This window comes from Megachile rotundata, chromosome 3, assembly GCF_050947335.1.
Source record: "Megachile rotundata isolate GNS110a chromosome 3, iyMegRotu1, whole genome shotgun sequence".
Taxonomy (NCBI): domain Eukaryota; kingdom Metazoa; phylum Arthropoda; class Insecta; order Hymenoptera; family Megachilidae; genus Megachile; species Megachile rotundata.
Genome location: NC_134985.1, coordinates 20,164,562 through 20,305,354, shown reverse-complemented (window position 1 = coordinate 20,305,354; position 140,793 = coordinate 20,164,562). Strand labels below are relative to the sequence as shown.

The window sequence follows — 140,793 nt, the reverse complement described above, 5'->3', positions numbered from 1 at the left end:
GTAACTCATTTCCATATTCAATATTCGATATTTTTTAATGAAAGCTTATGTATATGCATATAATATACTTTTTGAACTTTTTGAAATCTCAAAGAAGATGAAATTCGTACTCAATGAGATTCATGCTTGATATACAAAATTTCTATTCGCACGTGAAAAGATAAGCGCCATGTGATCTTAAATATTTAATTAGTTTGATTTTGATTTAATAAAATCTGATAGGGTTCGAAAGATCGTTCTATTTCGTTCTGTTCGATTTCATGCATCGTCGAATACGACCTTGTACGTCGAGATGAGAATTCAGGTCGAAAATATGTAAGAACGACGTGGCATCGATTAAACGGCTTCCTTTTGCTGTGACTACTACGCAAATAACGAACCGTGCTTTCTTTATAGTAGTCACGTAATACTTCATTGTACGGGCTCACTGTTTCCACTGTTGCTTAATTCCTTGTTAATGATAAGTATTTCTTTGGGAGCTGTTCTCGACCTTAATTAATGCATTAATTCTGGTGCAGTGGAAACGGTGTTCAGACTTCATCGATCAGGTCTAAACTTTTGTCATCATAAATCACTTTTGCTAACTTTTGCCATTTTTTTAATATTTATGGTTTTTATTGATTTGCATACGGTTATGTAGTTAATTTATTTCGTGGGTGTCTTTTGCTATGTGGTTACGGATATTTTCATGTATTTAGGGTTACAGATATTTTCATGTATTTACAGTTACAGATATTTTTATGTATTTAGAGTTACAGATATTTTTATGTATTTAGAGTTACAGATATTTTTATGTATTTACAGTTACAAGTATTTCCATATATTTATGGTTACACATATTTTCATATATTTACAGTTACAGATAATTTTATGTATTTACAGTTACACATATTTTCACATATTTACAGTTACACATATTTTCATATATTTATAGTTACATGTATTTTCATACATTTACAGTTACATATATTTTCATATATTTACAGTTACAGATAATTTTATGTATTTACAGTTACACATATTTTCACATATTTACAGTTACACATATTTTCATATATTTATAGTTACATGTATTTTCATATATTTACAGTTACATATATTTTCATATATTTACAGTTACAGATAATTTGATGTATTTACAGTTACACATATTTTCACATATTTACAGTTACACATATTTTCATATATTTATAGTTACATGTATTTTCATATATTTACAGTTACATATATTTTCACATATTCACAGCTACACATATTTTCACATATTTACAGTTACACATATTTTCACATATTTACAGTTACACATAATTTCACATATTTACAGTTACACATATATTCACATATTCACAGCTACACATATTTTCACATATTCACAGTTACACATATTTTCATATATTTACAGCTACACATATTTTCACATATTCACACTTACACATATTTTCATATATTTACAGCTACACATACATAAGTTCACTGTCAGCGTCAGTATTTCAGTTTTCACTGTAAGGTACTCTGTTTTATATGCACAGAACGTCAGAAGATTATATTCGCAGTTATGTTTAAGTTCTCAAAGGGTTCGCATAGTTCGATGAGAATCGGGTTATTCAATTTCCTACGGTTTCTATTATCCAGCGGAGGAGAAAGTTTGAAATCTAGTGGATGTAGCGAAGGAGTTTGCGCAACACTGCGCTGGAGGAATGTTCGAGTTGCAGAGGGTGTCTCACGATAATGAGGGTTCGTTTCATGGTAATGAGGCTGGGGCAATTAGCGAATACGGCGACACGATTTTGAATCTTCGAAACGCGTAATCTTCTCAATTCTGTCGCACAATCTGTTGCAATTTTGAGTAATGTCGAACTTGATGAGGGGGTGGAACATTTCATGAATTCATGTTGCACTTCGACTGTCTAATATATTTAATGAATCAAGAACATTATTTAAGTTGCGTCTTAATTTTTTGCTTTAATAAAATGTTACAATTTATGTATGCAAGATTGATGTACATTTATTTAGTACATTTAATAAGTACATTAAAAAAAAATACATTTAATAACAAGTATATTTAACAAGTACATTTAACAAGTATATTTAACAAGTACATTTAACAAGTATATTTAACAAATACATTTAACAGCAAGTACATTTAACAAGTACATTTAACAAATACATTTAACAAGTACATTTAACAAATACATTTAACAAATACATTTAACAAATACATTTAACAGCAAGTACATGTAACAAGTACATTTAACAAATACATTTAACAACAAGTATATTTAACAAGAACATTTAACAAGTTTGATTAACTTTTTTGAAAATATATTAGTACCTAATACCCAAGAAAACGATATTAAATTTCAGACTAGAAAAATATTCCATCAATGTCAGTTCTGGTTGCATAAGAGTAGCAAGTTTTGTTATATGTTTCCTAATGTATAAAATAAATGCCACGTACATAATGTATACAGAGGTTGAAGGGGTTAAAGGAACTAAGAGTCACTGAAACCTCGATGGCGTCTCCTCAAGGTCTTCTTCCACATAATAAGATACTACTCTTTAACCTTTAAGCGCAGAGGCGTGGTCTAAGAAAACATATTTTAAGCTCGTAATACAACAATGTTACATGGAAAAGAATAAAACTTTGCAGTTGAACTACGTTGCAAGATTAAAATATTTGTCTGACAAGAATATTGTATAACAAGAATAGTGTTACACCAGAATATTTGTGTAAAAAAAAGTTGAGCAGTCACACCAGAATATTTGTGTAAAAAAAAGTTGAGCAGTCATACCAGAATATTCCTATAAAAAAAAGTTGAGCAGTTACACCAGAATATTAGTACAAAAAAAGTTGAGCAGCATTACACCAGAATATTTGTACAAAAAAAAGTTGAGCAGCGTTACACCAGAATATTTGTACAAAAAAAAGTTGAGCAGTTACGCCAGAATATTAGTACAAAAAAAAAATTGAGCAGTGTTGCCCCAGAATATTTGCATAAAAAAAAAATTGAGCAGTGTTACACTGGAATATTTGCAACAAAAAAAGTTGAGCAGCATTACACCAGAATATTAGTATAAAAAAAGTTGAGCAATGGTATCAGAAATCGGAACATCCGGTAAACATGTCGGAGCGTTTCCTATCGATTTCGGTTTTGTTCGAGCATCCTGATCGTTGTTCGAAACGATCGAGGAACAACAATAGCAAAGGACCTTACGTCGCCCTTTGAAAAAGCTAGAATCAACAGACTCGTGGGAGCGTGCTGAGCGTTCATTCGACATTATTGATTCTCACCCTCTCCTCTGGCTCCTCTCTACTTCACCTACCCTTCTCGTTCCCTCTTTGTCTTACTCTCGCTCTCTCCTTCTCTCTCGCTAGACCGTTGATGAAATGCACTTCCAGACACGGCCACTCTCCTTTCCCTCTGTGTTGACTTCCTTTTATTTCAGCCAATAATAGATGCGCGCCGGTTGATCGATCGCCAGCACAGTTTTCTGATTTATTGCTGTCACGCAGACCACCCTTACGACACCCCTCCAGGGAGACCCTTTGCGATTCGTCAAAGTGGTTCGTTCTTTAGTTTTTTCTCCGCAATCATTCGATTTACGCGCAGGCCCCGTGCGCGTCTTTCTTATGCATTCAAATCGCCCCTTTGCTGGGTTCACTGTAATCGGATCTCTTGGTTTTCTGGTTTTGGGATTTGGGGCGGAGCTATTCACGAATTTCGGAGCTCTGGATTTTGCCAGCGAAATTTGCTAACTTGGGGATTCTCTATTTTCGGATTGGAGAGTTTAGCAATTTTGCGACTTTAGGACTTTGAGATTTTGCAATTTTGTTTTGGGACTTTGAAGTCTATGAAACACAAGAGTTTGAAATTTAGAAGTTTATCAAATTTCTATACATTTTTAACTTTGACATTCTGAAACAAAATATCCACTGACCATAAAATGATTGCAAAGAAAAAACATCCCCTAAATATATATTCATCCCCCAGAACAATATCCAACAAAATCATTAAAGACCGAAATACAACATCACAAACCAATCAACATAAATCAAATATTTTACACACCCTGTGAACGAAGCCATTAAAGAGTAAAGTACAATACCACAATTAGACCCGTCGTTATAACCCGATTGTCGTCCCGAATTGAAACTAGCGAAATCAATGAGAAACTAATTGCGATACAATACGATTAATAAAACGATTCGAGTTAACGAATCAACGAAACGCATTTCGCCGATTGTCGGAGCGTTTCTCAGTTGGATGAACGTAAAAAGCAACGAGAACGTTGGTATTGTTTCATCGATGCTAGTCGAGAATATTTGGTTGGTGGAAAGAGGCGCAGCTGACGGAACAGAAGGGAAGCGACACGCTCGACAATTTCAGCGTTCTCGTGTTCAGGCCCCGTTCGCAACAATGCGAAATGTCGCGTTACATTGTCGCAGCGAGGGTATCGATCGTGTCCGGTGGAAAGCAACTAGGCATCGAAGGCTAACTGTCGCGTGTCCTTTCGCGTGGACAGCGGCAATAAAAAGAAGGGCCAACCCGTTTAAATCGTTCGAGTGGATATTAAGCTGAGTACACATTCAACGAGCCTGAACAAACATTAGAATTTTCTACCTTTCATCGCTCAAACTTTTATATGTTCACTACTACTCTTATAGTCACATCATTTCACTTCTATATGAGGAGCAAAAGAAATATTATATTTGATATTTTGCTGTATTGTTATGTTGGCAAGTTTTATTTGTGTTGGTAGTCTTTGATGGTGGAGTTTGATAGGTAGTTATAATGGGTGCTTTATTGATTCTAATATCAGAAGTTACGAAATTCCATTGTGAGTGGAAATATGGCGAGTGGGAGTGTTACGCGTGGAGATATGGCGCGTGGGAGTACTACGCGTGCAGATACGGCGCGTGGGAGTACTAAGCGTGGAGATATGGGGCGTGGGAGTACTACGCGTGGAAATACGGCGCGTGGAGGTACCACGCGTGGAGGTACTACGCGTGGAGGTAACACGCTTGGAACTATGGCGCGTGGAAGTACCACGCGTGGAAGTACTACGCATGGAACTACGACGCGTGGAGGTACTACGCTTGGTGGTACCACGCTTGGAAATACTACGCTTAGAGGTACCACGCTTGGAAATACTACGCTTGGAGGTACCACGCTTGGAAATACTACGCATGGAACTACGGCGCGTGGAGGTACCACGCGTGGAGGTACTACGCGTGGAAATACTACGCGTGGGGGTACCACGCGTGGAGGTACTATGCGTGGAGGTACCACGCGTGGAAGTACTACGCGTGGGGGTACCACGCGTGGAAATACTACGCATGGAACAACGGCGCGTGGAAGTACTACGCGTGGAGGTACCACGCGTGGAACTACGGCGCGTGGAAGTACTACGCGTGGAACTACGGCGCGTGGAAGTACTACGCGTGGAACTACTACGCGTCGAAGTACTACGCGTGGAACTACTACGCGTGGGAGTACTACGCGTGGAACTACGGCGCGTGGAAGTACTACGCGTGGAACTACGGCGCGTGGAAGTACTACGCGTGGAATTACGGCGCGTGGAAGTACTACGCGTGGAATTACGGCGCGTGGAAGTACTACGCGTGGAATTACGGCGCGTGGAAGTACTAAACGTGGAATTACGGCGCGTGGAAGTACTACGCGTGGAACTACTACGCGTGGGAGTACTACGCATGGAACTACGGCGCGTGGAAGTACTACGCGAGGAAATATGGCGCTTGGAAGTCCTACGCGTGGAAGTACTATGCGTAGAACTACGGCGCGTTGAAATACTACGCGTGGAAGTATTAGTATTAGTTTCCTTCTAAATAAAAGAAGACTAGCTCGCGAGGAAAGGTAGTTCTTTGAACGACATGCAACAGATACGGTGTTGCACCCTTCTTACCCCCCGGGTGTGTTTCTATGCGCCGTTCTCTCTCGTTAATAAACGCACATGGTGGGACCAGCTGACGTGTGCCGGCAACAGGAAATGAAACGGCGCACCGGTTTCGTGTGATTCACGAATTCAAATATTCATGGCTAGAGCCAGGGGGTTGGAAGAACCGGATGACAAAGAACGGGGTGGAAAGAAGGAACGTCGCGTTATCGGTGCCCTTTAATTTTCGACGCCACAACGTTTCGTTCCACTCGAGGAAATCCTCCGCGGATAATTAAAAGCTGTTATTTCGAGGCCTTGGATGCCTTTTATTTTCTGTTCGCTGGTCCTGAAAATGCTACATGGTGAACTGAGCTGTCGCGATATTAATTTTTCACCGTTCCAGAACACTGTTTTCTGCTTTTCTAATTCTCAAGCTGTATGCACTGTAAAATGAAATATTTAATGAAGAACAGTTCTGTTAAATTACAATTAAGTTTTGAAGTAATTTTTTATTAATTTTGTGGATGATCATTTATTTTTATCGATGGAATATTGTAATTATTTTCTGAGTTTAATGAGTGCAATTTCGATGAAAATACGATCTGTTCAACCTTCGGGTCGAATGTTGAAAATTTCGAGACGCGAAAGCTTCAATTTGCATTATTCATTAGCAACCCCTAATCAGCTTTGAATTCCCCATTAACTCTGATTGAGCGTATATCCCTCATTAATTAATATTCTGCGTTAATTTTAGTCCCCCAATACGGACTAAGCCAATTCGTTAACTGTATCAACACGCTGAGCTTAGTAATTTCGACCGATAGTCTGTAATCGATAATTTACACCACAATAAGTTTGAGAGGTTCAAAGACAATCATAATTAATCAATCCGTTTGCAGAATCTTGGACCTGCTAGAACCGTATGCAGGATTATCCCTCTTAATCCCGGAATATAAATTAATCAGACGACGTTACATCAAAATCCTTGAAATCCCTCTGTTTAAGTTCATTAATCCTGTCCCTTTTATCGTGCTAAATATGTAACTCGTGGATCAACCACGTGGAACCATTTATACGAATTAAATTTCTTCGAGGGTCTCGTAAATCGATAATAAGTCTTGCAGTATTTAATGCGCGACACGTTCGTTTCATCCAGCGAATTTAGGGTTATTAAAACTTTACACGGGTTGTGGAAACTTTTCTGTGAAATCTACTTCATGTCTTAAGGCTTTTTCAAAATTAATTACTTTTATTCGAGCTTTTACCTACTTTACGAAATCAGTGTTTGAGACATTTACACCAAGCATTAAAATTTTGTAGACTGAAGGGGAATTTAAGAATCTCAATTTGTTCTATGAAATAGAACTAAATACTGCAAGACTCGTATCGATTTGTGAGACCCTCGAAGATATTTAATTCGTGTAAATGGTTCCATCTGGTTCATCCATGACTTATATGCCACGATAAAGGGGACGGATTAATGAACTTGCTAGAGGTATTTCAAGCATCTTTATGCAAAGTTTAATTTACATTCTGGGATCAGAATAATAAGCATCAAAATTTCAGGAAATCCCTTGACCTGAAGGTCTCCTTGTCAGAGAACTGCTAAGCGATGTCAAGTGGAGGGAAAATTATTTCACACTTCCACGTCAAGTGTGGGTAAAATTATTTTATAATTTTGCATCCACACTTCATGTCACTTAGTTTGCAAGGAGACCTTCAGGTCAAGGAACGTTCTTGCTGTTCTGATCCCAGAACATAAATTAGACGATGCGTGAATACATTTTCCTCTTTCACAAGTCTAAAGTCCTGGATAGTCAAATTTGTCTAAATTTACTGAAATCTGAAGTAGTAAAAAATGTTGCAGAAGGATCAGAAGCAATCGCTAACCGAATGACCGGTGTTTGCGCAGGATACACGCACGAATCGTGGATCAACCACGAGGAGCCTCCAAAATACGCGACCTTGCGTTCCGCAGCGGAGCTGGCTCGGCCAGTGGTGCCATCTCCGCCTCCTCCGACATCGCAGCAGGAATTACCGGTGGTGGTGACCGGGTCGAGTTTGCACCAGGCCCACCCGGTGGCCCCAACGACGACCCCTTCGTCGTCCACGTCGTTGAGTCTGCCTCCCAGGAAGAGCCTGTCGATGTGCTTCACGAGCACCGGGACTGCGCTCTCGTTGCCCCCGAAGAAAAAGGACATCTATCGGCCGTACAGTCTTCAGCCTACGTCGGAGATCCGGACGTCGGCCGAGGAGGATTTGTCCGCTGCGCAGGCGATCCTCGACCTGAGCGCGTCGCCCGCTGCGCCCACGCACTCGGTCTTCATTCACACGCTATCTCCACCGCCGCCGCCGCCACAGCCCCCGGGGCCGACGGCACCCGCCGTCGGGGCGGCTGGACAGCTGCAACCGGCTCAACAGCAGCCCATACCCGTCTCGGTGCTGGTCCCGGTGCCCAGCTCGCAGACCAGCCAGCTGCGACAACAGGAACAGACGCCGCAACCTCAGTCACCTGCCACCGCCGAGGTTAACGCCAATAACTGCTCCGCTGCCAGGGACGGGTGAGTATCATACAAATGCGATTGATCCAAAGAGTACCACGCTTATGGTTGTGCATACGCGGCTTCGCGGATACAGGGGACACACACGATCGAATGGCAGGTCGATGGATGAATGGTGACTCGATGTTTGGTGTCTCGCTTATGTGTACGATCGCTTGTTGGGTGTGTTGATTGGTCGTTTCTTGGTGTTGCATGACGCTGGCGGGGTATGGTTTGGTGTTTAGATATCGTGGGAACCTGGGGCAGCCCATTTGTCCTGGATGTTTCCTTAGTTTTATGTACAATCCTCTCCGCGACTTGAGATCCATGAAAGACCTCAGTCTCTAGTGTGTAAGTTCCTCATAAGCTTCTTCTGGTCCCTAACTTCTCCGTTGGCTCCAAACTAGACTCTTCCTAAGTTGTAAGGAAGGCTGAAGGAAATTACCGATTTCATTCAAACTTTGCAAAGCCACCGTCCAAAATAAAAAATATTTCAAACTCTACAACGTATGTCCTACCATTCGAGAATAGCACCAAAACCATCCAAAGTCCCAGACTTCATATAAGCTCTAGGTCCCTAGGTTCCTTTATATCATTCTTACCATCATGTCGTAAAGTGCACGGGCTGCCCGCGCAGGCAAGTCGTCCCCGACTCAGGCGAGTGCAAACTCCCCGAGTGGTAGCAAACCCCAGACACCCAAAAGGGATAGCAGTCCCTAGTTACCAATTGATCGTTGATCCAACAGCACCAGCGGCAGTAGCAAGACGGTCGCGTACACGTACGAGGCGTTCTTCGTGTCGGACGGGCGGTCTAAGCGTCGGGGCAACAGCACGAACGGGGCCGCTGTGCCCGACAAGGAGGCCACCCAACCGGACCGACCGAAATTCACGTGCACGGAGTGCGGCAAGCAGTACGCCACGTCGTCGAATCTGTCCCGACACAAGCAGACCCATCGGAGCCTGGATTCTCAATCGGCCAAGAAGTGCATTCACTGCGGCAAGGCGTACGTGAGCATGCCGGCGCTGGCGATGCACGTGCTCACCCACAAGTTGGCTCACAGTTGCGGCGTCTGCGGCAAGATGTTCTCCAGGCCTTGGTTGCTGCAAGGCCATTTAAGAAGTCACACCGGGGAGAAGCCTTACGGTTGCGCGCATTGCGGCAAAGCGTTCGCCGATCGCTCGAATCTTCGCGCCCACATGCAAACGCACTCGGCGGACAAGAACTACGAGTGCTCCAGATGCCACAAGACGTTCGCGCTCAAATCATACCTGAACAAACACCTGGAGTCCGCTTGTCTGCGGGACGACGAGATGCCTCCGCAACAGCAGCAGCAGCAGCCACAGCAGCAACAGGCGGCTGGAAACAACAACGCGGCGCAACATCAGCAGAGCAACAACCGTGGTTTGTAGCAGCGCTTCGACGACAAGACGGGCAGCATCAGGCGTCTGGACGCCCTTGGAGAGGTTGAGAGCTAGCGGTCGTTCGTGGCGACTCCCGGGTAAAGCCGGGCCTTGACAGAATTCACGAGGACGAGGATAACGCATAAGGTTTGCCGTAGGTTTTAAGTAGAAAAGTGCCAGTAGAGAATTGGGGAATAGAGAAGTAAACCGTGAGATGTAGCGTAACGAGGCAGGGGAGCAGTGATGCGAGACGAGAGGAGGGTGTAGAGGAGGTGTCGGTTTCGTAAATAATGTCTAACATTAATAAAAACGTCCAATAATGTTAAGTCTTAAAACGGGGGAAAAAAGGAGAAACAAAACGAGAGAAACGAGAACAAAGAACAAAAAACGTCGAACGGTGACGTCCACACTGCAGTCTAGTCACTCTAGTCGATTATACCTAATGCATTATGATATTATATTATTATATATTATATATTATATTATATTATTATTATTATATATATATATAGTATATTTACTAGCGCGTACGGTTCTAGTCGCGAGCTCGTTACGGAGACACTATTTATTGATAATTTAGCTGCCTAAAGGAAAAAGAAAAATAAAACTCTTCGATGCTTGAAAATATACAAAGAAACACACACAAAGACATAACATATAAAAGAGAAGAAGTGGGGGGAGGGGATCACGATACAAAACGAGTTCGATGCAATAACGATTTTAACATTCGTCTTAGATAAGAGACTACGTGATTTCCAGCCGGTTTTCGATTCTTCCCTTTTCGCAAGAGACACATCGACGCTCGTGAACGTCCCGCGAGAATCGAATCGTGTCTAAAGAACGATCGTCGCTAGCTGGTACGCACACCAATGACCGACAGCTCTTCTACCGGAAGTGTTCGACGACCGCGAACGACAGACTATCGAACCCCTTCGCATGTTCCTCTTCGATGGATCCTTCGTTGGACCACGTAATATTCGACCGGGGGTCCATTCACGGATTATCGATATCCTCGATGGAGAAGCTGGGTCTATGCGTTCCGAGGATGCGCATATTTCTTCGTCTTGGTTTAACAATTCACTTCGTTTCTTCGACGATTAATGGTGATGGGTAAAGGACGTTCTGGGACATCAAATTTTCTATTTATACTGCAGACTTTTTGTGCGAATGTTCTTTCGAACTGCTTTAATAATTTTATTTATCAGTACATCAAACATGTATTTATCTTTTATACGTGTATCATGCATGTATGAGCATACACGCTATCATATGTGAATCTTCAGTCTAGTTGTAATGACATACTGACTGCCATAATGATTTAAAGGAAAATTGCAAAACTTGTTCGAAGTTAACTTGTCTCTAAGGATTTGGAAACCGTAACTAGTGACTTCTCGAACATCCCTTTACCCACTGCCGCCATTGACACTCGTTCAGCGAACCGAGATCGGCTCCTGTGAAGAAAATTCACGAGATATCGTGTTAAAATTATTTTCGATCCACAGTGTACATTTTGTAAATAAGAAAATACTCGAGTGTCCACGCGCAGCATAGAGAGCGTGGACTCGGAGGTCGTTGCGTTGAAGAATTTCTTTTTTATCGTCATTTTCCTTTCTGCAATGCTACACGATCGAATGCAAAATATAAAGAGAAGGAAAATCAAGATATATTACACACGGACACTAACACAGAACACGTAGGGCAAAATAAACACGAACACACGTATATTTAGAGCAAATTCGAGTAATAGATGCGTAAACATTGTTATACACATATTTTATAGAAGCAATATAACGAGTAAGGGAAAATAATAAAAAAAAATAATAAAACCAGTAATAATGACGACGCGTACGGTCAAAAGCAATGTTTCGACACAACGAATTATATAATTATACATATATAGAGGCGAACATCGAAGTTTAACGCGATGGAAAAACGATGATTTGCTTCGGCATCGAACTTATTCGATCGTCCATTCACGCTCTTCGGTCTCTCGCGATGTTAATATTAATTAAGAATCGAGCTACTTTCTTTCTGTCTCTCTTCGCTTAACGAAAAACAATTTCTTTCGTATCGGTAAGCAAGCTATTCCTATTTTAGAGCCTAAAATTTGTACATACGTATTAGAAGGTTGGTTAACAAAATGGGAGCAATCGAGGAATCAGTGACTCAATGATTCGCCTTTTTCATAACACCAAATTTACATTCTTAAGAATTTAGTTGTCTAGTAGTGCCACTTTGATATTAGCTATTAATGACTGAATATTATAGGGATTATTCGTTCGTTTGCTATTCGTGCTGGAAGTTGATGGTACGTTTAAGGACTTTGCTTTTGAAGCAACATTCAATCTTATTATCAAATGTAATCTTTAACACGTTGATGATTCAACAAAATTCAATTATAATTCTTTCAAACAATGCTGTAGTTTCATAACCTCAAAGAACATTGAAGTTTAACATAACCTCAAAGAAGAGGTTACAATTTTCATAGAAGTTCAACATCGAAGTTAAACATAACCTCAAAGAAGTAAATAAAAATTTCATACAAGTTTAACATGAAAGTTTAACATAACTTTAAAGAAGCGAATAAAAATTTCATACAATTTTAACATCAAAGTTAAACATAACCTCAAAGAAGTAAATAAAAATTTCGTACAAATTTAACAGCAAAGTTAAACATAACCTCAAAGAAGTAAATAAAAATTTCATACAAGTTTAACATGAAAGTTTAACATAACTTTAAAGAAGCGCATAAAAATTTCATACAATTTTAACATCAAAGTTAAACATAACCTCAAAGAAGTAAATAAAAATTTCGTACAAGTTTAACAGCAAAGTTAAACATAACCTCAAAGAAGTGAATACAAATTTCATACAAGTTTAACAGCAAAGTTAAATATAACCTCAAAGAAGTAAATAAAAATTTCATACAAGTTCAACATGAAAGTTAAACATAACCTCAAAGAAGTAAATAAAAATTTCATACAAGTTCAACATGAAAGTAAAACATAACCTCAAAGAAGTAAATAAAAATTTCGTACAAGTTTAACATCAGTTTAACATAACCTCAAAGAAGTAAATAAAAATGTCATACAAGTTTAACATCAGTTTAACATAACCTCAAAGAAGTAAATAAAAATTTCATACAAGTTTAACATAACCTCAAAGAAGTAAATAAAAATTTCATACAAGTTTAACATCAGTTTAACATAACCTCAAAGAAGTAAATAAAGATTTGATAACCAAAGTTTGACATATTTTTATTGGGGAATATACGAAATATTACAATGTTTATCTCAACGTGTTAAAAGTATTTTATAGAACAAACAACGACGGACAATGTGTCCAATCGAATATACATCGAATCTCGATGACCGTCAACGCAATCGAACATCGAACATTAGTTAAACATTGTTCTTCCAAGTACAACGATTAGAGAAAGAGAGACAGGGGAATTCAGCCTAGAAATTCGAGCATTTTCCTCAATTCGACGTTGCTTATCAAAGAGAGCGATTACACTAGGCCAAATTATTGTTGAAAAAAGGCAAAGAAATCGCGACAGAACAAAGAAGAGCGTGGATCGGTGCCAGAATTGGCTCGACGATCCAACGAGTCCTTTTGTAATAATTATTGCCGACAAATAATTACCGCGTTGCATGTACAGAGTAGCCGACCTCTCACCGCCAAAGTAACGAAGCAAAGATGACTAAATAAAAAAAAAAAGAAAAAAGTGAAAAAAAAAAGAGAAACCGAAGCACACGGAGAAAAAAGGAACACATTTGTTGTTTTTGCCTGGTTAGTTCGATGGATCAGATTAGTAGGAATTTTCTGGTTGATCGAACTCGAAAAAAAGCTTTTCTAGTTTTTGTCCCTTGAAAAAGAGGTTTCGTGAGTTGTGTGCCGTGCGTGCAATTGCGATTCTCGCGTACGTAAATACATACGAACGTAGAGCAATAAAGTCCTAAGCAATACTAAATAATTAATTAATGGATTTACGGAGGATGTAAGGATAGCAAAGATGGCGGAGACGTTCAGGGAACGTGGTTCTTGATTTTTGGGATTTGGGGGTTTGTTGTTGCGATTTTGCATGGGAGATTTATTTATTTATTTATTTATTCATTTAGAAATATTCAAGTACTTAATGAAACATAATAAACATTCAAGTAATATGAAACATAGAAAGTATCCAATGGTAGCAATGTTAAAATATTGCAATTATTAAAAAGAATTAAAATATTGGAAATATTTAATGTATCGAGGAATTGAATATGTCAAATGATAAAATAAAAATATTAAAAATATAGAATGACATTAAAATATTGCACTAATTGAATGGTGAAATAGAAATATTAAAAACATCAAACGATAACATAGAAATATTGAAAAATAAAAATTAGCAATAAGTGAAATTGAAATATTAAAAACATCAGGAGAATTGAATACCATCTAAATTAATAAAAAATTGTATTAAAGTAACACTAAAGTGTTGAGACCTGCAAAAAAAGAATTATGAGAAAAATTAAACATACTGATCGACTCATTCAATAAGCAATAAATCAACATTGACTCCAAAACCAACATTGATCCATATTTATTTAATATCTAAAATTACTTAATATTTAAATTATCCTTTAACAAAAGCAATATCGATAATATCGATATTAATCACCAATGCAAAATCGTAACAATAAACATAATCCACAAACTACTCGAAGAAACTCGAAGATCTTTTATTGTTCAATCTAATTTATTTCCTTTGACTTGTTATCAGTATTATTATTATTAGCGTAGCCTCGTAATTTATTGTCACCGTTTTATTATTGGTGTACTTAATTTATCTTTCACTTCACCTTATCGTTGTTGTTAATTATATCGTAATCATGATTTTTAATGATTTATCGTTTGTTATTATTGCGCCTGATACAACGATTTTTGTACAACGATCGTAACAACATCGAGTGACAAGAGAACACGTGCAATTCCTGTCGTTTCGTATATTTTCCCGAGGAGATGAAAATGGAACGATCAACCTTTTGTCAGTCTCAAGCGTGTACAGTCGTTTAGTATATAATCGAACTTCCGGAACGTGGTAATGTACATATGTAGCGTAGTGTACATTGTACGCGTTCTTGTACGTGAAAGAAAACAAAAGATACTCGTGTATAATTGTAGTGACTGGTAAACGCATAGATCGTATCGTGAATTGGTGATTTGTCTGGATAAAAAAAAAGAATTTCATTTTTTGATGGATCTTAGAAATTCCAAGGAACGATTGGATCGTATTTTTCTATGATGTTAAATAAAAGAAAATGGTGAAAAAAATTTAATCGTGACTCGTCCTCTACCATTAGCTTGCTTCTATCATTGTCGTGGATTATTGGAAATTGTAAAGGTAGCTTCAGGATTTGAAGATTATAGGGCTGTAGGTGTTGGAATTTGTGATTCGTCCGGATATGTCAGATTTTTGATGATCTTTGAAATTGTAAGGAACGATGGAATCGTATTTTTGTATTCGGTTTATAATGCGAGATATTTGCAAGTTATCGAAGCGTGACTCGTCCTCTTTGTAAGAGATGCTGATGGTAGGATTAGTAGGATCATGAATGGATATTTGGGTAAATCTTTTGCGAAGGTGATTTATGTTTGTACTTGTCTTTGGGATCTGCAAGTTTTCAGATTTGTGGATTTATGGTTTCTTAAATTTCTTGTGGTTTTTTCAATTTTACAATTTTACAATCACTCAATTTTCAAACTCTCTAATTTTCCAATTTTCCAGTTTCCCAACCCCCTAATTTTCCAAGCACCCAATTTCCAAACCCCTTAATTTCCCAAGCCTCCAATTTCCCAACCCCCTAATTTTCCAAGCACTCAATTTCCAAGCCCCCGAATTTCCTAATTTTCCAATTTCCCAAGCTCCCAATTTCCCAACCCTCTAATTTCCCAAGCCCCCAATTTCCCAAGCCTCCAATTTCCAAGCCCCCGAATTTCCCAAGCCCCCAAATTTCCCAAGCCCCCAATTTCACAAGCTCCCAATTTCCCAAGCCCTCAATTTCCCAAGCTTCCAATTTCCCAACCCCCTAATTTCCCAAGCCCCCAATTTCCCAAGCCCCCAATTTCCCAAGCCTCCAATTTCCAAGCCCCCGAATTTCCCAAGCCCCCAATTTCCAAGCCCTCGAATTTCCCAATTTCCCAATTTCCCAAGCCCCCAATTTGCCAAGCCCCCAATTTCTCAACCCCCTAATTTCCCAAGCCCCCAATTTTCAAGCTCCCTAATTTCCCAAGCCCCCAATTTCCCAAGCCCCCAATTTCCCAAGCCCCCAATTTCCAAGCCCCCGAATTTCCCAAGCCCCCAATTTCCCAATTTTCCAATTTCCCAAGCCCCCGAATTTCCCAAGCTCCCAATTTCCAAGCCCCCGAATTTCCCAAGCCCCCAATTTCCAAGCCCCCGAATTTCCAAATTTTCCAATTTCCCAAGCCCCTAATTCCCAAGCCTCCGAATTTCCCAATTTTCCAATTTCTCAACCCCCTAATTTCCCAATCACCCATTTTCCAAGCCTCCTAATTTCCCAACCCCCTAATTTTCCAATCACCCAATTTCCAACCCCCTAATTTCCCAACCCCCTAATTTCTCAACTCCCCAATTTCCCGCCCCCCTAACTTCCCAAATAAAAAGTTCACCAAAAGTAGCAAAGGTTTACCGTGAAATCCCGATCCTCAAATAGATATTAACACCGTGAAAAGAATGGAAACGCAGAAACGTCCCAAGTATTTTTCGAGCGTAATATCGGTAGACGTTGATCTCCGATAAAAAGCAAGGCTGGATGCAAATATTCGAGGAGAAAAGGAGAAGGTAGACCATGGGTCGAGTTCAGAGTTCGTTACTGGAAATTGCACCGGTTCGTTAGGGAAGTCTCATGGACAATTAAACTATTTTAATTGACCGGCCGGCGGCGAGGCCATTTCACGTTTGTCGTAACTTCGTGGCGTTATTAACGGCCGAAAGCGATTCTCAAACTAATTAACAGTTCTTTCCCTCGCGTCCTGGAAAATTCTCCATTTTCCACTGTTCCTTCTGTTTTTCAATTTGCTCGTTCAATGTATTCGCGACGCTGATAATAACCGTGTAATCTTATGAACTAAATTTTCGATTGTTTCAAGTTTTCTCTATTGCATTAACACAGTTGGTACGAACGGTTTGTACGGATTCGAACTCAATCGCTTGGAATGATACGTCAACTATGTAGTCAGGATTGTTTTGATATCGATTACAGGAAACAGAATCAGTTTGCAATGCTGTATACATTTACCGAAGGCTATAGGTAAGCCAATTGTTCGCTGAGATACACGTGTCGGTTTCGTGCCACGTATAGTCACGTTGTGTATAGTCCACCCGTATAATTCATGAATGAGACAGTCAACAATTACTTATCGCAGTCTGCGCATCGCTACACGTTAGTCCTGTTAATTGTTGCTGTTACATCGGCCGACTATTTCATCCTTTACTTTCATTCTAAGATAAACTTAACTATACGGGATGACATACCGCTCGATTCGTGAAAATCTGTGTCATTGAAAGTTTGGATAATCTATCTACTTGTATACCATGTATTATATAGGTGTTTATGCTGCTAGTTAATTACGCAGTAACAATTGGGAATTCATGACTATGTATATCATCAGACATTAGTGCTTAATCTACTTAGTAGATTAATTGCATAACTGTCAGCCATTTTTAGTATATTCGAGAACTTATTAATACTTCAGATAGATCTACTGTTACTAAAAGTAATAGCTGTTACGTGAAGTTTCCTATAAAAGAAACATCGTACCGACTGTATTAAGAAAATTCGAAAGCTTAGGTGCTCTCTCCAGTGAATGAATTTTGAAGACACAAGACCATACTCGAAGCTCAAGCCTGTTAATCACGAATTCGTTAATTAGAGATGCTCAAACATGTGTGTACAAAACGTAGACAGCAAACCGTGTATTTATTGATAACGAGCGACGAGCACGGCGAGTAATTAGAGATAGAGATTATCAAGATAGAAGCAATATTTTACGATTATTTCTGTAAATAAATTTCGCAAGAGAAACGACGTCGTTTCGGATCACGAAAATTTAAAGATAAATCTAGTTAATTATAACGGAAGGAATCTTTTCACGATCTATCGCGTAGGAATTTCGCAGTCGCTGTATCTCTGCGGCACCACGAAGACCGGAAGTGGCTCTCGACTTTTAAGCTAGTTAGAATTTAGACACTAGTGTGCACAATATCCTCCGCAACGGAGATCGCTTAATTTTCTAGGAAGGAAACAAAAGTATCGAACTTTTGCTCCGACAGTACCAACTTTCCTCCGCGGCCATTTCTTCTCGAGGACGAGTTCAGTCTTGTCCAATTTAAAAATCAGATTATATATTCTGTATATAACTATCTACTCTAGAACTATGTACTTGTATATACACGTATAAAAAACTTCCTATACACTTAAGACACACACACTGACACATGATTAGATCTCTCGTGTAAGCTCTCTCTAACTTGTGACTAATCTAATCTTCCTCTAATTGAAGCGATCGTTCTTCGTGCTCGCTAATTCGACGACTATTTCTTGTCTAACTGTTCTTTGCGAGCTGAGAATAGCAATGGACTTTCAATTCTTTCACGCTAACTCAAGCTTCTGAAGCCTTGAACAAGTGGTCCGAGATTGAAAACCGAACTTAAGACTTTTAATATTCGTTCACTTAATTTTAATATTCATTTAAGTATACTTTAAGTATCTTAGCACCAGTATACTTTTAATTTAAAATATTTTTGTTAGAATTTTTGACATAACCTCAATTGTTTGAAAATTCGAAATAATCGAGGAAGCTGGAAGTCTTTGAACCTTTCCACTCTTGATCCCCAACACATTACTAGTCTTATTATTCCTTTAAATTGAAATATTTTTGTTGTAATTTGTCTCAAGTTTTTGACATAACCTCAATCGTTTGAAAATTCGAAATAATCGAGGAAGCTGCAAATCTTTAAACTTTTCCACTTTTGATCCCCAACACATTACTAGTCTTATTATTCCTTTAAATTGAAATATTTTTGTTGTAATTTGTCTCAAGTTTTTGACATAACCTCAATTGTTTGAAAATTCGAAATAATCGAGGAAGCTGCAAATCTTTAAACTTTTCCACTTTTGATCCCCAACACATTACTAGCCTTAGCATATTTTTAATTTGAAATACTTTTGTTGTAATTTTATCCCAAATTTCTGAGATAACCTCAATCGTTTGAAAATTCGAAATAATCAAGCAAGCTGCAAATCTTTAAACTTTTTCACTATTGATCCCCAATACATTACTAGCCTTAGCATACTTTTAATTTGAAATATTTTTGCTGTCATTTTATCCCAAATTTTTGAGATAACCTCAATCGTTTGAAAATTCGAAATAATCGAGAAAGCTGCAAATCTTTAAACTTTTCCACTCTGATCCCCAACGTTACGTTTTTAATTTAGGAATATATTCGTAGAATTTCAAAGAGTGCGATTCAAAGCACGAGTTCAAAGCAAATTGAAAAATTTTTAATGTAGAGTCAACCTCTTTTTTTAACAGTTCACAAGTTATTTCGGTTGCGTTTGCAATGTCAGAGTAACTTTGAGCATGAAACGTGAAAGTAAATAAGAAAGTTTTTGATCGTTTGATCCACGTTGTATTTGGGTTCATGTGTAACTTCAATTTCGTGTACTTAATCTTTGTATACTGTTTATAAAATTATTTGATTGGAAAAGTTGATCAAAGATTTTAGGTTAAGAAAATTGATGAATTAAGTCAGGATAATTCTCTTGCTGTTCTGTTGAACAAAACTATTGCTGTTTACAGCTCTCACTGTTCTTCTGCTGTTCCTTCGACCCTTACCTCTGTCTGTCCACCTTCGAGAATTTCTACTCGATACTCTGTCTGCTTCAAATACTGAATTTTTCGAGCAAATCTTCGATCGTGTCACTGAAAATCTGTATCCAATTATTTTATATACATTAATATCTACAAAGTACCAAACTCTCAAACAATCAAATTAAATCTATCACTAAAAATTTTCACTCACAAATCTTCCTTCCTTTCAAAATTTAGCTGCCACAAAAATAATCCTCCAGCAATCTCAATCTGAATATATAGAATTGCAATTTAAATTGAAAAGACACGATCGAATTTTCCTCAATCTCATTCTATCCGTCACCGAAATTTCTCCCCATCGGAAAGAATATCAGGACCAAGAACAAGTAAACTGTTCGTTTCTGTCTACCCTAAATTTCAACGTCGAAGCTGTTCTCCTCACACTATCTCGATCTTCGCTGTAAATCGACACCTTTCGAAGTCGATAGGAACAAGCGGGACAAGGAAGCTCTTGTCTCGTCAGACTGACGCGAACAAACACAAAAAAAGAAACGTGGGAACATTCGTTACTTTGTCGCTCGTTTTACTCGTTTAGGTTTATGAAGCTCGAACAAGAGAAGCAGGAGACGAGAGGACAGGATCGAACGAGCAGAGGCTCGTGATTGAAATGCCGGAAGCGAACGAGCGTAAACCCTGCTGCATTTTAAGGACGAGACTCTCTTAGTTCCGATAGTATCGTTATATAGGGTGACGCGTTTGGACGCTTGCTTCTCGTTTTGATCGACTAGCGGACAGAACGCGTCCCGTTTTGTAATCCTTCCAACGAGAGCCTTGACAGTTTTTTAACTATTCGTTAGTTACCTTAGCGTAAGGGATGAAAGAGTTAGGGGAGAGAGGTTAAAGGAACGGTCCACTTTTCAGTCACCCTTTAGCTACTATTACATTCACCTTTTGATTAAATATACTTTAAAAACAGGAAGATTATTCTTGTATTACTGAAGATTATTCTTGTGATTGTTTATGATTGTTTATGGTTGTGTTGTTACTCTTTTCAGTAAGTGATTGCATTTTATTTCACAACAGAGAAAAGTAAAACTTTTTACGAGCAAGGTAAATCATTTGTAGTTTGAAGAAATGTGACGAAAGCGTAATCACATAAACAATAATATGGATTTTTGTTCCAAATTCCTTGAAGCAGCTCGAGAGGGCAGCACAGTCCTCGACCCGCCATGATGGTATTTATCTCTCGCAGATTGCATCTTAATAGAAATTTTGCCTTTGATTTACGTCACTTTTGTCTAAACAGTGTCTAATTAACGATCGTAGCTAAAGGGTTAAGAGCGTCGGTGTTTCTCAGTCACACGAAATTCGTAAAGAGGTTATCAGATAAATATGCAAATGAAAGGACGAGAAACACTGTAGCAGACCACATCGACAGACCACATTCACACGACACCCGAAAGGGAACCGGACATCCGTTAAACCCGCAGTGCAAACGAGTCAAAGATTTGCCCGTTTATTCTCGAGCGAAAGATAAACGCGCCTAATTATAATATTGTACACACCCAATACACGTAGAAATAGCATAGTTTAGTATACACATGATATATTTTATATAGTTGAAGGAAATTCTAGAGAACGATAATCGTAGCTTTTCGACTTCCATAGCATGGAAAGCCGCGTAACGAAGTAATATTAAAAAAGCCTCGCACGTTTTTCGACAGGTTCGCAGGTCTCGTTTTTTGCGGCGGCTTCGGTGTGGCTGAGATACATATATACCTTAGACTCCGTCGATGATAATAAGATGCGCTTAAATAGCACGATGTCACTTTAGAGAACGATGTGTTCAGGATTCTAGTTCTAGCGTTAAGTACGTTCGTACACACCAAAAGTAGCCACCGTAAGCGTGTTTTTCACGATCGATCCATCCCGCTCTCAGCGGATCTTACTTTACAGGTTCTTCGACTTCACCTTGGATTTCGTCTTTTGCTTTTTAGCACCCTTGGATTCTCTGGGAAAAATTACGACGTTACCATTCACATGTTTTACGTGGTTCATATGTTCTACATGGTTCACGTGTGCTATATGGTTCTTATGTTCTATATGGTTCACATGTGCTATGTGGTTCATATATTCTATATGGTTCACATGTGCTATATGGTTCATATGTTCTATATGGTTCACATGTTCTACATGGTTTATATGTTCTACATAGTTCACATGTTCTATATGGTTCACATGTGCTATATGGTTCATATGTTCTATATGGTTCACATGTGCTATGTGGTTCATATGTTCTATATGGTTCACATGTGCTATGTGGTTCATATGTTCTATATGGTTAACATGTTCTACATGGTTCATATGTTCTACATGGTTCACATGTTCTACATGGTTCACATGTTCTACATGGTCCACATGTTCTACATAGTTCATATGTTCTACATGGTTCACATGTTCTACATGGTTCATATGTTCTATATAGTTCACATGTTCTACATGGTTCATATGTTCTACATGGTTAACATGTTCTACATGGTTCATATATTCTATATGTTTCATATGTTCTACATGCTTCACATGTTCTACATGGTTCATATGTTCTACATGGTTCACATGTTCTACATGGTTCATATATTCTATATGTTTCATATGTTCTACATGCTTCACATGTTCTACATGGTTCATATGTTCTACATGGTTCATATGTTCTACATGGTTAACATGTTCTACATGGTTCATATGTTCTACATGGTTAACATGTTCTACATGCTTCATATGTTCTATATAGCTCACACATTCTACATGTTTCATATGTTCTACATCATTCACATGTTCTACATGGTTCATATGTTCAATGCATACGTTTATAGTCCACATAGTCTCCATCCACATGACACACATGGTCCTGATATCCATATGGTCTTCATGATCCACTTAGTCCCCACATGATACACATGTTTATTGTAGTCCACACATGAACTTGTCCACACATGATCTTGTCCACATGGTCCCTACGATGCACATGGTCTTCATACTCCACTTAATGGTCTTTATTGTCTTGTTCATGGTCTTTATTGGCTTGGTCATGGTCCTTATCGTCTTCAGTGTACCCAGAATCTTCAGAGTCTTCATAGTCGCCATTTTCCCTAGAGAATTCCACCGTGCTCGTCGATGTACGATGACCACCGAAAACGCACGTACGAAAAATTCGACTAAAAGTCCACTTGGTATTCTACCAGTAAAATTATGCAAGACCTCCAACGAAATCTGCTGAAGCAGCAATAATACTTCATAAGAGTTCAACGTACATGCATATTCGAGGTGCATCGTGATGAGCAAAGACCATACACTCCATAATGAAACGATAAAAGTAACTAGTTTCAGTTCCTCGCTAATCGCGCCACTTAACGATACTTTATTTCTCCTTCGACAAAAGCAGAGGAACACTAAAAGAAATCGCGATAGAAAATACTCTATGTCTATTTTGATCTATTTTACGAAGGGATGCAACGAAGAACAAATCTTCAGGAGGAATACGACGAACGAGAACTGTCGTAAACCCGATCGCTCACGCACACTATTGATGCATAAACAAGGATATAGTACATATATACACTTATACATCCATAGTATAGAAGTATATGCATAGAGAATTAACAAACTCGCCTATTTATCGCCTACGGATCAATCGTTTACTGCATTACCTCTCTAAGTGATACGTTTCTAGATTTTCAAGCTCTCAAAACTCTTCAGGTTCTCACAGTATTAACTGAAAGTGATTGATTATCGAACTAATCAATGCACCCAGAGATTAAGGAAATTTGAGCTTAGGGTCCTTGCATTCTAGTTTCATCAAATATTGAATTAAACTTGACGTTACTTCTTTCATCGAGTTTCCAGAGTATGACTCTTCGTTAGAAGCAGTTACGAGCAAGATAAAGGCTCAGATAGAAGAAATTGAGACTTCTAGCTCCGCTAAGAGCATTGTGAAAATAGGAATAATACAGAAGACTCAAGTTCCATTCTCGGCTTAACCCAGGCACTTAGAGAGAGTCCTATTCAGGACTCCACTCGTTTGTTTCAGAATTCTTATTGTTAGAGGACCAGAATTGGAATAGGCATCGTGGAATTAGGACTCTCGGAGCTGCTAAAAGCAGTTGCACAAGTATGACAACAGGTTGGTGACTGCAGCACCTTGAAGGAGTTCCGCGTCCTTGTCCCTGTTTTCCACGAATTTTCGTTCGATAATTCTGTTCAATAACTGTTCTGATAACTGGTTAGCTGTAAGGTGAAGAAGTTAATCGGTAAGACGTTAAGAAATCGCTTAGAGAGGCAATGTATCCGTCGCTATCGATTCTTTCGGTCGGCATCCGTTTCCCTTTTGGTTCCCCTTTCTCCGCGTTCTAGTGTAAATAAAGAACCGCGTAGAGACGATGTAACGTAAAGAGTTAGTAGGGTTTATAATAGCGAAAAAATATTAAAGGTGAAAACTTTAAAGCGTATAGTATGTAAGAGTCTCACGGGACGAGGTACTCTTGTAAAGTAAGTAACGTTATACTGGCGAGAACTGGGTTCCCAGTCGGGCCAATATTCGATAAATATCGGCGTGAAGATCTTTTTCGTTCAGTTTCTCTCTACTATTCTTTTCTTCTGTTTGTGATCAAGTGACGATCGTTGCTTATTCTCGGATGTTGGAAGCCTGTCTCGACGTGACATTGCCCGGATTCGTCGGTCAGACATTCTTGTTACCTTCGTTTCGTGTTCATGTGTGCACCCTCTTTTATCGTTGCCCCATCTTTTCTTAAAAAATTCAAACAGCACTGAGTTAAATTGTGAACCATTCCATAACTAATAAAATAGATTATAAAATAAAATACAGTGACAGAAAATAAATTTTTATTGTATCTTAAAAAGTCACAGAGGTGGACCTATAAGAACATGAATTAATTATTAAATATCCAGAAAGAGGTCTTTAAGATCTTTCTAAAAAATAAAAGAATTTATACTACAATAAAATTAACATCTTAACGAAACTATTTTGCAAGATAAATTTTTTTGATACATGAAGGGTTCTCAGCCATTTTGAAACATCTGATGTAAAATGACCATAATAATTATGAATGCCCATATCGATTTAATTTCAAAGAATCTTCTTTTTCGCGGAGAAACTAGGGTAACGACAGAGTTTCACGTATGATTAATCCATAAACGGTGATTGCATCCAGTGACCCAGATCTTAATAAATTAATCTCGGAATTAATTGCACGTGAATGACACGGGGCGAAGGTAACGCATAAAATTCTCGCAGCTTCACGCGAATTTCAGCAATTATACGTTGAAGGTGATTAAAAGCCGATCGCTTTTATATGTCGAGAACAGTTTTATCGAGGATCGCGGATAAATATTGTATCGGAGAGCCTTAAGAGAGAAGGGAACCTGATGGGTAGTCCATCGAACATTCTTGGGGAACATTGGAAACTGTGTTTTCGTTATCGTTTTGAAATGCGTACTGTTCCGTTTGACCCTTTGACTGCTCTTCTAAAATTTTAAATATAAATGATCTGAAATGAAAGAAGAAAATGATCTTGGTTTATAATAATTATTTCGAAGTTAGTTATTTAGAAAAATATTCGATGTTGACACGTGGTATGGCGACTTAACGCGCGACGACTTAATTGTACGCTTCACGCGTTTGTCTAAAACTTCACTGAAAATATAACGAACGATAGGTGTGGACTGAGCAGTCAAAGGGTTAAAGAGAAGATTATCGCGCATCGATAAATGGCTTTGGTAAAATAAAGAACACGAGAGGAAGAATCTTATAATTAAATTTGTATTCGAAACTGCTGAGCCGCTTGTAAAAAGCTGCAAGGTGGACATCAGTTTCATGAATCTTCGGATCGCGTGCAATTCTTTCACTTAACGTGAACGTGTCGAGATAAAAAAAACGAGGAAGCTTGCATGCAAATTCACAGCAATAACGCTCAAACACGATATTCCAAATGGCTACTCGTGTTAAACGCATTTGTGTAGTCGGTGTTTGATGTCGAGGAAATTAGAAGATAAAGAAAAAAGATGAGATTATGTATTAAATGTTCAATTATACTCGGTGTAATACGCAATAAGGAACTTAAGACGTGTCAATAATATTAAACACGAACGTTGTTCATCATTATTTTTCTTTCTCGAAACGACTGGACCATTCGGACGATCGTCGAACCGACAGACTTCCGTTTCTGTCGCTTCGACGCGTGCTCAAACACGATCAAAGTGATACCTTAATTTCTCGCTGATAAATCCACGATTCGGCTCGTGTCTGATTAAATAGAGGCTAGTCAGGTTCAAAAGCAATAACTCGATCGTAGAATAATTTCTCGCGTGCAACGAGCATGTACAAGTCACGTGTGGACACTTCGATAATTGACCATATTACGTAACGTTGTGAATGAAGTTTGTAACGTGACTTAATTGATGCTCGAACCTTGTACGCATTGCGACAACGAGATGTTCATAAACATTGACAAAAATGGTGACCTCAGCTTATTTGTCTCTGTGTATTAATTTTTGAATTCACGTATCTTGTATCAAAGATAGATACAATTTTATCTTTACAAAAACCTTGCCATTTAGGGAGATTTCAAGATTTTATAAATTCACTTAAAGCTAGGTTCCTATGGAACCAGAGGGTGCTTGTCATTTAAGGAGTACTCCTTTTAAGATCCACCATTGTTGCTCGTTTTTGAGTTCTTTCAAAGAACAGAACGAGCGAATCATTCCAGTGAAATGGCAAAGCAGATGATTTGTCAGTTACAAATATATATTTTGTAACGAAAGAGTTATTTGTCAGTTTCTTTCTAAATTATTAGAAAAGAAAATTGAGAACTTAAATTAACATGTAAGAATTTCTTCCGCATGAAAACGCAAATAAAGAGAGTGAAAATAAGGAGAGTTCGAGCATCAACGTGCAGCTCATCGTAAAGAAATAATTTACATAAGCAATAACACGTTATCCAGCATAACTCCGGGTTCCCGTGTACCGCGTGTGACACCCGACAGCAAATGGCCGACCGGAAACGCGCGTGCTCGATCGACCAGGATTGCTCAAGAACTAGAAACGAGTCAATAACGAGTCAATAACTTCGTAAGAGTCTCGTTAGTTTAATTAACGATCGTAGCGTTGTTAACCGTCTATAGCAGTGATATTAAGTACAAAGCGAGGAAGAACGAGAACGGGGTGGCGCGAAATTTAAAAAGATGTAACTATACGTTTATCGAATGTCAACTTTCTTCTTCACTTACGGCGTTGATCGCGCGCATTTTCAGTCGGTGTAAAGGTGATCGTCTTTAACTCGAGGAAAGCAATATTACGAAATTTTTAATAAACAATATCGAAGTATTCTGTAGTTAGAGTTACAGTGTATAGTAAAAGAAAATTTTTTAAAGGATTCTGTAATTCGAGACGATCGCTTTTGAGGCTTCTCGTGTCACAAGAATATCTCTCTAACTGTTCGCTGTAAATTATCCATTTAATCCGCGACCTATATGCGTACGACGGAACATCAGTCGCCAAAGCGTTCGCAATTAATAATTAAAACAACGAAACACATTGCGCTGACAACAAGATTTCATGGGCGTGAATTTGACAATTAGGAAATTCGGAACTTTTCGAATTGGAACTACGTCCATAGAGCAAATGTCCTCTCGCTCGAAATTCTTCTATCTGTCGCTGTACCGTTTCCTGTATCAATACTTTCCGTTTCCGTGGTCCCATGTACCTGTGTCAACTATTTTCCTTTTTTAAATAGAATAGTGGTGAACTTGTTGAACTTTTTCCGGCCATATTAAAATATACACCTCAAAAGGTGATTTCAAAAATTATTAGTTGCTATGTTTAAAACATAATAGAGAATATTTGAAAAGATAGTGAAATTAATTGAAATAAAAGTTGATGAAGGTAATGGGACACGAAAGGTGTTCTCCTGTCTATCTTCTCCCATCTGTCTCCCTTCTACTTCGATGTCACTATGACCCTTCGTCAACGAAGAGCATTCTTCGTCTTCGGTGTGATACACGTGAGTTTTGATTCGATTCCGTGATGTTTCTAGCTTTAAAGAGACGGCTGTTCGATAAAGGCTTTCGTCCTTTTATCGATTAGGAAGATGAAAATTTATAGAGAAGTTGTTTTTTTCCTGAAACGCGTGAGAGGGAGAGAGAGAAAGAGAAGGGGAACGAAGAAAAAGTGCCTATATACATCAGTAAAAAAAATTATTCGTTAGCGTGTACGTTCCAACGAGTACGGACAGTGTCAATTACAGGTTTAAACAAATTAAAAGAGTGACATACTGCATCGAGGAAATCGAAGCTAAAACAGATACGACGAAAGCAATATCGAGCGACGATCCGAGATTACAAAACGCTTGCGAGTACCAATTATTAACAACGACTATGACGATGATATAATGATTGCGAACTATGATTACTATTATTGTTATTATTGATTGCGAACCTAAATTTATGAGCTAAGTGCCGGGGTGCGTCGAACGAGTCTTCTTCTGTAATTTCAAACTGCATCTTCGTAACTTGAAGCTGTTGTTGACGAATAAGTTTTTGTTAATATTAAATGACATTGTTAATATGAATTTTGAAAAAGTGTGCAAACATGAATTTTAAAGATGCATGCAATCATAAATAAACCAATTTTGAAGCTGCTTCTTCTGTAACTTAAAGCTGCTGTTAACGACGAATAATTTTTTGTTAATATTAAATGACATTGTTAATAAGAATTTTAAAGATGCATGCAATCATAAATAAACCAATTTTGAAGCTGCTTCTTCTGTAACTTAAAGCAGCTGTTAACGACGAATAATTTTTTGTTAATATTTAATGACACTGTTAATAAGAATTTTAAAGATGCATGCAAAAAGAAATAAACCAATTTTGAAGCTGCTTCTTCTATAACTTAAAGCTGCTGCTAACGACGAATAAGTTTTTGTTATTATTTAATGACATTGTTAATAAGAATTTTAAAGATGCATGCAAAAATAAATAAACCAATTTTGAAGCTGCTTCTTCTATAACTTCAAGCTGCTGTTAACGACGAATAATTTTTTGTTAATATTTAATGACATGGTTAATAAGAATTTTAAAGATGCATGCAAAAATAAATAAACCAATTTTGAAGCTGCTTCTTCTATAAATTAAAGCTGCTGTTAAGGATGAATAATTTTTTGTTAATATTAAATGACATGGTTAATAAGAATTTTAAAGATGCATGCAAAAATAAATAAACCAATGTAACTTGAAGCAGCAATTGCTAACGACGAATAATTTTTTGTTAATATTAAATGATATTGTTAATAAGAATTTCGAAGGGGTATGCAACCATAAATGATCCAATTTTGAGGCTGTATCTTCTATAACTTGAAACTGCTGCTAACGATGAAAAATTTTTTGTTAATATTAAATGACATTGTTAATAAGAATTTCAAAGAAGTATGCAAACATAAATGAACCACTGTAACTTGAAGCTGCATCTTCTATAACTTAAAGCTGCAATTGTTAACGAATAATTTTTTCCTAATATTAAATGACATCTTTAATAAGAATTTCGAAGAGGTATTCAAACATAAATGAACCAATGTCAATTTGCAATTTATTATTTTGCGTGGAACTGTCAAATAGTTTGATAATAGATAAAATTTCTGAAACACCATAATCAACGAAAAGGTTTCAACCTAACCTAACCTAACGAATACAAATAAAGTAGCAAGCCCTCCAAAAATTGCAAAATAAAAAAGAATAGAAAATGGAAAGGAAAAAATTTAGTAGCAGGGTTTGTAAGTAAAAATCGAAATTTTACGAGAAGCGAAAAGAAAGAAAATTCTGTATCGACTAAGGTAGAAATAAAAATAGAGGTAAAATTGCAAAGGTGAAAATTCGAAAATCGTGGAAGAACTCGTTCGACGTAGGAACCGGCATGTTAGGTACGGATGTGATATAAGAACCTTAACCTATAAAACGCATATAGATGTTGATATTGTATGCATTGTGATAGTACCCTCGAAGAAGAAACACACACGAAAAACAAGCAAACAATAACGAACCGCCTAAAAATAAAAATAAATCCCTGCCTCCTCCAAAGTGCGACTGATATTTACAGGATATTGTTCCAATTGGATGCTCCCAAGGAAGCCGGGGTATTCAAAAGCAATAACTTCGTAGACGGTCGCGGATCCTCGAGCGAGGCGCGCGACCGAATTAAATATAAAACTAAGAATTAACGGCGCAGAAAAATATAGGAAGAAAGGTAAAAAAAACGTGAATAGGCCGAATGAATTTTTAACCTAAATAATTTTAATCGTAACGACAATTTAGCGGCGCAGGATCTCCACACAGACACATGTACACGACACGTAGCGTGAAGCATTAATCGATAATAAAAGAAGGATAAGGTACGCAAGGATGACTGTACGAATGAGAACGCGTGAAAGAGTAGAATAAGCGAAGAATCATTTATATTATTCAATTAACCACGTACACACACAGACACAGACACAATGAGCCTAATAAAACCTAACGATTTAGAGTTATTGACGAGAGAAGGCGATTAGCGATGGCTTTTATAAGATGAAGTAATACGACGCAGCGCGGGTCACGCGCACCACTGGTTACATTGATATAAATCTATTATAAATATATATATTATATATATACATAAAGAACATTATATATATATTATAACATTCGAACTTTAGTTCGAAGAAAATAGCGACGAACGAATAGAGGGAAAGGGCGCAAGAAAGAAACAAAGTTGGACAAAAAGAGAGTGCGTGTAAAAAGAGAGGGAAAAGAGAAGAATTTTTGCGCAGGTATCCATATTTTATAGCTTTTACTTAAGGAAATTAAACCGTACACGCAGAAACGCGAAGTTAACTATATATATTTATATAGATACGTTGACAACGGTATTAAATTATATATCGTACTGGTAGGCCTGGTGAATTATCACGATAATTTCGTCGCTTCGATTCATTCAACACGGCGGAACGCCAAGTGCAAAGAAACGCAATAAGAGTTTATCATTTATTATGATTGTCTTTTTGTATCTCGCTATGATTCATTACGTGATTTGTACGGAGGTACACTCTATCTATTAAAAAATAAATAAATAAATAAATAAATATACAATTATACCTTGCATGACTACGTAGGGCTATACTGCCGCCGAAGCAATACAAAGAGCAATATAGAGTTAACAAAGGTAATTAAACGAGATTAAAGGTACTAAACGAATATTAATAACCGTGGAGATTAAACAAATGGCCGTAGCCATACACCGCGAGTCGCAGAAACCTTCGTGTCTTTTTACGCGAAAAATCGGTTTAAAATTCGTAAGAGGAGGTTTCAAGTGATTAACGCATTCCGTTAATCAGATAAAAGTATTATTCGCTAACTGGAGAGATACGAAGATTTGTGCAATTCGCAGATCACACACGCGAAACACACACGATCACACACGAGACACGAGTGCAAGCTACAACGCCCGTGATATTCGGGTACACAGGACACACCAGCAGGTGGACACTATGTATGGTCATTAATTTATTCTGACCGTAGTGCTAATTGTACTTAGCATTTACGTAGATGACACTAATTGCCTAGGTTGACCGTATCGTCCAGGGTTTCGTGTTACCGTTGCGTGTTACCCGCACTCCCGCTTTCTACCCTCAAATGACAAACCACGATCGTCATCGAAACGTTTCATTTCCTATCGCGGTATCGCGCCGGTCACGCTCTCGACCCTGGTCGACGAAAATTCGCCTAATAAACGAAAAAAAAAGTGTAGTGATATATAGAGTTATCGTAGAGAAACAAAAAAAAATATTAAATAAAAATAACGACGCTAATGTATTTCACTCGGTGCCTGTGACAGCTAAGCTCGCTATATCCGTTCGGGAACGAAACGATTGACAATACATTGTTGAGTAGAGAACAACGTATTCGAACTTGTTCTGATCTTCCTTCGCGAGCATGGTCCCTCTTTGTACTTTCTTTCCGAAATCGCTACTTGTCGTTCCTCTTCCACTTCTTTAAAACGGAGAATCCGAACTCAACAGGTTCGCTGTTTATATTTTTGAATGTTTATTACCGATTCGAGTGGTTGGACCACTATAAAAATTAAAATGAAGGGTTTATTTAGAATTGTAAATATGATTGAAGAAAGATTTCTGTATAGAAGGAACGACAATTTCTTTTGAACTAACCCTAAAGTACTGTTTGTATTTTTTGGTCGGGAAAAGACCACGACACGGCTGTTCACGGGTACCACCTGGAACACGTAGTATTAGCATGGTGTGAAAACGATAGTGACGCTAGATGAATTAGCTTTAAGCTTCTTTCTCGCTAAGAGGGAACCTATTATTATAATAACGAATATTTACATACATTTGTATTATTTGTAAACTAGCGCTAATACAAAACTCCAATTGTGCATCGACACACGCGAAACAAAGTGAAAAAAAACGAAGTAAAAAAAAAAGGACCCCATCCTAATGAACCTTCTCCTGAACCGACGAGAAGCTAAGACGGATCGAGGTGAAATAAAACGCTCCCCGTTTTCCTGTTTCCGATTATCGGACATTTTGTCTTTTCTTTTGTAACGAAAAACAGTACTTTCGTTTACACGTTCAGATCTGTCATTTTTCGCTCTCTGATGTATTTCTCTCTAATATATTGTATATCGGGCCTTTCCTCCAAATAAAAATGTGAAAACGAAGGGACAAAAAAAAAGCGAAAAAGACGATGAAGAAGAACACGGAATAAGAGAACACGATTTTACCTGTCCTGACATGCTTCTCATAGTGTTGGATGGTAACGTTACAAGACAAAAGGGAATAAAACGTTAATTGAGCATTGTTATCTATGTAATACAACATAGGATGTTTTGTATTATATTTTCATAATAAATAGACACGTAGAAAAAGACGTATTAACCATACCAGCGTTATTTTTCTTATCTGTACCATTCTGTCCTTATATCCTTGTAATTAGCATTCTTTTTTAGGGGTAATGTGTAAGGGGTAGTAAATTTGGGATTTTGAGGTTCTCAAGTTTTGAGCTGCAAGTGGTTGCATTTTTAAATTTTTATATTTTTAAATTGGTACATTTTCATATGCTCACATATGCAGATACTTATATGTACAAATAATTATGTATGTGAATCTTCATATACTACAGTTCCTGCATTTCTAAATTCTCACATTCTCAACTCCTTACGTGATCAAATTCTCACATGTGCTAGAACTCACATTCGCAAATTCTCACATATCCCAAATCCCATATATCCCAAATCCCACATATTCCAAATTCCACTTATCCCAAATTCCACATATCCTAAATCCCACATATCCCAAATTCCACATATCCCAACTCTTCACATCCCCCAATCCCACATATCCCAAATCCCACATATCCCAAATCCCACATATCCCAAATCCCACATATCCCAAATCCCACATATCCCAAATCCCACATATCCCAAATCCCACATATCCCAAATCCCACATATCCCAAATCCCACATATCCCAAATTCCACATATCCCAAATCCCACATATCCCAAATTCCACATATCCCAAATCCCACATATCCCAAATTCCACATATCCCAACTCCTCACATCCCCCAATCCCAGATATCCCAAATCCCACATATCCCAAATTCCACATATCCCAAATCCCACATATCCCAAATTCCACATATCCCGAATCTCACATATCCCAAATCCCACATATCCCAAATTCCCCATATTCCAAATCCCACATATCCCAAATCCCACATATCCCAAATCCTCACATATCCCAAATCCTCACATCCCCAAATCCTCACATCCCCAAATCCTCACATCCCCAAATCCTCACATCCCCAAATCCTCACATCTCCAAATCCTCACATGCCCAACTCCACACATCCCCAAATTCTCACATCCCTCAATCCTCACATCCCCAAATTCTCCTCTCCCCAAATCCTCACATCCCCAAATTACTAAACTTCCCACCACCCAAATCTCCGAATTGCAAAACTCAAAACTAACTCTCTCACCACACTCTCCATAATAACTCTCCCTATCCGAACATTATTTAATGCTAATGTTAACGTTGAAATAACGAATAGAAGATTTTAAAAAGGACCTGAAATATTGAATCGTAGCAGCGTAATTTTATTTCCGTAATCGTGACACGTCCCGAAGTAATACGTTCCATTTCCCGGCGTATCATTTCATTTCCGAGGGTGTGTTTTATGGCCATTTTGTTCCTAAATCGCTCGAATAATTCTGCCGTTTATAACCATTCGCATAAGTGAGAAACAGGGAAAACAATGGGACTAGGTACGTACGCCAGCGAAGTTACATTTTCTCATCAAGAATGTACTTAGGAATTCTTGCAACCCAGTTGGATTTCCATGAAATATTCATCGGGAAGTTACTTGGAATTCATTGCACTCAAAAGTTACTTCGAACAAATGTTACAACGATAAGCAGATCTTTCTTCAAGCTACTGATTCTGTTATCCCTTGGCCATTGTTTATTGCAACTTTTTACCACAAACATTCTTTCTCTATTAAAGATGTATCTTTAACAATTCAACGTAACTATTGATTATTTAAAATTAACCTCCAAATGAATAATACTTGCATTAACCCCTTAACCTAACAATATCGTCTACCGCATGTGACGCACATAACTGTTGAAGTATAACAAATCTGGCTCAAATTTTCACCACAATTCAATTTCGTGTTTAATTTAAATTTCTACCCCTCCGCCAATGATCGCCATATATAAAACATCCCTAACATTTGAACATTCTTTATCTATTTTAATGTCACAATAATAATTAAGTCACCCTCTCTGACGCACTCGCTCACAAAATAAAAAATTAAGTGTTTAATCATAATACTTGTATTAATAAATTTGAGTAAGAAAAACAATTTCCGGTAAAAATATTTCAGCCACAAGCGACAGGTAGAAGAATAACCAGGAACGGCTTTATAACACGCGTTATCTAATAGTTCGTTAGGAGAGCCACGAAGAAAAGCTATACAACCGGTCACGTATTAGCTCTTCCCCTCTAAAGCAACAACCTCGATACCCTTTCCCGCTGGGTAACAATAAAAGCCCGGCGGGCTGTTAGGTTTAAGGAGACGAGAGCGTGGACGAAATTCAAGTTAAAACCAGCAAAAGCAAGCAGGCGGCTTCGAGTGGCCAGGGAATGTGGAACGTTCCTCTAAAGTCTAAAGCTTGTCTCATGGAGACGCGTTCTCTTCTTTCTCAAAGCTAATTTTAACCCTTTGTACTGGGACATTCCTTTTTTCGTTGGGAAACAAGGAGATTCGCGGTGGACCGCTGGGATTTAGGTTGAGCCGATATGTCGTGGGTACATGTGAAATTCTAATGTGAAAAAATTTGTGAGGTGAGCGATGTTTAGATGTCTATGTGGTTGCAAATAGGAGGTGTTGGAGGTATAATTAGTTGCAAATGTATTGCAAATGTTGCGAATATAATGCGTGGAAAATTCGGCGCGTAAAAGATTCCACGCGAGGGAAATTCGACGCGTGGAAAATCCGACGCGTAGGAAATACCACGCGTGGAAGATTCGGCGCGTAGAAAATACCATGCGTGGGAAATTCGGCGCATAGAAAATTTGGCGCGTGGAAAATTTGACGCGTAGAGAATTCTACGCGTGAGAAATTCGATGCGTGGAAAATTCGGCGCAAAGAGAATACCACGCGTGGGAAATTCGACGCATAGAAAATTTGGCGCGTGGAAAATTTGACGCGTAGAGAATTTCACGCGTGAGAAATTCGATGCGTGGAAAATTCGGCGCATAGAAAATTTGATGCGTAGAGGATTCCACGCGTGAGAAATTCGATGCGTGGAAAATTCGGCGCGTGGGAGATTCGGCGCAAAGAGAATACCACGCGTGGAAAATTCGGCGCGTAGAGAATACCACGCATGGGAAATTCGGTGCGTAGAAAATACCACGCGTGGAAAGTTCGGCGCGTAGAAAATACCACGCGTGGAAAATTCGGCGCGTAAAAAATTCAATGCGTGGAAAATTCAACGCATGGAAAATACCACGCGTGGAAAATTCGGCGCGTAGAAAATTCAATGCGTGGAAAATTCGGCGCGTGGAAAATTTAACGCGTGGAAAATATCACGCGTGGAAAATTCGGAGCGTAGAAAATTCAATGCGTGGAAAATTCAACGCATGGAAAATACCACGCGTGGAAAATTCGGCGCGTAGAAAATTCAATGCGTGGAAAATTCGGCGCGTGGAAAATTTAACGCGTGGAAAATACCACGCGTGGAAAATTCGGCGAGTAGAAAATTCAATGCGTGGAAAATTCAACGTGTAGAAAATTCAACGCGTGCAAAATACCACGCTTGGGAAATTCGGCGCATGGAAAATTCAACCCGTGGAAAATACCACGCTTGGGAAATTCGACGCGTGGAAAATTTGAAGCGTGGAAAATTCGGTGCGTGGAAAATACCACGTGTAGGAAATTCAACGCACGAAAAATTCAACGCTTGAAAAATACCACGCGTGTAAAATTCAACACACAGAAAATTGAACGCGTGGGAAATCCAACATGTAGTCCCTGCAACGCATAGAAAATTCAACGCGTGGGAAATCGCACGCATTCGAAATACAACGCATAGTAGATTCACTTCGTGGGAAATTCTACATATGAGCGATACAAATTGCATCATATATAACTCATGGTAAATTCTTCATTCAGAAAATGCAAGTAAAAAATTTCACTGAATTTCTTAATAAGCAGCCTACGTCAGCGTCCACACAAACAGTTTACGAGTGGATTGTACAATCGATAACAATATTGCGACAATAAAATTTGTCAATCAACTGCATAAAAGTTTCTTTAATGGCTAATGAGGTATCGATCAGAAGTCTTATGACAACTGGGAATATTGCAACTTATCTGTGAACACGTTCTTGGAAACTGTTAAAAAGAACAGAATCAGCGTATTTGAGTGGTTGATTGAGCCATGTCTTGCGCAAGTTTCTTCAATTTCGTTTGCTTCGCATCGATGTCGTGTTTGATCGTCGATTCTCGTCGAACACCGGTTCTAAACACGTCAATCGGGCCTGTACGAGGATTGGTACTACGAACTGCTTGGGATGGAATCAAATATTCGGCGTTCAAGGGAATACCGTATGCTGAACCACCCCTTCGTCAACTCAGATTCAGAGTAAAGTGTTTTGTGTGCTTTATGTGGTTCATATATTTGTTCGTGTTGTTAGCAATTTTATGGGTGTTGTGTAATGTGCTTATGGTACAGTTATTGGTTAAAGAGTTTGTAAAAGGTTTTGTGAAGGGTTTTTGAAGGGTTTGTAAGGGGTTTGTTAATTAGCTACATCTATTGGGGGATATTTTATACATCTTTTATTGTATATTTTTTTTGCAAAGGAAATGTGTGGACTACTATTGAAATTGTGAAAGAGATGCAAGTTTAATATTTGATGAAAATGTTCATTAGTCCACTATAAATATATAAGTTCATTTTCATTTTCGTTCAGTTTGTATAAAATGTCTCAATCTTTAATACTTTGTATTTTTTTATTATTTCAATTATTACCTCTTTAAATGAAATTTTTATTACATCAATTTCGAATGAGATGAAGTCTTACACAAACAAATATGTGATCTCCTAAACAAATTTACAAAAACCTAAATTACATAAACTAGCTTCTATAAAATTAGTTTTAACATTCGAACAAAAACAGCCACCAGTGCCCATAGCACCATGGAACGAAGTATTAAACGCCTTCCAAGAGGGCAGTGTGTGCCCCCAAAGAGATATCATGAGCACCAAGTTGATGGGCCACGAAAATTGCTTGTACCTCAACGTCTTCACTCCAGAGGTAATTTTAATTTATTCCCATAAAAATTGTAGAAATAGATGTGATACAGACATCAATGAATATGTTGTCAGACAAGATTTACGAGGCTGTCGAGACGGAGACCCGTTATGGTGTGGATACACGGTGGCGCCTATCGATCAGGCTTCAGCAACTCGTCCTTTTATGGACCTGATTTCTTCATTGAGGAAGATCTTGTTTTCGTCAGCTTTAATTATCGCCTGGGACCTCTCGGTACTTTCTTTCTTTCAAATCCTATTATTTCTTTCGAGTTGTAAGGTTTATGGAAATGAAATAAAATCTTGTTTATGGAAATGAGATTTTATTTTATATTGATAGTATGCAAATATTTATTGTCTACAAAATTGAGCATTTTTATATTTGATTTTATATGTTCAATAATTGACTATGCAAACATTTATTGTCTCTAAAATTGAGGAATTTTGTACTTGATTTTATATGTTCAATATTTGATTATGCAAGCATTTATTGTCTCTAAAATTGAGCAATTTTATATTTGATTTTATATGTTCAATACTTGACTATGCAAACATATGTTGTTTCCGAGATTAATCAATTTTATACTTGATTTCATATGTTCAATACTTGACTAAGCAAACATTTATTGTCTACAAAATTAAACAATTTTATACTTGTTCTCATATGTTCAATACTTGACTATGCAAACATATGTCGTCTCCGAAATTAATCAATTTTATACTTGATTTCATATGTTCAATACTTAACTATGCAAACATATGTTGTCTCCGAAATTAATGAATTTTATACTTGATTTCATATGTTCAATACTTGACTAAGCAAACATTTGTTGTCTCCAAAATTGAGCAATTTTATACTTGATTTTATATGTTCAATACTTGACTATGTAAACATTTATTGTCTACGAAATTGATTTTGATTGATCTTCAAGTCTAAATAATTTTTATCAGTCTTGTTTTAAAGTGTTCACTTTACTCAATACTTGTAAATTGTCCCCAAACTGAAATTATCAATTTTAGGGTTTTTGACCCTGAAGCACCCGAACGCGACAGGGAACGCAGGTTTGAAGGACCAGAACCTGGTGCTGAGGTGGGTGAAAAGCAACATCGCCACATTTGGTGGTGATCCAAGTCAGGTAACGATTTTCGGAGAAAGTGCTGGGAGCACAGCTGTGGGCTTTCACATGTTATCGAAGCAGTCGAGAGGTACGCATGAAGCATTATATTCATTGTATTAAGCATTGCATTCATTGCATAAAACATTTTGATTCGGGTTAATAATGTGTTTTCTAATCAGGTCTGTTTCTACGATCGATTAGCATGAGCGGAACACCATTATGCCCGTGGGCATACCACCCACCGGAGAATATCATTGCGAACGCTCATTATGTTGCTGCCACCCTTGACTTCGCGCCGAAGAACAAGGATGACCTGTTGAACTTCCTTCAACGGGCCCCTGCGATGGATCTTGTGGATGCTGGAGGGATAATAGGACTGGTATATATTACTAATCTATCATTTTTATTTAGTATCTACACAATTATGCTTCACCATTAAAAATAATACTGAACAAAATCCATCATTATAAGTAATCGAAGTAATTCATATTTTCAGGATTTCCTTCCCTTTCGACCAACAGTAGAAGATCCAAAAATCAACAAAAACGCCTTCTTGACAGAGTGTCCTATAACACAATACTCCAACGGGAATTTTTATAAACATTCCATGATGATGGGATACACCCGTGACGAGGTGGTTTTGTTTCTAGGTCGTGAGTATTGTTTTTAATAAATATTGAGAAACGAGAGTAACGAGAGTAGTGAAACAATATTAATTTATATGGTTCGGTATCACGTTTCATTTTCCCAGCGACCATCACACCGATCGGTATAGGCAACATGATTGATTGGGCTAAAAAGTATGTGAGCAGCATGACCGAACATCATGAACGCATGACTGCTGACCCGTTAAATCGCTTAGCGTTGTTGGTAGAAAAAATTTATAACTCTACGTACGCCGAAGGTGTGAAGGTAAAATTATTTTGTGTATATTAAAATTGATTTTAATAATTGGTATAAGATATTGCTGTTTGCAGATCGCGAATGATATTTTCTTTAGTGGTCCTATTGATTTGACTCAGAGATTATTGGCAAGGAGTAATGAGGAACATCCGATTTATTATTATCGACTGTCGTATCAGACTCAGCATTCTATGCATAAGATGTATGATAATCCGCTGAATGGTGAGTGTAATTTATATTTTGAGTAATTGACGTTTTTGTTATGACGCGTTGTATTGTCAAGTGTTAGATTACCACCTGTTAGAGATTACTGCACACTAGATTACCATGCGTGAGAGTACCATGCGTGAGAGTACCATGCGTGAGAGTACCATGTGTGAGAGTACCATGTGTGAGAGTACCATGCGTGAGAGTACCATGCGTGAGAGTATCATGCGTGAAAGTACCATGCGTGAGATTACCACGCGCTAGATTACTACGCGTGAGAATACCATGTGTGAGAGTACCATGCGTGAGAGTACCATGCGTGAAAGTACCATGCGTGAGATTACCACTCGCTAGATTACCACGTGTGAGAATACCATGCGTGAGAGTACCATGCGTTAGATTACCACGCGTGAGAGTACCATGCGTGAGAGTACCACGCGTGAGAGTACCATGCGTGAAAGTACCATGCGTGAGAGTACCATGCGTGAGAGTACCATGCGTGAGAGTACCATGCGTGAAAGTACCATGCGTGAAATTACCACTCGCTAGATTACCACGCGTGAGAATACCATGCGTGAGAGTACCATGCGTTAGATTACCACGCGTGAGAGTACCATGTGTGAGATTACCACGCGCTAGATTACCACGCGTGAGAATACCATGCGTGAGAATACCATGCGTGAGAGTACCATGCGTGAAAGTACCATGCGTGAAATTACCACTCGCTAGATTACCACGCGTGAGAATACCATGCGTGAGAGTACCATGCGTTAGATTACCACGCGTGAGAGTACCATGCGTGAGATTACCACGCGCTAGATTACCACGCGTGAGAATACCATGCGTGAGAATACCATGCGTGAGAGTACCATGCGTGAAAGTACCATGCGTGAGAATACCATGCGTTAGATTACCACGCGTTAGATTACCACCCGTTAGATTACTATACGATAGAATGCCACGGGTCAGATTACTACATGAGAGATTACCACACCTTGAATCTCCACGCTTTCGAGTACCACGCATGCTACTTCAATGTGCCAGACTACCATATGTCAGATATCTACTCATTAGATTACTACGCCTTGAGTCTCCACGCTTTCAAGTACCACGCATGCTATCTCTATGTGCCAGACTATCACGTGTGATATCACCAGGCCTTGGACTATCACGCATGATATCCCCACGCGTTACATCACACATTCAGCTACTCCGCGTAATAATTTGATACCAGTTATCGTCTCGCGTTGCATCAACATGCGTACCGCAACGCGTTACATCACCACGTTCCACATATTGAATTACCTCGCATTATATCGCCATCGTATATAATATTATCATACTAATTTTGCTTATAGGAACTACTCATTTCGACGATGTGGGCTACATATTTCACGTGCAAGACCTAGACGTGCCCAAAGATAGAAATGACCCTTTCAATCGATTCAGGAGGAAGATGGTCACCTTCTGGGCTAACTTTGCCAAATACGGGTACGAAATTAAAACAAAGATAATTATTCTCTTAATTGATAATTAATTCTGTCTTTCAGAGATCCAACGCCAAAGCATCTAAAGAAATCAGAATACAACGTAACTTGGGTAAATTCTGGTCAGTCAGGTTGGCAATTGGACATCAACAAAAGTGACGTCTTGTACAATCGCACGGTGGACGAACACACAGAGACTTATCCAAAAATTTTGTATTCAGTGTTACCAACCATCAGTTCCTGCGTAAAGATACCTACTCGCAGAGATATTTTTTGATCTTTCTGTCAGCACATTTTACGATGACGAGTTCCGTGAATTTTATCTCGACTGATAAATAATGGCAAACAGTACGGGAGAACTGAAGCAGTCTGTACAATCGTTGAATAAATGATACTGGTTAAACCTACCTGCAAATATTTGTGAATTTTTTGTAGCTCGATTTTGACTACGAAATATATTTACATGATTTGAGTTCTGTTTTATTTAACCCTTTCGTTGTAGTATGTTTAAAGAGTTATTAGTTAATAATAAGAAATTAGTGTATTGTTTAATGAAGATAGTTATGGTACATTTCGAAAGAAACATCCATGCAAATGGCCATTACAATTTTTATGTTATCGACATGATTCATGTATTTTATCGCTGTAAGCCGCAGCTCTTTGCCACGGAATTATCTCCGATACGAGGAAAAGGAAAATCTCTTTCGAAACATGCAGAAAGTCGCTGAATGTATTGCGTGTACATGACATTTATAATTGCAATTTACTGGAGAAAAATAACCTGTGCTTTCGTAATAATGTAGATGTGTACTGTGTCTATTTATTTACCTGTTAACTATTTACATTATTTGCAAATCAATTGTAGTAGAAAACTTGTGAGAAGTAATCAAAGAACATAGTGTTTATACAAAAATGTATAATGATCCACTGAATGGTAAGTTACTTTGCAAAATGTTAGGTTACTGCGCGTTGGATATCTACGCGTTAGATTACTACGCGTTGGATTACCACCCGTTAGATTACCACACGATGGATTTCGACGCGTTAGATTGCCACTCGTTAAATTTTTACGCGTTAGATATCCACGCGTTAGATTACCACGCGTTAGATATCCACGCGCTAGATTACCACGCATTACTTTACCTCGCGTTAGATATCCACGCGTTAGATTGCCACGCGTTGGATTACCACCCGTTAAGTCACGACATGATGGATTTCGACGCGCCAGATTACCACCCGTTAAGGTGGTATACGATAGATTACCACTCGTTAGATTTCTACGCGTTAGACATCCACGCGTTAGATTACCCCCCGTTAGATTACCACACGATGGATTTCGACGCGTTAGATTGCCACTCGTTAAATTTTTACGCGTTAGATATCCACGCGTTAGACTACCACGCGTTAGATATTCACGCGTTACTTTACTACGCGTTAGATATCCACGCGCTAGATTACCACGCATTACTTTACCTCGCGTTAGATATCCACGCGTTAAATTGCACGCGTTGGATTACCACCCGTTAAGTCACGACATGATGGATTTCGACGCGCCAGATTACCACCCGTTAAGGTGGTATACGATAGATTACCACTCGTTAGATTTCTACGCGTTAGATTACTACGCGTTGGATTACCACTCGTTAGATTACCACACGATGGATTTCGACGCGTTAGATTGCCACTCGTTAAATTTTTACGCGTTAGATTACCACGCGTTAGATATTCACGCGTTAGATTACCACGCGTTACTTTACTACGCGTTAGATATCCACGCGCTAGATTACCACGCATTACTTTACCTCGCGTTAGATATCCACGCGTTAGATTGCCATGCGATGGATTACCACCCGTTAAGTCACGACATGATAGATTTCGACGCGCCAGATTACCACCCGTTAAGGTGGTATACGATAGATTACCACTCGTTAGATTTCTACGCGTTAGATTACTACGCGTTGGATTACCACTCGTTAGATTACCACACGATGGATTTCGACACGTTAGACTGTTAGACTACCACCCATTAAGGTACTATACGCTAAATTATCACATGTTAGATTCCCACACGATGTTTATACAAGAAAAATATCCAAGATGTACAAACAAAAACTTGTGTTACGTTCAGTTTATCTCTGAAAGTGTTCCATTTATAAATTGCCTTATGGTTACTAGTAATGAAGAAGGTTAACGAATCGATGTAAAAAAGGAGGATAAAACAAAAATATGGAAGCTGAAAAGTGGACTTGGCAGTTCGAAGACAAAACCACAGTCGTTATTTCCTCTCTGATAAACCAGATAATAGCGTTCATAAATCAATCGCTAAACAACGCGACGTTTTCACGAAATTCCACGTGTTTGAAAACAATGTCGACACGGATTAATTATAATGTCTTTTTTAAGAATCAAACAGAGAAACGCTAGCAAAGTCAATAGAAACTTCTGTGTAACGCAGATAGGTCCTACCGATTCTTGATCAGTATCATTCCTCTCGTGTTCGCGATTTCAACTTTGGATTTGTTCGAGCCACACGTGGTTCGTTAAATTTCCATCGTAAATTCCATCGTGTTATAATTAGTGAATTTGATAATGCGATAACGGCTTAGTGAATTTGTGTTGTAGTTACATTTAGATACTTAATAGGTCTTTCTTTCAATTTTGGAAACTTCATTTAAATTTTGAAAAGAGTTTTGTTTGAAGACGTTCATATGTGCAAATGTGTTAAGAACCACTTTCAAATTATTTATTTATAATTTGTGATCTGAAATGACTAAATAAATATAATGTATTTGTATTCAAGTTTGTGCTGCTTAGTGTCGATTGTTCACTTTTTGGAATAATAAATTTATGTTCGTTTTTAAAGTGACAAATTAATGTTCACTTTTTGAAGTAACAAATTGATGGTCGTTTTTAAAGTAACAAATTAATATTCACTTTTTGAAGTAACAAATTAATGTTCATTTTACAAAGTAACAAGGTTGATAAATTACTTCATGAATTAGCTCTTCAAGATCAAGTTTATTGCTCTTATTGAATATACCTTCACAAAGAAAGTTTATCGACAGAATTTGTATTTAACATTATTATCTCGCTCTCAGTCAGCTGATTAAGATTAACAGTTCACCTTCTTAATAAATAAATACGACCGGAATTAAGTATAGCCCTGGTTCATTAAATCCTTGGTAAGCACCCGAATTCTGTAATAAACTTCAGACAAATAAGTCGAAAGTTCCACTCTGTTTCTATAATTTTTTCCATAGCCGCGTTTATCGGAATCGACCCGCTTTCAAACACTATCGACGTCATATTTTGCGTTCGCGTTATCGTGTTCGTTAGTTGAATTCTTAACAACGCTAGGCATGTGACTATGTCACATTGGCAGCAAAACATAATGATTCATTAGCTGAAGAACAAGGAAAATGGAGGGAGACTGAAGAACAGAGGGAAATTTACATAAAATGGAAATTGAGTATTATGTGAATTTTAAATTTCGATTCAAAAATGTTGGAAAATTGTTAGGTGATCAAACGTTGGATTATTCGATGAATTATTCCTCGTAAAATATTAAATAAAACATAAAATTGAAACATTAATTCATTAAATGAAAATAATTGCAATCATAAAGTGTCTCAATTTCTGCCACAAAGGTCAAACATTCAAAGGTGTCGACATTCCGTTGAGACATCAGATTAATGACAGAGGAATGTAGTAGCAAAGGAAGGACTTAAGAAAAAATGCAATCAAACATTTCATAACGTGACTTATCACTGACGTCTTGGTCTACCGATACTGTGTACGCGTCGATCAATCGTTAAGATACTCGTTGAATAAGTCGGATTGTAAATGAAAGTTCGACGAATTTAATTTCATAGTAATCGAGAGATCTTTGTTTGGAAATTTGGGGAGTTGGAAATTTGGGAATTTGGAAATTGGGGGATTTGGGAGGTGGGAAATTTGGAAATTGGGGATTTGGGAATTGGGGAATTTTGGAATTGGGGATTTGGGAATTGGGGATTTGGGAATTGGGGATTTGGGAATTGGGGATTTGGGAATTGGAGATTTGGGAATTGGGGGATTTAGGAATTGGGGGATATGGGAATTGGGAAATTTGGAAATTGGGGAATGTGGGAATTGGGGAATGTGGGAATTGGGGAATGTGGGAATTGGGGAATGTGGGAATTGGGGAATGTGGAATTGGGAAATGTGGGAACTGGAGGATTTGGGAATTGGGGGATTTGGGAATTGGGGGATTTGGGAATTGGGGGATTTGGAAATTGGGGAATGTGGGAATTGGGGAATGTGGAATTGGAGAACGTGGGAATTGGGGAGTGTGGAATTGGGGAATATGGGAATTGGGGGATTTAGGAATTGGGGGATATGGAAATTGGGAAATTTAGAAATTGGGGAATGTGGGAATTGGGGAATGTGGGAATTGGGGAATGTGGAATTGGAGAATATGGGAATTGGGGAATGTGGGAATTGGGGAATATGGGAATTGGGGAACGTGGGAATTGGGGAATGTGGAATTGGGGAATATGGAAATTGGGGAATATGGGAATTGGGGAATATGGGAATTGGGGAATGTGGGAATTGTGAAATGTGGAATTGGGAAATGTGGAATTGGGGAATGTAAAATTGATGAATGTGGAATTGGCGAATGTAAAATTGATGAATGTAGGAATCGAGGAATATGAAATTAAAAATCTCCTCCAAATGAAATCTCCTCTAACTGAATCCCCCAACATCGATCAAACTTTAGATAAAAATCGAATTACACTAAACACTTCACAATCTCAAATCTCCACAGTCCACTCCCCAAAACTCAACTTCTCAAATCCACACAAATTAAAGACCTTGCGAACATCAACGAAACGCTTTCGTTTACCATTGCCCGAGGCAAATCATTTAATTAACGAGTTCTGCCGTCGACACATTACATCAGCACAATTAATCGATGGTTATATCAGCCTCCGAGATCGTTCGCATTTTCAGATGTTTTATTTGGCAGCTGTGGCACGTGACTGCATTCCAATGGAAAATGCGAACAGTCGATTTCGCTGTCGTGGAAGATTCGTTAGTAACCGATAGTCGCTGCAGGCGTTTATCGTTTTGCGACTACGATCCTCGCACGATCTTCCTACTTTTATCGCTAGAACTCGTCGGAACTCGCGAGCGTGCGGCTCGCTGCTTACTCGCGTTCATTTTCTAGTGTGTGTCGCAGCGGAACTCGAGTCGTCATGATGTCAGGTTTCTATGAATTTTCATGTCACCCTTTGGATGTTCTCTCGGGTCACAGTGTTCGGATTAATTCCGCAGTGAAAATGGATGGGTGTAACTATCGAGACACGTCGATTGTTGTGAATCAAATCAAAGTCAAGGTTTATCGTATGTGGTACTTTGTAATTCGTTTCATGAACAACATATAGGTTGTGCTACTTTGGAATTCATTTCTTGTACAACATTGTATATTGTGTTACTTTTGAATTTATTTTGGAAACTGTGGTAGACATTTTTGACTTGAAAAATTGACGCAAGGAGAGATTGTTTAGTTTGAAAAATTTTGCAAACACTTTGGGAAGACATGAGATGGTTCAATATTTGTAATGAAAGGTGTGGAAAGATTTGAGATAATTGTTCTCGATCATCGCAATTGACTTTCAAGTTAAATTTGATCAAATTCAGTGGAATTAAATTTTATCAATGGTGATAATCATGCTAAACAAATCAGTTTTATAAATCAATTTTATAGATCAATTTTATAGATCAATTTGATAAATCAATTGTATTGTTTCATTTTATAAATCAATTTTATAAATCAATTTTATAAATCAATTTTATAAATCAATTTTATAAATCAATTTTATAAATCAATTTTATAAATCAATTTTATTATTACATTTTTTAAATCAATTATATTGTTTCTTTTGAAATAATTCTTTTCACAATTATTCGATTAAATTATATTTGTGATCAGGTCACCGATGGCTTCTGGCAGTTAACGTGTTAACGCGTTGTGGTGGGAAGAGATATATATAGAATGCACTATACTTGCAATTATGCAGAGTACTACAATGCTGTTTTCAAATTTAAACATGCCATTTATCATACGAAATTAATACATGACGTAAATGCAAATTACAATTGCCTTTAATAGAGGAATGTTTCTGAATTCACACGTACATAACCTAAATACACAATTTCCTTAATCTACAAAATTTTATGTTCACTATTAATTACAATATAATTCTTCTGGTTTTAAATAAACTTGGTACTTGAATAAACTTAACTTTTATATAATTTATATGGAAATTAAAATTTCTTTTAATAGAGATATTTGTATCATCATATTTTAATGGATGTTTCATTCTGACCTAACCTAAATATTCAACTGCAATCTCTTGGTCCACAAAGATTAAAATAAGCGAAACATAAAAATGTCATATAGACTCATAGTAAAAAGTCAATCATTACATTTTAAGTAGAAGACTTTACAAGGAATAATATTTCAAATTTAAAACTTTTACTATCCGTCACCAGTGACGCCAAAGTCCATTATTCTGCACCTGTGACCGTCGCAATAATTAAATCAAACAACTGGAAAAACAGAATTACAAACTGATGCAACAAGTTCAAGGTTTATAAATAACACCGATTACATATATGCAATTAACATCTCTTAAATTATTGGTAAGCACTACAAAATTTAATCGAATGAACACAGAGTAAGATACAAATGCGTATTAACAACATTACTATCGAAGTAAAGTAACAAATTGAAAGTTTCAATTGACAAATTGAATCGTCGTATCTTTAATAGCTGTTATTATTAAGTGTCTCATTGCACGAGTCTATTTTCACTGTGGTACTCGAACGTATTAACCCGGTGATGCCGGGTCAATCGTGACCCAGATCTTCGAAACGTCCCTACACTCAAATTAGACTTAAACCTCTAAACAGGAGAAAAGGAACCGATGTGTGAAGGTTTAAGAAATATTGTTTGAACTGTAACAAAATTACATATATTATTACAAAATTTATTCCCTTATTGGAAGTGCCTTTATTATTTTATGAAGCTCTTGTGCAGAATTATTGAAAAATTTTTAAAGAAATTATTGTGTAAAATTATTAAAGAATTTTTGAAGAAATTTCTCTGTAGAATTTCTTGAAGAATTATTGAAATTATCAACAAGATTAATAATTCATAATATATTTATGAAAGTCGAAGTATTGGGAGATGTACTTGCTCTTTAAAAGAATAATCTACTCAATTCATTGCCTTTTACTTTATCTAACACCTGCAAATATTTCTATAAGCATCTTGATCAAAGTCGATAGCCATGAGTACATTTTTTGAGACGACCTGTATAAAGCTTTCGATAAACGTTTCGTATATTGATAATTTTTTTAATAGTTTACCCTCATACTTTTACACACAAACTTCTCCAATAATTTATGCAAAAGATATTGATTAGTAAATTGAAGTATTTCCATCTTAACAAAACTTGAAACATTTTCAAGAAATGAAAGTTTGAATTATTGTTCGAGCAGTGTCGACAGAACTTGCTGTCTTTGTTTGATAAGAATCGATCTTATTACGAAATAAATCACTCGATGAACACATGCAAACTTCTGCAACATACAAAATAGCTTTATGCTTATCAAAAGTACTGATTCCTCAAATTCAATGTCGTCAAATCTCCAAAGAAATTTTGACTAAAAAGCAGACCTTTAAATAGTTTACCTCAACATCTCAATTTACCTCCGCTTCATAAAAACTGAAATCCTCGCAATGTGAACACAAGATAAAATTGCAAAATCCATAAAGAAAGACCTCAAAAGGCAGCCACCTTATCACGTGCGATTGGCCGATCAATAATCAAGATTTAATGACTCGTGTCAAGATTGGAGAATTGTCTACGCGGTGGAGGGAAGGCCGTTCGAAAGTGGAAAACTCGTTTTTCTCGTCAGTCTTAAACACGTGCTCTAACATTCTCCGTGTTAGAGCACGTAACACATAATTGCGTTAAGTTTACGCAATTGCCCGTAATCGTCCACCACCGTGCGATAAACTTGCTCTTTTATTCGACATAAACTTCCGAACTGTTGTCCGGTGATCGTGCGTTGTTTGCGCCGAACAATCGGTTCAAGTTTTGCGTGCGATAGATGAAGCTTGAAATTCTCGTGGCAGATCGATCAACGGCACCTTGTAATTTGTTTCGCAGACTATCTCAGCGACGACATGTCGACGAGCAACCCGGAGTTGCTGGTCAGGCGACCGGTCTACCAGCAGGACGAGCTTAATCACTTGTATAAATACACGAAGCCCAGCGAAACGAGTAAGCGTTTTATGTGAGATCTTTGATGAAACTCGCAAGTGTGATATGTATTTGGTTATTTTTGAGGGACAGTTTTTTTTATGAACATTTTGGTTGAGTACATTAAGGTGTTGGTATACTGTGGTGCAATGTAGGCTTTGTTTTATGAGATTGCAAGGTTTCCAAATCAAAAGATCCTCACATTTTATAATTCCTAAATTGTAGGCTCTCTATGTCTCAGACATTACGAATCATAAAGTCAACAAGTACTTATGTTTCCAAACTAGTGACCCAATGTCGTAAAGTCTTTAAAATTCATACGAACTAAGCAGATCCTCAAATCCTGTGACATAATGTCGTCAGATTTTCAAGTCCTATGATCCAGTATCATCAGATACTCAAGTTCAATGATCCAGTCTTGTTAGAACACAAAATGCTATGACCTAGTCATGTCAGATATCAAATCTTATGACTCAATGTCGTCAGATCACAAAATTCATATGTTTCAGTCAGATCACACAATTCATATGTTCCAGTGTCGTCAAATAACAAAATTCATATGATCCAATGTCGTTAGATCCTCAAGTTCAATGACCCAATCTCAATAGATCCCCAAATACTATGACCTAGTATCGTCATATCCCCAAAATTCCTATGCCCCAATGTCGTCAAATCCCAAATCCTATGCCCCAATGTCGTCAAATCCCAAATCCTATGCCCCAATATCGTCAGATCCTAAATCCTGTGATCCAATATCGTCAGACCCCCAAATTTCAATAACCCAATATCGTCAGATCTCCAAATTTCAATAATCCAACCTCGTTAGACCTCCAAATCCTATGACCCAGTATCGTCAAATCCCTATAATTCAAATCATCCAATGTCGTCAAATCCCCAAATTCTTACGTCCCCAAGTTTCTAAAGCCCCAATTTCCCAAACACCTGAGTGTCTTCCTCCCCACATCCACATCTCTAAATCCTAAACTCCCCAAATTTTTAAATCCTCAAAAGTCTCCAAAGATCAAAGAATGAAAGGTCACATGATCATCGATTAAGTCGACACAATTTGAAGAAAAAAAGCAAGTCACAGAAACTGTATTCTCTTGTCGATCGCTTCTGACGATAAAATCACGTCAGAAAAGAATCATCAGTCACGATTGTCATAATGTTCGATCAACGTAGTTTTTCAGCACATATCTTCGAGGTGTCAGAAATTCCGGTTGCTGAATGCTGTGAAACAATCGATACCTTTAATCGGTTGGCTGTCGGCGTATAATTGGAAGCACGACATCTTTGGAGACATCGTTGCTGGAATCACCGTCGCAGTGATGCATATCCCTCAAGGTACAATCGTTTATCGATAATTGCTGCCAAGAATACCCATCATTTCTTTTATCTAAAATTATTTCATTTCTAATTTCTAATACCTTGATAACAGTAAAAATACTGAATTTTTTAAATGCAAAATTTGAACCCTGAATTTGAACTTTTTAATCCTAAATTTGAATCCTGAATTTGAATTTTTGAATCCTGAATTTGAATGCTGAATTTGAATTTTTGAATCCTAAATTTGAATCCTGCATTTGAATTTTTGAATCCTGAATTTGAATCCTGAATTTGAATTTTTGAATCCTAAATTTGAATCCTGAATTTGAATTTTTGAATCCTGAATTTGAATCCTGAATTTGAATTTTTGAATCCCAAATTTCAATGCTAAATTTGAATTTTTGAATCCTGAATTTGAATCCTAAATTTAAATTTTTGAATTTTGAATTTAAGTTTCCATAATTGTTTTATTGTACCATAATTTTTGGTAATAATGGCAAAGTTGTTCTGTCGATAAATAATTAATTTATCTTCAGGACTGGCGTACGCTATACTGGGCAACGTCCCACCGATCGTCGGGATCTACATGGCCTTCTTTCCCGTTTTAGTTTATCTGTTTCTCGGCACGTCCAAACACAATTCGATGGGTAAGTAATCTAACAAGATAACGAGTTACGACAGCTCCGTGATCGGTGTTACGAGGTTCAATAATTAACGGGAAAATTTATGGTGTTAGAGGAGCTTCGAATCGCTTCAACTAACACTTTATCGAACAGGAGACTATTAACACCTTGAGAGAAGGGATTTGTACGTATATGAACATTCAGAACAATTCTAACACGGTGACACGATCGAAGAAACACAAATTTCGAGTATAAATAACAAACCTAGGATAAAATTTGTTTGCACTGAAAATTATTTTAAATAATTTTGCAATCAAATTTTTAGCCAAACGAAGGCATTTATGCATCATGATTAAATTGTTTGTTAGGATTTTTTACCTAACTGTTTGTTATAATTTTTATGTCCAACTAGAACGTGTTAATAATTAAAGTAATGAACCGTTTAGAATTTTACTGATAATTCGACAATTTTAGTGATAATAACGAAAGTTGAAATGAATTCCAGTTGAAATGAATTTTAGTTGCAACGAGAGTAACTTCGACTAAAAATTATTCATTATTTTCACCTTGGACTCCCTCCAAATTTTTCTTACATTAATAAATTTTCGTACAGAAAAGTTATTCCTGAACTCCAAATATTTCATTTCGTTAGAAACTTTCTTGAGGTTAAGCGATGTTCAACTCCGAATATAAATGACCTCTCCAAATTTGCTTTTCTGTCTGAAATTCTACAATGATCTACATTTCTCTACAATGATAATTTCCAGATCGTGTCACCAATTCTGGTACCCCTATTATCAATCCAAAACAATACCCCTATTTAATCACACGATTTTTATTATGCGAAGGTACGTTCGCGTTGGTTTGCATGATGACAGGAAAAGTGGTAACGACTTACAGCACCCCATCACAAATCCAAAACATCAATAACGCTACGGAATATAATGAATCAACCACAAACTACCAATATTCCCCCATCGAAGTTGCTACAGCAGTCACGTTCACCGTAGCCATGATAGAGGTAATTGTCCTTCTCTATCGTCTTCTTTTTTACTCCATCCGGTAGGAGGGGCAACGTCTCTGTTAAACTCGTGATTTCCCTCAAGGAGAACCTCTCGAGCGTACCATCGATATTTAATCCTTTCGCTACGGTCCAATTATGCGTCCTTTGTGACTGTGGGTCAGATTTCATTATCGCGTTATTTATTACTTGCGCTCTTGTACTTCCTAGAGCTGTATTGGGTGTCCATTATGTTCGCGTGTCTGTGATAGGTTTGGGGCTTGGGGAGATTTGGGTTAGGAAATGCTATTAGGAAATTTGGGGGTGTGAAGAATTGGGGATGAGAAGATTTGGGGAAGTAGTAATTTGGAAATGCGAGGATTTGGCGGTGTGAGAAATTGGGAATGTGAGGGGCTGGAAAATTGGGAAATTGGGAATGTGAGAATTTGGAGGTGTGAGAAATTGGAGATGTGAGGATTCGGAAATTTGGGAAATTGGGGGTGTGAGTTTAAGGGCGTGAGGATTTGGGGATGTGAGAATTTGGGAATGTGGGAATTGGGGAATATGGGAATTGGGGAATGTGGGAATTGGGGAATGTGAGAATTGGGGAATGTGGGAATTGGGGAATGTGGGAATTGGGGAATGTGGGAATTGGGGAATGTGGGAATTGGGGAATGTGGGAATTGGGGAATGTGGGAGTTGGGGAACGTGTGAATTGGGGAATGTGGGAATTTGGGAATGTGGGAATTTGGGAATTGGGGACCGTGTGAATTGGGGAATGTGGGAATTTGGGAATGTGGGAATTGGGGAATGTGGGAATTGGGGAATGTGGGAATTGGGGAATGTGGGAATTGGGGAATGTGGGAATTGGGGAATGTGGGAATTGGGGAACGTGGGAATTGGAGAATTATGGAATTGGGGAATTATGGAATTGGGGAACGTGGAAATTGGGGAATATGGGAATTGGAGAATTATGGAATTGGGGAATTATGGAATTGGGGAACGTGGAAATTGGGAAATTTGGAATTGGGGAATGTGGGAATTGGGAAATGTGAAATTATGAAATTTGGGAAATTGAGGATGTGAGAATTTGGAAATACAAAAATTTGAAAGTGTAGAAATTCAGTACTGTACTCATTTAAAAACGTAAGAATTCCATCACACGTAGATTCCCTCACACGTGCATGTAACAATGCAATAACTTCACACATACGTCCCCAACGTCCCTCCTCAAAAAATTAAAAATATCAATATTCATCAATTCCCTACTTTTCCCCTCTATACCCAAAACCTTAAAAAATTGTAAACCTCTAAAATAATTAATCTCACATTTGAATTCAGCTAGCAATGTACGTGCTACGCCTAGGAGTGATCGCCTCCCTGCTAGCCGACAGTCTGGTCAGCGGCTTCACAACTTCGGCAGCAGTGCACGTTTTCACATCTCAAGTCAAGGATCTATTGGGCCTAAAAAATTTACCTAGCCGAAAAGGAGCCTTCAAGCTAATCTTCGTGAGTATATCCATGATATTTGCTAACAAAACTGTAGGTAAAGGAAGCAATAAGCAATCTTCGTTACAATGGCGGCCATTAAAAGATAATCGGACGTGGCTGACAGGAAGATCGATGGCTTCCAAGTTTCTACAGGATCAAATTGCGAGGCGACCGTTAGTTAATCGATTGAGATGTCCGGGTTATCGATAGGTACTTTCTCCCCGCACAGGAAAAGATGAAATTGGAAGACAAGGTTGACTCCGGATAATCAACGATAAGGTTATAAGGTTTCTGTTCCACGAAACATGTGTTCCTAAAAGAACAGCAAACATGTTCTACAACTATTTTCTTTAAAAAGACATATAATGACTGAATTTACGATTGCAAACCAGTTTTGTAATTCGATCAAAGGGCAGATATTTCAAACGAAAACAAGGATCCAACGCATCTAAATTATGCAATTTAAATTGCAACCGTTCCACGATTTCGTAATTGCAGCGATTTATCATCGCGTTACATCGATCGCTTGACACCTTTCTGATTGCTCGGAACAGTCGGACAAACACACCAGTTATTTCTGACGTGATCAATACACGTGAGTTGTTATCAGAATTTTATCAATAACGATGTGGAAAGACCTTCCGATTCGTGCGATAAATGTTCGTTGACGGAACATTTGCTGAATGATCGAATTAAAAATTCAAAGATTAGTAGCAGGACATGAACAAACCTTATTATCGAAGAAAATATCGTGTAGCGAAATTTTTCCATTCGATAACGCTGTTTACACGATCATCTAAATAGTCGGCATTTAAATAGTCAAACATCTTTTATTTGTAGGCTTTGGCCGAACTTTCTGTGTAACGCGATTATTAGAGTTTGTTATCAGAGTCAATATGGCTGTATTATCTGGTGGACCTTGAGAATAATAATAAAACAGGTTCAAACTTCCTGAATAGCAAATTCAGGAGGGAGTGGGGGTTTTGGGATTTGGGGATATTGGGAATTTGGGGGTTTGAGAATTTGGGGAGCTAAGGATTTGGAGATTTAGGGATTCGAAGATTTAGGGATTCGGGGATTTTGAAATTTGGGGATTTAGGAATTTTAAGGTTTAAGTATTCGAGGGTTTAGGGATTCGGGGATTTAGGGATTTGGGGATTTAAGAATTTGGGAATATAGGAACTTGGGGATGTAGGAAATTGGGGGTGTAGAAATTTGGGGATGTGGGAAATCGGGAGATATAGAAATTTGGGGGCGTAGGAATTTGGGGATATAGGAATTCGGGGGTGTAGGAATTTGGAGATGTAAAGATCTGGAAATGTGGAATTGGGGAATGATGGAATTGGGGAATGTGGGAATTGAGGAATGTTGGAATTGGGGAATGATAGAATTTGGGAATGATGGAATTGGGGAATGATGAAATTGGGGAATGGTGGAAACGGGGAATGATGGAATTGGGGAATGATAGAATTTGGGAATGATGGAATTGGGAAATGATGGAATTGGGGAATGATGGAATTGGTAAATGATGGAATTGGAGAATAATGGAATTGGGGAATGATGGAATTTGGGAATGATGGAATTGGAGAATGATGGAATTGGAGAATAATGGAATTGGAGAATAATGGAATTGGGGAATGATGGAATTGGAGAATAATGGAATTGGAGAATGATGGAACTGGAGAATAATGGAATTGGAGAATAATGGAATTGAGGAATGATGGAATTGGCAAATGTAAATATTGAAAAATGTAGAAATTGAGAAATTTGAAATTGGAGAATGTTGGAATTGGCCTAGTATTCGAAAATTTATAATTTCGGGGATATATAAATTCTACAGTATAATGATTCTAAGATGTAGTAATTTAGAAGTGTAAGAATAAATGTTCGGATACCTAATAATTTGAGAATGCTGAAATTCACAGATTCAGAAATATATCTACCTATTTAAAAGTACAGTAATTCGAAAATCTAAAAATTCATTAATATAAAAAAATCTTGAAATTCGCATAAAAGACTTGATCTACAGCTCCAAGGATACAAAAACCCAGTTCAAAGCACTCGTAATTCCAAATCCTTGAAACGTTCCATAAATTAACGAGGCATATCGACCTCGATATCGAACCATTCACGCCCAACATTAAAATAAGAAATCAAGAATCAAACAGAGAACAAATAAAACAATTGTTACACTCTAAGTAAAATTCAAGGATAAAAACGCAATTACCATCTAACAATAAGAAGCTTGCATGAGCAAAAGATTGCATGAATCCCTTATCGTTACGACAATCGTTTCATTAGAAGTCCAACATAGTAAATCTTCCGGGTGTCGTTCACGAAGCACGTTTCCGGTACTCTCTTACAACGGAAAAAACAGAAGATCAAAAAGTAAAAGTCGTTGATATCCTCGGGCAATTCACCAAATAAAGTCAAACGAAGTTTTACAACGTCTTATGACGATTATTCTTACGTTTCCGACATGGAGCCGTCCGTTTCAGGAAACTGGATTTCATACGGTTTCTAGTGAACGGCACGAAAATTGCTAAGAAACTGGTCGCGAACGCATGAAATTCCAGCTGGAACTTTCTATCGTTGATTATATTCGACGAAAGAAAGAGATTCCGTTTCATCTGCAGACGCGAAGTCCCACTGTTTTGTTCCGCTACGGAAATGGAAGGAAGATTTCTCGAAGGACAATCGTTGACGAGACAGGAATGTGGCTGACGGTTCCTTTCATTGTTATGTAACGTTTTTGTGTGGAATTTGTGAATAGAGATCTGTTGGAGACAATTTTTAAGCTGTTTTATTCGTATGTTTTATTATTTCTTGACGTCATCTGGTGTGACGCGTTTATGTGGTAGGACAATAAGAGGTTACATGATGAGGTAGTTTTTGAGGAATTGGGGATGTAGGGATTTGGGGATGGGAGGAGTTGGGGATGGGAGGAGTGGGGGATGTGAGGAGTTGGAGGTGTGAGGATATGGGGGTGTGAGGATTTGGGGATGTGAAGATTTGGGGATGTGAGAATTTAGAAGTAGAAATTTAGGGGTGTGAGAAATTGGGGATGTTAGGATTCGGAAATTTGGGAAATTGGGGGTGTGAGAATTTGAGGATGTAAGGATTTGGGGATATGAGAATTTGGGAATGTGAGAATTTGGGAATGTGGGAATTGGGGAATGTGGGAATTGGGGAATGTGGGAATTGGGGAATGTGGGAATTGGGGAATATGGGAATTGGGGAATGTGGGAATTGGGGAATGTGGGAGTTGGGGAATATGGGAATTGGGGAATGTGGAATTGGGGGATGTGGGAATTGGGGAATGTAGAAGTGGGGAATGTGGAATTGGGGAATGTGGAATTGGGGGATGTGGGAATTGGGGATGTGAGAATTGGGGAATGTGGGAATTGGGAATGAGAGAATTTGGGAACGTGGGAATTGGGGAATGTGGGAATTTAGAAATGTAGGACCTATGATTTAATACATCTCATCACTTGATACCTCAGACATAGCACATACGAGTTCTGAAGCAACATATGGTTACACAACGCACTATACATATAATATAACACATAATACTTCAACACGAAGACCTAACACACTATATTCATAACATTCCACTATACACATAACATTCCACATCGATATATCAATATATAACACAAGTGTTATTATTTCAGACATATGTGGACTACTTCACCAACATCAAAACAGCCAACTGGGTAGCTGTCGCACTCTCAGCCTCCATCATCATACTACTCATCACCAACAATCTCCTAAAGGTTGCTATAAACTTAATAAACTAATACAAAACCTTAAAAACCCAGTTTTCAATTTGAACTGCGTTTGATTCGCAGAAAAAAGTCGCGAGAATATGCCCCTTTCCATTTCCTATAGAAATGTTGGCTGTCCTCATCGGCACTATTCTCTCGGTGCACCTGAACCTTGGGACTGATTATGGCCTTGCTACTGTTGGTCATATACCAGTCGGGTAATTTTATTTTAATATTAATATTATTAACAATATAGGCTGTTTATTTTGTCATTTGCATTAATATTATTTTAGTTAAATCACCTGAAACAAATTTATATAATGAAATTACATATTGATCGATCGGTAAAAAAAATTGCTGAATTGTCTTGATAGAATTAACCTATAATCAATCTTGATATAATTAACCTTGATATAATTATTTTTCATTGACATAGATGCTAACCTTTAATTTTTTCCAAATAAATGAAAATTACACCATCTTCAAAATAAACGATCTTACAAGAATAAACATCTTACACTATTGCGAATAATATGGAAATAATAACATAATCTAAACAATATAAATATTATAACATGAATTTGTATAATATAGAAAATTTTTCCTCTTTCAGTTTTCCGAGTCCAACTCTCCCCTCGTTCTCGCTGATACCGCACATCCTCCTGGACAGTTTCATAATCACCATGGTCTCCTACACAATCACCATGTCCATGGCGTTGATCTTCGCGCAGAAATTAAACTACGAAGTGGACTCGAATCAAGAATTAATGGCTCAGGTAATCCTTGAGAAGATACTAATCGATTCCCGACCCACTTTCGTTTTCAAGGCGCTTCTTAATTGAACAGTTTCTTAACGGCTCATAATCGTAATAGCTGTCTGATTAGACCTCTTACGTGAATTCAACTAACACCTGACTTCAATTTTCAGGGTGCTGGAAACCTTGTTGGATCCTTCTTTTCTTGTATGCCGTTCACAGCCTCGTTGTCGAGGTCCTTGATACAGCAGACTGTTGGAGGACACACTCAACTTGCTAGTTTAATATCCTGCGGACTTTTGGTCAGCGTGTTGTTGTGGATTGGTCCTTTGTTTGAACCTCTGCCACGGGTAATTGATAATCATTGCATAAAATTCTTATTTACATTGCTGCGTTTATTGCTACTGATAAACATATTAATAAACATCTTGTTGCAAAACATTATACATCATTTTTGTTACATATACATTTTGTTATATTATACATAATTTTTGTTACATATACATGTTGTTACATTATACATAATTTTGTTACATATACATTTTGTTACATTATACATAATTTTGTTACATATACATTTTGTTACATTATACATAATTTTGTTACATATACATTTTGTCACATTATACATAACTTTTGTTACATTATACACAATTTTGTTACATATACATTGTGTTACATTATACATCATTTTTGCTACATATACATTGTATCACATTATACATAATCAAGTTACATAATTAAATTTCTTAATTTACACGTGTTCGAACAGTGTGTCCTAGCCAGCATCATAGTGGTGGCTCTAAACGGAATGCTAAAGAAGGTGAAAGAGTTCAAGAAATTTTGGGACCTAGACAAAATGGACGGAGTCATCTGGGCCGTAACATTTATAACCGTGATCCTACTGGACATTGAATATGGTCTTCTGGTCGGAATATTCTTCTGCATAGGCAAACTCGTCCTCTTTGCAGTTCGTCCATACACCTGCTCCCTCGGTCAAGTACCTGGCACTGAGCTGTACCTGGACAGCAAGAGATATAAAAGCGTATGGAGTAATGACAGCTTTGTTCTTACACAGTGTTAACCTTGAAAGGCTATTTGTGCGACTGATCGGGTTAAACATTGCACTTTCAGACAGTGGAGGTACCTGGTATCAAGATATTCCATTACTGTGGCAGCTTGAACTTTGCCTGCCGTCAGCAGTTTCGTGAACAGGTGTATAAGATTGCGGGACATAGACCGAGGAAGAATTTGGGACATGAAGAGTTGAAGGAAATTAAGGAGGTATTTTTTTGCATTGTGAATCCTTACTCTTTTAGCACTCTACATTCCCAGTTTTCTGCATCAAGTCAAGTCCTTAAATTTCATGTTCACAAATTGGAGGACCCATGAATCTCTACGTTGCCAAATCTCTGCGTTCTTAATTCGCTACACACCAGTTCCCACATCCTAAAATACCCACATGCTTATATTCCTATATTTCCAAATTACCACATTCCCAGATTCTCATATTTCCAAATCCCATATGTCCCAAATCCCACATACCCCGAATCCCACATATCCCAACTCCTCACATCCCCAAATCCCACATACCCCAAATCCCACATATCCCAAATCCCACATATCCCAAATCCCACATATCCCGAATCCCACATATCCCAACACCTCACATCCCCAAATCCTCATATATCCAACTCCTCACATCCCCAAATCCCACATATCCCAAGTCCCACTTATCCCAAATCCCACATATCCCAAATCCCACATATCCCGAATCCCACATATCCCAACTCCTCACATCCCCAAATCCCACATATCCCAAATCCCACTTATCCCAACTCCTCACATCTCCAAATCCTCACATATGCAACTCCTCACATCCCCAACTCCTCACATCCCCAAATCCTCACATCCCCAAATCCTCACATCCCCAACTCCACACATCCCCAACTCCACACATCCCCAAATCCTCTCATCCCCAACTCCACACATCCCCTAACCCTCCTCATCTGAGTACACCATATTAATTTCCTTACTGTCACAGCTGCACACCCTAGTGCTGGACTTGAGCGCCTTAACTCACATGGATCTTGCGGGAGCAACGACCCTAGGAAACCTGATCAGCGAGTACTGCGACATGAATATCGCGGTGTACGTAGCCGGCTGTTCCGGTAAGTAGAATGAACGAGCGTTTCTCGATGGTGATCAATCGGAAGCGGAAGCCTGGTTGATCGGCTGTCATGATATACGGCGACAATTCGACGCGATTTAACCGATTGCAGGTCCCGTGTACGAGATGATGAGAAAGTGCAATCTGACGGAATACGGAGGTAGCCTGTACTCGATGTTTCCTACCGTGGCCGATGCGGTGCACTTCGCGAGATGCAACGAATTGACGCATACACCGGCTTGGTACTCGTCCATGTAGGAGACACTTCGGGAATACTGATTGTAGGTGTTCATTCACGTATTTGGAGGGACTGTTAATTAAGGTGTGACCTTTTACTGCCTCTGAGTGATATATTTAATTACTTCGGTGAATGAAGCCTTGTGAATGAGGTGAGAATGTGTGTATGTGTCACTAGGTAACTAAGGTCGCCCCCCATGGAGTGTGAACTGGTCTCTGCCTTCTGGAGATAACCGAGAATGAAGTTAGAAAAAGTCCTGTTTTTATGTTATAGTGTTTTGCTTATTTTAAATCGACACTAATTGAGTACAAACGTTTTTAAAACATTAGTAATGTACAAATGAACGTCCACATATGAGGGCCGCCTTAGACAAAAATTCTAATTATGTCAGACGTGAACCAAATGAGTAATGAATAGTTAGAATTGTGAAATGTTAAGAATTCACCACGTTACCTGGTGATAGCATTTAAAAATTAAAAATAATTATGAAAGTACTTGCGATATCTGTGATCAGATGTTGGTCAGTGCTACCAATGCTGTCAATTAAGAGTCTCGATCGTTAAGTGAGATTGAATATCTCGAACGATTCAAAGAACTCGGATATTTGTATATAAGAAATCTTACGAAATTGTATATTTGTACAAATTTGTATTCTTATGGAAAAGTGTGAATCTGAGAAAACTGTTTAACCTCGCATATAAAGTTTCATGACTTTAATGGAATAATTGTTTTGCTCAATATCAATATTTTCATAACGAATCATTCTTGGCGAGACACTTCGTCCTGACGTAATTTCGAATTCCATGCATGCAAGAGCGCGTGTCGATCACATTGTTAAACACTGCCACGAAACACGAGTGTCTAACCTAGTTGCATGTGGCTGCAATGTTAGAAAACGCGTTTTCTAAACAATGACGACAGAGCATTGAAAAACGTTTGTGGACTGTAATCGATGCGTTTTGTTCGAGTTGCAACATTGTTTTATGAGTAAGAAATGAAGCACAAATAATAATGGAAAATTTTATTGAAAAATTTCGTGTTGTAATATTTGTTACATTATGTTGAATAAAATGTAAATTGTAATATACAGAGCATGTCTCTTTGTTTCTTTTTTTACATTTACAACATTCGTAAAACACTAAAAACAATTAAAAAACAATCATATAAACTTAACGAGGAAATAACTTAACAAAGAAATTTGTTAGTACATTTATTTTTGCACAATTTAAATTTTAAATTCTACCCGCGCAGTTATATTTCGCGCCACAGTGAAAGTGACACGTGACAGTAAAGAGTGCTTGCGCCTGCGCTAGCTACGTCAACATTTCATGTATGATTTGTATCTGAATTAAAATTTGTTTGTCGTTAGTTAACAAATTGATATTATTTACAATGAGTTCGTGGATACAATATATTAAATCCATTCCAACGCATATGGTAAGTACGGAGAATAAATTTAAGTTATTTTCTTTTAACAGTACGTGTACATAGATTTTATTAGGTTATGTTTTACAATACAACAGGTGTTACTATACAATTGTTTGAATTGTTATTTAATGTCTAATAGGAAATATCCTCTTTTGCAGGACTATGATGGGCAAGCTAGAGCAGAAAAGTTATCAAGAGTTATTATAACATTATTTGGGGTAAATTTGTGCATTTCAAGTGTTTATAATTCATTCAAGTTTGTAGAAAACTTTCCATATGACTGATTTGCACTTGTAGGTTGTTGGATTAATATGGGGATATGTTATTCAGCAATTTTCTCAAACATTTTACATACTTGGAGCTGGATTCGTATTAGCCGTCCTAATCACTGTACCCCCATGGCCCATGTATCGTCGTAAACCTTTGGAGTGGCAAAAACCTCAGGCTGAAGTCACGCTTAAACAAAAGAAAAAGAAATAGGTGGCTGCTGTTTATGATTACTGATATTTTTTAAACTGTTAACTCATTAAAGGAGTACATTGTGTTAATTTGGTATTAAAAATCATATGTTTATGACAGAACTTAGAAACCTATTTATTGTAACAAAAATAGAGTGAGCTATTTGTAATGATTGCTGATACATTAATTTAAAAATTATTATCAATAATAGTAAATATTAAATGTATTTATATAAATGTATAAATAAATTACAAGACTTTTGTATGACTCAAATTTTAAATCAGTATTAAATGTACCACAGTAATAACAGTAAAAAATAGCAAAGTAAAACGGATAGGAAAGAACACTAACATTTCGTAATAGCTACTGGTTGATTTTCTTACGAGATTTCAATACTCTCGTAACATGTCGTTGCCCTTGAGACATTTTACTTGAATCTTGTTTTGAATTCCGCGCGTGCAGATGCGCGCGTAGACCAACTCGTGACGCGTGTCGGTTTCTCTTCTAAAACTATTGCGAAGTATGAATGAACAAGCGATGCATGTCATTGAACGACTAGAAACGCGTTTTCTAGCCAGTGATGACACGTAGAGCATTGCCGACACCTAGAAGTACCTAACCATGTCTAATTAATAGTTTCTGTCTAACCGATCAGTGACACGATCTCTGGCACGAACTATGATAATTCGAATTGCACTCTCTTCCTGAAAACTGATCGAATGGAAGGGATCACTACCGAAGAAATGTTTGCAGGAAATACGCGGGACTTTAAAGGCGCGAAATTTTCTCACGTAGAAATTTTAATCGAAATTGTGTTATATAATTGGATTATTCAATTTTTATTTGCTATTGATACCTGTTTTTATACGATAATCTCTTGAATTTTAATGGAGAGATTCGTACTCGAAAGCATTAGAAAGCATGATATACGTAACGCACATGCAGTTTCCATCCGTAAAATGATAAGTTAAGAAATTGCGTAACACTTCGGTTAAGAAAGTTATATTCGAATCGACTCACTAATCATGATAATTGTTTAATTACTCGAAACGAGGATCGTTTATATACATTTTATTTGTGTCAGTATAAAAAACTTCGGTAGTAAGAAAATGAAATGCATCAAGAAGAAGAAAGACGTCGAAAAATTTACAAATGGCGGTTGCAGTACACTGTTTTATTAATAATGTTATTGTTGCTACACTTGTGTGAGTTTACTACTGTGAAAATGTATAAATTTATCACTGTATTATTACTAGATGAATTAAAGTTGTTATCACGAAAAAATTCGCGCGTAAATGTTAAATACAAACGTCCGCGCGAACAACATGTACGTATCGACTGCAATTCTGAACCGTACTGAAGTCGTTCACATTAGTAGCCGCCCGGCACCACGATCTTATTTGTTTACAATGAGCTTGTGGGTACAGTATATCAAGTCTATCCCAACACACGTTGTAAGTTTATAATTAGAAATAATTATTTAATGTGTTAACGACTTTTGACTAATATTATTATATATTTTTTCTGTGTTAAAGCTATGTATTCTTATATGTCAAACTTTAACTCTCATAATAAAGTGGAAGTACTTCTCTACTACCTTATCTATTAATACTTCTCAACTCTTTCTAATAATATTAATTATTTGTTACAAACATAGAAATGTTATAACTTAGAAAGAATTAAATGAAAGTGAATGATGCTATTTATGTTCTTTAGGATTATGATGGACAAGCACGAGCAGAGAAATTGTCAAGGATCATTGTAACACTATTTGGGGTAAAGTATTGTATTTAAAATACAGAGTACAGTAGACTATGAATGTTATTTATAATACATTAAAGTGTATAATGTGTAGGGATCCTAAGTACAAATGTATATAATTAATGTATATGATTAAGTTTATACACTTGAATATCTTGTAAGCATAGAAACATGTACAATCAAATTACTGAAACTGTTTTTTGAACTAATTGACTTATTTTTGCAGGTAGTTGGATTGATATGGGGATACATTATCCAGCAATTTTCACAAACATTCTATATACTTGGAGCTGGTTTGGTAATGGCCCTTTTGGTGACAGTACCACCATGGTCCATGTACCGTCGTAAACCTTTAGACTGGCAAACTCCTCAGGAAAAAGAGACAGTCTCATATGAGTTAAAGAAGAAAAAATAGTCTCTTCATGGTTGTAAAAAACTTGATAATGTAAAATATTAGGAAGTAAGATCTAAGTTGTAATTTAAATTGTAATTAAGATATGTTCATGATAAAGAGAAATGGATTACTGTAACTGTAACAGAGTGAACCAATATTTTTTATTTAATTAACTAACTTCAAACTCGATTGTATATTGTATCACAAACCAGTAATACTTGTACCATTAAATTGTATTTAGACTAAATGCATTAACGTGTCAAAGACATCAATAAAATGATGGCAAACCAGATCTGCTTACATAAATTTAATTGTACCCGTAACAATGTTGTTTACCGTTCGAAAGCAAACTGTATTGCGAAACACTGCGTGTATGGAGATCAATGTGTACGATCTCACCTGTACAAGCGTATAAAATATCGTACTCAGAATTTCCCTTCCGCTTCGGAACCATGGTTATATAATCGTACCAGTAACAGGAAGGAGTCTCGGTATCAAAGTTGACTCAACTCTTCGGTCGTTCTTTTTTTACGAATCACTTCCACGAATTCCGTATTCAATATATTGCTCATTAGCAGCGAACAATTAAACACCGGTTTATGATCATGCACCACCACATACCATGCACCGCCCATTGGATCGGTTCCAACGTTTGACTTTCATCGGACACGTTTCTCATTTTCTCTCATTGCACGCTAACCGAAGCATATTTTCCTCAAAATCGGCCTGTCGACGTGACTTTCACGGCACAGAAGAGGTAGAGGCATTTTGGAACGGTGGGGGATGATGATTGCAGCCGATCCTTACGTAAACGTCGAACGATTATAAAGTATAGTTGGCGGAAATTATGTTGTGAGGACTGAATTTGGAAGGTGCTATATATGGAGAGAAAAAGGAGAGAAGATTTGTTCGAGATTCGATGGTAAAATCAGGATGATGATCTTTGTAGGCTCCCTAATTCTTTCTTAGCTTTCTTACACTTATTGATTTCCCAATACAATAGATTGTATTCCCCACATTCCCCAATTTCCATATTCTCCAATTCCCACATTTCCTAATTGCCACATTCCCCAATTCCCACATACCCCAATTCCACATTCTCCAATTCCACATTCCCCAATTCCACATTCGCCAATTCCACATTCGCCAATTCCACATTCCCCAATTCCCACATCCCCCGATTCCCACATCCCCCAGTTCCCATATTTCCCAATTCCACATCCCTCAATTCCACATTCTCCAATTCCCACATCCCCCAATTCCACATTCTCCAATTCCACATTCTCCAATTCCACATCCCCCAATTTCACACTCTCCAATTCCCACATTCCCTAACTCCCACATTCCCCAATTCCCATATTCCCCAATTCCACATTCTCCAATTCCCACATTCCCCAATTCCAACATTCCTCAATTCCACATCCCCCAATTCCACACTCCCAATTCCCACATTCCCTAACTCCCACATTCCCCAATTCCCATATTCCCCAATTCCACATTCTCCAATTCCACAGTCTCCAATTCCCACATTCCCCAATTCCACATTCCCCAATTCCAACATTCCCCAATTTCCTCAGATGCTCTATAAGCTTTCTGTAGGTTCTAGGTTCTTGCCAAGTTTTCAGATTGCAACTAAAATAAAAAAATGGTGAGAGACTCTACCCTATCCCTCTGTCCTCAACCAAGAAAAATTAATTAATCTATGACTGTCATTACTATACAAATAATTAATTAGTATTTTGTTGTGTCCATATAGAGTCTACATCACCAAAGAATTAGAAATTCAAAGTGTGCCGCAACGCACGTTTCCCTCCAACAATTTTGTCAACTTTTTGCTCGTATTTTCTAGCCATGCCCCTTTCGTCATCGACTTTCGGCACCTTGTTCTTCGTGTCCCGTGTCACGAAAACCGAGGGCGATATTACGCAACGAAGACGATTTCGTTCGTAGACTCATTGCAAATCGGCGTTCTTTTTGTTAACGCGTTCACCAAACCACATCGAGAAATCAGAAGATTTCGATGTTGTGTAATGATATTGAGAAACTATTTGTCATTGAGAACAATTAAAGCAACGGGGTGTTTGAGGAATGACAACATAGGTAAACGTTTCTTGGGAATGAGGAAAGAAAGCGGGACAACTGTATGGATAGTACAATCATAATTTTTTGTTAGTGATACATTTTTGTTGTAGAGAGATCTCTGTATTTTTAAATAGATACATTGTGAGATTTCTGCAGGTATAGATTTTTACGTTTTCTAATTTCTGTATTTATAGATGCTTGCATTTATCAATTCCAACATTCTTCAGTTCCAAATTTTTCAATTTCCACATTTGTCAATTCCATCATTCACCAATTCCATCATTTCCCAATTCCATCATTCCTCAATTCTGTCATTCACCAATTCCATCATTCCTCAATTCTGTCATTCCCCAATTCCATCATTCACCAATTCTGTCATTCCCCAATTCCATCATTCACCAATTCTATCATTCACCAATTCTATCATTCCCCAATTCCATCATACCCTAATTCTATCGTTCCCCAATTCCATCATTCTCTAATTCCATCATTCTCTAATTCCATCATTCGCCAATTTCATCATTCCCCAATTCCATCATTCACCAATTCTATCATTCACCAATTCTATCATTCCCCAATTCCATCATACCCTAATTCTATCGTTCCCCAATTCCATCATTCTCTAATTCCATCATTCGCCAATTCCATCATTCCCCAATTTCATCATTCTCCAATTCCATCATTCCCCAATTCCATCATTCCCCTATTCCATCATTCGCCAATTTCCACATTCCCCAATTCCCACATTTCCACATCCCTACATCCCCGTATCCCCACATCCCCAAATTCCTACACTCTTCAATTCCTACATCCCCAAATTCCTACATCTCCACATCTCTACATCCCCGATTTAATACATCCTACAATTCCTACATCATCAGATCCCTACATCCCCGATTTCTACATCCCCGATTCCTCACATCCCTTCTCCCAACATCTCCAAATCCTCACATCCTCGCCTCCCACATTCCCAACTTCCCTCACCCACATATCCTTCTCTCCTTAGACTCCTATCCTCCTATATCTCTAGATCTCTATAACAAATCACATTTTGCAACATATACATTAGTCTAAATTCCTACTTTCACAACTCCGTGTGGCCCTCCCAAAAAGTGGTCTGGTGTTACGTAATGGTGACTCTCCGAAGTGGTCCCCGTAATCGTCTTTCTCACCTTGTCTGGTCACCGGGTGCACCCAACATGCAAGATATCCCCGATTATACAGAAAGGGGTTACGAAACGCTTTCTCCCTGTATGATGGATATTTTAAGCATGCAGGCTGCACCGCTTCCTGCAACACTGGCCGGTCCTACCCGTAAAAAAACAAAACAAGAGCGATTGCAACAGCGACATGGTCTCGACCGTTACCTTGCTCTTAACACTGACTCCTTTCTCAAAATGAGCCGTTTCGATCATTTAGAAAGTTACCGAACCCATTCGACGCATTCGAACGGAAGTTCGACAGGAATCTGGATTTTAACGATCTACTCTTTTCTGTTCCTTTTCCTTGCGTTCTATATTGCCGCAGGATTTTAATCGATGGGTTTATGTCGTTAATTATACCTTTGATTGATAGAAGTCTTTTTGGTCGCATGATAAAAATGTTATAGGAAGTGTTTGTTAAATTTAGTAAGATATTGTGTGACAGTATGTTTGTATAAAAATAGTGGAGAAAATTAAAGAATTAAATCTTTTCTCCTAATTGACAGTTAAAAAGAGGAAAACAATTTTCCAGCTGGTTGATTAGGTTAATACTGTTAATTGCACGTCTTGATTGTGCTTAGAGTGTGCACTTTCTACAGTCCTATTTCCTCAGACCCACAATTACTAACCACTGTGAGATTAATTAAATTATACAGCTAAAGTTCGTACATTGTAAATAATAACACATCTCAAGTTCAAATGGTGGCTCCGATGATCACGCGATCTACGATTCTAACCTAACCTAATTTGAGAACCACAAACTAAAATCAACAAAATGTGCACAAGATGTGGTATCCGTTTAATTTCCGTGTGAGATCAATTAACAAAATGTATAAAATAGAAATGTAGAAGTTAAGAAGAAGTAGAGAGTAAAATCGATTCGAGGAAAATCGCACAGTAAATTGTTAGAGAATATCTGGGATATTATCTCGGAAGGAAATAAACGAAATTGTCGACCGGAAGAGAGAAAGGTTTCGCAATTCCAGCAAGAAGCAGAACGAAACAAAGGCTGTAATCTTTTCACGATTAAGCGAATGTTTATCGAAGGGAAGAGGACACGTGTCATTAGACGCTTCTTGATAATTTGGCTTTCCGTTTCCAATTGGTTCCGATCGAGCGACGATGAACCAGATAACTGTGAACCAGCGAACTGGCTTCGAATTAACAGGTAATAAAGCTGTTATGATAGTCGGAATTGTATCACGAGAACATTAACGAGCGGATCAAACAGAATTGGAGTTTTTGTAACGTTCCGAAATTACGCAAGGGACACGTAACAGAATTTCTCTTTTTCGCAAAGAATATGTTAATCGTCTTTAAAAGTGTCACTGATGCGCAGAACCTGATAATAATAAATTACATTTGATTACTGTATTTAATAAATAATAATTGTATTTAATTTATTTATTTATTTAAATTGTCTGTCGTTATTAATTGCAATGATATAATTTATTTATAGGATTTTGCAAAACTTTTCAGTGAAATCGATCACGTAATGCAAAAATTCCACTAGTGTCGTCCTGTTACGTGATACCAGGATGACATGAAGTGCTTTCCATTTAAAACCAAATATCGCTGAATTTATTGCTGATATTTATGTCATATTGATGTATTCATGAGTATTACGAATGCTATCCGATGTAAATTTATTTTTTGTTGCAAAAATTTGAACATTTAAAGTTCAAAGATACAAATGCGAGTGTAAGATGTGACTCGTTCTGATTTAAATATTCACTACCGTTATTTAAGAAACTTATGATCTGAAATTTATAGTATTATTTCATTATCAGACTTTTGTTGGAAGCCCAAAAGATTTAGACCTTTGAAGTACTGAAGTTATGAAGCTATTAGTTTCTAAAGATTTGTTGTGTTAATGCAGAGTCCATAATTATGGGATATCAAGGTTTACAGGATTTAAAGATCTGAAGTTTCTGAATGAGAAAATTTGGAACTTACAATGCTTTGGGATCTGAAGGTTGAGGGTGGTTTATAAATTTGAGGATGTAGATCCCTAAGTTCTAAATTGACATTCACAAGTTACCATATACAAATCTCCAAATCTCTAGGTTCCCAAACTATCAAAGCTTCAAATTCTCGTATCCCCAAATTCTCACATTTCCAAATCCTCACATTTCCAAATCCTCACATCTCCAAATCCTCACATCCCCAAATTCTTACATCCTGAAATCCTCACATCCCCAAATCCCACATATCCCAAATCCCACATATCCCAAATTCCACTTATCCCAAATCTCACATATCCCAGATCCCACATATCCCAAATCCCACATATCCCAAATCCTACATATCCCAAATCCCACTTATCCTAAATCCCACGTATCCCAAATCCCACATATCCCAAATCCCACATATCCCAGATCCCACATATCCCAAATCCCACATATCCCCAATCCCACATATCCCCGATCCCACATATCCCAGATCCCACATATCCCAAATCCCACATATCCCCGATCCCACATATCCCAGATCCCACATATCCCCAATCCCACATATCCCAAATCCCACTTATCCTAAATCCCACGTATCCCAAATCCCACATATCCCAGATCCCACATATCCCGAATCCCACATATCCCCAATCCCACATATCCCCAATCCCACATATCCCCAATCCCACATATCCCAGATCCCACATATCCCAAATCCCACATATCCCAAATCCCACTTATCCTAAATCCCACGTATCCCAAATCCCACATATCCCAGATCCCACATATCCCAAATCCCACATATCCCCAATCCCACATATCCCGAATCCCACATATCCCCAATCCCACATATCCCCAATCCCACATATCCCCAATCCCACATATCCCAACTCCTCACATCCCCAAATCCTCACATATCCAACTCCTCACATCCCCAAATCCTCAAATCCCCAATTCCTCACATCCCTAACTCCTCAAATCTCCAAATCTCCAAATACTCAAACCCCAATATCCCAAAATCCTAAAACTCTAATCCCTCAAAACATCACCATCTCTCGAAACGTCCACACCCAAAAGCAATAATTCCCCACATCTTACTTAATCTCCAAAAAAAGCATTCCACTCACCTTCATAACCTTCTCGACAGACCTCGACATCTTCCTGACAGACCTCGAAACGTTTCGCGCCACTGAACTCACTCATCCATAATTCAGTAAAATGACGGAAACGCACTCGCGTAACAACGCATCCTTCCCGAATTAACGGCGCGATCGCGAGTCAGCTTTTTGCCGATTCGAGCTGAACAGATTATGTCCAGAAAGTCGCACACGTGCCCGCGTACGCATCGTACGTTTTGTGTTACGCAGCCCGTGGAACACACACGGAACGGACGTAACAAGCGTTGGCCGCTTCCTAGCTTTTACGTAACCGTAAAGTCGAGCGACTTTGCTCTCCCACCTCGGTGGCTTTTCACCGGGTGCTTTTGGCCACCTCGGTTCGTCCTTTATAAGCACACATCCCTGGCCGTTCAAAGCCAGAAACGTATCGACAACCGTGAAACGGTCACCGTCTTCGGAGTCATTTTCTATTTTTTTTTTTCAATTCGAAACCTTCGACGTTTCGCGGGTTAGCGACGAGTTTCAGAGGGTAGAAGCTAAAGAGTCTAGACAGCCGAGCAAGATGCGCTCCCAGTCCTTCGCCGTGAGTAGATCGTTCTTCATGGAGGCTGATTTTATTTGTGAACAAATGTGATCGCGAAGCAGTGAGCTGTGAACGTAGATTGTCGTTTGAGAATTTTGTGTCAGACTCGGTTTCGGAAATTATTCTTGGTGAATATTCGCGTGGTGACGCTTTTGTGTCGCGAGGTTTCAATTTATATTTTTTTTTATTAACATTAATCACACCTTATTTTGGCAGACGTACATTTTTTTACGGATCTTTTACTGCTTTTGTAACCAGATTTTTCTGTGAGTACTCTCATGGTGATTTGTGGTTCACTGAAGGATCGGTAAAATTTTTTAAAGTCTTCATAAAATATTTTATGAACGTATATACATTCTGGATATTAATTTAGAAATGCACCCTGCGAAATGCTTAAAATGTGAATTGTTTTTACATGTATAATTAGTAGACAATTAGAAGACTTAAAGAGTAAATGAATTTTTGTACAAGACGGAAATTTGGTTGATTATAAATTCCGTGTGATCGACTTACCGAAAATTAGAACGAGACACTTTCACCCTATTGTCACGCGAGCGCCGCGAATCACGTAGAACAGTGAAACTTCAAAAAAGAAACAAAAACGTATTGTCGCGCATATAAATGGTCGGTGCACTTTTCGCCTTACGAATCAGAAATTCACATTCGTGTTGCAGCTGATCGTGTTCGGAATATTCGCCGTGGTAGTGTCTTCTCCGGCACCTGGATATCACGGGTAAGTGCATTGGGTTATAAACCTCGAGTGGGAGTTTGGAAATTTCGGAGAAATTGCTTGGGAAATTACCGAGTTGGGAACTTGGGAATTTTGGGATTTAAGGATTTGGGGATTTGGGGATTTAGGGATTTGGGGATTTGGGGATTTGGGGATTTGGGGATTTGGGGATTTGGGGATTTGGGAATTTGGGGATTTGGAGATTAGGGGATTTAGGGATTAGGGGATTTGGAGATTTAGGAATTTGGAGATTGGGGTATTTGATGATTAGGGGATTTAGGGATTTATGGATTTGGGGATTTGGGGATTTGGGGATTTGGGGATTTGGGGATTTGGGGATTTGGAGGTTTGGGAATTTGGAGGTTTGGGAATTTGGAGGTTTGGGGATTTGAAGGTTTGGGAATTTGGAGGTTTGGGAATTTGGAAGTTTGGGGATTTAGGGGTTTGGAAATTTGGAAGTTTGGGGATTTAGGGGTTTGGGGATTTTTAAGTTTGGGAATTTGAAGGTTTGGGGATTTGTAAATTTGGGAGCTTATAGATCATAACATTTAGAATTTTAGATATTTGGAGATTTGAACATTTGAGGATGAGAGGCTTTGGAAATTCAGCAACTTACTAACTTTGATATTTATGATATTGGATATTTGGTTGGAGTTGAGTATTTGAGGATTTTAAATATTTACAGTTTTATGGATTATGAGATTCGAAGATTTTTTAATTTGTAAACTTGTAAATGAAGTGAATATGACAACTGAAGTATTTCACATTACAAAAATTTGTAACTCCAGCATTTATAAATGAAATATTTAACATTCCCACACAGTATTTCTCAAAGCCAATAGCTAGTGAAAATTTCCTTCCCTACAATTGTCCATATCCAAACGAAGTACCTTGTGGCATTAAAGAGAAACACTAAACTAATTTTAAAGGTAATCGATTGGATGATTTCAGTTCGCACCACCACGTACGTATCCACGTGCCTTATCACGTGCACACGGTCCATCATCATCACGTGAAGAAGGTACCCGTGCACGTTGTCGAGAAGGTCCCTGTTCCCGTTCCAATTCCGATTCATCATGTGAAGAAGGTGGCTGTTCCGGTACCAGTGCACCATGTTGAAAAAGTACACGTTCCTGTTCCAATTGTCGAGAAGGTTCATGTACCTGTACACGTACCTGTTCACGAAGAGAAGCCATGGTGGTGATGGGAGCGCACCGTCTTTCGGCTTGTTATTGCTTAGGTAATTTAATATTATTAAATAAAATGGTGAATAGTACTTTGATGATTGAATACTTGTATTAAATAATAGTGATTGATACTTGGGTAAGGGAGTATCTTTGTGAGATAATTTTGAATGAGAGACAATTAATGTTTAGACAATTTAATGTTTATGTGAAACAATAAGTTAACAAATGAATGTCTACATAAAATAATATTGAATAGTACTTAGGTAATGGAGTATCTTTGTCAGATAATTTTAAGTGATTTTTAGACAATTTAATGTTTGTGTGAAACAATGATACGTAAACAATTGAGTATCTACATAAAATAATATTAAATAGTACTTAGCTAATGCAACATCTTTGTCAGATAATTCTGAGTGATATTTAAACAAATTAATACTTGTATAATATAATGATAAATGATACGTAGACAACTGAATGTCTAAACAAAATAATATTAAATAGTACTTAGGGAGTTTGGTACATTTTAAAAAAGTTGAAAAAATGAAGTAAGGAGTTGTTATTCTGTTTCAGGTTGTAAAATGAGGGCATTCGGGTTACTGAAGTTCCATCTCTGATTTCGTTTGACCCACTTTTCGGAAGTATGCACGATAGAAGAAAAGAGTATAAAATAGTACAAAATAACTCGAATCGCCTGTCTTAGTCATTTAAGTATGTAATATAGGATTATCGTCACTTGGTATGCACATGTGTGTACTCAGTTCAAAGATACTTGTACATACTGTATTATGTTACATTATTTTTTTATACAATACACGTGTTTAACAAATATTACTTATTGTCTTTCTGTTCTTTCCTGTGCATTTCTGAGATAAATTTATAGTTACATGATGAGAGTGTGAAGGGAAATTGAATTTAGGGATAAATACATTAAAAGATATATTAAAAATATTTTAAATTTTCATCGAAGTTCATAGCAATTTATTTTAATATAGAAATTAAAATTGCAGCCATAACGCCATCAAGTAAAGCTACAATATAGTAGTTTCTCAACATTTTTTATTCCATAAAATATTTGGCAATTATTAACAATTATATACAATAATAACAAGCAACAATATTAACAGTTAACATATTCAATAACTTTGGTGGTTTAAGTAATTCACCAGTCTTCTATATGTTCGTGTCCATCGTCTCCTCCTTCATCGTGGTGTTTTATGTGAATCTTCTTGACATGCGTGTGGTGATGCTTGTGAATGAGTTCGGGTATGTGGAGGATGAAGTGTGTGCTGAAATAAATATCTTGTTGAACAAATGTTAATGCATTTTATCGTAATTATAATTGAGGTAAATAATTACTGTTCGTGATGGCCGCCGCCGGGGTAGGGCATCGAATATACAAGGGTGAACGACACTAACAGTGTGAGAAGAAAAACCTAAAATCAAAAATTAAATTGTGTTGGTATTTTTTGAAGTAAAGTTCAAAATTGAAATATTAGAGTGAGAGTTTGTGATTATGAAAGAATTCTTTTTACAAATATATTGCAATTAATTGAAGATATGTTACTTTACTGTATAAATATTTATTATTTATTAAATTCCTAAATTTGCTATTTACTGTTTATTAAATATCTAAGTTTACTGTTTACTGTTTATTAAATATTTACTATTGACTATCTATAAAAGAATTTAAATTTTGTTCACATGTTTAATATTCGCACGGCTATCTTTCTCCTTCCAAGACAACTACCGATATCAACGAAGAATCACAAATACCTTTTCTAAAAATACGAAGAAAAAATCTCGAACGCAAAAGAATCTCACAATCTAAAAGTTCGCGTTCGTACAGAAAAATTTTAGAGAATCACTCGAATGAAAAGAAGTTGAAAAGTGCACCCACGTGTGTTCGCAGTTTCTCCATCTCTTGGTGATTGCTTCGACTGAAATCTGAGTCTGTTTTCCGAGGCCGCTGTTCTTCGGGAACTAAAATATCGAACCCTGGCAAGCCTTATAAACGAAAACACAATCAGTGAATGGTACAGGAACGAAGGAAAATAGTTCCTGTACACCCCACCCAATCCTGCTCACTCTCACCTGAGATCACCTGAAATTCTACGAGAACCTTCTATCATTGTCGTAGACATCGTCCTATCTCTCATTTATAAGAAATACCCTTACATATGATTGTGTATCAACTTTGTTGCTTAATTGCTTTATTTCGTGATTGCTTGGCTACATAATTATCTACACAGTTATAATTACTTGATTACTTAGCTCTTTGGTTTTTTGCCTACTTAATTATTCAGTTGCTTAATCACTTATTAATTATATATTTAAGTAATAACTTTGTTGGTGAGGTTAGGTTAAGTTTGACTACTTAATTATTTAGGCACTTAATTACTTAGTTATTACATATCTATTTAAGTAATAACTTTATTGGTGAGGTTAGGTTAGGTTTGACTACTTAATTATGTAGGTATTTAATTACTTTATTATTAATTACATATTTAAGTAATGACTTTGTTGGTGAGGTTAGGTTAGGTTTGACTACTTAATTATTTAGGTACTTAATTATTTAGTTATTACATATATATTTAAGTAATAACTTTGTTAGTGAAGTTAGGTTAGGTTTGACTACTTAACTATGTAGGTACTTAATTACTTTATTATTAATTACTTATTTAAGTAATAACTTTGTTGGTTAGGTTAGGTTAGGTTAACCTATTTGCGCATAAAATATATTTAATCATTTACTTACTTATTTATATAGTCACAGATAAATATTTAATTACTCAGACACTTGGTTGCTTAGTTATTTAATTATTTAGGTTCTTAATCACTTAGTTAATTAGTTAGATAGTTGCTCATATATTTAGTTATTTATTTACCTAGTTATCTATGTAGTTACAATTAGCTACTTTGGTTGCTTGACTACTTAATTATTTAATTACTTAATCACTCAGTTAATTGTCTTTTTATATATTTAATATACCTCAAAGTACTTGTGCATTTAAAATACTAGTCAAAAGCAATGAAGAACACCAAAAACAATAAAAAAGGAAGATAATTAACAAATGAACAGACATTTTAAGTCTAATTCCAAAGTTGTGACTCAACCAGAAATTAACTAAATAACTAAACATTGCAAAAAAGATTACCTGTAACTTGAAATCGTAGTGATTCATAACCACATATCACGTTATCACATCTCCATTCATAATCGCATGTTTCACACAGCATTAAGATGTTTAGGTAACTAGACACATTTATTACTAGTATTATGATAACAAGATTGCAAGTCTTCGTTTCACGGTGAAACGTACACATTTCTTCTTCCATCCTCCTCAGAACAAAATAAAAGAGAACTATCGGTTTGTCGTACAGATCGATACCAATTGATTGGAAAGTTGCAATCGATATACGAAGGCTCTGTTACAATTTTCGAGGAAAAAATCAGAGTGAAAACGACCCTTCGAGAGATTTCGATTCTTCAGTGTTTCGAACACACTTTCTCTGACTACTATTACTGTAATGATAGTAATAACACATTGTTGTTATCTGTCATTTGCAGACATAATCTGTTTATCGTAATCTCTCCGTTTGTGAATCTATTGACAACTGAAATGGAATGATTCCATCGATCGTGGAACGTGTAATTTATTGGTACATGCTTTTATTTTGAGTTTATCGATGGAAAGGCAGTGGCAATCGATTAGAGATCATTAATCAAATCACTGAGTTCACTTTTAGTCTTTATTTGAGTTACTAACATTTTGTGTTAGGATATTCCCCAATTCCACATTCCCCAATCCCACATTTCCTAATTCCACATTCCCCAATTCCACATTCCCCAATTCCCAAATCCCCCAATTCCCAAATCCCCCAATTCCCAAATCCCCCAATTCCCAAATCCCCCAATTCCCAAATCCCCCAATTTCCACATTCCCCAATTCCCACACTCCCCAATTCCACATTCCCCAATTCCCAAATCCCCCAATTCCCAAATCCCCCAATTCCCAAATCCCCCAATTCCCAAACCCCCCAATTCCCAAATCCCCCAATTCCCACATTCCCCAATTCCCACGCTCCCCAATTCCCACATTCCCCAATTCCAAATCCCCCAATTCCCACATTCCCCGATTCCACATTCCCCAATTCCACATTCCCCAAATCCCCCAATTCCCAAATCCCCCAATTCCCACATTCCCCAATTTCCACACTTCTCAATTCCCACATTCCCCAATTCCAAATCCCCCAATTCCCAAATCCCCCAATTCCCAAATCCCGCAAGTTGAAGAGAGGAATATAGAAAGTTGTTCTATTAAATGATATTTTTTTATTCCAGCAAAAATTATTTTCCGTGTTAAAAACATAGAGATAGAAAAATTTAGAGACATTTGTGTACACATAGAAATATGAGGGATGAAGGGATATAAGGTCTAAGGGATGATCTACACAGCTGTAGGTGCCTAAAGATTTATGAATGTAGACACATTAAAATATCATATATTTGTAGAACATTTATGTATGAAACATATTTTATATTGTTATAGTACAAATTTTCTGCTACAGTTTCTTCTACGCCAATGTATTAAAGAAAGTAAACGTAGCAGTTTTTTGTTTCAATCGAGTGGCTCCCTTCTCCGCTATTTATTTCTACTTAAATGTGTACTTTATTAAATCAATTATCTCCGTAATTTCACCGTGCCGGAGGCTTGATGTTTTCATTTACAAACTATAAATAATCGAGGAGTAAACATTATCGCACACTACGTTGAATCAGATCTTGCACTTACTACAAAAGGTAAACCTCGACAAATATGAAATAATATCTTAAGAAAGTATAAACCTAATTAAAAACTATTATGTTCTGAATGAACTTCGATCAATGAAGTTGCACCAGAAGACTAATTTGAATTTTCCCGCCAAAGCTTTCCCGCCAAAAATTCAGGAATTGACGCATTAAATTTTAAATATAACAATTTACATCACGCACAATTAATTTTATTTATTACCATCCTCAAAGGATCTAATTATAATGAACTGCTTTTGAAGATGCGAAGAATTCCACAATTAGAAAGTTTCATTTTCATTTCAAATAAATTCCATTCCACGTAAAGTAACTCCTTCGTGTTCAAAGTTTCCGGAAATGCTCGCAATGCGTTAAGGAATTGCTTTCAATTTTTGTTTACTTTCGCTGTTTCATTATGCAAAGATACTTTTCCGACAAGCAACAAGATCTTCTAGTAATTTTACATCATAACGACTCTCATACCTTGATGATTTTCTACTTTCGAATTTTTTGCTTATTAGTTACGCTGATGCTGTTATATTTTCACTTGTTACATTGTAGGCGAGTTAAATGCTTGAGATCATGGGGAATAATAATTAATTGTATAAGAAGAGGGTTTAAGTGAAGAGGGTAATGCTGAAGTTCAAGGTTGCGAAAATTCAGTGGTTGTGGAGTTCTGAAAATTTGGGTTGTGAGATCTATGGTTTAGAAATCTAAAATTTCACATTCCCCAATTCCCACATTTGTTAATTCCACATTCCCCAATTCCACATTTCCCATTTCCACATTTCCCAATTCCCACATTCCCCAATTCCCACATTCCCCAATTCTCAGATTCCTCAATTCCCACATTCCCCGACTCCTACATTCCTCAATTCTCAGATTCCCCAATTCCCACATTCCCCAATTCCCACATTCCCCAATTCCCACATTCCCCAATTCCCACATTCCCCGACTTCTACATTCCCCAATTCCCACATTCCCCGACTCCTACATTCCCCAATTCCCACATTCCCCAATTCCACATTCCCCAATTCCACATTTCCCAATTCCCAAATCCCCCAATTCCCACATTCCCCGACTCCACATTCCCCAATTCCCACAATCCCCAATTCCCAAATCCCCCAATTCCCACAATCCCCAATTCCACATTCCCCAATTCCCAAATCCCCCAATTCCCAAATCCCGCAATTCCCAAATCCCCCAATTCCCAAATCCCCCAATTCCCAAATCCCCCAATTCCGAAATCCCCCAATTTCCAAATCCCCCAAATCCCAAATCCCCTAATTCCCAAATCCCCTAATTCCCAAACCCCCCAATTCCCAAATCCCCCAATTCCCACATCCCCCAATTCCCAAATCCCCCAATTCCAAATCCCCCAATTCCCAAATCCCCCAATTCCCAAATCCCCCAATTCCCAAATCCCCAAGTCTCACCACACCAAACCTCTAAATGTCATTGAAACCAGTCGCAGTTTCCTTGACTTATTTACGAGACCATTGATCTCGCGGCGCTTGTAGTAGGAGAGAACCTCGACATTAACCGCCGTAGATCAAGGACAACATCCGGATGTGAAATATGTAAGTCTACATGTACAGCCGTACGAGTGAAATCGTCCTCTTCTGTGCTCCATAACATCTGCTCTCACTTTCCGCTTACTTTCCATTTCAAACTAATCTCGCCGCTCGGCAAACCATTATCGTTCCAGAAAAATTCTATTATGAGAAACATGTTTTTCCACGATTGAAACGATGTAGTTAATCTTGTACCATCAATCAATTTCCCCGATTGATTGCTTCAAATGATGACTAATCACGCTCTAACAAGAAAATATCTTGTTTATTGTTCTGGTATCTGGAGAATCTTTTGCTGTCGCATTTTCTTTAATTACAGCAATTGAATATAGTGTAGAAAGCAGTTAGTACTTAATTGCTTTTCTCTTATTATTTAGCAATTTAGCTGTGACAATTATTTCTTTATTTGCAAAATTATTTTTTTGTACAGTCTTATTTTTTGGGTGACTATAAATGTAGATGCAAAGATTACAAATTTTGAAACAGTTCTTTCTTTAATTTCTTTCCTTCTTCGTAGGTCAAATGTGTTTTTGGTGGGATGAAATAATGCGACGATTTAAAAAAAACATGTACAAAACAGTTTATTAAAAGGTAACAGTAAGAGAACAATATTTACACAACACTTAATATATACAAAACAGAATAACTGCAACAAGTAAATAATCAGGTAGGTGAATCGCAATTGCGAAACGCACGCGAGTAGTCAATTAATTAACTTAGCACGTCGCACGAGAACGTGCGACTGAAATGAACAATCGATCGAGATGGATCGTATTTAGCTTCAAAGACATTGAAACATTCGCTAGATTTAACTAAGATTTCTTGCTTTCCGGAAATTTTCCTGCAGAGAATTGTTATGGTTCCTCTATTTTCTGATGTTTTCATTTTTAATCTGAGAGCGAAGAAAACTAAAGGAAAGTTTGAGGTTTCGTTGCTACCATCGCTCAAAAGTCTTGGAATATTTAACAAATTTTGTCAGCCGCCATTTTACAATTAATTTTTTCTGCACTTGTCAGAATATTTCATTTTTCAAAAAACAATCTTTGCAAAAATTATTTCAATCTTTTAGCAGTTTTTTTCTTACTACTTATATTATTTATAATTGTTTGACAAATTTAAAATTGAATTATGATTGTTCTTAATAATTTCTACATACACGATTAATAAATCATTGTAATCTTTTTTTATATGAAAATAAAATTCTCCATTCATTGAATTAAAGTTCTATCTCATACTTTACGTATACTAATCTCCATAATATCATCAAACTACCATAAACATTTTATCTCGAAGACCTCACATTTGTACAACTTCACTATTTCAGTAAAACTAAAATCGTGTTCTAATTGTACTCTCAGTGACTAATCGGTGAAATTGCTTAAAAAGGTTCTTAATTATTACAAGACTTTTTAACAACAGCGTGCAGGCGTATACTAGCTGTTCGTGATCGCGATCGGAAATCACGTGACGTTAACGATCGCGTGCCTCGAACTTGACTGAAAGATCGCTGACCGACACGACGCCGGAAATCGGTCAAACCGATCGATCGAACCAATGGCAAAACACGGCATTGGTTTGTCGATCGTTTTTACTTTTTCTTGTGGTAACCTGAGAAACCACCGCCACCGTGACCGCCACCGCCGCCGCCATGACCGCTCGAATACGAGTCGTAGCCTCCTCCGGAACTGTATCCTCCTCCGCCGTGACCACTGAAACAAACAGTTTATTGTTTATACTAATTGTTTATACTTATACTGTATCTCTAACTTCATGGGGTGAAAATTTATTGAAGACGATTTTTTAATTTTCAAAAGATTTTGAGGTAAAAATTACTGAGAGTCAGATATATGGATTTTTATGTAAACTTTGATAGAATTGGATTTCCTATTTTTCTTCATTATTGAAGACATGAAATTCTTTTCCTTAGATAAGATGTTGACAAGTGAGATCTGACAAGTTTATTTATTATTTATAGAAACTGATAGGAAATGGTTAGGTTAGGTTAAGTGCAATAGAAAGTTAAACATAATATAACATTTTAGGATTAACACTATGTCTATCAAAACTAAAATTGATAATGAAATGGAAAAATAAATAAGTAAATACTGATACATCATCTGACATGTATCAACTAATAATACTGATAGATCAAGTGAAATATTAACTGATAATACTGATACATCAACTAACTGTTTCATATTTCAATAAAAAATGACAAGTACTTTGACATAAGTACAATAATAAAATTTAGTAACATGACACATAAAACCTGAAATTTTAACAAGTAAAACAAGATTCTAGCTTTGAATAAATGATATATTTACCTGCTACCAAAGCCAGAAGATATACTGTTACTGACGACGTGGTGTTCGACGCCACCACCGCCTCCGTATCCACCTCCACCATGGTGGTCACCGAAACCACCACCACCTCCTCCGAAACCTCCTCCACCGTGGTGTTCAATGATACCACCACCACCACCTCCGTATCCACCTCCTCCGAAACCACCGCCGCCGTGGTGTTCGATGATACCACCACCTCCTCCGAAGCCTCCACCACCGTGATGGTCACCGAAACCACCTCCTCCTCCTCCGAAACCTCCGCCACCGTGGTGCTCAATGATACCACCGCCTCCTCCTCCGAAACCTCCGCCACCGTGGTGCTCAATTATACCACCACCTCCTCCGAAACCACCGCCGCCGTGGTGCTCGTCGAATCCACCGCCACCTCCACCGTGGTGGTCGTCGAAACCGCCGCCTCCGGGACCGGATATTATTACATCTCCGTGGCCACCTGAAATTATTATTTTGTGAGAATTTGCAGGGAGTTTCTGTTGCGTTTTTTTGCAATATATGGCGTGTTCAGTTTTAGTTAATATCTGAAGAGACTGATAAGAGTAACATCTGCATTAAAATGAACCATTGTGATTTGCATTATTGAATTTTCCACGTTTCTAAATTTGTGGATTTGCAATTTTTCTATTTCTAAATGTGTAAGTTTGTAATTATTTCAAACTTGGAATTATTGTATTATTATTTTGTGTGTATATTATTATATATTATTATTATGAGTGTATATTATTATATATTGTTATTGTATCTGTATATTATTGTATTATTATTGTATGTGTACATTATTCTATTGTATTATTATTGTATGTGTATATTATTCTATTATATTATTATTATACTTGTATATTATTCTATTGTATTATTATTGTACTTGTATATTATTCTATTGTATTATTATTATACGTGTATATTATTCTATTGTATTATTATTGTATGTGTATATTATTAAACATCATTATTATGTCTAATTATCAGTATCAATTATTAAGTGTAAGGTTTAAAGACTCAATCTTATCAGCACAAAAATTTCAAAATAAAAGTAATGGAAAGATTAGGGTCACGTTCAACCTTGCGCATCAATTTGCACGTTTAGCGGTAAAGCAGCAAAAACGAGGGGATCGCGAAGATTTATGGGGGAATCATGAATAGATGCACGTGTACGAGAATCCCAAATACATTCTCGCCTTCGAAATGAGCCGGAAGTGAAAACCCACGAAACGAGTTCTTCAGACTGGCGATGCTAAAGAGCACGGCGAAAACATTAAACGAAAGTATTCTCTGCAAATCAACGAGATATCGTGATTGACTTAAAGGGAACATGAGGAAAGATTCGAGAATCACAGAGGCCTTCCATGAATGGAAAGTTCATGAAAAATTTATGAACAATTGAAAATTGTGAATTGAGAGAAAAATTTATGCAGGGAGATACTCTATAGTTTGGTATATATTAAATATTTTTAAGTTTGATATTAATAATTAAATTTATGGAAATAAATTTGTTGGTTTATATAGGGATGCAGCGTTTTGATGTATCTTAAAAATTTACTCTAAAAGACTATGTTAACCAAATGAAATAGTGAATATTAATTACCTCCATATCCACCACCTCCATGGCCACCACCTCCAAAGCTGATGCCTCCTCCGTGACCACCGCCAAAACCACCTCCATGTCCTCCACCGAAACCACCCCCGTGTCCCCCTCCGAAACCACCTCCATGACCTCCTCCTCCTCCGCTAGGTTCGGTAATTACTATTGTCTGCTCTACGCCTCCTCCGTGTCCCCCTCCATGTCCGCCTCCAAAACCTCCTCCACCGTATCCTCCTCCGTGTCCTCCTCCGAAACCACCCCCGTGACCACCTCCGAAACCACCCCCGTGTCCTCCTCCAAAACCACCTCCGTGTCCTCCTCCAAAACCACCTCCGTGTCCTCCTCCGAAACCGCCTCCATGACCACCCCCTCCTCCGGGCGATGTGACTATTATCGTTTCATCACCACCCCCGTGTCCTCCTCCTCCACCGTGATCGTGACCTCCATGATCTTCGTATTTTATGATTTTCTTCTCCTCGTGTTGCACTATCTCCGGCACGTGGATCCTTATATGCACGCTAGAAAGTTAATCGTCGAGATTATTATCGTTTTTACTGTAATGGATTTCAGTTAATCGTGATGGACTTACTGCTCTTTTCCGAAGGTGGCCAATGTGGCGGTCAAGCATGCGGCGAAGACCAAGCACCTCGTCTGTAAAGAAAGATTTTTTAATTGTGGTGTTTTTTCAGATAATAGACAACGATAAGTTCTAGTAGATTGCTCTAATGTTTGGTTATTTCAAGCATCATCTCTATACTAGATCTCTATATTACATCTTTATACTACAACCTTGTTACACGACTGTACTCCATATTTTTTATCATTAATGTTTTCTGGTTACCTTTAGTTTTGTATTAAATAATTATGCCACTTGGTAGCTACTTATTTACTAACCCCAGTATTTATACATCTTATCATACTCCTTACTCCTACCATTACTGTACTGTATAAGTAACCTTAAAATTTCACCACATCTACAAATAGAACTTAGCCCCATCATAACTTGCCCCAATATAACATTTACCCCCCCAATATAACGTCAAGTTCACAAACACCTTAACCGTGGTTCCAACCTCAATTCCAACCCCAACCATGAATCTCTCCACGCAATTCAAAAACCTCGACCATGATTCACAAACAAAACTCCATCACAGATGCGTCAGCCTCGTGAATCCTTCAGAAGACCCTATCACAAACTTATCCAGCAGCTTACAGCGATTTTCAGCTCCATGGTCCCTTGCTCTTCCTGGATCTTCCCGATCAGCACACCTCGATAGCCAGGGACACACTGTCATATATATCTGGCAAGAATCCTGCCTATATATAGCGAGCCCGAAGGAAGTACCGGAAGAGCCAAGCAGGTGGGGAGACGACGAAGATCGGTGCCCAACCAGAGAAGACTCGAATCGACGACGGTGGTCGTTCTCGAGGAGTCTCGCTTCGAATGCACACCACAGACCAATCATTGTACGAGTTTCTATGTAGGTGTGCAAGTGTTGGTGCAGAAACGGCCGTGACCCAGAGTCGAACACCAGAGAAATTCATGCTTCGGGCGATTTTTGGCGTTGTTGCCCTCTGGGGGAGCCAAACATGATATCGAAGGTGAATGTTTTGTTGGAATCGATATGGGATGGTGGAGTAGATTGTGGCTGTGTTATATCGCGTTGTGGGAATGTTAGCGTAATATTGCTGCTTAGGATTTGTGGTGATATTGCTGTATATTGTATTTATGTGTGTTGTACTATGATGGCGAATTACTGTGCGTAGAATCGCTGCGCTTTAGAATCTCTACGCGCTGGAATTACAGTGCGATAGAATCGCCACGCTTTAGAATCTCTTCGCGGTGGAATTACAATGCGATAGAATCACCATGTGTTAGAATTACCACGCTTCGAATTACCACGCGTCGAATCACCACGCGTCGAACCACTACGCGTGAGAATTACCACGCGTCGAATCACCACGCGTGAGAATCACCACGCGTCGAATCACCACGCGTCGAACCACTACGCGTGAGAATTACCACGCGTCGAATCACCACGCGTGAGAATCACCACGCGTCGAATCACCACGCATCGAATCACCACGCGTGAGAATCTCCATGCGTGCGAATCACCACGCGTGAGAATCTCCACGCGTGCGAATCACCACGAGTGAGAATCATCACGCGTCGAATCACCACGCGTGAGAATCACCACGCGTCGAATCAGCACGCGTCGGATCACCACGCGTAAGAATCACCACGCGTCGAATCTCCACGCATCGAATTACCACGCGTGATGATTCAAGTTTTCGATATTTCAAGGTCACGAAAGTGGATCGAGGAAATTTCAATGTTTTAGTTTGAAATGTGTAGGTGAAAGGTGTATATGTTATAATGCCGAACAAATCATCGCAAGAAAGCGATGGAGCGATTTTTAACGAAAGTAAACTGGTTTCTAGAGCATTCGAACAATTTAGCGGACGTTTTGTGAGCTTCTGACGCAGAGATTACTGGAGACTAATTGGACTATTACCTTTAGATAACCGATGCGTTATGCAACATTAGCTTTCTTGATCTTCAAATTCTTGATGGATAATTAAACTTCATCTACACTGTACTTCATTAATGTTCTATACTCTATGCAAGTATAGAATTGTGTACAAGTATATAATTCATATTCAGAGTACCATTTAATCTCATTCAATCAATGACTATAATTTTTTATTCAGACCAAGAGATCATCTTCTCTGGTCACTGCATAAAAAAATTATTAAAAATTTTCATAACACCACTTTTTCTGATCAGACTCAAATTTTGCATAAATTTTTTAAAAGGTTGAAAGAGATTTTTCAAATGAAATTTGCAGTCGTTTCTATTATTTCTTTTTCAAGCAAGAGAAACGTTTTTCTAACAGTACTTATTCTATCTAATGATGAAAATACCTCTCGTGGATTACGATGACTAGCGTGGATCTCTCCGTTTTATTCTGGAAATCAGGGAAAGTCGCGAGTAGCAAAAATTCTGCAGGTTGATTCATGCAACGACCTTCATGGAAAGTAAAGTGATGTACCGAGACTACGTTCAATCAGAAGGAATTACATATTTAACGTTCCAGTATCGCACAGGAAATATTTACGTATCGAGATCATAAAAGATCAAGTTTGCATTTAACATTCATTACGGTTGAGATAATGATGAATTTTGCGTTGATTAAATTTTAGAGTTTAAGTGAATATGTATATGAAAATCATTGAAGCGATTTCTAATCGTGGAACGTCCAACCTTGTTAGAAACCGAAAGGACAATGAGTGAATCAAGAAATTTATTACGTTCATTGTGAGTCATGCGAACTCATTACGAATTGGAATTCCTACTAGCATTTTAATTAGAATATATTTCGTTCAATGTACACTTTTTGTTACGTTCTCTCACTCATTGTCACGGTCGAAATCGAAAAAGTAGGTTAATCTCGAGCATTGAATCGCGAAGGAATCTTTAAGAGAATGGACGTTACAATTTTCCTTAGTCATTAATTGAATGAACTTGCACATGTGTGTAATGCTCTAATTACATAAAACTTTGACGAATTAAAGTAACAAGACTTTAACTAATAATTCTCTAATCATTACTGAAAATTAAATAATCATTTTGTAGAGAAATCAATAATAATAAGATTCTCAATTCTTCCATTTATGCAAAAATACTTTTAAAGCATCTGCTTTCTTTTATCAGCTTCACGCACTTTCACAACCCGAATTGCCTAAATTTCAACAAAAATTATAATTAACCAACTTTCCATCCGCCTTACCCTTCTCTACTAGAAAATCTGAAATTGCAGTCAAAAGGTCACGGCTATGATCTACACGTGCCAAGTCCAAAAACAGGAATATCTACTTTGCATATTTTTTGCGAACCCATTGATACTTTCAGTAAAGGTGTCATCGACACTTTTGACAACTTTGTTTTTTTTGGATGTGATATTGTGGACTAGGTCGATGGTAGATGGACTACATAGAGTTTTGGCTGAAACCCATCCACCCTGGAAGCGTAAATTGGTAACGATGTGGGGATGTAATGTGTAATTGCATTCTCACGAATGGTAGTGCAATGTGTGGAATTTTTAATGCGTTGTAATTCTCATGTGTGGTGATTCTAACACGTGGTGATTCGACGCGTGGTGATTCGATGCGTGGTGATTCTCACGCGTGGTGATTCTCACGCGTGGTGATTCTCACGAGTGGTGATCCGACGCGTGGTGATTCGACGCGTGGTGATTCGATGCGTGGTGATTCGATGCGTGGTGATTCGATGCGTGGTGATTCTCACGCGTGGCGATCCGACGCGTGGTGATTCTCACGCGTGGTGATTCGATGCGTGGTGATTCTCACGCGTGGTGATTCGATGCGTGGTGATCCAACGCGTGGTGATTCGACGCGTGGTGATTCGATGCGTGGTGATTCGATGCGTGGTGATTCGATGCGTGGTGATTCTCACGCGTGGCGATCCGACACGTGGTGATTCTCACGCGTGGTGATTCGATGCGTGGTGATTCGATGCGTGGTGATTCTCACGCGTGGTGATCCAACGCGTGGTGATTCGACGCGTGGTGATTCGACGCGTGGTGATTCGATGCGTGGTGATTCGATGTGTGGTGATTCTCACGCGTGGTGATTTGACGCGTAGTTCTTCGACGCGTGGTAATAAGTCCTAATTGAAAATGAATGTCGTCAAAGTCGACAACGAACAAGAAAGAAACGATCGAACCTATCATGAGAAAGCCAATTGCAAAATTCCATCGCAACCGCACCCCTCTAACTTAGATTTCCACTTGTTTCGCATAATTGTTCCTCGAAGTTGCTTTTACCTTTGACGCACCGCCGATTAATTAACCTCGTTTACGATTGTTTATCAACGTTCGAGGATGTTCGTTTAATGCAAGAGTCAGCCGAGGTTGTTGCCAGGGAACGAAATAGAAAGTGGCGATACGAAAAGAAAAGGGAACACAAGGAGCGATGATCTTCGAGAACGGGAAGGTGAAGAGAGATCGAATATTCGTACGTGTTTCTGCACTCGAGGTGAGTATACCGTGCCCTTTCACTTCTTCCATTTTCGTCTTCCGGTACCCGGAGAGATTCGAACGCTACCCTGTACTTTTGTCTTCTCTCACTTTCCACTTGGCCTTGATGGACCTCCGTTGACAATGACAGTGCAAGTGCAGAGTTAAATTGCTCTGATGGACAAGTGCAACTTTTAACAATATATATACGTGTCTTCTATTGAAGATTTATATTTCAAACAAGTACCATTTGCATTTTTATGATGCACTCATTTGCATCAAACAGTGCAATGAAAGACATAAATCACTCTATAAAATGAACCTAACCTTCATATCTCCTCTACGCACATTTACCTCGTATACGTATGAACAATCTTCACCAAACAATGTCCCAAAAATATTTCCCATCTTCAAATATATTTAAGTGAATTATCAAAAATATTTAAGTGAATCAATCTTGTGTACATTGAACTGTAACAGTTTTCTTTAGCAAGTATAACTTTATATCTAATAAATATATTATACCTTTACGTAACATGATCCCTGTGAACCCAACTTTCGATGCATCAGTTACATCGATACCCTCTGACCTTTCGATTCCCGAGAAACTCGAGATGTTCCAAGAACCGTCAGGACAAAATAGCTTCACGCAAAGAGCGAAGTAACCGTAACGGCAATACCGAAAATGGATGATAAACGCTACTTACACAGTGTCCTTTTATGATCCGCTCTTTATGCAGTTGCTAAGGTTTCCACTGTTGCAACCCGTGCAACAGGATTCTCCTTGTTAACTTGTTTTAATTACTGTCTTCCTCGGTTTTTAAAGTGCTTTCATTTTCACTCCAAGAGTAGCTATACACTTTTTTGAGTTTCATGAAACTTTTCGATGAAGATTTACACTTTTCGAGCAGGTGACACGTGTTTCACTAAATATATTAAGAGGTTAAGTTCACGTTGACTAATTTAATATCAGAAAAGTCTGAACAGTTAAAAAAGTAAAAGTCTGAACAGTTAAAAAAGTAAAACTGTGCACAGTTAAAAAAGTAAAACTCTGCACAGTTAAAAAAGTAAAAGTCTTAAAGTTAATCATCGTTCAATCTGAATCATCTGAAACATTGCCCTAAGCTTAATAAAGCTATCGTTACATAGAAATCACTCCAGTTTCGTAAGAACTGATCAGATCTGTACCACGAAGTTTCCACCGGTATTTTTTGCGTGTTTTCTTTTCGCAGCTTGCGTGAGAGACCTTATAAAGAAACTACACGTTCTGTCTAGATCTTTCGCACCGTTTTATCAAGTTGTTCGTTGTCTTGAATAATTGTATGCCCTTTTAAAGGCGCCGTCTTTTATTACACCGAGAATTCGATACTATCTTTCGAACCTGACTGAACTAAATGTAAACTGTAGCAAGTTTGAAACTCCTTTCGCTCTGCATTCTTTTTCTGAGACTTCTTGTTTTTGTAGGACTTTCACGAAGCTTCTGAAGTACCGACTCGTTTTGGATTTTAAGAGACACTTGTATTCATTAATTCGAACAAATGTTTACTGTAATATTCATAGGAGGTTATATTCCAGATATTGGAGTTTATGTTAGTTTATGAACTTGTCTTTATTTTGATGTTGTAACATATACATATGTTTATATACGTGTGTACATTACGCATTACATATTACATGTTTGTAATTATTTCTGTAATTCTTTTATGTATTCAGAAGGTTATAATTCTTTTGTGTATTCAGAAAATCATAATTGTTTTATGTATTCAGAAAATCATAATTCTTTTATGTATTCAGAAAATCATAATTCTTTTATGTATTCAGAAAATCATAATTGTTTTATGTATACATAATACTATAATTGTTTTATGGTTTCAGTACATGGAAAATAACATCAAGATTCATATTTAACGTATATTCGATAAAAGGTTAAATATAATTCTTAGATAAAATTAGAGGTTAGGATGGCTAAAGTATTAATTTTTATTCGGTGCTTAAAATAGTTATTGTTCGAAAGGAGAAGGCATTTAGCAGAGTGATTGTTCCTCGGCTCCCATAACCAGCTGAGAGCATGAGCGGACGAAGCGGAGGAGAGCTGAAAGGATCGAGAGGATCACGCGTCCTCTCGCGATAGAGCGACTTTCACGACTTTCGAACGTTTCAGCCGGTCATCGGACTTCGAGTGAAAGTAAACGGGGAAGATGTGATCCTCACGACCGTGGCATTCAATCGTTATCTTTCTTTTTTTGTTAAAGCAGCTGGCCGATCGATGGACCGTTCGATTGGCCAACACTTTGAACACCGTGGGAAATATCTGCACGCCATTAAATCAATGTATCGCACAATGTGGGTCTTAAACTTTTAAAGTCAATAAAAAAATTAACTTTCCGTCGTTAAAAAATACTTCATATAATATTGTCGATATTTCAGGATTCTTTTAATATTAACAACTTTTCATAATTATAAACAGTAGTATTAATATTCTACAATTGTTCGTACAGTTACAAATGTTCTATTATTTACAACATTACAGGGATACAAACATTTTAGAGTTTATAATTTTTCAACGTCATAAACGATTGAGAATTAACAATATTTCAAAAATGATAAACCTTTTAATATTTACAGATTTACAAAATTATAAACGTTGACAATATTTCAGATTTATAAGAATTTCAGTATTGACAATATTTTACAGTAATAAATGTTCTAATATCTACAACGTTTGCCCTCAATTAAGTGCTGTCAATTAAAAAGCCTGAAATATTGATCGAGTTTGAAAACGTCTGACTACACTTGTCCATTTCTACTGCGTCACTTAGCGAATCCATTTGAGTAAGAGCCACAGAGTACTAGTAATTGTGTTGTAATTACTTTGATAATTTGACGGAGAAATTATTGCGTGTTCACCGGTGACAGACGGCCTTCAAAAGCCTTCTAATTAAGCGAAGTTACGGCGAGGTGAACATGAACTTGATTTACAGGCTTCTGCAATGGAAATGACCGAATTTGTAAAGTGTGACGATGACTTAATTGGACAAGGAAGTCAGAAAGTGTATTTTATGTATTTTCACCTAATTATAGTGGTAACTTCTTAATGGTCGCCTTCGGAGAAAGGAAAGATACGAAACTTTATTCCCACTGGGGAATAATTTTAAAGCAGTAATCTTTGGACGGATACTTCTTCCTCTTTAGAGCTAAAGTTCGTGCGATTTTAATGTTTGTAAAAATAACTCGTAAAAAAAATTTCAGATCAAATCAAGAATACGGTAGACTCTCGTTATATTGCAATAGCGTCTTAATGAGTGACGTGGACCATTGTGATATCAAACATAGCTATTACAACTTGTGAAATAACACACATGTTACATTCTAACATGTTACAATTTGTGATGGTATATGAAAATTCTACCGTGTGGTACAAGTGGCAATATAACACGTGGTGATTCTAACATGGTGTAGTTTCAACGTGGCATGATTATAATGCAGAGCAAATTTAACATGTGATAATATAACGCATGCTGATGTAGTGGTTTTATGAGGTTGAGCAATGAGAGGTGTGCTTCCCATCCGTGGCAATATAGCACATAGAAATTCTATTGTGTAGTTTAAACGAGTAGATACTCTAACATAGGTACTCTCAACACGTGGCGATATAACACACAGAAATTCTAACATGTGTCAAACTCCATCATTCCCCAATTCCATCATTCCCCAATTCCACATTCCCCAAATCCCACGATTCCGAATTTCAAACACCCCGACTCCCACATTCCCCAATTCCACATTTCCCAATTCCTACATTCCCCAATTCCATCATTCCCCAATTCCATCATTCCCCAATTCCATCATTCCCCAATTCCACATTCCCCAAATCCCACGATTCCTAATTTCAAACACCCCGACACCCACATTCCCCAATTCCACATTTCCCAATTCCACATTTCCCAATTCCTACATTCCCCAATTCCGTCATTTCCCAATTACACATTCCCCAATTCCATCATTCCCCAAATCCCACGATTCCTAATTTCAAACACCCCGACTCCCACATTCCCCAATTCCACATTTCCCAATTCCGTCATTCCCCAATTACACATTCCCAAATTCCATCATTCCCCAAATCCCACGATTCCTAATTTCAAACACCCCGACTCCCACATTCCCCAATTCCACATTCCTCAATTCCCACATTTCCCAAATCCCAATTCTAACATGTGTCAAACTCTACATATGGTACTTCCAACACGTGGCGATATAGCACACAGAAATTCTAACATGTGTCGAACTCTACGTATGGTACTCCCATGTAGCGATATAACACACAAAAATTCTAACATGTCTCAAACTCTACGTATGGTACTCCCATGTAGCGATATAACACACAAAAATTCTAACATGTGTCAAACTCTACATATGGTACTCCCATGTGTCGATATAGCACACACAAATTCTAACATGTGTCAAACTCTACATATGGTACTCCCATGTAGCGACATAACACACAAAAATTCTAACATGTGTCAACCCTACATACTCCCAACATGTGATACAACACATTTTCAGCAATATAACAAAAGTCTACCATAATGCATTGAAGAGTTGCCCATAATCTAATTGCACATGGATCTCCATGCATGTCATAACGAATTAAAGTCTAAAGAACCTACTAGCCATGAACCGTCTGTACGACCGAAGGTACAACCATGTTCATGGGAACCGAGTAAGTCTGATACTGGTTAGTCTGAATAGGCATGGTTCGAAAATCCTGGGGTTGTTCCATGACCTCCTCCTTCACGTCATAGCCCTTAGGCTGAGCATAGTTCAAGGTCCACCCGAAAGATCCTCCGAAGTTAGAAGACGGAGTCAAGGAATAACCTCCTGTCAACTGCTGATTATAATTATTTCCCATAGTGGTTGCAGAGTTGGAGAAAAATTGGGGCCAGGACTTCGTCATTTCTTGCAGCTTCTGCTGATATTCGTCCAAGGCTACCGAGTCTCTTAATACTATTCCTTCTTTACTGCCACCGATTGTGGCTGATGGTATGCCGGTTGGCATCACAACGCCACCTTGTGGCACCGGAGAGACGTTCTTGTACAATTCTGGTTTCTGCTGCAACAGAAAGAGCTCGTCCTTGTCCACTGCGCCGTTGTAGTCGACGGCACTGTTCGCTGCTAGGTTCTTTTCTATGGACCTCGATGTGTAGAACTTCTTCTCGTCGTTTCTTCTTTCGTTGTAATTCAAGTTGTCGGCGTTTGTGTAGTATGTTTCTGATGGAGAGGACTCGTAGGAGTGTGTCGATGGAGACTCGTAGGAATGTCCTGATAGGGAGTAGTCTGAACCTGAGGAGGTGAACGAAGTGGCTTCGTAGTCTGCGTCCGAGTGTTTGTACTCCTGGGACCCTGGTCTGTAACGATTTAGAATTAAGGTTTTTATTCGGTGGAAGGAGTATAAGTTACGTGGAGGGCGTAGATTTCTACTTGACAGTAGAACGTTCGGTTCGTGGTCAGACACTGCTCGCGATTCTCTGCACTTATGTAATTTAATGACTGAGGATTGACAATTGATGCAGTTTGTACACTCGAGTGCAACGTATCATTTCTTCGGATTACGTGACAACATGCTATTCGTATTTTTAAACTACCGTTTCAATGTTTATGTTTACTGAAGCTAGTGTGTAGTCTTATATGATTCTCGGGTGATTACATTAATTATTCTAAAAAGAGAAAGCTATGAGATAATGCATGCACTAGTACATTGCATTATAGCATCCAAATCCTTTGCATAATAAATAAATAATACATAGAAAATGACTTAGTATATTGCTGTCTACAGACTAAACTAATACATCATATTTATAAATAATACATCACATTTAATTCCAAACATATGAAATTTGAAATCATCCAATATATACACAAATCTAACTAAAAATCACCCTTTATACAATATTTATATGTATACGAATTTGTATATATTTGTATGTACACATTGTCCTCATCATCCACGAACAGAAAATAATCTTGTCTGAACTTAATCTAAACTTAACCTAAACTCCTCATTAATACACAAATTTTGATCTTACCTTCCCCGACCATAGGAAAGAGCGTCCTTGACCCGATCATAGGGGATGTAGCCCTTGCCATAAGAAATAGCGTGACGTATACCTTTCCCATAAGGTATATGAACATGATTCACCTGCTCGTGACCTTGGTCAAAATCGTCTCCTCCATGAGGGAAGGGCACATTCCCATGCCCAGGTCTTTTGTGATAATGAATGGGTGGGCTATAGTATTTATGATAGTGCTCGCCATCGTGAGAAGATTTTCTGTAACGCATAGGACCGGGTCTCCATGGTGGTCCGAAACTTCGTCTGTTTTGCTGAGGGATCACCAGCACCACCTTGTTACTGAAGAGCAAAACGGAGTAATGTACACGTCGATAAGATTCGTGATCGTGAGAAATTTGTCATGGTCCGTTAAACGTGAATCGTTTGTACTTACGTGAGAACGAGGAGAGGCTCGCCGATTGTCAGAAATAGAATGCAGAAAGCCTGGAAAGATTAATTGAAAGTCAATTTCACGATCGAAATGAAGTTGTTTGAAATTAGATTGCTGTTATTATTAGAACTTTTATTTCTAGATTCTCAATCTGAGTATAAACAAAGCTCATCCCTTAGAATTGTTACAATATCATGTACTAACCACTGTCTTATTTCAAGCTGTATAACTTTCATTAAACCTACTCAAATGCATCTAGGTTCAAGAGGCTCTCAATAGTATCCTCCACTTGAATTCCCATCAACTTCAATTCCCATCAAGTCTACTCAAATGTACACCAAATGCATAAGAACCTCAATGGCAGCATCTAAGTCAGTTAGAAAATTATACACCACCCTATGTCTTGTCTCAACTTGTTCAATTCTCATGCAATCTATTCAAATGCATCCTAGACCCAAAAGAACCCCAATATCATCCTCTAAGCCAGTCACAAAATTATGTACCACCTTATGTCTTACCTCAACCAACATAGTTCTCATGAAATCTACTGAAATGTAGGTCCAAAAGACCATCGACATCATCCCCGAAACCCCTCAGAAGATTACGTACCAATTCCAAACCTCCAAAGTTACAAATCCCCCCTTTACAAATTTAACACTGAATCAGAACTACCCTCGATCCACACATACCCCAGATATCTGTCCTGTCCACAAACCCTCGACCCATCCACCGTCAAAAATAACTCGCTTACCAAAAACCGCATGTTGTCTCCTCAGCACAAGAGCCTCAACCAGAAAAATCTCCTAAACCGATAGCAGATCCTGGAGTTACAGAGCTGGACACACGATGGGTGCCGTTGGATCCGTTGGTACTTGCGGCCAGAGCCAGCGATGTTCCGTGTACTTCAACCGATGCCGATAAATTGCGGGAGGTCCGTGCGGATCAGTTCTCTTTTATACAAGATAAAAAGAGCATAATCGTGGCTGGACGAAGGAGCTACCTCCCACCGGGTGGCTAGAACCCTGGAAAGAGCCCGTTAGAGTCCCCGCGAGGATGGAGAAGGATTGGCCGCGGGAAGCTGGCGTGCCGATACGAAACGGACAGTCGAGCACACCGTTACCTGGACATTTTTGTTTCAGGGGAAATCGACGCTTTCTTCTGTTGGCGTTCACTTGGCTCTGCGGCTAGGAGATTTGAACGTCAGCCTCTCGTAGAAGAGGTTGACCGCGCCCCGATGTGCTTTCCAAAACGCGAGCAACACGAGTAAACGCTCCACATTTCTTTGTCTGCCGCTTCACGCCTCTTGGATGGATGCATAAATGAGGATACGGACGGGTGGAGAGATGAGAGATTGGACTGATGAGAGTTTAGGTGGGTGGGAATTTGGATAGATGAGAGGTTGGATGGGTGAGAGTTTGAATGGGTTGAGTTTGGATGAGTGAGAGTTTGGGTGGGTGAGAGTATGATGGGTTGAGTTTGGATGGGTGAGAGTTTGGGTGAGTGAGAGATTGGATGGGTGAGAGTTTGGGTGAGTGAGAGATTGGATGGGTGAGAATTTGAATGGGTGAGAGTTTGGGTGGGTGAGAGTTTGGATGGGTGAGAGTTTGGGTGAGTGAGAGATTGGATGGGTGAGAATTTGAATGGGTGAGAGTTTGGATGGGTTGAGTTTGGATGAGTGAGAGTTTGGATGGGTGAGAGTTTGGATGGGTGAGAGTTTGGATGGGTGAGAGTTTGGATGAGTGAGAGTTTGGATGGGTGAGAATTTGAATGGGTGAGAATTTGGATGGGTGAGAGTTTGGATGGGTTGAGTTTGAATGGGTGAGAGTTTGGATGAGTGGGAGTTTGGATGGGTGAGAGTTTGGGTGAGTGAGAGTTTGGATAGGTGAGAATTTGAATGGGTGAGAGTTTGGATGGGTTGAGTTTGGATGAGTGAGAGTTTGGATGGGTGAGAGTTTGGATGGGTGAGAGTTTGGATGGGTTGAATTTGAATGAATGAGAGTTTAGATGGGTTGAGTTTGAATGAATGAGAGTTTGGATGGGTTGAGTTTGAATGCATGGGAGTTTGGATGGGTTAAGTTTGAATGGGTGAGAGTTCGAATGGGTGAGAGTTTGGACAGATGAATGACGCCTTGGGTAAACGACTGTACATGTGGACAACTCAGCGATGACATTCAGCGTAATTCATAATTACAACCTTAGAGATTTGACAATGTAGAGTCTACAGACCTGGAGATCCATTTCATATAAAGAACATAAATAATAAAAATATATGAACATAAAAGTTCAGAAACTCCAACAATCCCATGAAAAGCGATAGATACCCATAACGCAGGGCTGATGCCATGCAAGATGAAATATCATATTCTCGCATCTTCTTCCCGTCTCGATTAGAAACGAACGTTTCACTGAATTAATTTCTTTTTTCATCTCTCACTTATTGTATACCTATACGGTTTCACATTCACGCCGTTACGGTCCACATACACGAATTCACGCGCGGGTGGGTGTGTCGTTAACGTAAAAAGCGCAGCCCTGCCTTCAATTAACTCATTCACGCGATGGACTTTCTTGTTGCCGGTCGTTCATCTTTCGAACGTCGGTGTCGAGATGGAAAACGCCTTTGAAAGTCATTCAATTCTGAAATGTTCGATTTTCAAAGTAGACGATCGAGAAACGCTCTGGGAAGGTGAAAGTGATCATTGAAAGTGCAGGCTAAACTATTCCCATAAATATTGGCAAATTGCACGCACGAAATGTATGAATTTTAGTTGGAGAAATTATTCTTTTATTTGGAGGCGAGGTAGATCAGGAAATTACTCTTTTATTTGGAGTCGAAGTAGATCAGAAGAACTTTCGACAGTTGAAGTAATTTTTTACTGTTGTGGATGGAGTTTGAGATTCGTAGATTTTGAGGTTGTGTTTATTAAGTGTTATGTTCTTAAGTATTTGTACTTTCAAATTTGTAATTTGTTTCATTTCTAAGTCATCACAGTTTTGTATTTACAAGTGTCTGAATGTCTGAATGGTCAAATGTCCAAGTGTCCACATGTTCACATGTCTACATATTCACATATCTACATGTTCACATGTCTACATATCTACATGTCCAAATGTCTGAATGTCCAAATGTCCACATGTTCACATGTCTACATGTCTACATGTCCTAACATCCTCCTCAAATCCTCAAACTCCTAAATTTCCAAACCTCTACATTCTTAAACTTCTAAACCTTCAAACTCCTAAATTTCCAAGCTCCTAAACACCCAAGTCCCTAAATTTCCAAATTTTCAACTCCATAAATTCTCAAATGTCCAAATTCTCACATGTTCCCTCTCAACTTCCCAAATGTATAAACACGAAACCTAGAATCTGGATCTTAAATTTCCCCAAGTCCTATACTCCCCCTAAGCTATCCAGCTCTCCCAAGACTTCGACCAAATGCAAATGGCTGCCATTTCCACCTCCCAGCCGAAAAAATTCCACCAGGCAGCATAATTGCATATGTAGCTTTCAGCGTTTGCTACTGCGATATCGGTGAAACTTGGCAGATAAATAAAGTCACCTTAGACTCGAAACGTTATAAATGGTCGCTTTCTAACCCTCCTCCAAGACCCTCCTTTCCGAATGTCGATCGAGTGTCCGAAGACGTGTTTATTGACCATTTAAGATTTATTTACTCTTTCACTGCAATGAAAATTGTCTTTGACTATAAATTCAACCATAATCGATTAATTTACCCACAAAAGTTCATTGCCAAGAATATTTCGTGTTCGACGATCGTTTATGAAGCATCGAAAGCGGAGATTTCTTCGGAATCCTCGTAAAATTGTTCTATAATAGAATGCGAAAGATTCGAAGAGAGAGCGTACGATTTCGAACGGTTCACAGAGAAATCCAAGAACGATTATCTCATAACATAATGTTCGTGCATTTTATTCAAGATCATCGTCCGCTCGAATCATTGGTTAAAATTGATCTAATCACTTTCTATCACGCTAACATTAATAAGTGTCAAAAATGGTTGCAAACGTAATAAGAACACTGAAGGATAAACCATCCGTTTGGTGGCGGAATGAGACTTCCTTCCGGATTTCACGTCGCAGAAGTGACCACAACTCGGTTAATTGCAGCTTATTATGCGAGGAAAAACGGAAGAAGGAAAATGAAAGTTGAAATGATTAAAGGAAGTTACTTTTTGCACTCTTGTTGACTACAAACTTATACAATGTTTGTCACTTGACACTGCAACTTTATAACATTTTTATTTATTTCTATGACTTTTTAGACTGTTGTTGACTATAAACTAATATAATATTTGTTGCTTGAAATTATTACTCCATAGCATTTTTATAAATGTCTATGACTTTTGAGACTCGTGCTGTCTATAGACTGATACAATGTTTGTTATTTGAAACTGCAACTTCATAACATTTTTATCAATTTCTATGACTTTCTACACACTTGTCTACTATAAATTAATACAACGTTTGTCACTTGAAATTGCAACTTCATATCATTTTTATTTATTTCTATAATTTTTTCGATTCTTGTTGACAATAAACAAATACAATGTTTGCTACTTGAAACTGCAACTTCATATCATTTTTATTTATTTCTATGACTTTTTAGACTGTTGTTGACTATAAACTAATATAATATTTGTTGCTTGAAATTATTACTCCATAGCATTTTTATAAATGTCTATGACTTTTGAGACTCGTGCTGTCTATAGACTGATACAATGTTTGTTATTTGAAACTGCAACTTCATAACATTTTTATCAATTTCTATGACTTTCTACACACTTGTCTACTATAAATTAATACAACGTTTGTCACTTGAAATTGCAACTTCATATCATTTTTATTTATTTCTATAATTTTTTCGATTCTTGTTGACAATAAACAAATACAATGTTTGCTACTTGAAACTGCAACTTCATATCATTTTTATTTATTTCTATGACTTTCTACACACTTGTTTACTATAAATTAATACAACGTTTGTCACTTGAAACTGCAACTCCATATCATATTTATTAAGTACGTCTATTAAAAAGCTATTAACTAAACATATAAACCGGACGTTCATAATAAACTATTTGTACCAAACGAACGAGAGTGTTCGAATGTTTTTTAGTCCTCGATTATACGCACAGGTATGTTCTCACGAACGGTCAAGTTTAACTCCGCCCGTAAAGAGACCAAAAAGACTCCACGGTCGACACGGAATCGAATTCGAATGGAATTCCTCATCTAGAGAGAGTTCACTGTCACGGTCCCTCGATCCGCTAGGAAAAGGATACCTCGTTGCTCGTTTTCCTTTTCGCTTCACCTACCTCTGGAATGTAGTCGCACAATTTGGTCTGTTTGTACGTTTTACGCAGCAAGGTGATCAGTTTCCCTTTCTCCTATCGTTTAGCAGCAATACAAAACGATCGACTTACCGTGATTTCTATGGGGATCCTCCGTTGAGATCCTCCTCCGGAACCGCCGATCTTCGGTTTCGTGAAAGGGAATATTTTAGATCGATCGGTGAAACGGTGGAAAAGAAACTAGGAAGAATTTCTTTTGATCTTGTAAACAGTGTTTTGTTCGGGGTTTCCATAGGTACTTTGATGTAGTAGGTTTTATATGAGTTGTTGAGCAGTATTTAGGTTCTTTTTGCGGTTCTTGGATTTGCAAAGTTGGATTTACCAATTCTATATTCCCCAATTCCACATTTCCCAATTCCCACATTCCCCAAATACCACGATTCCTAATTTCAAACACCCCAACTCCCACATTCCCCAATTCCACATTCCCCAATTCTACATTTCCCAATTCCACATTTCCCAATTCCCACATTCCTCAAATCCCACGATTCCAAATTTCAAACACCCCGACTCCCACATTCCCCAATTCCCACATTCCCCAATTCCACATTTCCCAATTCCCATAGTCCCCAATTCCACATTCCCCAATTCTACATTCCCCGATTCCACATTTCCCAATTCCCACATTCCCCAAATCCCACGATTCCAAATTTCAAACACCCCGACTCCCACATTCCCCAATTCCCACATTCCCCAATTCCACATTTCCCAATTCCCATAGTCCCCAATTCCACATTCCCCAATTCTACATTCCCCGATTCCACATTTCCCAATTCCACATTCCCCAATTCCACATTTCCCAATTCCCACGTTCCCAAATTCCACAATCCCCAATTCCTACATCCACCAATTTCTACATTCCCCAATTCCTAAAATCCCAAAATCACAAATTCCCAATATCCTCTACATCTCTAAATCCCAAACTCTTCAATTTACTACCAAAATAACATAAATCTACATTACACCAGTATCAATCCCAAAAATCCCAAATTCCCAATATTCCCTACATCTCTAAATCCCAAACTCTCCATTTTACTACCAATATAATATGAATCTGCATTGCAGCAGTGTCGATAAACTTTCAACCATGTGAGAAGCACGTTTCAGCACATTAAATAAAGACCGGAAGTGAGACGAGAAGTCCCCAACATTATCATTAGTACATTGGAATAGATTGAAACGCATGAGAAACTTTCTTAATGTATTCTTCGTGTTGCGAAATGTTTGTAAAAGCCTTAATTACTGTCCGCTGATTGAATTATCGATTAGATTCTTAATTCATGTTATGCAAATGTCGCGAAAGCGAGTTTTCGAGCACGAGTTAAATCGACTAAAGTAGACAAAATAAATGATTCGAAAATCGCAACTTTCCAAAGAATCAATTTGCCATAAAGATATAATCCCAGTAAAGATAACTGTATCGAGTAGAAATTAGACTAAACGGTAATTCAATTATCTGATAATTCATCGACACGATTCCGTGAGGTCTAGAGATATCGAATACTTTCTTTTTATAGACATAACAATATTTCGCTATTATAAATCGTGATCGAACATGAGAATGATGAGAAAATTTCAGGTTTAAAGAAATCGGAGAAAATAATCTTTTGAACGAGTCTCGAAGAAGATTATTACTAATTAAAATATTTAACGATACACACGAGATCTCACATGAAATAGAATGAAACCTGAAATCATGCTAGAACCCCCAAAAAAAATACTGCAACTCTATTTACGAATTTACCCCATACAAACAATTCAAAGATACCTCGTGAGATCAAACAAGCAAAAACGAACAGCATGAAGCAAAGTTCTAATTTCTCGATAAACACGAACCAAGAACTGTGAAACCACACAACAAATATTAAAGTCGAAGTTATCCAAAGGACCTTCACCTCGGCAGCGAAACCGAGAGTATCAGCATCGAAAATAAAAGATGGAAAACGAAGGAAAAACGGTACACGTAACTCGAAGACGCCTCTTGTCGAGCTGTCAAACCGGTGATAAAAAGGCGTGAAACGTGTCCTCAGCATCGATCTCCTCGTTCCCAGAGCCGAGAGGCGAGTGAAACGAATCTAAAAGAGCACCCACCTCGTATTACGAAGCTGATCTTGATCTTGGCCGTTCACCCAGACCACGTTCAGCTTGCATTAAAACGACCACAAGCACGGTAGGGAATTACGGCGTCGCGGTCGCAGAAAAAGAGGAAACGAGCAAAACGATAGATCGAGGTGAAGGGTAGAACGAGACACGTGGAGGGGCTGGTTGGTCCTCGCGCTTTTTGCCACGTCTTCTCTATTAACGACACCGTGCTAAGCCTCCTTTCACGTGCGCCGGCAACGGGTGCAAAGGATTCCCTTTCATTCTTATCCAACTCCAATCACGTACGTGTATAAAAGCGGCAAGCGTGTACACCACCGACAGCAGATCAAAACCGCGGCTTAAACCGCCAACTAGATCGCGAACGAGGGACCGGTAGTTGGTCCTCCGCCATAGTCTGCCTTTCCAGCTCAGTCGATTCCCGAGGGAACTACACGATGACCAAGCTCGCGGTAAGTCGATGGATTTGCCCCTGGGACTTTTCTTTTTCTTCAAGGATACCTGTGATCCCCATGGATTTCTCTGATAAATCGTTTTCTATCCCTTAGAAATTTTAACAAATTGGTTTTCTTGCATTAATACCAGTGGATATAATAACAGGCCCACTTTGGAGCTCTGAATTTTTGATATTCTTTCAAACTGTAAAACTCGAAGATCCTAAATTTTTATTTAAATTCGTAAAAATCAGAAAAAATTCTCAAGTAAATTTCATGAAATGATTTTTTATACAATATCACGCAAAATAATAATTCGCCTTGGCCGAAATAATGATTCGCCTTGAACTTCAATGAACTCGAGTAAATTTGTTTCAGGCGTTCCTCGCGATAGCCTCGTTGCTCAAGTTGGCGTCTGCAGGCGGACACCACGGTGGACAGTAAGTTTCCTGCAAAGTATCTAAGCCTTCACAAGCCATAAATCAATAATAGTAACGCGGAAGTAGCCTTCTGAAAATCGATCGAGTGCGCTCAACGAGCCGTGTCCGAGCCCACGTGTTTCACGGAACTTTCTCCGTGACTTTACTTATCTGCAGACGGCAATAATTTTCTTCGGGAATTGTCGAAAGCGAAGATAAACGAGATTACTACGCTCGTAAACATGTCCAGTCGCGATAACTCACGAAGAGTATTATTATATTTTTTGCCATTATGCGATCAAAAGTTTGCTTCGCGATAAAACGGGTGAAGGTTGCAATTAAAAGCTAATCATTTTGTTTGATTGCCAATTAGTCATTGTTAGTGACGATTGGTTTAATTATTTGGTATTGTAGAATATCTAGAAACTTGATGGAAAGCTTGATCAGAAATCTCTGTATAATGGGAGTAAGTGGTAGTGAAATGTGCAGTTTATGTATATTTAACGAGTTACAATAATTGCATAGCGCATAATTGCATACAATGAATAATTAAGGTTAGACTACGATCTCTCGATTCTTTTTAAGAGCCTATTCTTCGATGGGAACTAGATATCCCATCACTATTCATCAGTATCTATCACTACCTATCGTTACCCATCACTACCCAACACTACTCACCATTACCCATCACTACCTATCGTTACCCATCACTACCCAACACTACTCACCATTACCCATCTCTACCCATCACTGCCCATCACTGCCCATCACTACTCACCTCTACCCATCACTACCCATCACTACCCATCACTATCCAACGCTACTCACCACTACCCATCTCTACCCATCTCTACCCATCACTGCCCATCACTACTCACCACTACCCATCACTACCTGTCACTACTCACCACTACTCACCACTACCCATCACTACTCACCACTACTCACCACTACCCATCACTACCCATCACTATCCAACGCTACTCACCACTACCCATCTCTACCCATCTCTACCCATCACTACCCAACACTACTCACCACTACCCACCTCTACCCATCTCTACCCATCACTGCCCATCACTACTCACCACTACCCATCACTACCCATCACTACCTGTCACTACTCACCACTACCCATCACTACCCATTTCTATCCATCACTACTTCGCATCGAACTTCACCCAAAACCATCACCTCAATATCTCCCACCCTCCAACTCATTCCAACCCAAAATTAACCAGCTCTATAATTCCAGCGACCACGTGGTGATTCACGTGCCCTACAAGATCAAGACCATCCACCACACGCACACGATAACGAAGCACATCCACCATGGCGGTGGAGGCGGTGACAAGTACGAGGTGCTGGGCTACACCGTCGGCCACCCCATAGATTTAGGCCACGGTGGTCTCGGAGGTGGCCATGATCTCGGAGGCGGTGGCCACGACCTCGGAGGTGGCGGCGATTTCGGAGGTGGTCATCTGGGAGGTGGTCACATCGAGTACAGCGGTGGCGGCGGAGGCGGCGGTGGCCACATCGAGTACAGCGGCGGTGGCGACATAGGCGGAGGATACGGGGACGGAGGACACGGTGGTTTCGGTGGAGGCGGATTCGGAGGTGGCCACGAAGACTGGGGTGGCCATTAAACGTTACATTTGTCTCGATTTTAAGAAGGAACGTGGTGGTTTCTTCGTTGTTGGTTTTTCGAAACGTCGACTCTTGAGATATTTATTTTGCCTTAACACTGAGACGATGGGTCAATTATGATCAATCGAAAGTATAATTTTTTAACGTATCGCTGAAGAATTTTTGAATTTCGAGTCTTCGCTATGCGAGGATAGAAAAAGTTACCTCAATCGCAATTTTAATCAATGTTACATATGCATATGTGACACTTTCGTGCGAGACCATAACCTTTTGTTCGTATACTTCAAAATGAGAGCCATAGCTACTATAAACGTACATAACTGAGTGGTCTATCTGATTAAATAGTAACTATTTATTACAAAGAGTTGAAAAGAGTCGTGACGTTTCGAAGAAGCAACCAGCACCCCCCAATCGCACGACACTTTCACCCTCCATCGAGGGAGATCGTTTTAGAGAGATTAGCTGTTTCTTCACTTTGACTGGTGTTTCCCGGGGGATGCTGATCGACTTCATCACCCTGTATCTTACCTCTCGTCCTAGTCTCTCATCCATCCGTTGTTATTCATCGCTCGTATTATTAATGTAAATATTGTTACCAATTTACTATTGTTTTTACTGCTGTTATACCGCTATCGTTGTTTAACCGCGACACGATCTATGTATATTAAGTCATGAAAGTTGAATAAATTGCGTGTGTACCTGAACACCCCCTTACATTCCATCTTTCATATCATATATTTAATCAATTATCTACAAGGTATACATATATACAAAATCGTATAGTAAACGCTATAGTAAAATCCCATAGTAGAACTCTATGGATTAAGTGTTACTCTTAAGATAGTTCTTCGGAGGCCATGATGTTAGGTACATCCAAAACCTTCTAAACTTTCTAACATCTCAGAAATCGTGATTCTTGATCCTGACAATTTTGTAGGTTTCATAATCCTTTGAGAACAGTGTTCCAAGACTACCAGCATCCTTAGAAACTCTATAAAATTTGCTAAGATTTTTGGAACCACGGCCTACGATTAGACTTTGATTCTTGAAAACTGTATGATACTCTAAATTCTATTAATTTTCCGAAGACGTCGACCCTCCCGTTTGTCCCTGTTATTTTCATACTCCACATCGTCCACAAAATATCTTCCAGCGTCCGTCTTCCCTTCGTACTCGTCCCTGGACCCCTCGTTCTCCGTTTCGTCCTGCTCCTCGTGCTGGTCCTCGTGGAATTTGCTCGTCTGATCCGCTCGAATGTGCCCGGCCTCCTCCTGCAGACCTTTCCTATACCCCTCTTCGTAATTATAAGAGAAACTTTCAACGTTCGGCGGAACGTCGTTCACATCTTCGTGCACAGCGTACGAGGGTTCCTGAGCATGTAGAACATCCTTCTGTTCGAGGTTATTATCCTCCACGAACGGCTGCGGGAAATAGCCATGAACTGGAAGATCCTTCTGGTCCTTGACAGACTCCTTGTGTCCTTCCTCAGGGTGCTCGTGCTGGTCCTTGTAACTATGGTCGTAACTCTTCCAGGAGCTCCAATTCTCGTGGTACTCGTGCTTCTTGTGCGTCTTCGGCTTCTTCGGGGCTGGCTTGTGCACGTGCAGCAAAACCGTCTTCGTGTGGTAGTGATGGTTCACGACGTCCGGCACGTAGATCTTGAAGTGCAGCCTGCAAGGAAGCGAAAGTCAGGGGTATTCGACGCGAAAACGAGAGTGCTGGTCGTTGATCGACGCTCGTTTTCGTCGGTGAAAGCGCGCTATGTCAGACACTTTAGATCCGATCTGAAGTCTCATGATTCGGTATTAAGACACTTACGCCGCGTGCATCGCGATTTTGTTCAGCGCGATGAGAAGCAGGTACTTGAGGAGGTTCTGGAAAAGAGAAAAGAATTCTATGAACAATGCAATTTTTGTAGGGTTATTATGTTTGGGAGATTGGAAGGATAAAATCGTAGTATGACATTGTAATAGAAGATTGTGGATGTTTATGCATTTATATTAAAGTCTGTAAAATATATGAATACATTATTTAATCTGGAGGATTCATAGATTATGTGATTTGTATTTATTTCGTAGACCTTGATCATAAATATGAATATATAAAAAATATATGTATATGTGTATATATAAATGTGTAAACATTAGTAGTCTAATAATGAGAAATATAAACTAATGACATTATTATAAATAGACTGAAATAATAAATTATTTAAATCTTTATATGAATTGTTCAGAATTAGGGTAGTATGTAAAATCAAGAGAAAGTGAATTTCTAGGATTAAGACATTGCCCAAGTATTAAATATTCAAGACAGATCTCAAGAAAATCCAGTGATTAACGAGTGCAAATAAAATGAGAAGTAACGTAATTAGCCTAAGATCAAAATTTCGAAAATACGATACCAGTTGCTGAAGTATGAACTTAATGAAGCCATGAACGCAGGAGCAAATTTAACAGAAGATTAAGTTCTCATTACCATATTCTGAACGATGACGAATGATGATAACCGATGATAAAAGATGAACGGCCGCAGCAGTGGTTCAATGTCTTTTGACGTCGTCGAGGATGCTCCTCCTTTATATCAACGACGACGTTATTAGGGAAAATACCTTGGAACCGCGGAACTATAATCGAATCGTGCAAAATTATTCGGTTGACCAAGCACTTTCGCCGATCGGAGAGACATGCTTCATCTACCAATCCGCATCGGATATGCTTTGTAAAAACGCGTGAACATGACCGTCAAAGTTCAGATTTGCCGCAAGAAAATTGAAATAAAGTACAATTCTCTTATTTCTTTATTTTGTATTCTTTATTATTCATGTGTTATTTTGTACAACTTTGTGGAACTTTCTAAACATGAAACAATAAATTAATCATTTCTGTTTTGTCAGATTGTTCTGAATTTTATTTGCAATATGACGGTGATAATTATTTTTAAGTGTTTTCGAGCTTTATGAAAGATAAATTCAAGAAGTATATAAATAATAACTGTAGATGTAGTAAATTATCGTGAAAGATATTTCGAAATTCCGCCATGTTGAAGTTAGTACAGAACAATGGCGAGGAGGCGCCACTAGAGTGTTCACATGTAAAGGCAATATATGGAGAGATTGAAAGACCACTGTACAGAGTTGAATTCATTTATTAAAATTGACAGAACAATAACAGACTTTGTAACAATAAATTATTAACCCTATATTTGATACATCTACTCCTTCAATAAATTATAATACTGTTTGAATATTCAATTGATGGACACTATTCTTTGGACTTTAATTTACGATACACTGTATTAAACAGAGTTCTATTGTAAATTACGAGCAAGAATATATTTCTACTTTTCATCGGATTTATCGTCTTCTTTCGAATCCTTGTGATCGTAATGTGGTATGACAACGTACACCGTGTGCGTGTGCTTCATGTTCTTCACTCGATAAGGCACGTGGATAATTACTTTCTTTCTGTAAGGAAGAACATTAAATATAATGTAAAAGAATATAATATAATATATAATATAATCTAAATGTAATATAAATATAATATAAAAGAATAATTTAAAATATAGACTCCGCTTATTGGTACTCACGATTCTGCATGTGGTTGCAGCAACAACAAAATTGCCAACAGAGCAACGGTACACTGAAACAGAACAGATTTTCTTAACAAACGAAGAAAGATCATTTTTGTCAATAATTAAGGCGCTTTCCTACCAAAAGTTTCCTGCTCATTTTGGAGATAACTCAAGATTGCCAGAACGTTTGCCTTTGAAATGCACTCGAGGAGCGAATACTTTCTGCGAGTACCGCGTCAAACCTTTATATACTGCTGAAATTAGCGAGGCGAATCATATTCCACCAAACTCCGCCCAGTGTGCAAGGATTTAATCTCAGTTCTCTATGCCTTCTCTGCTTTCCACCGAACTTGGATATTTACATCTCGAGTCATGCAATCCTATAAACTTCAGGGTTACCTATAAAACTTTTCGTTTCTAGTATTCACATCGATTCACTCTCATTATCAGATCGTATCGAATGATTCTTCGCTTAGGCAGCTGTCCAGGACCTACAATTCAACTATCTAGAACGACTCGACAAAAAAATTAATTTTATTTCTGTCAGAATTTTGTCACAAATTTCTTAGTAGGCTAAAAATTGCTATTTTTTATTGCCTCACTTTGATATTTTTTAAAACATGTAATTGCAAAAGTGCTACAAATGAGGATTTCAACTTCATCTTGACATTGAAGCCCATCAACTTTACCTCACTTTGGTATTTTTTAAAACATGTGATTCCAAATGTGCTACAGATTTGAGCTTCATCTTGACATCGAAATCCGTCAACTTTACCTCAGTTTGTTATTTTTTAAAACCTGTGATTCCAGCTGCAGCTGAAGTTTCGAACTTCATTTTAACATTGAAGTCAACTTTCTCTCACTGACATCAAATTATCGTTCACAACAAAACGATTTCCTCATGAAAATTCCAGCCTCCGAACGCGACATATAATTTCTAAAAACTTGAATAGCTCTATAAATATCGCCGTCGCAAAAACACAGAATATTTGCAAAGAGATCGATGAATTCGCTGGCAAAAACATTGTACAGACAGCCAGAGAGTTTCTAACCACTCAGAAGTAGCCGAAGAACTGACTGCGTTCAGGAAACTGCACGTTTTGTTGCAGTTGCATTTCTCCGCGCGTGAAATGCACCGGACCATGGATCGTAGTGTTAATTAACATTTAATTAGCGAGAAGATCGTCATTAGGATAGAAAGTAAATAAAAGACCACTGATTGATTTATGTCTTCATAAACTTCATACTCTTTCGACTAGATTCTAGATTCTGACGAATTTCAAAGATGGAAAGTCCGATTTGATGACATAAGAGTATCGTAAGGTAGCCAGTACGAAATTATTAGCAATAAATGTGATTTCTCTTCTTTACAAAACACACTAATTACAGCATTCAACCTAACATAATATTTTTATTTTCAATCATTAGAAATTCAAATTTGCGATCAAAGACACAGCCAGATATTTTCAACTTTTATTCATCGAAATTTCTTTTCCATAAATTCGTATTGGAATAACAGTACATAAATTATTATCGTCTAACATGATAAAACGGAATATAAATCAGAGTTAAAGCAACTCCTTCGTCAAAAACAAATGAAAAATATAATATTGAACAGCCCTCTATATCGTTCTCGAGTCAGTCGAGTTCGATTGCTCCTTCGTTAACACAGGCTTCACGTTCCCAGGCTCCGTAGATGACTCGTTCTGAAAACGTTGTCCAAAATTAGGAAAATATTCCTTGCTGTCATCTTCGTTCAATCGTGTCTCGTTTCTAACCACGTTTGTAATGTCATCAATCTTCCTGTTGACTTCCGCCCTGCTCTTTTCCGCTCCTTTCCGATCCTTTTCGTTCGTCCCAATTTCCTTCCTCCTCACTTGTATCTTCCTAATCACCCTAACCCCTTTGGAAGTAGGATCTTCCATAGGTTTAAAACCTCCATCCTTGTCGTCCGAAACGCTTCCGTCCAAGTTCAGATACCTCATCTTCTTGCTGACAAAATCGAGACTGTACTTCGGAGGACTCTCAGAGGTAAATTTATTCTCAAACTGATGCACATTGTAATCCTGCACGGGGACAAAAGGATTTTCCGCCTGGAAGTCTGAAGCGTTGAACGGGTCATGGAAGTCCTGGACGTACTTCAATCCAGGGTCCTCCGTGCCTGGCTGGTACACCTGGTTGAAGGAATCCTGATAACTCAGTTCTTTAATTTTCCCGTTTGGTTGAAAATTCCAATCAACTGCATTGTTTGTAGATAATGGCGAAGGTTGGTACGTGTTCGTCAAATTGCTGTGGATGTTCACATCCACACCATAGGTCTTAGGTACATTCCAGCCGCTTCCCAGGAACTTATGGCTCACCAAAGGCTTCGAAGCTTGAACCTTATTGCTGGAGGACAGGAAACTGTCCGAAGCAATAGACGCAACGACAGGATGTTTGCTGAAGCTCACTAATTCGTTAGGAGACACGAAGGACTCGTGAGCGATGGCGGGCAAGATTTCAGGGTGCTTCGCTAATTGAATCGGAAGAGAGATATCCTTGCCGATCGGAGATTCCGCCTTGGTGACCGGCGAGTGGGACACGAATCGAATCACCAGGTGATCGGGAAGCACCGGGTCCAGGAGTCTGACGTACACTTTGTCTCCCACTCCGGGGAAGTGGAAAGGACCCACCAGAGGACCCAACGTCTTCTCAGTCCCGATTAATCGCCGTATCATATCAATAATCGAGTCCAATACGCTTTTGTTCTTCGTCACACGAACGATGGGCTCGATGTGGATCTCCTCTGAGATTTTCGGTGGTCCGTGCACTGTCTCTATCGTTTTAGTTTCGCTGATGTCGAACGATCTCCCTAAACGGGACTTTTTGGCGCGTCGGTGAAGCTGTCTTCGGTGACGAGTGTTTTTAGGGCGATTTGACTCCCTTAGTCTGAACGTGGCGAACCGACTGGTGCGAATTCTGGGTCTTCTGTTGGGGAAATGCACGCTGGCGTCGATTTGTGAGCTGAAGGATCTTAGCTCTGGTTGGAGGGTGGTGAACGTTATCGGTGTTGTGCTGATGTTCTCTATCCTCGGTGGAGACAGGTGGTTCTTCGGCTGTGATCGTCTGAATTGTAAAAAAATGTGATTCTTTGAACTTGGAAGGGGTAGAGGTTACTTACCTTCGGGGTCGTTCGGTCTCTGCACCGATCAGGGTCGATATTAACGCAGCACAAATCTGCAATGAACAAACGGTTAGTTAACGATAGGACATTCTAACGATAAAAATATCAGAATTTAATTAACGGTTAGAACTTTAAAACCATCACTATTCTTTACAATAAAATTGATTGATCCACCATAACTGAATATCACAAATGTTCACCTCAACCGACAAAAATTTTCATAGCCATCACTCGCTGCATATTCCAAGAGTCTTCGTAATAAATTCGACCGATTCTCCAGTGCCACATCGAATAATCGATTCACTCACCGTGACCACACGCGCGATCCTCATCTCGCTGATCGCGTCAGGTCTCACTAGATCACTCGAAAGATCCAACTATGGGGATTGATGTCCATCGACGACGTCTTTTAAAGGTTCCCAAGGAGCCGCTATCGCAAGCGCTGTTAAACTGGACTCGACAACATTGTTTTGCTTGCACACGTGCCACTGGCGCTGTCGGTTTTCTCTGACAAGAAAAAGAAAATGATGTTACCTATTCTGGTCGAGTCGCGAGCAATTGAAACCCGCCACACTATCATCTTCTCTGATACGTATGTGACTGAAATATTCGATTAATTCGCGGCGTTCTCTTTGTGACGCTATTGGAAATACTTTTGTGAAATTTGAAAAGTTCATGCAGCAGATTCTTACGTGATGGGGTGTACACTTATCGAAATTGTCCCGAATTGTTAGTGAATTTATATAGACAGTAGTGAAAATAGACAGTTAATGAGAGCACGATGGTTAAAATATTTGAAGGGTAGTTTTGGAAGAATAATGTTTGAAAGTACGATGTTTGCAATGTTGATAAAAGCGCGGTCAAGAATGACTGGCAGTGCTATGACTTTTCATTTCCATTTATACTCGGACTGTATTTCGTGACTTGAAAATGCTAAATGTATAGTACGAGCGGAGAGAGAGACGCGATCTCGATGAAAGTGAATTTTCCGGCGTGGAATCGCTTTAATTGGTAGAATCAGTATGCAGCCTGGAGATACGAGCGCAAGGAATCAACATTGCTATTTAAGTAACTAATATCGTTAACCTTAATTCATCGGTAACGAAAGTAAACGATCAAAATTTCTTGTTTGAAGCAGCTGAGCGGCACGCATCCGATCAGACCTGTTCATATATCAACTAATTGACGTTGAAATGAAAGCAGCGACGAACTTGTTCTGTCCATCTAAGAAGTCGCGCCGTAAGTGGAACCGAAGTGCGGCTATTAAAAGATTCGTTAAAAAAACATGACAAGTAGGTCAGACTAGATACATTTCGTAAAAACTTTGTTGAACTAGAGAAGTGCAATTATCGCATGAACGACGGTGTCGAGCGTGTACAAAATTCTTGAGGAGAGAGGTAGACCTTATAGAACTTATAAACCTTATAGAAATATATTCATAGTTCCTTACAAATTAAAATTAAGATTTGTAACTTCTCTGATACATATGATAATTAATAGTTTTATATGATGCAGTCTTAAAATTACGAAAATTTTATTTTTTTAATTAATGCGTGATTTTAAAGTGGAACCGCCATGGCCATCTAGTGTAGAGTCTATAAACTAGCGAAACTGAAATTCTTATTTTTTTGACAAATTAACAGTTTTCAACTATTAATAACGTGTATAGAATGTTTTAGGATCAGAGTAGATTGCAAATAATGGCCTCATGATATGTTGGAAGCGTTACAATTAATAATTATGAAAATTATAAATTGTGGATGTAGGAACACCATAACCACCTAGCGGTCAGTAGGTGATACTAATCGGAGGATATTTTGTTTGATTACACTTTTTAGACTTAGAAGTTGAGTCAATAATATACTAATTTATTATGTGTTTAAATGGATGTACATTTATAGAAGTATATACTATAGATTCTCAAACGCTATATAATTAAAATGTTCAAAAAACAGGGCTTCCACCTAAGTCTGATACAAATATGAGAACAAATAACAAATGAGATACAAAGTACAGTTAATTTTTATTTGTATTACAGCTTGCATCGATATAGATACTAAAAGACAAAAAACCCAAAAATAATACTGTAGAAATCATCCACTTATGAAATGAATCCATTATCTTACCACTAGATAGCACAATACTGTTTTTAAATTTGGCGGTCTTTCAAAAAAAGAACCCCCATAGAAATTTAAGGGTTGTACAACTTTAACTCTCTAAAGACTTACAAAATTGAAACCTTTAAATTTTCCGATTATAATTTTACAATTCCCTCTGCTATTTTGCTTAGTTTCAAAGAATTTTTATAGTTTGACCATCGAAAGATACTTAACAAATAGAACCATGTTAACATACATATACTTATATGTAATACATTTCACTTGTTAGACGTTTCTAAATCTATAATAGGAGATATTGCGAATCGATTAGACTTCAAAGAACCCATTATAGTTTAATTGTAATTAAAACGACGCTTTCCATCGAAACGGAAACCGTATGCAGCACTGTTGGGCGCTCCAACAAGAGCGGGATTCTTGTACTGGTGAAACGATCCATGAAGATGCGGTGGTCTGACCGCATTTTGTTCCTCCTCCTGCGATCCCTTCAGATAAAACGCTTCGAATTGTCCCTCAGGAAGTAGAATGTCCTTCAGCGATTTGTCGTTTGGGTCGTAGGCACGCGTGTTCGCGGCCAGACAAATTAAAACGAGCAAATTCTGTAATCATAAATGTTGTATAAAGTCAAATCTATCGTTTGAAAGGTGATCATTAAACATATAGAACGCCGCGCGAAGTTCGAGATTTTAAATAAATATTATAAAATATATCATGCTTAGCAATCGAAGAGTACAATAAATTGGAGAAACGTACCATGAGTAAGGTAAAAATGTTCAGAGCCATCCTCATTCGTTTTCTCTCGTAACGCTGAAATAATTAAGAAACATGCACGTGTGCATGAAAAGAATTATAAAAAGAAATTTCTCGCATCGAAATGTTTACAAACATGCGTGAATCGTTAATTAAGGTATAAATCAGTTTTATATCGTGATAAATTTATTTGTTCGATAAACAAGAAGCTTGAAGAGTTCTAAGATCAAGATAGAAAATAGGAAATAATAAATAAAGCGAGTTGGAAGAAAATCTCGAAGATTAATCCGATGAAACTAAACATACCTAATGGATTAATTCTGCTTTTACTTTATCAATATTTGTTATGCGGCGGAATCATTCCGCGGAAAGAGAAAAATAAAATATTTCGATATTAATGTATCTCTGCAGGAAAAATATTGTAAATATACCAGTTTTCAACTCGAAACTTACCAAACAGTTGTAGCAAAAGTGAAAGCCGCTCGATCGACCATACACAACACTACGGAGAACGTTTCTTCTACTTGTACACGTTTGTCGACCTTGTCACTGTTAAGCGCTCCCCACACTGAAGAACAAGAGCAACTTCTGAAGGTCCGTGGAAACGGAAGTCGATGAAAGTGGAAAACGTGACCTCGGTCTTCGCCGGCAGCATAGATTGCTTCTTTTTATTCTTCTAACTCTTCAACAACTTCTTTACACCGCTACGTTTGATAAAATAACTAACTCTTCGTTAACGACACAAATTCAACTTTCCTTCAAGTTATCCTTAAATAGAGTCCTTAATAAATGAAGACCTTAATAACCTTTGAGAATGTTTCAGATTTCTTAAAGACCTAAAAACAACATTTCACTTACGAGGAAATGCTTGTATAGCTAGATTCTACATAAATTGTATAAAACACAAAGACAATACTAGTAAAAGTAAGAAACTGTACAATTTATTTATACAAAAAATCAGGTATCCACGTGTAAATACAAAATCGACGAAGAAGTAAATAGAATGAAAATATATGTTTGTTCGGAAAATAAGACGTTATAAAAAGCTTGTTAGTATCGCAAATAATCGGACGTTCAACATTATTGTCTGTTTTAAGCTGTCGTTAAAAAATAGAAATTATATTAATCTTTGTAACGCAATGCGAATAAACTAGTTTCCTTTGTTAATGGAATACACTACTATCACAATGTGCAATGTACTTTATCTAAACGGTGCAAAACATCGATCGGTTGCCAAATTTATCAAAACTCATGATGTGAAATTAATGTCTTGTTCAGTATGTTCATTATCGCACATATTATATCTTAAAATGCATGTTACATTGGTACAATAAATACGTTGCGGTGTATCATGAGTAAAATATTTGAAAACATCTGGCATTATCACAATACAATGATATCGGTACACTAATATACAAGCTTCCCGGGAAACATACGTAGTTGATGTATGTTTGCGAATTCACAAACCTTTATATTTTGATAAATAAAATATACATTAAATATTGATCATTTTTTAGCTACTTCTTAGAGTGGTCACGACAAAATAAGAATGTTAGGTAACAGTATAAAATTACAAATATTCTGTTCACTTGCACATGAATTCATGATACGTCACAATTACATTATATTTACAAGTATTAAATATCCCTGGGATACAACCACGTACCATTACATATTACACTGAATACAAATAAGAATCTAACTTTGTTTTTCCCTTTGGAGGCGACGTAAAAGGCGAGAACCAAGCGATAGAAAATCTCCCAAATACAGCTTGAATAGATTTCCATCTGCTATTGCGAACCCATCTCGCTTCTTCCTTTTTAAGTTGTTCAATACCCTGTAATCGATATTAACAAAATTTAATCGATAATCGTAAAATTAATAAAAATTTGAAAAGTGAGATAACATGTACTTACAGTTTCATCGTTCCAAATTGCCTGTAATTGTGTCCCCAACATTACAGCGGTAAAAATAGCAAATAAAAGAGCTTCAAAAGCCAAAAAAAGTAACAATACCACAGTTGCAGGTGGACTAAATGTAGAACACTCTTTCCACTCTTGTCTCACACAAGTTGTAAATTGTTGTATACATAAAAATAAAGATTGCAATGACATTCCAGCAATGTAGAACTGAAATATATTTGGTCAAAATGGATTTTTTATACCACTTTTAATTGCTATATGCAATGAAGCTTACCGTAAATAATACAAAATATTTTTGATTATTTTCTCCGACACAATTGTTAACCCATGGACAATGATGATCCATTTTTCTAATACATCTATGAACAAATGATTTATATATCCATTATCTATATTTTGCTATCTCGAGAATTATAATCAAGATATTTATTATAAAGTTACCTTTGGCAAACAGAACAATGATGTGCTCTATCTGGTTTAATAGAACAACACTTTGGACACTTAAAAATAACCTGACCACCCCTAAATCCCATTTGTTCTATCATTTCTTTAGTAGCATTCCCTTTGGGAACAGCACCCTATACATATAACATACTTTCTTTTATTCACCGATGACTACATTTCCACAAAACTGTTTGAATATTATCCGTTTACTTACTGGATCTGTGAGCATTGTTCTTAGATGAGATGCGAAAGCTAGGAAAGTTAATAATTGAAATATCACTGTGTGTAAACTAGAATATAAAGTGTTTATTGTAGGTATAAGAATCACTGCCATTACTACAAATTCTGCATAAATTATTAACAACCATGTTAAAACTGCACAGATAATACCACATATATCCTGCAAAAGATAATAAAGTTAAGAACGAAATTCCACAAAAAGTAAACACAATATTAGTACACTAAACTATCGATATAAAAATCAGTGTAGTGAAACACTGAAACATACTTTAATGCACCATAATCTTCCACCATAACATTTATTATGAACATCTTTTTCTCTATGAAAAGACATGTAATCATAATCCATGTTTTGCGCCTATTTACTATTTTCTTGGTTAATAATAATGCAAAGGGACATCAATAATGTTTACTAACATAACCATGACTCTTTGCCTGCAATAAAAAATCGACGAAATCATCAGTGAAAAGTTAAACAATATTATAAATAATAATAACAGCAAATTTATAGGAAGTTAATTTTAGTAAGATGAACTTTGAAAGATGAACTCTGAATCATGAAGAACTATTATAACCTAAGAAATAAGTATTGAATTCAACACCTACACTAATGATATATCTATCAACTTTTAGTTCAATTTTCTTCATTATGATATTTTTTATGCATATAAGATGAACACCTGCTGATAAAATTGATTTTTTCCTTGTCACCTCTTCAGCAATTATGCCGAGCATGGATGTTCATCCACAAAGTGTTATGTTAATAACATATCTAAAACCTTCTCCAAGTATTTAACAATCGCCTCCTCATAACGGTTCAAACCTAGTGTTGTACAGTAAATGAACCGCAAATGGAACTCGAGTGCGTTATCACATGTAAAGCGAGATAGTTTGATTTCTAAACGTCATCAATAATCGCCATTGAAAGATTTGTTACGAACACACCTGATATGTATTTGGTCGGACAGGGGTGCAATGTAGGCTTCCTTTTGCTAAAAACTAGTTTAAGGGGAGGACCCTCCCATCATTTGCTTTCGATTTTGGAAAATCGAATATGTGAACTTAAAATTTCCAAGTTTCCAAATTTTTCAAATTCCCAAACTCCAAAATCTTTGAATTTTTAAGTTCCAAATTTTGTAAATTCTTAAATTTGTACATTTTCGAATTTGATAATGTGTCAATTTAAAAATTTGCCGATTACAATCCGCACAGTGGGGCCTCTTTCCCCTACATTGCCATTTTCCCTAGGGAAGCCTACCGTGCCCACTACCGTATCCCCCAGAAATATTTGCGACCCGAGTGCATCGTGTTATTCAATCGAGATCAAGGAAAGTTTAATAAGTAATAAGAATGAACTTAAAGGATACTAGATACTACCGGTTCTAACATCGTCTGTTGTATTCTTGCACGCGACTGCAAGTTTGACAGTACATATTAGGGGTGGGGGACACAGTGCGCAGCCATATTGGCTACTTGTGACTTTTGGGAGGAAGCAAGTAAAAAATAACCCAACTTTTCTCGTTTTCAAGTGAAAAAAATGTTACATTTGAGGATTTTTCATTGATTTCACACGTTGGTCTTGTTAGCGCAAACATTATTATAACAAAACGTGTGATCATTTATACAGGGTGATCCTTTTTTACGAAAAATGGTATGTTACTTTTTGATTGATAAATTCTCCGACTGGAAATACTTGATGAGATCGTTATGACAATTGATCGTTTTTGCAACGTTTTTCTTTTATTTTTTTTATATTTTTTGTAGAGTTTCTTTGGATTTGGTCAGTCGGCCGACATAGAGATCACTTTGGATGGTGCAGAGACCAGGAAGACTGCAGACATTAAATCGGAAGATGGCAAAAAAGAGCGCCACTTGTTATATTATGACGGTGAAACCGTTTCTGGGAAGGTAAAAATTCTTTTTGAATGATCAAAGAAAGTATGAAACAAAATGTACCAACAAGGAGTGTGATGTATATTTAGTACCATCGAAAACTTCAAATGTTCAAGCGTAAACTATAAGCTGAAAGTTGACTGATTTATCTGTCACACGTTATAATTCATTTTTGTTATTTGCAGATTAATATTAGTCTTAGAAAGGCTGGTAAATTGGAGCATCAGGGTGTGAAGGTAGAATTTATTGGACAAATTGAATTATATTATGACAGAGGAAATCATCATGAATTCACAAATTTGGTTAAAGAATTAGCTAGGCCAGGAGAATTAACTCATAATACAGTGTATACTTTTGAATTTGCAAATGTGGAAAAACCATTTGAAAGCTACACAGGATCCAATGTACGGCTAAGATATTTTCTCAAAGTGACAATTGTTCGAAGACTTAGTGATATCGTTAAAGAACTTGAATTAGTTGTGCATACTCTTAGTTCCTATCCCGATATGAATAATCCTATTAAAATGGAAGTTGGAATTGAAGACTGTTTGCATATCGAATTTGAGTATAATAAAAGCAAGTGAGTTACATTGTCATATTAATACACATTTAATAACAAGTTTTTATACAATTATTAATTTGTATTTATATTTTTAGGTATCATTTAAAGGATGTTATTGTTGGGAAGATATATTTCCTTCTGGTTAGAATAAAAATCAAACACATGGAAATTGCCATAATAAAACGGGAAACCACAGGTTCTGGTACTGTATAATTAACATATAAGTAGCTGTAATATTCTTTGTTATAATTTTAGTATTATTATAATTCCTAATACACTCTTTAGAGAAAGTATTTTATTTTCCAGTTATTTATTTTTTTACAACTTATTAATTCAATAATTATAATTAGAATACATATTTGCAGGACCACATACATTTACGGAAAATGAAACTATAGCAAAGTATGAAATAATGGATGGTGCACCTGTTCGTGGTGAATCTATTCCAATAAGAGTGTTTCTAGCAGGGTATGATTTGGCACCCACAATGCGCGACATCAATAAAAAGTTCAGTGTTAGATACTACCTTAATTTAGTTCTTATGGATGAAGAAGATCGTAGATATTTTAAGCAACAAGTAAGCTGCGAAATGCATCTGTACACTGTTAATCTTTATTGGACAAAGTACTACAAGTATATCTTTCTTATAGGAAATAACGTTATGGAGAAAAGGCGAGAAAAGTAGAAAATCTCAAACTGCTTCACCACATATGCCATCGCATTTAGTATCGGCAGAAACGGGATTCCCACAAGGAGCTGCTCAAAATGGTCCACCATCCGCGCCTCCGTCAATACAATCAGGCCAACTGCCATCCGGTAACATTACCAATGTAGAAGATACACCAGCTCCAATAGAAGGCATGACGCGCGAAGAAGGAGATGGTGAAGGTGAAAAAGAAGTTAATCCTGAGAGTAACTGAATTTTTGTAAATGAGGCAGTTACTAAAGTCAATGGAAGTTTTTACTAGTTCAGAGAATCAGTAACAACTTGGAGGAAATCGCACGGAACTAGTAGTTTCAAATGGAACTCTTGTATTGTAAAGAGATATTGAATTTTAGAAACAGCGAAGAATTAAAACGCCTGCAAACAAAGTTGTAAATATTTTGGATACCTATAAATAATGCGGGTGAATAAATCGACTAAGTAGCCAATTACCGATCAAAATTTAAAATTATTGAGATTTATAGGTAACGATCAATGATGTCTGATGGGACAGATCTAAAATGGTTAAACAAAAGATGTTACAGAAATTAATAATACAGCCACGTAAAATGAATATTTATAAACGGACAGTTTAATAATCGAATATTAATCAGTGGTATATCCTTGAACGGCATCTGAATGTTACAGTGTTCTGAATATTTTATACAAACTTATTCTGTGTTATGCGAACGATGCCTTCAACCACTAGATTATACTTAAAATTCGAAATCTCCTGTATGACAAATTTATGTCATACTAGAGTTTTATAAATCTGAAATGAATATACATATACTCACAATGGCTGCCCTATTTTAATCCATTCACCTAGTCTGCAACTAATATGATAAAGGCACATTAAAAAATGCTTGTACATTGTTATCGAAATAATTTACGATAATACGTGATTTTTTTAATATAAAAGTTTTTATTAATATTTGCAATACGTATGATTAATAATTAATACGTATGATTAATGATTAATACGTTAAGATACGTGCACATATTGTAACAACACAATATCAATAGTTCTGTCCCAACTATAGCATAACTGTATATACAAATTACTGAATTGTATATGCCAATTAATTTTTTAATAGAATTTTTATGCAAGATTCATGATACAAATCATTCTAAGAAATGTATGCCTTAGTATGCCTGCTCAATTTTAGCATGCCTTTATTGATATAAGAGTGGACTATGATAGATTAAAAATTGGGATGGCCCAACATGTATTTATAGATATATACATACATATTGCAATATGTGTGTGGATATATACATGCATATATATGTATATACATATACATATGTATATATATATGTATTTGATTTTTAATGATAGCAGTAGTTAAAAACTGGGCTATATATACACACACACATTCATACACAAATATCCACCAACTATTGTAATACTACTGAAAACGGTAAAGAACTAATAAAAAAGTAAGAGGTTCTGTCCAGGTGGAACTGTGACTGTTACCACGATAGAACTTATACCAATATGAAACAGAATGCCTGTCGTTTTGTACGATTCTATGTTAACACCGATTGACTGTGAAAGAAAAAAAGATAAACACCAGTCAATCGCGTGTATTTTGAAAATTTTGTTTCGTATAAATTAAAGTTTTCATATTTCACACCTTTGTTATTTGTTGACAAAAAAAAAAGATATATGTGTAAAAGAGAGAAAGCAAAACTATTTGTGAATTATTTGACATGTCAAATATTGTATATACATATACATATTGTCATACAATACAAAAACTAGTTGTACATTTTAATGCCCATATAAGTATATTATATTATATACAGTGTGCCTTTGTGTGCACGTATATTGGAAACGATTACTTCACTTATGCATATACCCTTCCTATTGTTTTAATTAACATATATATAATCGTGAACTCTTTTTTTTTTTTTTACTATTTATAACTTGTTCTTTTTATTTAGTAGACTATGTCGGCATAGAAACTCGGGCCATGACAATTTACTGCATTTAAATGTAATTAATTTTATGATAAATTTACGGAAAGTGAAATCGACTAATTAAACGTCAATTAAAGCAGCCCCAGCTTTCTAAACTAATTCCTTAATTAACATACCACGTGCCATTTTTTCCTTCTTTTTTACATAATTTCATTTATCGTAAAAATGTATAAAATCTCTTATATAAGAAAATTAACATGATAAAGTATAAGCAATTATATTAGTTATGTTACTTATAATTATTTACTAAAGATTTCTTTAAAATTGTACATTATATAAATTACCAATCGTGATTGTATTATTTCATTTGTTATAACGCAATATGAGAAAGATTTTAAACAATAAATAAAAATGCCATGCTATTTAAACATTGCATAAATGTTTATAGAATAAGATTATTAATAGGATTAAATTGATAAAAGTGGAAAATCTGTAATAAATAAAATTTTATTGTAAATCGAACAATGTAAATATAATAATAATACTGGCAGTGAAATTTAATACTGTGATGACTTAAATTTTTTTAATTAAATTTTATCTATTTTCACTAAACGTGAATCATATATTTCTTATCGTATACAGTGCATGTGGAAATCAAGCTTAAATAAACGTATCGACAGTAATCTGATATGAAATTCCTGTATAAAAAATAATTCGTATGAGACTGTATCAGATACAATTTTATGAATCAAGTTAAGTGGATATTTCAGAAAGCAAACTTAGAAATGTGTTGAAAGGATATCTGAAACGTGCACATTAAAAAAATTATAAAGGACGGACTCAGCATTTTATGTAATTAATTCAATACAAAGTCTAAGCAGCATGCGCGCCTTTCAACGCGCAGATGAACTGTCTGAATGAACAATCATCGTCTGTCTATTATATTGCATAGTTCACTGCCGGTCAAAGTGTCATATCCAGCAGCAGGTTAACCGAAGATGGATGTACAGACAGAGTTGATCACGGATCTTCGTGAAAAATTTTTTAAAAAACTGAGCGATGAAGGACCACCGGATCCTAGTGTGTATACTTACTTCTGTTTTATAAACTTGATTTTCTCTTTTCATTTTCACAGTGAATAGTTGTGCTGATAAATATTAATGTCTGCTCTTATGCTATACGTCAAGGTCAATATTTGTTTTTACGTATATTTAAATATATATATATGTTTATACATGCAATGAATATATATGAATAATTTATAAAAAAACTTCATACTATGCCTTCTTACATAAAATTGATGTATTATGCATAATGGTATAAGTCGTTTTAATAAGCATTCAATTGAACATATTTTCAGAATTTCATCCTGTAGATATTGCCAAAATAAAAGAGGAAGATAGTTGGTTAAAGCGATTCTTAATTCACAATGAGAATAACGTACAAGAGTCACTGAATATGTTATGGGATACTTGTTCTTGGAGAAGCAAATTTGGCACAAATGGTAAATGAGCAGTAGATTAAATTAAATATGTTGTTTTTGTTCATAAATTAATGAACTTGTATATTGACATTTTTCACTTTCAAAAACATTGTATCAGTATTATCTAATCGCAGAGATAACAGAGGCAAATGTAAGAAAAGATTATATAGAAAGTGGATTGTGTTTTATTCATGGTAAAGATAAAGATGGTAAAACAATGTTTATTATTAAATGTAAATTGCATACTAAGGGAAGTAAAGACTTAAATGAATTAAAGAGAGCCATTGTTTACTGGTTCGAAAGATTAGAAAGGTAAATATAATAGGATGTAATGTCGGCTCAAATTCATTATTTTGGAACCAATGTATTTAACCTTTCAAATGATTTTAGACAAACAAATGGTGATCAAATTTCAATTTTTTTTGACATGGCAGACACTGGTATTTCAAATATGGATATGGAATTTACTAAGTACCTAATTGGTCTTTTTAAAAGTTATTATCCAAATTTCTTAAATTATATTATTATCTTTGAAATGCCATGGATTTTGAATACGGCTTTTAAACTTATAAAGTCATGGTTGCCACCTAAAGCTATTCCAAAAATTAAGTTTGTTCAGAAAAACAATATACAAGAATTTGTAGATCCTAATGATATACTTACATGCTGGGGTGGCAATAATGATTATGTTTTCAAATTTGTACCAGAAGCACAAAATAATGTGGACACTACATTGAATGGAAAGCTTGATAACAAAAAGGTATTTTATTATTATTTTTTTTTTTAGTAGTGTTAATTTTTCTGATGTTCTTCATTCAAAAGATTAATTCACTCTTGGTATTATTTAAGGTACATTTTGCAGAAGGTTCTCCAATGACAGAACAGTCTCCAAATTCTTTCGGTGAACATAACATAGAAGAACAATGTAAGTAACAATAATATAATGTTCTCACTGTCTTTACTAACACTGTTAATATCTTTCAGTATTATCTATTGAACCAAATGCAATTATATTTAATAAAAATGGAAACGATATTGTTGGAACAATTACACTTAAGAATATATCCGCTGAAAAACCTTTGTCTTATAAGGTATAAATCGACTAATCATTGTATAAGAATCAGAGCGTATCGTAAATCCTTCTACTTTGATTCATAGGTAAAAACAACATCACCTGAAAAGTTTAGAGTACGACCAAGTTCCGGAATTTTATTACCTCAAGAACAACGTGTGGTTTCTGTTATCGTACAATCAGGATACAATTTGCGCGGCCTTTTGCGTAATGACAAATTTTTAGTTACGTGCCTTCCTTTGAAAGACGCAAATACATCGGGACCAGAATTAGCCGCTCTTTGGAAGGTAGTAATCCTGCTATAGCGCAGATGTTTTACACGATATCTAATTACTATTTCATTTATCCACAGTCCGAAAAAGCTGCAGAGGAACATAGACTCGGATGTTGTGACGGGGGATTTGAAAATAACGAAGTACAAAAGTTACAGTCCATGTCTTCTGGAATGTCAGAAAATGGTCACATAGATATATTATACCGTAAAGTAAGTCAAATTAATCAAAACATGATACATTGTATTAAAATAAAATTTATAAACAAAATACTGAATTACAGATAACACATTTGAAAGAGACTAACGCGAAGCTTCACAGTGATGTTGCTTTCTTAAAGTATTCTTTATTCTTATCTATATTAGTGACGATTGTAACGGCTATAACGATTGTTTACATTTTAAAGATTGATATTAAACATTTTATGGATCAACATTCCTATAGAGAGACCGGTCACATTCACAATGGGTTATAGGTTTTTTTTTTATTCAAAATGTATTTAATTTCTATGATCATGTAGTAGAAATTTCATTTAGATATTTATATTTATTAATGAATTCTTATAAGTTGACCTTGATTTTTTACTTTTACCTCAAGTTCTCCTAGTTTCTCAATGTCTTTGTTTTAACGCAGTGGTATAACATATATTTTATTTTATATTTTATAGCAAACCCTCTTGGGCTTTGCTATACACAAACTAACACAGTTAATTTCATTAGGATATTCATGTATTATACGTTTCATATATCAGAGGAGTTAATGTATTATCATACTTATAAAAATACATAAATAATTGAAATTATTTTTATAACACTTCACATGTTTTTGTATACTATATATATTGATATTAATTTATCTTCTTTGTTATCTAAGTCAAAACTTATTAAAATTATCTCAAATTATTTTTTTTATCTTTACTTCAGTAATGTATTCTATATATATATATATATAATACAAGTTAATGCTGTTAGCAACAAGTTTATATTAAGGTATGAAGTAACATTTTTATAACTACAATTTATGATAAAAAGATAGAAATATTTGGCAGCTATATTTACATGTAAATACTTTGTTCATGAGGAATTTATAAGCTGTGTTAATAAAGTATATATTGAATACATTTATATTCAATAAAAACTGTTTATTTGCCTATGAACTTAAGTTAGTATTACATTTGCCACCTTGTTACAATGAAAATTATAATGATACTATTATGCAATAAAAATGGTTACAAAGATTAAAATACCCCCCCCCCCCCCCCCCCACATTTTTTTCTAACAAAAGTCAATGTGTAAAGTCAAATAGGAAAGTAAAAGAATCTTTCCTACATACTTAGATGGGTGTTGGTCTCCCCCCACAGTACTGTTCAATCTTTTCCCCCTCCTCAAATACAATTTTCCCGCTCTTTTCACATGGCGTCATTTTTTTGTCTCGTTGAACGCATCACCATTTATAGACGTGCGACGCAAAAACGTTATACTTTATTTATTGCTTCGAATATTTATATTTATTATTGTGAAGTTAACTCAGGAATGTTTAATTTTACGAAACCATGATAATACGCTAAAAAAGATGGTCAATTGATGAAATCGCGGTAGGTTTAATACCCGGAAGTGAGTAAAACGACAGTCGTCCGGTGTAAACATGACGAGTGACGCGTGCTATTGCGCAGCTACCAACGCGCAGCATTTGAACGTCCGTAGTTCGATCAGCCATATTGCCCTGTGGGTCTTACACAACGCCCTCACACGAACGATTGCAAGTTTACGAGGTAAGCGAATATTTCGAGGTTTCCCGTCGTAAGTGGACTCAGCACAACGTGAAAAACTCGTTCTCGCGAAGAAAGACAATTTTCCGTGGCATTCGAAGAAGTCCTTAGTGAGCAGTAGCGAGCAGAACACAAAAGATTGGTGAGTTATCCGCGGCACGTAGCAGAACGAACAGTATTCCCTTCCGTTGCGTCCTCCATATTGATGACAGCGCCGACGGTGATAATTTTCTGAAATTTTTGTCGTTAATGCCCCCTGTGTCCTGAAATCGAAAGCACCCGCGTTGTCTTAAAAGCTTTCCGACAGAATGCGCAACTTTGGGGCCCCCGGTGTTTGACGAAAGTCCGCGGATGCGAAATCCTGGCGACCCGTTGCGTATTTCCACGCGCTCCTTCATCCATCGTGACCACGATCGCATTTTGCCCATGGCGTCATTCCCGTTCGCATTACCCGCTTCGCCTGTTACATGGCGTTCCGCGGCGACGCGTGTCGCCTCTGTCAATTCCGTTTGACTTTGCGACGATACGATATACGCGGATGCTCAATTTTGAGAATTGCCAAAACGTGGTCAAACATGCCAATTCTTTGCTCCTCCCCTCCCTCTCGTCGCGAATGAATCCATCCACTCTTTCGTAGCTTCAATTTCTTTACACGGATATTGATTTTCCTTTAAATTTACGCAATCACGATGTCCCGTGTATTGCCACTCGTATTGCGATAGCGATTTCCGTGTAATTTTATGTCTGTATATATTACCGTATTTGTACCTTTTTGAATGTACAACTTCATTATACTTGCATATTACTCTGTTACCTGTTTTATATATGTATATAATGCTTGAACTTTATGATTCTGTTTTTACATTTAGAAATTGATACACTGATACATTGCTCATTGAAGAATATTCATGTATTTAAAAATTGTATAATTGAATACTCAGTTACATACAGATTGGTGATTTATAAATGCCCAAGATAATCACTTATGATTCAAAAGAACAAAGTGCTATCTTTTTGTAATAATCGATGGTACATGTATTGTTATCCATAACTGTAATTTGTTTGAATGTACAACTCCTGTGAATAAAATACTTTAATTATGTTTAAAGAAAATTGAATTACAATAAGAAGTTTATATTATTCATCGTTACATTTTAATACATTCTAATACAACCAGTAATGTTTATGGTAATAAACAAAGGATGTAATTAATATTATTTCAGACTGATGAAAATACGTTTATATGAATTAATGATTTCATCATGACAAGCAACGTAACGACTATTAAGTTAGAAGAAGGGCAGGAATCTGTAACAGAAATACAAACTTATTTAGAAACATTCAACAAGGAAATAGAAGGGGGTCAAGGAGAGCAATTGCAACATGTACAGTGTTAGTATTTTGTAATAAATTAAACATCTTTCTGTATACCCATTAATAATACGAGTGAACAAGTTTTATCAAGAGCTTATATTATAGTGCAACAAGTGGAAGGACTATCGGGTGGTGAAGAAGGTGGAACTTATTTTGTTGATCAATCTGGTCAATATTATTACCAAGCAAATAATGATGAAACACCTGTGATGACACAAGTGCAAATTCAAGAAGTAGAAGAAGCTGATGTACAAAATGAAGGAGAACATCCTCAAGAAGAACAGTACCAAGAAATTGAAGAATTGGAAAATGTTGATGGAGAAGAAGATGTAAGTGAGAAGACTAGCACTGTCATAGTAGTGCTGAACTCCTGACTACAGTGTTTTGACTCCTTTCTCTAACAAACATTTTATCTTACAGGGCCAGGTGGCTAACAATGGAAATAATCAAGTTGTAATAAATTCTGGGGATGCATATCAAACTGTTACCATTGTACCATCAGACACTAATCCTGGAGAAGTTAGTTATGTATTGATAGTTCAACAACCTGATTCTGAAGATAAGGAAAGTAGACCTGTAGAGCGGGAAGGAACAGAGGGTGAAGAAGGAGAAGGTGAACAAGACCTTACTGTTTATGATTTTGAGGACAATGAAGACAATGAAGCACCCGTTGAATCAGAAGCAGAAGATGATAAAACCAAAATTATCAAGTTCCTACCTAAAAAATCTCAAACAGTTACCCAAGCTCATATGTGTAATTACTGTAATTACACGAGTCCGAAGCGGTAAATACATAACAGTTATAACTTGCCTTTACTTTCTTTCAAATTGCAGTTATATAAACTAGTTTTTTATGTACATGCCGTAGGTATCTATTATCACGGCACATGAAGTCGCATTCGGAAGAAAGGCCACACAAATGCAGCGTTTGTGAAAGAGGATTCAAAACATTAGCTTCGCTCCAAAACCACGTTAACACGCATACCGGGACCAAACCACATCACTGTAAATTTTGTGACAGTGCATTCACAACTTCTGGTAAGTGCAATTGTTCTGTGTTTTTACATTTTCTTATAATCGTTCAGCTTGCCGGTATTGAATAAGCTACTTTGTTGATTACAGGTGAACTTGTCAGACACGTTCGATACAGACACACGCATGAAAAACCGCATAAATGTCACGAATGTGATTATGCATCCGTTGAATTGTCTAAACTGAAACGTCATATTAGATGTCATACAGGGGAGCGACCATATCAAGTACGTTCTGGATTATTTATTTATTACTCGTAATTAATGCTATCAGATTGTATAGATAAACTTATCATGGATGCTTTATTTTTTTACAGTGTCCGCATTGTACATATGCAAGTCCCGATACGTTCAAATTAAAACGGCATTTGCGTATACACACAGGCGAAAAACCATATGAATGTGATTTTTGTCAAGCAAGGTTTACTCAGTCTAACAGTTTGAAAGCTCACAAATTGATACATAATGGTATGTCGGAGTTTCATATATTTCACGTTTTTGATATTTAAATCTTTATGTAGCTGTTATTATTCATGATAATGTGTATGTTACAGTTGGCGATAAACCAGTATTTCAATGTGAGTTGTGTCCAACGACTTGTGGAAGAAAAACAGATCTCAGAATTCATGTACAAAAATTACATACCTCTGATAAACCTTTAAAGTGTAAGCGCTGCGGAAAAACATTCCCAGATAGGTTAGTATATACTAGCTTGATTGCGAATAAAAGATTGTCTTATAAACATAAAACACATAATACTTTTTTACCTTTGTAGATATAGCTATAAGCTGCATAGTAAAACCCATGAGGGAGAAAAGTGTTATAAATGTGATTTATGTCCATATGCATCAATATCTGCACGTCATCTTGAAAGCCATATGTTAATTCACACAGATCAAAAACCATATCAATGTGATCATTGTTTTCAATCATTCAGACAAAAACAGCTTCTCAAACGGCACTGTAATCTTTATCACAATCCTTCTTATGTTCCTCCACCACCGCAAGAGAAGACACATCAATGTCCCGAATGTGAACGGCCGTTCAGGTATTTATACAACAAATGTACCAAACGAAAAATAAAAGTGGATATTTTCTAACGATTTCTTTATTTAGGCACAAGGGAAATCTTATTCGACATATGGCTGTTCACGACCCAGAATCATCTCTTCAGGAAAAACAACAAGCATTGAAAATGGGTAGACAGAAAAAGATTCAAATTATAGATGGTCAGAGAGTCGAGGTCATGACAGGTAAGTCCCTATTGTTTGAAGAATTATTCAAGGTTACTTGATTCGTTTATATGTGCAAGGATAAATTACACCAAGACCCTTAAAATCATTGTCGAATAAGTAACATATATATGACGAACAAGTAACATCCTCAAGTTCGTAATCACAGGGACACTTACGATATGATCTGTACACAGATCATTGACTAACTTCCATGTGTTGTATTGTGATAACAGGTGATTTAGCTTCTAAACTTAAAGGTTATGAAGAAGAAGAAGAAGATGAAGACGACATGATGGCCGTTGAAGGAAGCGATGGTCAACAGTATGTTGTATTGGAAGTTATTCAGCTGGCTGATAATCAAGGAACCGATCAAGTACGTAATTTCCCTACCGATAACCACTAATCGTAATGTTTATGCAGGAACGCGTTTAATTTTATTTCCTTTCTCTTTTAGCAAATGGCGGTCGTAGCTAGCGAAGATGGAGATTTGGTGATGCAAGATCCCTTGAGCCAAGAGAGTGGTATCGTAACGGGTACAGGAGAAGAAGTAGACGAAGAAGAAGAAACCGAAATTGAGTTAAAAATAGATCCGGAACCTACTAAAAAATCTTCTCAAAACACTCAAAACGATCCAAAGTTACAAAAAGAAATGGAAACCTGTTTCGGTTTTGACGAAGTAAGCTAATGTTACTTTTTATACGCTTGCTTAATTCACGATAAGAACGCCTATCGCTCACACGTATTGGTTACACATGCGCGCGTATCTCACTTCACCGTGCAACACGTCAGACTCGACCAATGAACGAACGACCTGTGGAGAAAGCGCGCTCGTGATTGGTTCGCGTTTAATGCACGATTCCGAGAATTTGAGGCCATTAAAGCCCCGAATCGTGTATTCAGCGAGCGTATACTACATTAGTGAATGACGTACTCCTTTCTAATGCAAATCGATTTTATGTTTGCAGGAGGAAGAAGAAGAGGAAGAGGAACCTAATGGCAATATAAATATATTGCAAACAATTTCGTAATAAGAAACACGATTGCACGGAAATCTATCTACATAATAGTCAAATGTTCTCTCTCGCAGTGTCAATTTTATATACTGTGGGTGCAGTTAATTATTATTTAAAGACTTTGTGCATAGCTTCGACGGATCTTTCCCGGGCTAGCATGATCAACGTAAATGGTACAAGAACATTTTTTGCCACTAGTGCACGAGATGTATGTAATAATTTATGAAGAAACAGTAGTTTTGTGGTTTAGTGAAATGTCAAGCAGGTGTACAATTATAGTATTGTATAATATTATTTTACTTTATTATCAGTGAAAAAAATTACCTTCTATAAAAAAATGGTCATGAATCGCCAAAACTGTTACTAACGGAAAGAAAGGTACATTAGCAGTGTAGGTTGGCATAATATTTTTAAACGAGTTATTTAAGAACTTTAATGTAAAAGCGAAACATATAGTAAAATGTTTGAACTGATTCATAATCAGTGATTGTTGGAATGTGGTTAAAAAAAGTGAAATTATAGGTTAATGTAAGGCTGCATTGTAAATAAATGCTTACCATTACACCTCATTTTACAGATAAATATCATGTTCTATAAATATCTAGAAGGAAGACAGGTGGCCGAGTTTAATTGTATTAATCGTATTTTATGTTATATGTGAATGATATTTGCTTACACATAGTGTTGTATATAGAAACAAATAATGGATGAAATGAGAAGTTTTTCATTAACCTGGAAGATACTTATGATTGTATGAGATTTCGTAATAATGACGAAATTATGACTTTATAAATAAAGTTAAATTTCTGGTAAATGTGTAAAGGCATGGATGTTAAGGAATTACATGTTTCATGTATCCTATTTTATAAATACAAAATTCTTGAAACACTTTATCTTCCAGGTTAATCTCGATTATTCTAATAAAACGAAAACATACGCGGCGAAACGGCATTGCATATATTACAATAAAAAAAACGAAAAAAGTAAAAAAAAACAGCGAAACCTCTGGTAGTTGAACCTTTTTTGTGTTGTCTGATTCTGCGACAATTGTGATTTTGTAACAATCAGAAATAGCACTTTTCTATTGATACAAATTATACCTCTAGATTTCTCTTATGTAATGTAGGCATCGTATACGTAATCTTACACACAGTTTTTCATACATTGCACGTAAGTTATTCTATGTACCTCGTCAAGATAAGGAACAAAAAAAATGAATGCTGTAAAAAACTTGTAAAATTTTTTTACACTCGAATTGTACAATTGTAATTGAGTGACTGATGATTATTACGTGCTCTTCAAATTTAAGCACTTTCGTACATTATCCCAAAGAAAAACGGTGTAGCATTTTCTCTAATAATAAACGTTATGTCGTCAATAATATTTGCGCCAATTATTATTACATTCATGATTTCGATCTTCTTAAAGAAGAATTGTAATTGTTCGACACACCACCTGTTACAGTCCGTACGCTTTAACTCCTGTAAATAATTCGCGAAGCGTTTGATTCCACCTTTAGCGATATTAGAAGAAGCCGCACCCAACTGCACCCCTTACGGTCATTAACCCTATAAACATACGTGTGTACCATCGTATCGTTTATCAGGGTACATTTATAGAACACGCGATAGTCTGTAATTCCTGAAAGACAAAACTCTTTCGTATTTATAATTACGCGAAAAATATATTACATTACATTAAGAAAAAAAAAACTACAAATGTATTGTTATTAACTGACGTAGAATCGTGTATATACAAAACTGCGCATATTATAATGAATATTCTCTACTGCGATCATTTTTTGACAATACACATGTAATTTATGATTCGAAACGTTATATCAATTCCTTCGTATTATCCACCCAATAGTTCACGCCTTTCATTTGTATTCCTCGTGAGCCCGTAGGATGTAATAATCTCTCAAAGGAATGTCGAATGAAAGCGGATGTAACAATACGCGTGCAATCTTGTGCGTGCAAACCACATTAACCCGATGTCGGCGAACTTTGATGATTACGTTGTCTTAAATACAATTTAAGTACTTTGAGGACACGAGTTGTTACGCCTACGCAGTGTATCGCGTTGTATTGCCATGTGTCAGAATTACTACGTATTAGTATCTCCACGCGTTATATCGCCACGTGTTAGAATTTCTACGCGTTAGAATCCCCTCGCGTTATATTGCCACGCGTTAGAATTCCCTCGCGTTATATCGCCATGCGTTAGAATTGCTACTCGTTAGAATTCCCTCGCGTTATATCGCCACGCGTTAGAATTGCTACGCGTTGGAATTCCCTCGCGTTATATCGCCACGCGTTAGAATCCCCTCGCGTTATATCGCCACGCGTTATATCGCCACGCGTTATATCGCCACGCGTTAGAATTGCTACGCGTTAGAATTGCTACGCGTTAGAATTCCCTCGCGTTATATCGCCACGCGTTAGAATTCCCTCGTGTTATATCGCCACGCATTAGAATCCCCTCGCGTTATATCGCCACGCGTTAGAATCCCCTCGCGTTATATCGCCACGCGTTAGAATCCCCTCGCGTTATATCGCCACGCGTTAGAATTCCCTCGCGTTATATGGCCACGCGTTAGAATTGCTACGCGTTAGAATTCCCTCGCGTTATATCGCCACGCGTTAGAATTCCCTCGCGTTATATCGCCACGCATTAGAATCCCCTCGCGTTATATCGCCACGCGTTAGAATCCCCTCGCGTTATATCGCCACGCGTTAGAATTCCCTCGCGTTATATCGCCACGCGTTAGAATTTCTACGCGTTAGAATTCCCTCGCGTTATACTGCCACGCGTTAGAATCCCCTCGCGTTATATCGCCACGCGTTAGAATTGCTACTCGTTAGAATTCCCTCGCGTTATATCGCCACGTGTTACAATTGCTACGCGTCAGAATCACAATGATAGGGTATTGGCATGCATTCTATCACCACGTGCGAATCGCTACGCATTAGTATCACAACGCGTTATATCTCCATGCAGAGTCCCTACGTGTCAGTATCGCAACTCGGTAGAATCATAGCGTGTTATCTAGCCAATCACTATACGGTGCTATAAGGATGTATTGTGGCTAGTTAGCGAGATCGCCTATTCTTCCACGGTTCATTGTAAAGAATTGGAAAGACTATAACATTCTCAAGGATTTATGGTGACTAGTTTTCTACCAAAAAGATAATCTCGACAGCGCATACATACTACTGTCGACAAACGAAACGGACACGGGGACAAATGGACGTGGCACAGGATACAGGCCTACGCGAATGCACTCTCTTCGCCTCCCACGGTCCTTCTTTTACGCGACACCGTATCGGCGGTTTCTACGTAGGAGAGGAGGTTACGAACCACCTGAAAATTCATATCATTCAGGACACTTTTTGACTCGGTAAGAATCATGGGACCAGCTCGGAGTGAATGTCTCTCGATGGAAAACTATCTGATATTCTTACGCTACTTAGCTACAGTTCATATGATTTAGTGTTCATATGAGAAGTTCAAATTGATTAATTTATATTTTAAAAAATTGTTTAGTTTGTTAGTACGAGACTAAGATTATCAATTAGAAAAAGTATTGGAAAATTTGTAATTTTTATTAACCATATGTATAATGATTTATTTACAATGCGTTACATATTCAGATAATTGGAGATAATTTTGCAGAAACCACCCCGGATAGAAATTCTCGTTACCCAATTAAAAAAATATTTAGAGGAAAATGAAATTTGTTTTGACAATAGATGTGTCGATGTGGAGTATAGAATGAACGGAAGTTGTTTAATGTACAAAAAGAAATGCAAGTGTAAAAATCGCGCTGGCACCACTTGCGTCACGCCTGATTCCATTACTGAACATAAGATAAACCGGCGTGTCGGTGAACTCGTGTCGCGCATAATACGGCTGCCTTTCTTTTATGCGTTTGCCCGCGTGCCGTAATAAAACCCGCGTGCATATATTATGCAGTTTCCTTTTCACGAGGACCACCTAGACGGCCCATGACCATGGACAATGATGACCTAACCGCGTTCGATGCTGTGGGAATCCGTGTGCCATTATCTTCGTATGCACCGTGAATCGAACGTTAGAATTCAATGAACAAACGAAACGTTCGAAATGGTGCAACGACGAATGAATAAAATATCTTCTGATATTTCAGAAAGTCCACCTTCGAATGCATTCTTATTTTAGGTGACTTTTTGTACTTTTGAATTTTTAGATTTTTATGTTCTTAGATTTTCAGATTTGTGAGTTATTAAATTTTCAAGTTAGCAGGTTTTTAAATTTTCGAGGTGGTAGGTAAGTGTTAGTATCCCCTCGCGTTATATCGCCACGTGTTAGAATTATTACGCGTTAGAATCCCCTCGCGTTATATTGCCACGCACTGGAATTACTACGCATTAGTATCCCCTCGCGTTGTATCGCCGCGCAATAGAATTTCTACGCGTTAGAATCCCTTCGCGTTATATCGCCACGCGTTAAAATTCCCTCGCGTTATATCGCCACGCGTTAGAATTCCCTCGCGTTACATCGCCACGCGTTAGAATTGCTACACGTTAGAATTCCCTCGCGTTATATCGCCACGCGTTAGAATTCCCTCGCGTTATATTGCCACGCGTTAGAATCCCCCCGCGTTATATCGCCACGCGTTAGAATTCCCTCGCGTTACATCGCCACGCGTTAGAATTGCTACACGTTAGAATTCCCTCGCGTTATATCGCCACGCGTTAGAATTCCCTCGCGTTATATTGCCACGCGTTAGAATCCCCTCGCGTTATATCGCCACGCGTTAGAATTCCCTCGCGCTATATTGCCACGCACTGGAATTTCTACGCATTAGTGTCCCCTCGCGTTATATCGCCGCGCACTAGAATTACTTTGCCTTAGTAACCCCTCGCGTTATATCGCCACGTGTTAGAATTGCTACGCGTTAGAAACCCCTCGCGTTATATTGCCACGCACTGGAATTTCGACGCATTAGTATCCCCTCGCGTTATATCGCCACGTGTTAGAGTGGCGATATGTCCACGTGCTAGAATTTCAAATTGTAAATTTTTTAATTTATGTAAATTTGGAAATATAACAATTAATAATCAAGGAGCGGTAGGGTGTCTTTTCCCTACGGAACGTTCTCTTATGATATTGAAGGAATAAATGGAAAATGGTCGTAACTACATTGGAGCAACGTGAACGGTTTCCAGGATCTCTTTACGAGCGTCGTTTCGCGTGACGAAGAGGACTCTGCGATTCTATGATAAATTATTGCTGGTACTAAACGCAACCGTTTTGTTCTCTACGATCGACGAAATAGACATTGTTCCGTGAAACATCTACCACTATTAATTTCAACGTGTTACTTCCAGGCAATAAATTTAGGTATAAAATTGCGATCCAACATCGCAGCGTTGGCACCATAAATTAAAGGACACGTATAATTAAATAGTTAAAGAAATAGTTATTACCTGTGATTATTACCTATGGTAATATTTACCATAATTACTATTTTACCATAATAACTATTACCATAGGAAAGTGCAAATTTGAAAATGAATTATTCTTAACGACTATCCATTTCCACCGTCACTCTACGTGTTAAAATAAACAGCAAAAGTAATTGTGCACGTATGCACCGTAATAAAAAAACGATCCACCCGTTGTAACGATACGGTGAACTTTCTGGTTGAGCGGAAACGACAGGGAGAGCGATCGAGTTAATTCGACAGTGACGACAGAGATTGATGGCGGCGATCAAGACATTTGACCCCCGGTAATAGCCGGGGTTAAGTTGAATTTATGAAGGAGCAGTGTACGCGTGGCAATTGACAAGTCGAATTAAATTGTATTCGTACAATTACCGTTTTGTCTTCCTACACGCATGTGGGACTCAAGTCGAAGTCATTTCAGTAGACACTGGATGTAAACAAACGAAGAGTGTTGCGAATGATCAAGTTTTATTGCACAACGCCCGATGACGTTCACAGTCTTTCATAACGATCTCCGGAGCTTTTCTTCCCAGGAGAAAGACGCTGGGAAATCGTGCAACGAATGACACACGCGATAATAACCGCACACGCAGGATGGTGATCGATATTTAGCATAGAACAAACCCGATGACGCCGAGGCTCTGTCATCGGAATGGCCGCCATTACGTAATTCGAGTTACGCAAGCACGCAGGATCGCGTCAGCTGTTGAAAGCACGCGTTTCCTTCAGGCTGGGTATTCGGAAACAGTGCTCTTGTCGATGTCGGCGAACCTTGATGATTACGTTGTCTTAAATACAATTTAAGTACTTTGAGGACACGAGTTATTACGCCTACGCAGTGCATCTCGCGTTAATTGCCACGCGTTAGAATTCCCTCGCGTTATATCGCCACGCGTTAGAATTTCTATGCATTAGTATCTCCTGGCGTTATATCGCCAAGCGTTAGATTTGTTACGCGTTAGAATTCCGTCGCGTTATATCGTCACGCGTTAGAATTGCTACGCGTTAGAATTCCCTCGCGTTATATCGCCATGCGTTAGAATTTCTACGCATTAGTATCTCCTTGCGTTATATCGCCACGCGTTAGAATCCCTTCGCGTTATATCGCCACGCGTTAGAATCGCTACGCGTTAGAATTCCCTCGCGTTATATCGCCACGCGTGAGAATTTCTACGCATTAGTATCTCCTTGCGTTATATCGCCACGCGTTAGAATCCCTTCGCGTTATATCGCCACGCGTTAGAATCGTTACGCGTTAGAATTCCCTCGCGTTATATCGCCACGCGTTACAATTTCTACGCATTAGTATTTCCTTGCGTTATATCGCCAAGCGTTAGAATCCCTTCGCGTTATATCGCCACGCGTTAGAATCGCTACGCGTTAGAATTCCCTCGCGTTATATCGCCACGCGTGAGAATTTCTACGCATTAGTATCTCCTTGCGTTATATCGCCAAGCGTTAGAATCCCATCGCGTTATATCGCCACGCGTTAGAATCGCTACGCGTTAGAATTCCGTCGCGTTATATCGCCACGCGTTAGAATTTCTACGCATTAGTATCTCCTCGCGTTATATCGCCACGCGTTAGAATTGCTACGCGTTAGAATTCCCTCGCGTTATATCGTCACGCGTTAGAATTCCCTCGCGTTATAAGAGCATTAAACAATACTCTTTCATCGCTCTGTCGAATTCATTTAGTTCGTGCAGTTTGTGTCTGACGTGATAGATGCAGTCGATGAGGAATTCATATTGCGATCTACATTAAATATGTCACATTGCCTATTGCAAATACTAGGTTCAGAAGGGGTGCAACAAAATTAATTTTTCTTGTGGCAGTCTTTTGCATAAATTTCTTTTTCAAGCAGGTTTAGAGGCTTTCTGGTGTAAGCCATTGCAGATAGCTTCATCAGAGGTTACACTGATACTGGTGTGACTCTTTCAAGCCACTTCCTTGAGAGTCATCATTGAAAGTCATAATTTCTTATTCATATTAGTCACAGATGAAAAGATGATTCATCAATGTATTCCACACACTTTGTTAAAAATTTATAACCACTATTAAGAATTTAATTCTAAAAGCAGTAAAGGATACTGTGGGATTCAAGACTTACAAAGAATTGTATTATCAAGTCAGATTTGATTCAGAATTCCCTTGCACGATATTCACTTTCTCCGTTCCATTGAAAATACGATGCGGTGCAAGATCCTCCGGGGCTAGGCTCCTATTCGAAGAAATATCCGCATATTTTACTACGCTCCTCGTGTCGATGAGCGTGGTAGTCATGCCTATTGTCTAAGTTCGATTATGGAGAGGCTCACATCCGCTCCGAGTTAATTTAGTCTTTGTGTTCCTTGCCATCGATATGCCGTGAACCCGTAATTAGACTCGAAGAAAACTTGTCGTCGCTTAATTTTGCTGACGATATCCGCGGCTTTTGCAAATTTTATCTCGATACTGTAATTAACGGCACTTGGGAGCTGTATGACTCAATCGTTTATTATAATCATACGTGTAGATGTGTGCTGACGGTCGCACAGGATGGCATATCGTGTGTCGAGAATACTTTCATGGGTAGGTTAGGTTCATGGTGGCATAGGGGTGACATGCGTCATGACTCTACGTGCTCGGAAGACTCGCGATGGCATTTCTTTATCAAATAGCAGGGCAAACATAATACATAATTATAGCACCAGCAAAAATTATTTCATTATTTCTAAAAATTATTGATTTCATTATTTCTCAAATATGATTGATTTCATTATTTCTGAAAATTATTGATTGCATTATTTCTAAAAATTATTGATTTTATTGTTTCTAAAAATTATTGATTTTATTGTTTCTAAAAATTATTGATTTCATTATTTCTCAAATATGATTGATTTCATTATTTCTAAAAATTATTGATTTTATTGTTTCTAAAAATTATTGATGTTATTGTTTCTAAAAATTATTGATTTTATTGTTTCTAAAAATTATTGATTTCATTAT

General features: G+C 37.5%; 18 protein-coding genes and 2 long non-coding RNA genes across 37 annotated transcripts in view; 11 read left to right on the top strand and 9 right to left on the bottom strand.

Annotated features, from left to right (window-relative positions):
• Nucleotides 1-13,579, top strand: part of scrt (scratch) — an 18,565-nt gene extending 4,986 nt beyond the window's left edge. The window contains exons 2-3 of one of the 2 annotated variants that reach the window (XM_076529979.1): nucleotides 7,766-8,459; nucleotides 9,185-13,579. In XM_076529979.1, the coding sequence (XP_076386094.1) occupies nucleotides 7,766-8,459; nucleotides 9,185-9,848 (1,358 nt within the window). In that variant the 3' untranslated portion in view covers nucleotides 9,849-13,579. The remainder of the gene's footprint in view (nucleotides 1-7,765; nucleotides 8,460-9,184) is intronic. The other variant, XM_076529981.1, reaches the window with a different exon arrangement.
• Nucleotides 13,580-36,334: 22,755 nt separating this feature from the next.
• Nucleotides 36,335-41,844, top strand: LOC100877862 (carboxylic ester hydrolase). Its single transcript, XM_076529978.1, has 10 exons — nucleotides 36,335-36,988; nucleotides 37,524-37,661; nucleotides 37,733-37,892; nucleotides 38,678-38,863; nucleotides 38,955-39,154; nucleotides 39,272-39,428; nucleotides 39,527-39,687; nucleotides 39,753-39,900; nucleotides 41,244-41,376; nucleotides 41,436-41,844. The coding sequence occupies exons 1-10, from the start codon at nucleotides 36,785-36,787 to the stop codon at nucleotides 41,647-41,649; spliced, it is 1,701 nt and encodes a 566-aa protein (XP_076386093.1). The 5' UTR covers nucleotides 36,335-36,784; the 3' UTR covers nucleotides 41,650-41,844.
• A 351-nt stretch (nucleotides 41,845-42,195) lies between these two features.
• Nucleotides 42,196-62,147, top strand: LOC100877750 (prestin). Of its 6 annotated transcripts, none has more exons than XM_003707620.3 (14): nucleotides 42,196-42,306; nucleotides 49,595-49,708; nucleotides 50,870-51,031; nucleotides 51,550-51,660; nucleotides 52,485-52,657; nucleotides 53,978-54,145; nucleotides 57,805-57,906; nucleotides 57,982-58,115; nucleotides 58,511-58,673; nucleotides 58,826-59,002; nucleotides 59,425-59,697; nucleotides 59,787-59,936; nucleotides 60,697-60,823; nucleotides 60,935-62,147. In XM_003707620.3, the coding sequence occupies exons 1-14, from the start codon at nucleotides 42,285-42,287 to the stop codon at nucleotides 61,078-61,080; spliced, it is 2,022 nt and encodes a 673-aa protein (XP_003707668.2). In that variant the 5' UTR covers nucleotides 42,196-42,284; the 3' UTR covers nucleotides 61,081-62,147. The 6 variants fall into 6 exon arrangements, 5 of the variants coding, with proteins under 5 accessions (XP_003707668.2, XP_012150875.2, XP_012150874.2 ...); XM_012295485.2 differs by lacking the exon at nucleotides 42,196-42,306 and adding an exon at nucleotides 46,443-46,619; XM_012295484.2 differs by lacking the exon at nucleotides 42,196-42,306 and adding an exon at nucleotides 46,679-46,757.
• Nucleotides 62,148-62,356: 209 nt separating this feature from the next.
• LOC100876633 (signal peptidase complex subunit 1-like) lies at nucleotides 62,357-63,220 on the top strand. Its single transcript, XM_003707610.3, has 3 exons — nucleotides 62,357-62,497; nucleotides 62,647-62,706; nucleotides 62,786-63,220. The coding sequence occupies exons 1-3, from the start codon at nucleotides 62,453-62,455 to the stop codon at nucleotides 62,966-62,968; spliced, it is 288 nt and encodes a 95-aa protein (XP_003707658.1). The 5' UTR covers nucleotides 62,357-62,452; the 3' UTR covers nucleotides 62,969-63,220.
• LOC105663828 (uncharacterized) lies at nucleotides 62,385-63,911 on the bottom strand. Of its 2 annotated transcripts, XR_013037668.1 has the most exons (3): nucleotides 63,804-63,911; nucleotides 63,299-63,658; nucleotides 62,385-62,944 (listed from the first exon to the last, which is right to left on the bottom strand). It is a non-coding gene; the product is annotated as an uncharacterized LOC105663828 (long non-coding RNA). The 2 variants fall into 2 exon arrangements; XR_013037667.1 differs by lacking the exon at nucleotides 63,804-63,911 and having other exon boundaries at nucleotides 63,299-63,797.
• A 331-nt stretch (nucleotides 63,912-64,242) lies between these two features.
• Nucleotides 64,243-65,394, top strand: LOC100876524 (signal peptidase complex subunit 1-like). The gene is made up of 3 exons (XM_003707609.3): nucleotides 64,243-64,401; nucleotides 64,664-64,723; nucleotides 64,935-65,394. Exons 1-3 carry the CDS (start codon nucleotides 64,243-64,245, stop codon nucleotides 65,121-65,123), a joined length of 408 nt encoding a protein of 135 aa, XP_003707657.2. The 3' UTR covers nucleotides 65,124-65,394.
• A 6,463-nt stretch (nucleotides 65,395-71,857) lies between these two features.
• LOC100876412 (uncharacterized) lies at nucleotides 71,858-74,787 on the top strand. Its single transcript, XM_003707608.3, has 4 exons — nucleotides 71,858-72,039; nucleotides 72,714-72,772; nucleotides 73,721-74,009; nucleotides 74,527-74,787. The coding sequence occupies exons 1-3, from the start codon at nucleotides 72,019-72,021 to the stop codon at nucleotides 73,971-73,973; spliced, it is 333 nt and encodes a 110-aa protein (XP_003707656.1). The 5' UTR covers nucleotides 71,858-72,018; the 3' UTR covers nucleotides 73,974-74,009; nucleotides 74,527-74,787.
• Nucleotides 74,788-74,995: 208 nt separating this feature from the next.
• On the bottom strand, nucleotides 74,996-75,980 carry LOC143264150 (uncharacterized). The gene is made up of 3 exons (XM_076529989.1): nucleotides 75,854-75,980; nucleotides 75,313-75,389; nucleotides 74,996-75,242 (listed from the first exon to the last, which is right to left on the bottom strand). Exons 1-3 carry the CDS (start codon nucleotides 75,872-75,874, stop codon nucleotides 75,116-75,118), a joined length of 225 nt encoding a protein of 74 aa, XP_076386104.1. The 5' UTR covers nucleotides 75,875-75,980; the 3' UTR covers nucleotides 74,996-75,115.
• A 4,894-nt stretch (nucleotides 75,981-80,874) lies between these two features.
• On the bottom strand, nucleotides 80,875-85,587 carry LOC105663223 (uncharacterized). Its single transcript, XM_076529982.1, has 5 exons — nucleotides 85,472-85,587; nucleotides 84,848-84,909; nucleotides 84,262-84,776; nucleotides 82,644-83,112; nucleotides 80,875-82,028 (listed from the first exon to the last, which is right to left on the bottom strand). Exons 1-5 carry the CDS (start codon nucleotides 85,487-85,489, stop codon nucleotides 81,908-81,910), a joined length of 1,185 nt encoding a protein of 394 aa, XP_076386097.1. The 5' UTR covers nucleotides 85,490-85,587; the 3' UTR covers nucleotides 80,875-81,907.
• Nucleotides 85,588-91,194: 5,607 nt separating this feature from the next.
• Nucleotides 91,195-96,805, bottom strand: LOC105663222 (uncharacterized). Its single transcript, XM_076529984.1, has 4 exons — nucleotides 96,547-96,805; nucleotides 95,799-95,848; nucleotides 95,381-95,704; nucleotides 91,195-94,702 (listed from the first exon to the last, which is right to left on the bottom strand). Exons 1-4 carry the CDS (start codon nucleotides 96,556-96,558, stop codon nucleotides 93,964-93,966), a joined length of 1,125 nt encoding a protein of 374 aa, XP_076386099.1. The 5' UTR covers nucleotides 96,559-96,805; the 3' UTR covers nucleotides 91,195-93,963.
• Nucleotides 96,806-103,562: 6,757 nt separating this feature from the next.
• On the top strand, nucleotides 103,563-106,473 carry LOC105663218 (uncharacterized). The gene is made up of 3 exons (XM_076529986.1): nucleotides 103,563-103,721; nucleotides 104,082-104,143; nucleotides 105,378-106,473. Exons 1-3 carry the CDS (start codon nucleotides 103,707-103,709, stop codon nucleotides 105,766-105,768), a joined length of 468 nt encoding a protein of 155 aa, XP_076386101.1. The 5' UTR covers nucleotides 103,563-103,706; the 3' UTR covers nucleotides 105,769-106,473.
• Nucleotides 106,474-106,555: 82 nt separating this feature from the next.
• On the bottom strand, nucleotides 106,556-108,803 carry LOC105663221 (uncharacterized). Its single transcript, XM_076529985.1, has 3 exons — nucleotides 108,248-108,803; nucleotides 107,588-107,643; nucleotides 106,556-107,440 (listed from the first exon to the last, which is right to left on the bottom strand). The coding sequence occupies exons 1-3, from the start codon at nucleotides 108,248-108,250 to the stop codon at nucleotides 106,834-106,836; spliced, it is 666 nt and encodes a 221-aa protein (XP_076386100.1). The 5' UTR covers nucleotides 108,251-108,803; the 3' UTR covers nucleotides 106,556-106,833.
• A 97-nt stretch (nucleotides 108,804-108,900) lies between these two features.
• On the bottom strand, nucleotides 108,901-109,896 carry LOC100878713 (uncharacterized). Its single transcript, XM_012290836.2, has 3 exons — nucleotides 109,485-109,896; nucleotides 109,361-109,413; nucleotides 108,901-109,235 (listed from the first exon to the last, which is right to left on the bottom strand). The coding sequence occupies exons 1-3, from the start codon at nucleotides 109,500-109,502 to the stop codon at nucleotides 109,109-109,111; spliced, it is 198 nt and encodes a 65-aa protein (XP_012146226.1). The 5' UTR covers nucleotides 109,503-109,896; the 3' UTR covers nucleotides 108,901-109,108.
• A 134-nt stretch (nucleotides 109,897-110,030) lies between these two features.
• LOC105663217 (uncharacterized) lies at nucleotides 110,031-113,381 on the bottom strand. The gene is made up of 4 exons (XM_012290835.2): nucleotides 113,201-113,381; nucleotides 112,817-113,015; nucleotides 112,506-112,561; nucleotides 110,031-112,450 (listed from the first exon to the last, which is right to left on the bottom strand). Exons 2-4 carry the CDS (start codon nucleotides 112,838-112,840, stop codon nucleotides 110,968-110,970), a joined length of 1,563 nt encoding a protein of 520 aa, XP_012146225.2. The 5' UTR covers nucleotides 112,841-113,015; nucleotides 113,201-113,381; the 3' UTR covers nucleotides 110,031-110,967.
• Nucleotides 113,382-113,461: 80 nt separating this feature from the next.
• LOC143264151 (uncharacterized) lies at nucleotides 113,462-116,879 on the top strand. The gene is made up of 2 exons (XR_013037669.1): nucleotides 113,462-113,576; nucleotides 113,647-116,879. It is a non-coding gene; the product is annotated as an uncharacterized LOC143264151 (long non-coding RNA).
• Nucleotides 114,513-116,166, bottom strand: LOC105663216 (uncharacterized). 2 transcript variants are annotated; one of them, XM_012290831.2, is made up of 3 exons: nucleotides 115,829-116,166; nucleotides 115,379-115,432; nucleotides 114,513-115,224 (listed from the first exon to the last, which is right to left on the bottom strand). In XM_012290831.2, exons 2-3 carry the CDS (start codon nucleotides 115,412-115,414, stop codon nucleotides 114,961-114,963), a joined length of 300 nt encoding a protein of 99 aa, XP_012146221.1. In that variant the 5' UTR covers nucleotides 115,415-115,432; nucleotides 115,829-116,166; the 3' UTR covers nucleotides 114,513-114,960. The 2 variants fall into 2 exon arrangements, with proteins under 2 accessions (XP_012146221.1, XP_076386103.1); XM_076529988.1 differs by lacking the exon at nucleotides 115,829-116,166 and adding an exon at nucleotides 115,682-115,813.
• On the bottom strand, nucleotides 116,295-118,927 carry LOC100876138 (palmitoyltransferase ZDHHC3). Of its 2 annotated transcripts, none has more exons than XM_003705574.3 (7): nucleotides 118,588-118,927; nucleotides 118,250-118,416; nucleotides 117,956-118,141; nucleotides 117,739-117,875; nucleotides 117,572-117,656; nucleotides 117,292-117,504; nucleotides 116,295-117,212 (listed from the first exon to the last, which is right to left on the bottom strand). In XM_003705574.3, exons 2-7 carry the CDS (start codon nucleotides 118,328-118,330, stop codon nucleotides 117,051-117,053), a joined length of 864 nt encoding a protein of 287 aa, XP_003705622.1. In that variant the 5' UTR covers nucleotides 118,331-118,416; nucleotides 118,588-118,927; the 3' UTR covers nucleotides 116,295-117,050. The 2 variants fall into 2 exon arrangements, with proteins under 2 accessions (XP_003705622.1, XP_012146223.1); XM_012290833.2 differs by having other exon boundaries at nucleotides 118,662-118,927.
• Nucleotides 118,928-119,290: 363 nt separating this feature from the next.
• On the top strand, nucleotides 119,291-122,983 carry Vps26 (vacuolar protein sorting 26). 2 transcript variants are annotated; one of them, XM_076529983.1, is made up of 6 exons: nucleotides 119,291-119,632; nucleotides 119,746-119,889; nucleotides 120,060-120,454; nucleotides 120,532-120,632; nucleotides 120,802-121,013; nucleotides 121,087-122,983. In XM_076529983.1, the coding sequence occupies exons 1-6, from the start codon at nucleotides 119,630-119,632 to the stop codon at nucleotides 121,354-121,356; spliced, it is 1,125 nt and encodes a 374-aa protein (XP_076386098.1). In that variant the 5' UTR covers nucleotides 119,291-119,629; the 3' UTR covers nucleotides 121,357-122,983. The 2 variants fall into 2 exon arrangements, with proteins under 2 accessions (XP_076386098.1, XP_012146224.1); XM_012290834.2 differs by having other exon boundaries at nucleotides 119,298-119,632; nucleotides 120,532-120,638.
• Nucleotides 122,984-123,664: 681 nt separating this feature from the next.
• Nucleotides 123,665-126,463, top strand: LOC100878491 (motile sperm domain-containing protein 2). Of its 4 annotated transcripts, XM_012290828.2 has the most exons (10): nucleotides 123,665-123,917; nucleotides 124,018-124,145; nucleotides 124,426-124,569; nucleotides 124,683-124,860; nucleotides 124,939-125,308; nucleotides 125,398-125,473; nucleotides 125,533-125,639; nucleotides 125,707-125,907; nucleotides 125,973-126,104; nucleotides 126,176-126,463. In XM_012290828.2, the coding sequence occupies exons 2-10, from the start codon at nucleotides 124,064-124,066 to the stop codon at nucleotides 126,365-126,367; spliced, it is 1,482 nt and encodes a 493-aa protein (XP_012146218.2). In that variant the 5' UTR covers nucleotides 123,665-123,917; nucleotides 124,018-124,063; the 3' UTR covers nucleotides 126,368-126,463. The 4 variants fall into 4 exon arrangements, with proteins under 4 accessions (XP_012146218.2, XP_003705642.2, XP_012146219.2 ...); XM_003705594.3 differs by having other exon boundaries at nucleotides 123,665-124,145; XM_012290829.2 differs by lacking the exon at nucleotides 123,665-123,917 and having other exon boundaries at nucleotides 124,113-124,252.
• A 799-nt stretch (nucleotides 126,464-127,262) lies between these two features.
• LOC100875911 (uncharacterized) lies at nucleotides 127,263-133,696 on the top strand. 5 transcript variants are annotated; one of them, XM_076529975.1, is made up of 14 exons: nucleotides 127,263-127,802; nucleotides 128,530-128,689; nucleotides 128,884-129,052; nucleotides 129,140-129,363; nucleotides 129,455-129,819; nucleotides 129,903-130,072; nucleotides 130,157-130,293; nucleotides 130,383-130,533; nucleotides 130,620-130,761; nucleotides 130,841-131,113; nucleotides 131,182-131,318; nucleotides 131,534-131,673; nucleotides 131,755-131,976; nucleotides 132,266-133,696. In XM_076529975.1, the coding sequence occupies exons 3-14, from the start codon at nucleotides 128,923-128,925 to the stop codon at nucleotides 132,326-132,328; spliced, it is 2,154 nt and encodes a 717-aa protein (XP_076386090.1). In that variant the 5' UTR covers nucleotides 127,263-127,802; nucleotides 128,530-128,689; nucleotides 128,884-128,922; the 3' UTR covers nucleotides 132,329-133,696. The 5 variants fall into 5 exon arrangements, with proteins under 5 accessions (XP_076386090.1, XP_076386091.1, XP_076386092.1 ...); XM_076529976.1 differs by lacking the exon at nucleotides 128,530-128,689 and having other exon boundaries at nucleotides 127,263-127,663; XM_076529977.1 differs by lacking the exon at nucleotides 128,530-128,689 and having other exon boundaries at nucleotides 127,264-127,802; nucleotides 131,003-131,113.
• Nucleotides 133,697-140,793: the final 7,097 nt, after the last annotated feature.

Bases quoted from the DNA above. Each gene is read 5' to 3' on its own strand.
- LOC100877862 (XM_076529978.1), top strand. From the start codon at position 36,785: ATGTCTTGCGCAAGTTTCTTCAATTTCGTTTGCTTCGCATCGATGTCG. The intron at 38,864-38,954 runs GTACGCATGAAG...TTTTCTAATCAG, and splicing joins GTTATCGAAGCAGTCGAGAG to GTCTGTTTCTACGATCGATT. The intron at 39,429-39,526 runs GTGAGTATTGTT...TCATTTTCCCAG, and splicing joins GGTGGTTTTGTTTCTAGGTC to CGACCATCACACCGATCGGT.
- LOC100877750 (XM_012295484.2), top strand. From the start codon at position 46,694: ATGGATGGGTGTAACTATCGAGACACGTCGATTGTTGTGAATCAAATC. The intron at 46,758-49,594 runs GTATGTGGTACT...TTTGTTTCGCAG, and splicing joins AATCAAAGTCAAGGTTTATC to ACTATCTCAGCGACGACATG. The intron at 52,658-53,977 runs GTAATTGTCCTT...ATTTGAATTCAG, and splicing joins TCACCGTAGCCATGATAGAG to CTAGCAATGTACGTGCTACG.
- LOC100876633 (XM_003707610.3), top strand. From the start codon at position 62,453: ATGAGTTCGTGGATACAATATATTAAATCCATTCCAACGCATATG. The intron at 62,498-62,646 runs GTAAGTACGGAG...CCTCTTTTGCAG, and splicing joins AATCCATTCCAACGCATATG to GACTATGATGGGCAAGCTAG. The intron at 62,707-62,785 runs GTAAATTTGTGC...TTGCACTTGTAG, and splicing joins TTATTATAACATTATTTGGG to GTTGTTGGATTAATATGGGG.
- LOC100876524 (XM_003707609.3), top strand. From the start codon at position 64,243: ATGTTAAATACAAACGTCCGCGCGAACAACATGTACGTATCGACTGCA. The intron at 64,402-64,663 runs GTAAGTTTATAA...TATGTTCTTTAG, and splicing joins AGTCTATCCCAACACACGTT to GATTATGATGGACAAGCACG. The intron at 64,724-64,934 runs GTAAAGTATTGT...TTATTTTTGCAG, and splicing joins TCATTGTAACACTATTTGGG to GTAGTTGGATTGATATGGGG.
- LOC100876412 (XM_003707608.3), top strand. From the start codon at position 72,019: ATGCGCTCCCAGTCCTTCGCC. The intron at 72,040-72,713 runs GTGAGTAGATCG...TTCGTGTTGCAG, and splicing joins TGCGCTCCCAGTCCTTCGCC to CTGATCGTGTTCGGAATATT. The intron at 72,773-73,720 runs GTAAGTGCATTG...GGATGATTTCAG, and splicing joins CCGGCACCTGGATATCACGG to TTCGCACCACCACGTACGTA.
- LOC143264150 (XM_076529989.1), bottom strand. From the start codon at position 75,874: ATGGAGAAACTGCGAACACAC. The intron at 75,390-75,853 runs GTGGGTGCACTT...TTTTGATTTTAG, and splicing joins TGGAGAAACTGCGAACACAC to GTTTTTCTTCTCACACTGTT. The intron at 75,243-75,312 runs GTAATTATTTAC...TATTTATTTCAG, and splicing joins GGCGGCGGCCATCACGAACA to CACACACTTCATCCTCCACA.
- LOC105663223 (XM_076529982.1), bottom strand. The intron at 84,777-84,847 runs GTAAGTCCATCA...TTAACTTTCTAG, and splicing joins GCCACCTTCGGAAAAGAGCA to CGTGCATATAAGGATCCACG. The intron at 82,029-82,643 runs GTAAATATATCA...TGTTTGTTTCAG, and splicing joins TCTTCTGGCTTTGGTAGCAG to TGGTCACGGCGGAGGAGGAT.
- LOC105663222 (XM_076529984.1), bottom strand. The intron at 95,705-95,798 runs GTAAGTACAAAC...TTTGCTCTTCAG, and splicing joins GAGCCTCTCCTCGTTCTCAC to TAACAAGGTGGTGCTGGTGA. The intron at 94,703-95,380 runs GTAAGATCAAAA...AAATCGTTACAG, and splicing joins CTTTCCTATGGTCGGGGAAG to ACCAGGGTCCCAGGAGTACA.
- LOC105663218 (XM_076529986.1), top strand. The intron at 104,144-105,377 runs GTAAGTTTCCTG...CTATAATTCCAG, and splicing joins GGCGGACACCACGGTGGACA to CGACCACGTGGTGATTCACG.
- LOC105663221 (XM_076529985.1), bottom strand. The intron at 107,441-107,587 runs GTAAGTGTCTTA...GCTTCCTTGCAG, and splicing joins AAAATCGCGATGCACGCGGC to GCTGCACTTCAAGATCTACG.
- LOC100878713 (XM_012290836.2), bottom strand. The intron at 109,236-109,360 runs GTGAGTACCAAT...TCTTCCTTACAG, and splicing joins CTGCAACCACATGCAGAATC to AAAGAAAGTAATTATCCACG.
- LOC105663217 (XM_012290835.2), bottom strand. From the start codon at position 112,840: ATGAGGATCGCGCGTGTGGTCACG. The intron at 112,562-112,816 runs GTGAGTGAATCG...TGTTCATTGCAG, and splicing joins GGATCGCGCGTGTGGTCACG to ATTTGTGCTGCGTTAATATC. The intron at 112,451-112,505 runs GTAAGTAACCTC...TTTACAATTCAG, and splicing joins GAGACCGAACGACCCCGAAG to ACGATCACAGCCGAAGAACC.
- LOC105663216 (XM_012290831.2), bottom strand. From the start codon at position 115,414: ATGAGGATGGCTCTGAACATTTTTACCTTACTCATG. The intron at 115,225-115,378 runs GTACGTTTCTCC...TTATGATTACAG, and splicing joins ACATTTTTACCTTACTCATG to AATTTGCTCGTTTTAATTTG.
- LOC100876138 (XM_003705574.3), bottom strand. From the start codon at position 118,330: ATGGATTATGATTACATGTCTTTTCATAGAGAAAAAGATGTTCATAAT. The intron at 118,142-118,249 runs GTATGTTTCAGT...TATCTTTTGCAG, and splicing joins GAAGATTATGGTGCATTAAA to GATATATGTGGTATTATCTG. The intron at 117,213-117,291 runs GTAAGTACATGT...TATCGATTACAG, and splicing joins CAATTTGGAACGATGAAACT to GGTATTGAACAACTTAAAAA.
- Vps26 (XM_012290834.2), top strand. The intron at 120,455-120,531 runs GTGAGTTACATT...TTATATTTTTAG, and splicing joins TTTGAGTATAATAAAAGCAA to GTATCATTTAAAGGATGTTA. The intron at 120,639-120,801 runs GTACTGTATAAT...ACATATTTGCAG, and splicing joins ACGGGAAACCACAGGTTCTG to GACCACATACATTTACGGAA.
- LOC100878491 (XM_012290828.2), top strand. From the start codon at position 124,064: ATGGATGTACAGACAGAGTTGATCACGGATCTTCGTGAAAAATTTTTT. The intron at 124,146-124,425 runs GTGTGTATACTT...ACATATTTTCAG, and splicing joins TGAAGGACCACCGGATCCTA to AATTTCATCCTGTAGATATT. The intron at 125,474-125,532 runs GTAAGTAACAAT...AATATCTTTCAG, and splicing joins ACATAACATAGAAGAACAAT to TATTATCTATTGAACCAAAT.
- LOC100875911 (XM_076529976.1), top strand. From the start codon at position 128,923: ATGACAAGCAACGTAACGACTATTAAGTTAGAAGAAGGGCAGGAATCT. The intron at 130,294-130,382 runs GTACGTTCTGGA...ATTTTTTTACAG, and splicing joins CAGGGGAGCGACCATATCAA to TGTCCGCATTGTACATATGC. The intron at 131,114-131,181 runs GTATTTATACAA...TTCTTTATTTAG, and splicing joins GAATGTGAACGGCCGTTCAG to GCACAAGGGAAATCTTATTC.